A 144179-nucleotide genomic window follows, 5' to 3' on the forward strand; every position below is an offset into this window, starting at 1 on the left:
GGTCGCTGGGTGTGCCTGAAGTCCAGTCCTCAGAACACAGCCCCTGACACTCAACCAGGCAGTAAATTTCCCTCATTATAAATGTCCTTCACAGTCCTTCAGGCACTTGGATATGTCTTTTCCCTGAAGCTAACAAGCTTGGCAAACTTGCTCTTTTTAATAAAACATGGTGCCACTAGGAATATTTAAAAAAAAGAATGTTTCCTAAGCAGCTGAGATGGTTGAGGACCCGTCAGGTTTGCAGGGGCCATCTCACACCAGGATATGCCCAAGCCCAGTTGAGGCTACCTAAGGTCGGGCAGCAGGAATCTTTCTCAAAGGGCTGAGTTAATTTGCTCTTTCAGCTCACTTGCACCATCCCTGCAAATCTGGCCACGCTTCTTCCTACTGATCTAAAATATTCCAGTTTTTAATTAGTTCCAGGCCAGTCAATGCGACTGCCCCATCTGCACAATGCATTTGTGCCAATTCAAAGTCTGAAGCCGATGAACTAATATAGCCAACTGAAGACCTGTTGAAGGAGGCAAATGGAGCCGTGCTGCTGCTGGAAAATTTGCCTGGAGTGCCTGCCAGCCCCCGCGGCCCTTTCCAAGCCAGGCCTGAACCACAGGCCTGTTATGAAAGGACTGCTGAATTCAGCCCTTACCTCTCCAGAAACCAAAGGGTAATTAAAGCATGGGATGCAAATTCCCCACAATATGGGGGATGTGTCCTATGATCTATAACATTATTGGCCCAGCACATGTTAACAGAAGTCATGAGCAAAATCCACTAAGGCCCAGCAGAATGGAGAAAAAAATTAATACAGGTACAGTTCCTTCTAAATATGCAGCCTCATTTGCCCCTGAAATACAGAGCCAAGCTACTTGAGTCTACAGCTCCGGTTCACCCTTTGCTTCTGCATTGGATAGCTTTAGGGAATTTTACATCCAAAATTGTCTCTTAATAGTATTGCTTTGCACTTGTTAATTATGAAAAGGGAAAAAATTCATATATCATATATATGTGTAATGTATGCTTGTGTATATGTGTGTATATATACATAATTTGAGTTTGAATTAACATATTTCAATTCTGTATGTTTCTTCATATTACATTTTAATACAACATTAATGTGTAAATCACAACCCCCAAAATAAAATAATATGCATCTGATAAAACTTCTCAAGTCAGCAGGGATTATGTTTGTTACAATTCAGTTCAGGTTTTGTTAGACACATGGTGAATGTTAAACTTTCTCATTTTAAGTGCTCTCTAAAAACATACTTTTCATTCATTCATTCATTCATTCATCCATTTGATGCCTATTTCTTGAGTATGTGTACCCGCTATGTGTCAGGCTAAACCGACTATTTAGCAGTGAACAGTAAAAAATTCATAGATGAAACTCCCTCCTTCATGGAACTTATATTTTCATGATATTATTTACCTTCCATTTATTTTCTTTTTTAAAAGAAAAGTTTAAAAAGTTTTCCCCAAACTTTTTAAAAAAGAAAGTAAATGTATCCTGAATACTTAAGATTCTCAAGTTATTATTGTTAATTGTTATATGGTCATTGTTTCTCTTAGCTTTTAAATTATGTTTGCAAACTCTGTGGGTGATCTCTGACTGACAGTTTCCTCAATGTTATTCTCATATCACAGTGGAAATGGCATTGACCCCACACCTCTGCCATCCTGCAGCTCAGTGACCAATCTCACAAAGACCCTCTGGGGCTCATAATGGTTGGATCACACTTTTCATTCAGGAAGTATATACTTTCCCAGCCTGGCATTGGTACAAATTTTGGTTGAGATAGTAGGAAAAAGCACGGTCATTTTCACTGAACTGAATTTAAAAAGCAGTCACAAGATGGCTGGGTGCAAATCCCTCTCGGGGGAAAAAAATGAAACAGAGACTCCTTGTGTCCCAATGACACTGGTGCGCCAACATCAAGGTCTCATGTCAGCTTGGCCGTACTCCTGTTCTCCTCTCACTGGCTCTTCAGCATCCGGCCGGATTGCTCCTGACACTGCTCCAGCCCAGGTTTAAGGAGGAAAATGTCACTTTACACTCCTGAGGATTTCTCCTGGCAACCTTCTGCTCCAAACCACACCACAATCTTACTTCCCAGTGTACAACCTAATCCTTACTCTTGCAACTTCCCGAGTAGCTTCTCCCAACTCTGGATGTCTAGTCACTGAAGAAGAATGTCATCACAGAGCAGGAAGAGTTTATCACAGAGGATCAGGTAGAAGGACAGAAATGTTTTGCTATGTGTCTGTTAGAAATTCTTCTTTACCAAGACAGTAAAAAACAAAAAGAAAACTGGGAAGCAGAAGATCTGGCTTCACCTAGTCGCAATGAGCTAGACTTACCTATGACCTACAGTGTTGACCAGGCCTGTCAGTTAAAACTAAACACATTTCACAGTGGCAGCCAGCCAAAAACATAAATTCTGCCAAAAACTAAACACTGCGCAAGGTCTGCCTAGTTTCAAAACATCTATGCCAACCCCACAATACACAGTGTGTTGTGAGTGTGATTTTGCAGAACTGCTGCGGGGACAGTCTGCAGGAAGGGGGTCAGCTCTGAAGGCCACCAGCTCTCTAGGTTTGGGGAAGGGTCTTGGGATTTCTCTTTACCTCCTATGACATAATAAAAGCCAGGTGTGGGGGGTATGTCTATTAAAAAGGGCCATTTGATTTGGTCATATGCCCACTAAATATCTCTAAGGAAGAAGTTTTCAGAGAGCCCCAGGGGAAGCATGAGTAGTCTTTGTGTGTCACTCCTTTAAGATAGTTGAAGTTGCAAGTAAAAGCAAAGTATACCATTGTAAGAAGGCTTAGCTTAAGGAAATAAGGACTATTGTTTTGTTTTATTGCTTATTTTAAAATTAGATGAGTCTTAAAAAACACAATGGCATCAGACTTGTGGATTTTGCATCCCAGGCTAGGAAAGGCATGATGACATTTGGGAACCACATGGATGTATCTAATGGCTTGAGAGCGTGAGAATCCATAAATAAAGGGCATACATTGTCTAAGAATATAAATACATGTGCATATTTTACTGCCTTTGTTTAACAAATATATTTGAAAGATTTCTGTGTGCTGGGTCCTGAGGATGAAACAATGAACTGTTCTCTCCGATCACTTAAAAATTTTGTGGGAGATTGAGACAAGCAAGGAGGTAGCCATGGAGGGTGGGGTGAATGCTAGCAAAGGGACAAGCACAGAACTCTGTTGGGGTGGAGAGGAGGGACATCTTACTCCATCATAGGGGTGCAGGGTGTCAAAGAAATCAAAGGACTTTCTGGAAGGATATGAAGGACTATGGGAATCAATTTAATTGAGAAAAAAGAAAGAATTAAGAGTGAGCTTGTGGCTCATGCCTGTAATCCCAGCCCTTTGGGAGGTGAGGTGGGTGGATCACCTGAGGTCAGGAGTTCGAGACCAGCCTAGCAAGCAAGGTGAAACCCTTTCTCTACTAAAAATACAAAAATTAGCTGGATGGTAGTGGTGTGCACCTGTAATCCCAGCTACTTGGGAGGCTAAGGCAGGAGAATGGCTTGAACCCAGGAGGCGGAGGTTGCAGTGAGCCGAGATTGCACCACTGCACTCCAGCCCAGGAGACAAGAGAGAAATTCCATCTAAAAAAAAAAAAAAAAAAAAAAAAAAAGCTTATTATAGTTGGATTCCTCTTCAATTCCAGATTAGAATTTCACTTTTCATGCTCATCATAGTGAAGGACCCTGAACCAAGGTCTTCTTGATGAGACGTTATCATGCAGCCCCACTTCAGCGGTTTCTTTCTCACCGAGGATACTGACTTCCTTCTCTCTGCTCTGTGTCAATGACCTGAATTACCAGCCTCAGTTTGCAATTCTATTTCAAAGAGGACTTCCCTGCTACCTTCAACTCCTGTTTAAACACAACTAGCCTGTAGGAGTCTGTTCTAGTTCTCCACCCGTTTGAAAAGACCAATCAGAGTACCAGTGCTCTTCGGTAAATATTAAAGTGATCGCATCTCTAGAAAGCATAATTTGGATCTGCTGGGCAATCTGTGAGACACCATGCCCTGCTCCACAATCCTCTATTTCAACTTCTTTCCAAAAAGCTCATGACAATCAGGTCCTATTAGGCTTTGTGATTGAAGCTATGTAAGTTAAAAGCCAGGTGTGGTGGTGTTTCTGTAGTCCAGATGCTCAAGGAGGCTGAGGGAGGAGGATCACTTGAGGCCAGCAGTTTGAGGCCATAGGGCACCATAATTGTGACTGTGAGTAGCCATAGCACTCCAGCCTGGGCAACATAGCAAGGTTCCATCTCTAAAAATAAATAAATTAATTAAAAACTAAGTAAATTATGAAACTTAATTCAGTGTTTGATATTTGAAGGTGATCTGGGTCAGAGGAGACTATATGAAAAAGGTGTTTGGGATTTTAGGGTGGTAAAGTTTACCAGCTAACACCTATGGACTTGCCCTCTCTTATTTCCGCACTAAAATGTATATAAGTGCACAAGAGGAGGTGCAGAAATGGCAATTAAAGCTGAGACTACCGACTGTGGGCTCTCTCCCTATGGGAAGACTTGGTTAGGATGGCCTAACTTAGGGAGGCTGTTAACCAGGTTCTGACAACTGGAGTTACTTCAATTCCTTTGATCTTTTTAAAAAGTTAATATCTTGGGCCCGGACCAGGCCCAGTGACCCATGCCTGTAATCCTGGCACTTTGGGAGGCCAAGGCGGGCAGATTGCTTGAGGTCAGGAGTTTGAGACCAGCCTGGCCAACATGGTGAAACCCCATCACTACTGAAAATAAAAAATATTAGCCAGGTGTGGTGGTGGGTGCCTGTAATCCCAGCTACCCAGGAAGCCAAGGCAGGAGAATCGCTTGGAGCATCGCTTGAACCCGGGAGCCAGAGGTTGCAGTGAGCCGAGATTGTGCCATTGCACTCCAGCCTGGGCTCCAAGAGTGAAACTCTGTCTCAAAAAAAAAAAAGTAGTATCTCAAAATACACATTTGTCTTCCAATATGTCAAATAATCCTGTATACAAAAAATGCAGTATTTATTTCACCCATCTAGACTCCAAATTTATGTTCCTCCGTAGCAAACACATACAATTCTTTAGATTTTTCTACTGGTATATAACCAACATGTTTGATATTTTCATATAGAGAGATTATCTATTGTCTTCCACTAAAGAAGATGAATGTTTAATTGCTCTTACATTTCCCCCACCTCCAGAGTGGGGGGAAGAAGAGATACATCTTCCTCTCCTCCATCATTTCCAGACTCTCAATAGGAGAATTCTGTTTGCACTATTATGATTATACATACTACCTAATGTTCATAAACTAAATTCTGTATTGTACTAGGATTATATTTGTTTTCTTGTACAAAACTTTGGTTTTCTGGAGATTTTTGTTTATTTATTTATTTTATTTTTGAGACAGAGTATTGCCCTTGTCACCCAGGCTAGAGTGCAACGGCACTATCTTGGCTCACCGCAACCTCCGCCTCCGGCGTTCAAGTAGTTCTCCTGCCTCAGCCTCCCAAGTAGCTGGATTACAGGCATGCGCCACCATGCCTAGCTAATTTTGTATTTTGAGTAGAGACGGGGTTTCTGCCTGTTGGTCAGGCTAGTCATGAACTCCTGACCTCAGGTAATCCACCCGCCTCAGCCTCCCAAAGTGCTGGGATTACAGGCATGAGCCACTGTGCCCAGCCGAGACTTTTATTTTTTGTTTACATGGCTTGCTATGTGTTTGTTAGCAATTCTTCTTCCACAAAAGCTGGGACAGATAAGGTACAACACATCCCCAGGAAGTCGGACACACCAGGTAATCTATGAGGCCCATCTTATACATGTTACTCCCAGAACCCTCTCTCCTTCAGCTCCAACCTGGGCTCCCTAGGTATGCTGCTCGCTGGGTAACAAACAACACTAAACTCAGTGGCTTTATACCACATCCATTTTATCATCTCTCATGGTTCTATGGGTTGCTTAGCTGAGCAATTCTGACTAGGACCTCAAGACCTCAAGACTCCCTCCATCTCATCAGGCCTCAGGTGGCTCCACGTGGTGAGCTTGGGCCTCCTCATAGAATAGCCATGTCAGGGTTATTAAAATGTTTGGCTTTCTCCGGTATTCGAAAGCCAAAGGTACCAGAATTTCTTAATGTTTGGAGCTTAAAAGTCCCAGAATGTAATTTCTACCCAATTCTATTGTTCAAAATAGTCGCAAGGCTAGTCCAGATCTAAGAGAAGAAGAAATAAGCCCCACCTCTTCCCAGAGTCATAGGAAAGCCACATTGCAAAAAAGGATGTGAGATGGGAGATTACACGATCAGCTATAGCTGTGTATCTTCTAATTCATGAAACCTCCCTCTCCCATCATTTTGATAGTTTCCTTTACCATCATCTAGAGCACATTTTCCAGTGTGGTGGTCAACAGCCACATGAAGTTATTTAAATTTAAATTATTATTATTATTTTTGAGATGGAATCTCTCTCTGTTGTCAGACTGGAGTGCAGTGGCACGATCTCAGCTCACTGCAACCTCCGCCTCCTGGGGTCAAGTGATTCTCCTGCCTCAGCCTCCCGAGTAGGTAGGACTACAAGCGCATGGCACCACACCCAGCTAATTTTTGTATTTTTAGTAGACAAGGAGTTTCACCATGTTGGTCAGGATGGTCTCAATCTCCTCACCTCGTGATCCACCCACCTCAGCCTTCCAAAGTGCTGGGATTACAGGTATGAGCCACCATGTACGGCCAGAAGATGTCTTTATCTCTTCTGTGATAGAATCATTATTCACTTGGTCCCACATCTTTCTCTTTATAGTTTTATTCTTTACTTTAGTGGAACATACTCATATTTCTAAGCGATGGCATATAGGTGTCAATTTTTCAGATGTTATATGTCTGTGTGTGTCTTCATTATTCTTATACATAATTAAAAATGTTAAACTTTTATTTTAGCTTCAGGGATACATGTGAAGGTTTGTTACATAGATAAACTCATGTTACAGGGGTCTGCTGTACAGATTATTTTGTCACCTAGGTATTAAGCCCAGTACTCAATAGTTACCTTTTCTGCTCCTCTCCCTCCTTCCACCCTCCTCCACCTCAGTGTCTGTTGTGTCCTTCTTTGCACTTATAAGTTATCATTTAGCTCCCACTAATAAGTGAGAACATGTGGTACTTGGTTTTCTGCGCTTGTGTTAGTTTGCTAAGGATAATAGCTTCCAGCTCCATCCATGTTCCTGCAAAACACATGATCTCATTTTTTTAATGGCTGCATAGTATTCCATGGTGTATATGTACCACATTTCCTTTATTCAGTCTGTCCAAGATGGGCATTTAGGTTGATTCCATGTCTTTGTTATTGTGAATATGTTGCAATGAATATTCACCTGTATATGTATTAATTGTAAAATGATTTCTATTCCTCGGGGTATATACCCAGCAATGGGATTGCTGGGTTGAATAGTAGTTCTGCTTTTAGCTCTTTGAGGAATCACCATACTGCTTTTCACAATGGTTGAACTAATTCACACTCCCACTAACAGTGAACAAGTGTTCTCTTTTCTCTGCAACCTCACTAGCATCTGTTATTTTTTGACTTTTTAGGAATAGCCACTCTGACTGGTATGAGGTGGCATTTCACTGTAATTTTTGATTTGTATTTTTTTAATGATCAATGATATCCATCAGTGATTAAAATTTTGAAAAATTACATTTTGGGGGAAACATTTTCCCCAGGGTTTTGAAGGCATTGCTCTATTCTCTTTAAACTTACAGTGTTGCTTTGAGAAGTTGTTAGACCTTCTGATTCCCACCATGTGTATGTGACACTTCTCTCTATATATCTTAAAACATTTAAGACTCAGAAAATCATCTTCATTGTTCCAAAATTTTATAAAGATATGACCTGACAGTCATTTTTCACTTATGACATTGGATGCTCAGTTGGCCTTTTCAATCTGGACAGTCATGATCTTCAATCTGGACAGTCATGATCTTCAGTTCTAAAATGTGTTCTATATAATTTGATAATATTCTTTTCACCATTTTCATGACAGGACCCCATATGTCAGCATCAATAGGTCTTTTTTCTTTGACACAGTATGTTTCTTTAGAAAGGTGTTAAATTTATTTAACAAGTAAACATATTTAACAAGTAAATTTAACACCTTTAAAGTAAGATGCCATTGGCCTGAGACAGTCTCCACACCTTGAGTTTCTACTTAATGACCTGCAACCAAAGCCAGCAGACAAATGAACCAAGACCTAACTTAGGAGTACACTTTTTGTAACACATAGTAGGGTCTCAGCCAACTACAGGAAACCAAGTTTAGGTCAATCAAGGGCTGTCAACTGATCAAACCAGGTCCAAGGAAGACAAATGCCTAGCTGTAACCAATAAAACTATTTCTGTATAACACTTCCATTTTCAGTCTATAAATACCATTCATGTCGTGAAATGAAGCATGAAGCTCTCTGAACCACTTCTGGTTCTGGTTCTGAGTACTGCCTGATTCATGAATAGTTCTTTGCTCAAATCAACTCTTAATTTTTATATTATCCTTATTTATTTATTTATTTATTTATTTATTTATTTATTTTTGAGACGAAGTCTCACTCTGTCATCCAGGCTGGAGCGCAGTGGTGCAATCTCAGCTCACTGAAACCTCCACCTCCCGGATTCAAGCAATTCTCCTACCTCAGAATCCTGAGTAGCTGGGATTACAGGCATGCACCACCACGCCTGGCTAGTTTTTGTATTTTCAGTAGAGACAGGGTTTCCCCATGTTGGCCAGGCTGGTCTCGAACTTCTGACCTCAGGTGGATCTGCCCACCTCAGCCTCCCAAAGTGCTGAGACTACAAGTGTGAGCCACTGGGCCTGGCCAATTCTGTTAAATTTAACTTGTCCAAAGTTTTCTTTGGTTTGTTTTTGCTTTTTGAGTTTTGAGTTTTGAGTTTTGCTTTAACAAAGAATAATGCCCATACTATCTTATCTGATGCATATGCATATGGGAGCAGAGCCGGAGGATGGCAGTTGGATTCAATAGGTAAAATGTTGTTAATTTTTCTTCTTCTTCTTTTTTTTTTTTAAAAAAATTCTGGAGCCCTCCGCACACCCCTCCCCTTTTCCCCTCTCAACCCCTTGGCCACCTTTGCTTGTGCCTGATACTGCTGCGTCTAGAGCCTCCTGGGTTAAAACTCTTGATAGAGAAAGTGTTGTATCTTATACAGGTAAGAACAGGAGTAACCATCTCATTCTGTGGGCTGTGAAGAAAAATGGAAAATCTCACGGATGGAAAAATGAAAAATACACGTCCATCAGTTTTCTTGTGTCAGGTCAACCCCATGTCTTCCTTAAGTGGCACGTCAAATTCAGGACCTCTCCAAGGTTCTGTACCATAAACAGGCATGTAATGTTTTGGCATTCCTTCCTGCGTGTACTGAGGAACTTTCTCCGCTTTGTCCAGGCAGTTGCTAGTCATCCAAAGCCGATCTGTTGGCATCTAATGGGCTTTCAGGAGGGAGTAGAGATAAGTCTAAGTAAAAACTTGTTTTCTGAAGCATCTAATTTAGGATATCTTTCCTTCCCCACCCCAACTTAGATTTTTGTCTTGACATCCATATGGAGACCAAAGTTCCGAGATATGTAAAACAAATAAAATAGGAAGAAATTAGGAATGATATCCTTGGATATAAAGTAAGAAAGAGGCTAGGACTGGAATAACAGATTTTGTAAAGTCTCATTTCAGATGTTGTTATTCTTTGTATACCTTTTCAGCAGAAGGATAACAACAGATTAAACTGAAAAAAAAAAAAAAAAAAAAAGGCATGAAGAGGCTGGGCACAGTATCTCACGCCTGTAATCCCAGCACTTTGGGGAGGCTGAGGCAGGTGGATCACGAGGTCAGGAGATCGAGACCATGCTGGCTAACACAGTGAAACCCCATCTCTACTAAAAATACAAAAAATTAGCTTAGCCAGGCGTGGTGGTGGGCGCCTGTAGTCCCAGCTACTCGGGAGGTTGAGGCAGGAGACTGGTGTGAACCTGGGAGGTGGAGCTTGCAGTGAGCCAAGATCATGCCATTGCACTCCAGCCTGGGCAACAGAGCGAGACACCGTCTCAAAAAAACCAAAAAAACCAAAACAACAACAACAACAACAGCAACAAAAATTAAAATTAAAAAAAAGCATGAGGAAATTGATATAGTAAGAGGGCTAAGCAGTAGTACTTACTGATTCTTATTTTGTAGGCCAGAAGAAAAATACCGACTAAATATCTGCCAGTCTGTTGAAATTTAAAAGGGAATGTCTCCCAATATGCACTTCGGCTTAAGTAGTGACAGCACCACAATAACCAAAGGAAGAGGTTAAGGATCCATTTGAAGGATGAGGATCCACATGAGGACCCAAACCCAAATGAGTCTTCTGCATGTCATGTGTGTACGCACGTGTGTGAATTCCTAGGCATACATGTTAGTTCTCCTTCACATAAACTGGTCCATTGTACAGCAGAGGTGAAAAGCTTCCCCTTTCATCTGTGAACATTGTAAAACTCTCTACCAAAAACTTAAAAAGTCCCCTAAAATTAAACATAAAGTCTAATTTTACATATGATTATAAACGCAAAAATATTAAATAAAATGGCAGACTATCAATAGCAAAACATTTTAAAGTAACCTCTGGGCAACTATAACTTATATCTTGAACTGAAACATTTTTAAGGACATTTCTCACTAATAACAGGTTATGATGTTAAATAAAAATAGACATTTGAACAAATTCACATCAAATTTTTTTTTTTTGAAACAAAGTCTCTCTTGTCCCCCAGGCTGCAGTGCAATGGCATGATCTCAGCTCACTGCAACCTCCGCTTCCTGGGTTCAAGTGATTCCCCTGCCTCAGTCTCCTGAATAGCTGGGATTATAGGCGCCTGCCACCATACCTGGCTAATTTTTGTATTTTTAGTAGAGATGGGGTTTCACTTTGCTGGCCAGGCTGGTCTCGAACTCCTGACCTCAAGTGATCCGCCCGCCTCGGCTTCCCAAAGTGCTGGGATTACAGGCATGAGCCACTGCACCCGGCAATTCACATCAATTTTTAAAAAATACATATCTAAAAATAAAAAAGAAAATGATTGATTCTAATATGATAAAGAACACACTATTTGGAATGTAAATAAGCACTAAATAAAGTTTGATGCCTATTTGGAAAACTGAGTTTAGGCAACAGTGTTTAAAGAATATTAAATAACATGTCAAAAGTAAACAAAGCCCAGGGGTGGTGGCTCACATCTGTAATCCCAGCACTTTGGGAGGCTGAGGCAGGTGGATCACCTGAAGTCAGGAGTTTGAGACCAGCCTGGCCAACATGGTGAAACCCTGTCTCTACTGAAAATACAAAAATTAGCCGGGTGTGGTGGCGTGCACCTCTAATCCCAGCTACTTGGGAGGCTGAGGCAGGAGAATCACTTGCATCAGGGAGGCAAATGTTGCAGTAAGCTGAGATGGCGCCATTGCACTGCAGCCTGGACGACAGACAGAGACTCCATTTCAAAAAGAAAAAACAAAAAAAAAAAATTCTTATTTGCAGAGCAGCTCAGAGGTTTTTATATGCTAATTATAGAATTAATTTGAATTTCAAATGTGAATTTCCAAGAAGCTATTTAATAAGCAATTTCACTATCAATCCTCTTCCCCTCCCTGCCAGCATGCTTTGAGATTCATTTTTCTCATGACAAGGGTGTTAATTCTTACTGCCATAATATGAATTAACATTGTTCTGGAAGATCCAGCCAATGCAATGTTCCATGAGGTTATGAGTATTGCAAAGCATGATAATAATTTATCAATTTTTGCAAGTGACTTACTTGCCTTCTCAGTAAAACTAAGTGAATCAACCAAATCTCATGTATAGTGGGAAAACAATCCCTTTCCTAATAACAAAAATAACAAAATGATACTTAGGCACAAGTTGAGCAAGACCTGGATACAACAATGAGACACAGTGTAGAAGTCCTGGAGAAATAATGCAATAGAATGTTACTGGATAGAAGCGGTACACAGATGTTAGTTTTCCAGAAATAATTTTAGGTTTAACATAATAAAAGTCACAATGTAATCTAGGTAGGAGTAACAGTAGAAGGGGAAATGTTTGATTATATGGCTCCAAAGAATATTTGAGGGAATAAATACTAAATAATTGACCTTGCTCAATCATGTAAGGGGCAAGCAAAATTGAACTGCCAATCAGATATTAAAACATCTTGTAAAGCTGCTCTCTGTAAGGTTATACTGATAAAGGAGCACATAGGAAGAAAAATGAAATAGAACTGATGGTATAGAAACAGGCTTTTTCAGTACATATACTTGTGAATATTACCTTGAAACAAAATAAACCTGCTATCCCAAATAATAAACTTTGCTGGGGCAACTTGTTTCTCTTGGGACAGATTGAAGATACAGCCTTTCCTCACCCCTTAAACTAAAATCCATCAGATAGACTGAGCATTTAAATGTAAAAAGTGAAACCACACAAGAAATGAAAGAAAACATAGGTGAAGATATATCTGATCTTGGAGGGAGAAGGTCTTTCTTACTGTAACACCAAAGGAAAGGGAGAAATGACGTAATTGATGGGCTTCACGCTCTAGAGGGGGGAAAATTCTTTACACCAATCGACTTCTTAAGACTAAAGGACAAAACACAGTGGAAAAAACTGAGAAAATACGAAGAGTGTTCATCAAAACGAATGACACATAAAGTAAATATAAATATGAATAAAATGGTGAATTTACAAAAGTGAAAATATAAATAGTAAATATAAAAGCAAAACCCCAATGCAGTGATTATCAAAGAAATGCAAATTAAGATATAATGGTGATATGTCATGTTCACTAACAAATTAGCAAAAATTTTTAAATGCTCAAGTTTTATAATGGAGCAATAGTATGCACAAGCCAAATACTGCTGGAGATAGTATAAACTGGTGTGGTTTTTCTAGAAAATAACTTAGTAACACATATATTAAGAGTCCTGAAAATGTTTGTGATTTTCAACCTGGTATTTCTCCTTTCGAGAATACAACCATAAATCAAAAACATCAACAAAGAATTATGAGTGAAATGTTCATTACATTCCTTATTTATTAATAAAAATTTATTAATGAAAATGGGAGAACGGTAATTACTCCAAACATGAAGTATAATCACATATTTTGTGGCAGGTCCAAATAATGAAATGTCATAACAACTTCAACAATAATATTTTAAAAGAATGTTATTTAATAGCATCAGAAAAGGTCACACTAAAATGTTACATAAAGAGGCAAGGCACAAAAATGTATTGGTAGGATGATCCTGAATCATCTTCAGAGAAAACTGGAGAGAAACAAAAATATCAGTGTGATTATCAATGTGTGATTTCAAACAAATAATCAAAATTATTTTCAGCGCTTCCCACCAGCATGCTTTGAGATTCATTTAATGAACTTTTATATGTTAAATGTTAGGTAAACACAGGACATACTATTGTAAAAATTAGATTAGTTGAATGCATGAATGTATTCCTCCTGCAGTTTTATTTTACTTCTGGAGAGAGCCTGGGGAGTCTACCCTGAGCTGTGTTTCTGACATGGCATTGCTGCTAGCCTAGAAGCTAAAGAATTGGATAAGAAGAGGACCTTGCCCGTTCAATTTTCAAGAGAGAAAAACAGAGGGACTCTAGAAAACTTTCTAGAACTAATGAAAGTATGTAAAATCAGCCATGCAAATTTAAAAGCCTACATTGTATTAGTAACACTACTTTTCTGAGACAATGGCCTAAACATAGAAAATAAGCATATTCAGCAAGCTAGACGAACATCTGGGAATAGATCAGTGCATAATGATGCTTCTGTCATAATTTTTAAATGTTCTATCTGCTTACTCATTAGTAAGATCTTATCATCTTTAAAAAACACAGAGTTTTCATCATTTGTTACATAATTCTCTTATTTTTCCTTCCATAGTCAAATATTTTATAGTTTGTTGGTGGTAATTTCTGGTTGTTTGTGGTTTATTCCTTAAGAAGTTACGATTTAAGGAACCAATGTGGGAGAAAAATGTATGTGTTATTATTGCTTATGAAACTTTTGAAGTTTGAGGAAGAATCAAGCAATGGTGCTGATGTTGGAACTGCCCCCTTCCTGAAATAAACGGCAATTTTAATTTTATTTAACTAGAAATAAACAGCAATTTCCTGAAATAAGCAGCAACCATTCAGAATTGGGAAAAATTAGCCACGTTATTTGGGAAAATAAGTTGAGATGCAGAACTTTTCTTGGGAGAAGGGGTATTTTCAATTACTCTAATGAACCCAGCCTTGGCTGTCTTATAGAAATCACTGCACAGAACATATCTAACATTACTGACATATTCCTTGAGATCAAACTTTCTTCTTTATTTTCATTTATCTTGCTTTTAAATATATTTTTTGAAGAGAAGTTTCATCTAAATAAACTAAAGACATGGTTCTCTTTTCTGGTTCATTTCTGTATTTTTATTTGTGTGTTTCTCCTTATATGGCCCTAATCCAAATAGCTCTGAGTTTGTTCATATAGCATATAACACTCTGCTTCCAGCAAGAGTTTTAGGTAGTTTACAAGACTAATATATACATACATTTTAAAAGCTATGAAAGCAGCATTGACATCTTGAAGAATTTCTGAATTCTAGGGAGTAGCTCAGAATGCCTCACTTTATTTGTCAGGTTTGTTAGTAGGGCTGCCAGCGAGGCAGAGAGAGCCCCTGGCAGACATCTGTGCTGAAGCACAAAGACCTCTGTCTCTTTGCTCAGTGTGAGAAGGAAACATTCCATCTCCAACAAATTAAAGCTTAGAACATTGCCAAGTCTCATGGCTCAGGAAGTTGGTCACCCTTTGGTTATCTACACCAGTTTCCATCCTCTATGGAACAGCTAGGTCTCCACATCCCAAAGGCAGCAAACGCAGTGTCCTCTGTCATCCTTGGCAGAGCACACAGTGGTAGGCCCAGAGAGATCCTTATAGCTCTGCTGCTCAAGTACTTGGTTTTAAGTTACCAGGTGGGAATTGTGCATCCAGAGAAATCTCTCTGACGCTGAAACTTCAAAGACATACAGATGGTGTTACATTATTAACTTCCATCTTTCTGCATTGGAAACCCCTTCCACATAAAAAAAAAAAAAAAAAAAAAAAAAAAAGAAGGCTACACATTGTATAGTACTCCAAGCCTTAAGAAAAATTTATTTCCACCAGTGTGTTTTCATGACTGATAACAAAGTCTAGAATCTTATAGTTTCCTCTCTAACATCCACGCATGATAATGTCTGTCACCTAGGGTAGCTGTTTATAAGGTATATCTAGCTGCATTTGTATTTTAGTATTTACAAAGTAATTATTGCAGTGGTTGCTAGAAAAACAAACTGTCTTTTCATTTGATGAGTGTTATGTAAATTTTTTAATTTACATAATGTTATATGCTACCCTTTAGGTGAAAATACTTAACAGTTTCATATGTGTGTACAATTTGTATGTGTGTTCATGTATAGGTGTATGCACACACACACATATATATAATTTTTTCCCTCAAGCAGGACTTACATTTTGATATCTGTCACATTAACTAAATGGAGTCCTTTACGAATCATCACACATGTTACAAGACCCTGGTCACTGCTGCTCTTTCCTTATCTCCTTGACTGTCTTGCAAAAGACTAGTCACTGGATGAAGAACCCAGGATCTAAAACAACATTATTCTTTAGTATTATATTTTAAGTGCATCTGAAGGCAGTCTGGTGACATTTAAAGAGCAACACCAATTCTCTTCAAGTCTATGGGCTGTGTCCTGATGTTATTAGCGAGGGTGAGTGCACGTGCTTGTGGAGCCTGTCCGGGGTATTTCAATGTCACCTCTGAAGGGCTCATAGCCACTCTCCATGCATGGATCAGAGAAAACTATGCCAGCTTTCATTGCGGTTAAACATGCTACATTCCTGGTTAATTTGTATTTCCTGGATTTATAAGGTAGAGTACTGTAATACCTGATCTTAGCATATAAACTCCCTAAATTATCCAGCAGAAACTGCAGTGTGCCTTAGATTTGAGTTTTAAAATGGAAATTAATTCATAGTGCCAGGACACACTCTTTGAGGTCAAAGTTGACAGGACAGGAGAGGCATGCTTCATCCAATAGACTTTCCAGCTGAGCGTAGATTCCACCCTGGTAGGCCAAAGTCAGCAGGGTTGGGAGTCATAAACGGGAGGTCTGGAACGGTCCCCCAAACCTTAGGCAACTGAAATCTGGCAGGGAGAGTCTGACAAGTGAGTCAAATAGTTCCCCAAACACATCTGCGCGAGTGAAGAAGGATCTAACAGAGCCAGTCAAAACCAGCAGGGGAGTTTAGATAGGAAAGGCTGAAAATCGCCCACTTGGCAGGAAGGTTGCCTGTCAACATGTATTAAATGCCCAGGATGGGAACAAGCACTGCACCAGGTAGCTTGCAGGAGCAGTGAGGTGAATATGATCCTTAGATGGTGTATTTGGAAAAGCTCAGATTCAATTGGTTTGCAGGACAAGGGGAATCCAGGGCCACATATGTCACCTGGGACTTCCCTGTTACTCAGATCCCCCAATCCATTTATGTTCTCATCAATAGCATGAGCTTTATGGCTTAGTTTTTGGTCAGAACATATCCCATAATAATTTGCAGATCCCAGACTCTGAGGGAGGAAGCTAAGGGAAAGTTTAAAATAAAAAGGAAAAGAGAAAATATGCTTAAAATTGGAACTGTTTGAACTAAAAAGGAGATAAAGAATTAAGGAATGAGCTCAGAACTACAATAACAAAAAAACTAATAGAGGCCAGGCGCAGTGGCTCATGCCTGTAATCCCAGCACTTTGGGAGGCCGAGGCAGGTGGATTGCTTGAGGTCGGGACCAGCCTGGCCAACATGATGAAACCCTGTCTGTACTAAAAATACAAAAATTACCTGGGTGTGGTGAGCGTGCCTGTAATCCCAATTCCAGCTGCTGGGGCGGTTGAGGCAGGAGAACGGCTTCAACTAGGGAGGCAGAGATTGCAGTGAGCCGACATCGCGCCATTGCACTCCAGCCTGGGTGACAGAGTGAAACTCCATCTCAAAACAAGCAAAGAAACAAACAAACATAACCCTAATAGAATGAAATGGCCTTTTCTTGAAAAAAGAAGAGGCACAGGAGTTTTCAAAAGTGTCTTAAAGGCTGAGACTTCAGAGGGCCATAGTAAAGAGAGGAAGGTAGACTTCAGTGATATCTTATAGCTGAAGCTATGAGATCTAATGGCTAAATTTTCAGGAATGTTGTGACCTGGTTGTTAAATACAGCCATTATTAAACAATAAAATATACAAACAACGAGTAAATAATCTTATAACAAAGCTAATAAATATTCAAAACACATCACTTTCTAATTATTCCACTACATTTTGCCCTTATCTGTGCTCTTGGGGTTGCGTTGTTTTACTTACATATTGGAAACACTATGTAATGATGAGATACTCTGCCTCTCTTCCCAACTCTACTTTCAGTGACATCAGATTGGCAGCCTAAAAATCCACCATAATGGGAATATTTACACCATGAAAATTGAAAAAAGCTAAAAAACACAACCTTGGTCTATTATTTTGCTGCTTGTCTAGACTTAAGAAAGTGACTACGGAGCAATTATTTATAATGTAAAATAAACTTAAAATATGTCAAGTCTGTAGCCATTACATGGTGAATTGCATAGGAAATTAAGGAAATTATATTTTGTAGTATTGGAAAACTATTATCTGACTCAACAAAAAAATGAGTAAGTGGAATTTTGACATACATCTTGATTATTTCACTTTCCTTTGATTAACTAAAGTGAAAGAACACATCGATATTCATGTTGAAACTTCACTTGGTTCATCAATTGCAGTTTTAGGTTGGCTACAGATACAGGAAGTCAGACAAAATCAACAATAGCATTCTGTGAGAAACAGCTGGTAATATGGAATTTATAATAAAGAGTACTGTATATTTCATTATTATTTATCAGTTGTTTGCCACATACCCCTTATATGGATAAAATTTATAATAAACATGTGGTGCCTGGGGTTGGTTCCTTCCTGTGGGTTTGCAGTCTGGCTGAGTTCAAGAATGAAGCTGCAGACCTTCACAGTGAGTGTTATAGCTCTTAAAGGTGGCACTACCCAAAGAGTGAGCAGCAGGAAGATTTATTGTGAAAAGCAAAAGAACAAAGCTTCCACAGCGCGAAATGGGACCCAGCAGGTTGCTGCTGGCTGGGGTAGCCAGCTTTTATTCCCTTATTTGTCCCCTCCCATGTCCTGTTTCTGTCCTATCAGAATGTCCTTTTCTCAATCCTCCCCGTGATTGGTTACTTTTAGAATCCTACTGATTGGTCCATCTTACAAAGTGCTGATTGGTCCATTTTACAGAGTGCTAATTGGTGCATTTTACAAACCTCTTGCTAGCTACAGAGCACCAATTGGTGAATTTTTACAGAGCACTGATTGGTGCATTTTACAAACCTCTTGTAAGACAGAAAAGTTCTCCAAGTCCCCACTCCACTCAGGAGGTCCAGCTGGCTTCACCTCTCGATGTGTTTACACTTTTATCTGCATTTTTCCCCAGAGAGGTGGTCATTAAACATTTATCAGCACATCATTGAGTAGAATCCAGACAATAATTTAACAGCAGAAAATGGTAGGATGTAGTTGGGAAACTTAGTGGTGGGACTGTAAGAATGGAACCTAAAATCATAATTGATTTTACCTTCAGATTGGACAGCAGATAGTCCACTTAATAAACCAAATGTGCTTGATGACAACAATGTAATAAAAGTCAGTGAATGTCGCTGGGCATGTTGGCTCACGCCTGTAATCCTAGTACTTTGGGAGGCTGAGGCGGGTGGATCACTTGAGGTCGGGAGTACGAAACCAGACTGGCCAACATGGTGAAACCCTGTCTCTACTAAAAATACAAAAAAATTAGCCAGGTGTGGTGGTGGGTGCCTGTAATCCCAGCTACTTGGGAGGCTGAGACAGGAGAATTGCTTGAACCTGGGAGGTGGAGGTTGCAGTGAGCTGAGATTGCACCACTGCACTCCAGCCTCAGCGACAAGAGAGACTCTGCCTCAAACAAAAGAAAACAAAACAAAAGTCTTATACCCTAAGAAATACATGTATGCAGTATTTGTGATTTATCAGTTTGCAAATGTGATATGTGATAGACATAACAAGAGGGAGTGTCCCTCTTTCTATCCCATGCACTCACTCACCTTCACCTTTTTGGGAATAAACTAAAAACACAAGGAATTGTTACTCATATGTAAACCATGTAGGGAATATCTCTGAGGTTCTGGACCAGCACACACTCTTCAGGATTTGAGTCCAGAACTCTGAAGATGAAGGCATTATGCCCCAGAGAATAAGAATGTTGAATCTCGGCATTTCTTACAGGGGATTTAGCTACTATCAGCCTGAATGCCTCTCCAAGGTGACTCCAGAAATCCAAGGTTCTAGTGCACAGGCCCTGTCTTCCTCAGGAATGGTATTCAAATAAATCCCCTGCCCTCCTCTCAGGCCAAGCTCTGTCTTGTTGCGAACCAAGGAGGAGCAAACAGCCCAGCTGCCTTCCACTCTGAGCAAACTGTGCCTCAGTGAAAACAGCAATTTCACAAGAGTTAAAGATGAGGAAACTTCTTGGCTGGGCGCAGTGGCTCATGCCTGTAATACCAGTACTTTGGAAGGCCAAGGCGGGTGGATCACTTGAGGTCAGGCATTTGAGACCAGCCTGGCCAACATGGTGAAACCCTATCTCTACTAAAAGTACAAAAATTAGCTGGGTGTGATGGTGCGCGCCTGTAATCCCAACTACTCAGGAGGCTGAGGCAGGAGAATTGCTTGAACCCAGGAGGTGGAGGTTGCAGTGAACTGAGATCATGTCATTACACTCCAGCCTGGACAACGGAGTGAGACTTGGTCTCAAACAAACAAATAAAAAGATGAGGAAACTTCTTTTAAGACTGATTCAGGCAACGGTCTGGGTCAAATGATAACCACAGTTAGTCTCCCTCTCTCATACACATGAAAGTCTACAGAAACATAGAAACAAGATCCCCTTGTTTAAACTAACTCCAAATAAGGTGATCCAAATCTGGTACCCAAACTCGTGGTACAGGTGTAATAAACAGCACTTCCAAATCAGAATGAGCCTTAATGTATCTGTCATCTGTGATGGCACGATGTTCCTCCTATGTGCATTTCTGGATCCTTGCTGTTGATAGCTATCTACAACAATGTTTGGAGCAGTCTGAGGAAATTTAGAAAGGCAACCGAAAGGCTATTTGGGAATAGCTTTTGAATACAAACTCTATCCATCTATCTATCTATGCCACCCACCTCATAGAGCTAATGTGATTGATGTATTTTTACTAGGTAGCCAGGCAGACATGACTTTTTATGAGTTGAATCACCTGGGGTTTAAAGGTGCCTGCAAGAAGTTTGTATGTGAACAACTGAGTCTGCATGCAGAATTGTGTGGAGGGGAGGGGGCAGTAAAAGGAGAAAGGAGAATGCTGCATGGTCTATACTTTCTGTTCAAATATGCAGCACCTGGGACATGCAACCATCATTCAACAATAACTGTATTTATTGTGTGTGTACTCTATGTCAGGCACCATTCTATGCACCTGAGATGTATTGAAGAAATGTTTCTGAGGAGCTTATGCTCTAGTGACATGATATTTGATATAAAAAATACATGTGTATACATTTATATAAATCTAGAACATATATATGAGAATATATAGCTACTATATATACTATAACATACAACTTATATTCTGTATACTACATATAGAATATTATATGCTATATATACTACTATATTCTATATAGAGAACATTATATACTATATAGAACTATATTCTATATATAGAATACTATATACTATATGTACAACTATATTCTATATGCTATATAGGATATATAATTATATGTAATATATAATGAGAATATAGTAGTTATATGTTATAGATCTATATATAGTACATATGCAATATATATTCTCATACAATTGTATACATAATATATTATATTTATATAATACAATGTATTATATAAATTTATATAATATATTATATAAATTTGTATAATATAATGTATTATATAAATATAATATACATTATATAACATATAGAGTATATGGTAATATAATATATACTAATATGTTATATATTAGTATATATAGCATATAGTATTCTATATATAGACTATAGTAGTGTATATAGTATATAATGTTCTCTATGTAGAATAAAGTAGTATATATGGCATATAATATTCTATATATAGTATACAGAATATAGTGATCATATGTTATAGTATATATAGTAGTTATATATTTTCATTATATATGTTCTATGTATATGTTTGATATATAGTTTTATATATCAAATATCATGTCACTAGAGCATAAGTTCCTCAGAAACATTTCTTCAATACCTCTCAGGTGCCTAGAATGGTGATTGGCATAGATTATGTTAGATTAAGTTTCATATAATCATATGAAATTATATAAATTCATATGATTATATGAAACTTAATATAATTGTATATATAATATAATATATATTATATTATATATTATATTATATATAATATAATATATATTATATATATATATATATATATATATAATATATATATATAATATAATATAATATATATATATAATACAATGTAATATATAATGTAATAGTATATATAATATAATATTAACATTGTATATCATATATACAATTATATATAATGAGAATATATTAAATATACTATATATAGAACTATAACATATAACTACTACATTCTCATTATAATTATGTATGATATATTATATATTATTACATACTACTGTATAGAATATAGTAGTATAGTTTATAGTATTCTCTATATAGAATATAGCAGTATATAGTAGTCTATATATATACTATATATAATATATAATGAGAATATAGTAGTTAATTATACTGTTTTAAGCCACTTAGATATGTCTCTAGCCAGGGAAAAATGAGTTCATCAGTTCACTAGAGGACACATTGGTTGGTTCTCCAACATTTTTTCCTCCTTTTCCCTATAAACAAATGGTTTGTGTGGGCTGAGTAGACATCATGCATTGTCTAATCCAGTTATGGTAATGCCATCCTCCCTGACAGAGTGACTGGTTCAGGAAATAAAGCCTAGGGCAATCACTGGTCACAAGGCAGTCCAGTCAATGAAATGCTCAGAAGCATCACTGGGAGCTGCGGAACATCCATAGTCTCTCTTTTTTCATAGATGGTGTGTTGCATGGTTGAAGTAGAAATTTAGAGGTAGGAAGAGTTAAAAGATACATAAAGAAGTAGAGCTGGAGCCCTGATTTTTAAAATATATATATATATTTTAAATTTATATATATAAAATTTAATTTTCAGGCGCATATATAGTATATACACTATATTATATAATATAGTATATAGTATATATACTTTTTTTTTTGGCAACTAACAGAAACATCTGAGCAGTTCAAATCCAGCCCTTTTCTGTTGAAGAACACTTGCTACTGATGTATATTAGTTGTATTTTGCTGATATGTGTTTTTAATAGTAATGGCGATGATGAGAAAACCCCCAAAAGTTGATAGCAAACAGAAAAATGCTAGTACTGACCAGGATTTTTTTTTTCCCCTAAAGCCAGGTAGTGCATTTTTGGGATGACCTGGGGTCAATCCCCATCATCAAAATTTCACTGTTCTGAGCATTTCTCTGCTGAGTACATTTCCTTTAGTGAACAGATAATTGTTTACTTTTAAAAAACCCCTCTAAGCCTTTACCCTGAATTGCAACCACAAAGGTAGAAATGCTCTTGTTTTTGTCTGGGGCATTCCCCCCCACTATCTGCTATACCTTATTAAATCGTTCAGTGTCTATGTCCATATTTCATTATTCTTTTCACAGATGAAACATTTTGTCAGCTGTCAGAGACCTTGAAAAAGTGACCATGCTAAGATATCTGGCTTGGTTACTGGGGACACGTAAGCTGAGGCCTTCCAGAAGAGCAGACTCAGAACAAAGTCTTGTTCTTAACATTATCTTAGAAGAGGCAATCTTTAACACCTCATCTCCAAACATCATACCATGTTTACCTCTGGCACACGCCAGCCCCCCATTATAACCCATTGCTCCAGTTAGGCTCACTTGCTTAGCTCAGAAACTCAGGGCTTAGCCAGCTCTCCTATTTAGCCCAGCACTGGGGCCAGCCTGGCTCTGACTGGAAGCCACCTTCAGTTTGCATTCTGACCTGCAGCTCTCACCTTCATAAGCCAGACTTTCAGAATATAACAATAACTTGGGTTAACTTAAATAATTACAAACTTTGGGGGGTTTTGTGTACTTTATGTAGGTTCATTGTAGAAAATGTCCATAAGGAAAAAATCCCCCATATCCTACATTCCAAAGATAACTACTACTAATATTTATGTATGCATTTTCAGATTTATTTGCAAATATTTTTCAACCTCATACACAAACATATATCCATCTATATCTATATATCTATATGTATATGGATAAATACATTTTTAAATACTCTAATGTGGATGTATATGTATTGTTAATGAGATGAGGTAGTCAATTATATTAATATGTCATGACTTACCTGTAATAAATGGACATTTTATATGATGACCCAGATTTTTATTATTAAATAAATTGGTGTTTCAGTTTTAACCAAGTTATGTCATTATCATCTAGGATACATTCTTAGAAGAGCATTTTCAATGTAATAGGATATAGATACTTTCTAAAGCTTTTGCTACCTATCTATATTTTGCTCCAGAAAAGGGGTACAAATTTATGCTTCTAGCAGTAGTGCATGAATCAGCTTAAGTTTTGACTCTATTTAAATGTTACTTCCAGGATCAATGATTGGAGGGATCGTGAAGATGGCTTTTATGTTACCAGTCAGTTACTATTCAGCCAGGTCAACACTGGTCAGTACCATTGATTATATTACAAAGGTTGTGAAATCCTTAACGAAATGACATAATTTAATACCAAATGACAATTGGCTTAAAGAAAATCAGACATTAGATTTATAATATATTTGCAGAGCAAAAAGCACCCTAGAAAAAAACAAAAATATGTATTTCATGTAATTTTTATCACAGATACAGCATTCATATGCAATGCATTGAGATAAGGCCCCAAATAGGTAATCTTTGCCTACATTTTCTCTCTGACTCTAGGCCTATATTTCTTTCTTAGGGCAAGATATCTATTATCTATCTATCTATCTATCTATCTATCTATCTATCTATCTATCTCTATATAGTTATGTAATCCCATACCTCCAGAGTCCAATTTCCAACTCTTTTCCCAACTTTCTGATTTCTGTTATGAACACTGTCAATTCTCCTGTTTCCCAGGTTCAACATATCCGAACTGTCTTTAGCACATCAAAATCATTGCATTTCTCTGTAATATCCCTGCTTTATATTTCCACAAAACAAAATCTGGGCTTCATATCTTTCTCTCAACATTTCTGGTCTCCTTGCTACCTGGGTTTTTCCCATTTGTCATTCACTTGTTATTTTATGACTAATTTTTAAATTTTCCTGAGTTGTGACTTGGACTCAGCTACTCGCCACATCAAATACTCTAAATGACTCCGGGATGCTTTCTGAAATAAACCCAAATATCATATCTGGGTATCCCAGACCTGAATACTTTCATGCCATTTGGCTGTCCCATGATGTCCCTCTCAATTCTCCCCTTCATGCCTTCTCCAGTATAGCTGAACTGGAGTATTGCTGTGCTCCGAACATGTTCCACACAGTTTCATTTTAAAATTTGCCCCAATTATTCCTTCTTCAGGATGCTTCTGCTCATCTACTAGTCCCATGTCTTTACTGTCTGCTCCACCTTTAATATTTCTTTAGAGTTTTAATTCAAAAGAGACAAGAAGTCTTCCTCCAATGCACTTTTACTACATATTATTTAATCTTTGGACAGGATAGGCATTTATTTCCTTCTATCGTCCCTGTGGGTAATCAGTTTAGCTGCTTGTGAGCAAGGGCTATGACCTGTTTCTCCGTGAATCTCCTGCAGTTACTGGGTGCCTCGAGTAGAACAGTTGCTCTAAAATAGCTGTTGGGTGCCATGAAGATAGGAAAGGCAAGAAGGGTAATTCGGTAGGCTAGTGAGTATAAGAAATATGCTTTAATACTTGAAAAAATGTAAAAATGACTTTCATTCTCACGGAAACTCAAGTCATGTTAGATATTCCCAGTTACATGATACACTTTATACTTTTAGAAATCTCAGAATCTAGGAAGTGACGATGGGTTTCTCACAGATAAGTTAACCCTATGAGGGCTACTTTTATTCCAAGTGGCTGTTTTTTAAGGGCCAGTACCATAATAAGGTTTTGCTTGATCATCCTGTACAATGATGAGGCTGTTCAGAAATTGCACTCCTCCCCTCCCAGCAACTGGCGTGCCTCACCTTATGTGAACTTTTGGTTTTTCTAAGAGAGAGAGAAAAAAATCCTTCAAATTTCGTTGATATTCCTTTTTTTTTTTTTCTCAAGCTCTTATTTCTTGGAAACCTGTAATGCCTGGTCCTTCACAACTGGCATGCTCCAAGTTGAATGGGTCTATGAGGAAAAGTAACTTCCTCTATTGATAAAGTTGCTGCCCCAATCCCCCGACCCCAAAAGGATAAGGAAAACAAGACACCTAAAAGATTGATGACATTGTTTTTGGTTTTCATATTTTTACACTAATTTTGAAGAAGCATAAAAACTTGCATTTTACTGGTACCTCCATTTCTACCAATGAGTGGAGTTGGATTTAAGGTAGTGAATTGAATAAGAATCTTGGGTAATAAATTCATTGATTTTGCCCCTATAAAATTATTTTAATACGGAGTGTCATGACTTTAATACTAAGTCATGATACTCAACTGCTCAAAAACCTTCCATGGGTCCCCACTGTCCCTAATATTTAGCCTATGCATGACCTGCTAGTCCCTTTTATAGTCAAGCTATACCTTGACTTGAAAAGTATACCTTTTCCTTCTTACTTCTAAATAAAATAATGTAGGCATGTGATGTCAGGCTATAACACTTGGTTTAATCCAGTAAGCAGTTAGAACCATTTACCATATTTAATATGAGGAGTAGCTGAGTCAGAGCCATGACCTAGGAATAAAGGAGTAGAGTAGTAAACAGGAGCCCTCCATTAGAGGGAGATGGGCACATTCACAGCTTCACTCCTTGCGTGCTTTAGAGGTTCCACTAGTCCGAATGCTGATTCTGGTACTCTAAACCCTATTCAATGCCCGTATTTGTGCATGAAACATTTCCAGGTTATTTCACCTTAAAGGGACAAATAATTCCCTTTTGAGGTATTCTACAGCATGAATCGTCTGAGAGACCATAGAAGCATTCAATTTGCAATTGCTTTGCTATATATCATTGTCTTACATGATCATTTAATGGGTTTTTAATGCATATTATTTGTTTCTTTGATTAGATTATAAGTTCCTTGAGACCTGTGGTTATATTGCACATATCTTTAGAATCAAGGGACAAGTTTATATAATGTATTTACTGTAGACATGCTATCAAAATTTGATATCAAATATTTTTAATGCATAATAAAGTTTAGTTTGGGAAACATGATTGCTCTGTTACCTCTGGCTCCCTCTAGTGATGGCCAAAATATAACATCTAGCTGCGCATTTCTGTTTCATCCCATTTGTTGGAATTTTACAACTATCAGATGTGATGCAGAGAACAAATTCAGCTACAAGCAAAAAATGTATATATAATTATGATGTATAACAATATCATATATTAAATGATTATGTGAGACAGTGATCATATGACAATGATATATAGCAAAGTAATAGTAAATTGAACACATCTACAATTGCACAGCAAATTTGTGCTATAGAGTATTTGAAAAGGGAATAATTTGTTCCTTTAAGGTGAAAGGGACAATAAATTATTGTTGTATTATTTTACGCTTGATTAATAATATCATAATTATTACAGCCAAAGTGCATCAATCTCCTATTTTATGCCAAGGTCTGCTGAAAACAATTATACGTATTTTCTCACCTAACCTGCATGAGAATCATGTGAGATAGCTATTATTGTCTTCCAGCATTTACAGGTGAGGAGACTGAGACACAGCAATGTTTAGGGACTTGCCTAAGGACACACAGTGGGATATCCCTCATTCTACTGTGGACAGATTGGAGCATGTGAATGGATACCTTCAAACTCTGGAATAATTGGGCTGTTGGCTGGTGTGCTTTACCCCTAAATCTTAATCAAGAATGTATGGTTCTGACAAACACATGTGCACAGCAAGCAGTATTTAGTTTATTTTGAAAAGAATTGAACAACTGCATATGGCAATGGAAATAAAGGAGGCTTGTTCAAATGGCCAGTCTATGCTCAAATTTCTAAATGAGGTAACTATTTCAGAATAAGCCTCATTTTGTATTGTTGTGCCTATGAATTGACCCAATTAAAAATTAAATAATTTGCATAGTAATAACACATGTACCTTCTCATCTGTTAGTATCATAAGTCAAATGGAATTAAAATTTAAAATGTCATATAAAGTGGGAAAATAGTATTTAATGTTAACATTAGTATTGATCTCTTATTGTATGAGAGAGAGAATCATATCACTAAATAAAGAACAAAGTGCATAAATTAAAAAGAAAAGTCTCTTTCACACTCTATGTTATCTTCTTGCAGGGAGGTAAATAATGCAGGTAGGTCTTACCTGAATAATGGTAGATTTTCAATACAAATCTGTATTTCAATACAAATATACATTTTTCAATACAAATCTGTATTTCAATACAAATATATGTTTTTAAGTATAAATCATACATTCTCCCTTCCTAGACAGCACTAATATTTTTTAAAAAACAAAACAAAACTTAAAATCTCTCTCTCTTTTCCTGAGCATACATTATTATTAACAAGAGGCATCTGGTTCCCATTAATATTGAGAGAAGAAATCTATCTTAGGAATTATGGTTTAAGTTGAACTGTAGGGCAGGAGATTAGCCATCCGTCCTGCTTCATGTGCATTTGTAGTCATGCTAATCACCAGCAGGAATCAAGTCAGTCTCTCTCTCTCAAAATGAATTAAATAATGTAAAATCTATTTCACTGTATTTAGGGCAAGTGAACCATATGTGCATGTGAGATTGAGAGCATGAATGTGTGGTGTGTGTGTGTGTGTGTGTGTGTGTGTGTGTGTGTGTATGAAGAGACAGGGAAAGGGGGAGAGCAAGAGAGGAAAGTCCTTGGAAATAAGCCATCAAGTTGCCATTCATAGCAAATACTCCATCTACTACAAGAAAAACATGAGGTCTTACAACTTCTCCGTGGGTTTATGAGAACTACTTTTAGGGGTTATCCAGGTACTTGGAAAGGTAGTCAAAAAATAAATGATTTCTCATTAAAAAAATAATAAAATGGAATTTGTAGAGCCAAATGAGAAGTCTCCAGGAGTGAACAATGGCTTGTGGCAGTCAAAAGACATAATGTGAGTAAAAAGCAGGGCTGCTTAGTGCCCAGAACCTTTAAGTCTAAGCAGATTAGGTTTGCAGCCTCTGCCTGCCAATCATTTGCTCTGTGACCGTGGAAAAATTGCTCAACCTTTCTGAGCCTCCTTTTCTTCACCTGTAAGTGAAATGAATGGCATTTATGTCCCAGGACCATGGTAAGGACTAAACTAAATAAGACCTTCTCTTTGAAATTCTTTTAAGGACCACTGTGTAGTTGAAGCTCCCAATAATATTTAGATCCTCTTTTGGTTTCTTTCATCTTACCTTGGGAAGGCCGGTCACCAGTCTGTCACCTGCTTGAAATATCTGCATGTAGCCAAGCTAGTCTCACATAATGGCAGATCCTGATTACCTTAGATGAAGTAAGATAAACAGATCAGAAGCTTCAGTTCTGCCTGGACTAATTAAATAATGGCTTGTTCATCTACATTTTGGCCCCCAGCCAGATGGGAGTCAAGTATGTCGACCTTGACATTGCCCATGAAGATGCATGTTTCCCTTCTTTGCCAAAGAAAAAGAAGTCAAGTTTGACTGACAGTTCCTATTTCTTAAAAAGTATTTGGGTGTGCATGTATACCTTCTTCTTTTGCTTTTCTTTCCTCCCTTCCTTTTCTCTCTCTCAACCCTTTACCCCATTAAAAAAATAAAAAGGGTTTGATTGTAGAAAATGTCAACTGAGTTTCTCATTTTAATAAAATAGGCACCTAACTTAAGTAGGGGGAAAAAGCATTTTGTGAAAATAGGTCTCTCTTGCTTATGAAGTTGAAGTCTTGAAGCAGTTTGTCATGGCTAAAATTTGGCACAAAGCACTGAATGTCCTTTAAATGATGATATTAAGATAGAGGTCAAAAGAAGAAAATTGTTCCACAGAAGGCCATTAGATATTCCCACAGGAAAAGTACTATAATGGTCCCATAACTATACACTGTTGAAACCACTGGCTCACAAAATGCAGAGTAATGAAATGAGGCTTGTTTTATACTCTTGCTTCATTAGATTTCAGGTTCAGAAGTGAAGGGTTATAATATGTGGCCAGATGGGCTAGGAAAGCAGTTGGAAGAATAAAAGAGGCATCAAGGAGAGGTCAGATGTTCCAGAGTAAGAAACTTCTCATAAAGCAAATGGAAATGTAAATTAAGCCATGGTAACATGTCACAGGGGCATAATAAACCCTGACATTTCCGCAATGTGTGAGAACTGTTATACCCTGTGCTCTGCAGATCATATTTGTGAGATATTCTCTTGGATGAGGGCCATTGACAAGTGTTATCTTTAGAAATTGTCTTCAGTAGTCCAGAAATGGGAAGCAAACACTCAAATCGAGTTGTGGGGAAAAGCTATCATCATTGACTGAATGCCAATTGCCTGCCAAGTACTGTGCTAAGTGCTTTCCATTTTGCTCAGTCCTCAACAAAAGCTTTATGCTTGTGAGATTGTTACTACCTTCTTGCAGATGAGATAACATCGTACCGGTACTACTAAAAAATATGTCCCAGTCAACATGGCTAATGAGTGATGGCACTGAAATTTTACCCGAACCTTGATGAGTTTAGTAATGTTTATTTCTTCCCATTACAGCAAGTCTGCCATAAAGAAAAGAAGTAATTTATTTATCTGGAATCTGAGATGACTTTTCTAATCCAGCACTCCCAAAATGTGCTAAAGGGGACACTAGCCTTGGGATTATTTCCCAAAAATTCGTTGTTAAATGTGTGTGTGTCCTTATATATTCTTTGGTGCCTTTTCAATGATTCAAATGCATATTATCTTACTTAAATTTCTGACAACCCCTATGCTAAAAGAAGTAAAACTGTTTAGGAAGGGGAATATCACACACTGGGGCCTGTTGTGGGGTGGGGGAGAGGGGAGGGATAGCATTAGGAGAGATACCTAATGCAAATGACAAGTTAATGGGTGCAGCACACCAACATGGCACATGTATACGTATGTTACAAACCTGCACGTTGTGCACATGTACCCTAGAACTTAAGTATAATAATAAGAAAAAAAATCACAGAAAGCAAGATAAGAAGAAAATAAATATAGCTGTATTTCTACCACTTTTACACACACACATCTGCACGAGTGCATGCCAGAGTTGGTTTTGTTTTATGGAATCACATTTATACTATATGTGAAGCTTTGTATCTTGTTCTTTTGTTATTTTTATGGTTGTACAGTCAATTCTCATCAAGTGACCAAATGACCTTTCACTAATAATTTCTTCTAGATTTTTAAAGGTCTTCTTCCTTACATTTGCCTTTCTAATATATCTGACATAAAATTTTATTATATGATAAAAAAAGAAGAAGTAAAGCTGTTTAGCTTCATTTAACTGAACTTCAAAATTTTCTTTTGACTACAATATCTTTAAATCTCTGATTGAATCAGTGCTCAACCCAATATTCTTTAAGAAATGCCATTCCAAAAACCAACACGACATTCCTAATCTTCCCTTGTCTGGTTGTTTCCACTCGCAACGGATTAACAAACATGCAGGATTGAAAACTCATGGCCAGTAGGAGAAAGACTTCTTTCATTAAAAAAGAAGAAGTCAGGGTACATGGAGCAGACCAATGTAGAACATATTTAGTTTTGGGTTTGATAAACAGAGTTCAAATCTAACCACCGCCTCTTCTTGGATAGGCAAACTTGGACAAGATTTAATCTCTCTGAGCCCTGGTTTCCTCATCTGTATGATGAGAATCATAAATCCTACTTAACAAGACAGTTATAAGGAGAAGATAAAATAATAATAATTCCTATTAAATGTTCTGTAAACCATGAAGAGTTAAGTGACATTATTTCAACCTTGCTATTTCTTTCAGTAGTCTCATTATTTCTTCATGTGTCTTGTCTTTTGTTATTGTAAAATCAATTGCAAGACATAAACATAAATGTTCTGAGACCTCAGGGTGATACCAGTTGTGTGAGCAGTTAGGAGAGGAAGTAAAGTCAGCAACAACTTTCCATGGACTTTTACTGTGAAATTATAATTATGGTAAGACTGCCTTAAAGTGGTATGTAGTATTTGCCTAAAACCACGACTTACCATGATATCTAAGGCCAAAACAGTGGGCTCTAGGAAATCTCACTTAAACATGTCACGATATTCTTATTACTCCTATTAATTGATTTTGTTCAGAAAATTCTAGACAACACATAATTTAAATCATATAAAATTGTTTTCATAGGTCAAGAGTAGGTGAATAAAGGACCTGAATAGACATTTCTCAAAAGAAGGTAGACAAATGGCCAATAAACATAGGGAAAAATGCTCAGCATCACTAGTCATCAGGGAAATGGAAATTAAAAGCACAATGCGATACCACCTTACTCCTACGAGAATGACCATTAATAAAAAGTCAAAACAATAGGTGTTTGCATTTCTCTGATGGTCAGTGATGACGAGCATTTTTTCATGTTGGCTGTATGCATGTCTTCTTTTGAGAAATGTCTGTTCATATCCTTTGCCCACTTTTTGATGGGGTTGTTTGTTTTTTCTTGTAAATTTGTTTGAGTTCTTTGTAGGTTCTGGATATTAGCCCTTTGTCAGATGAGTAGATTGCAAAAATTTTCTCCCATTCTGTAGGTTGCCTGTTCACTCTGATGGTAGTCTCTTTTGCTGTGCAGAAGCTCTTTAGTTTAATTAGATCCCATTTATCAATTTTGGCTTTTGTTGCTATTGCTTTTGGTGTTTTAGACATGAAGTCTTTGCCCATGCCTATGTCCTGAATGGTATTACCTAGGTTTTCTTCTAGGGTTTTGATGGTATTAGGTCTAACATTTAAGTCTCTAATCCATCTTGAATTAATTTTCCTATAAGGAGTAAGGAAAGGATTCAGTTTCAGCTTTCTACTTATGTCTAGCCAATTTTCCCAGCACCATTTATTAAATAGGGAATTCTTTCCCCATTTCTTGTTTTTCTCAGGTTTGTCAAAGATCAGATGGCTGTAGATGTGTGGCATTATTTCTGAGGACTCTGTTCTGTTCCATTGGTCTATATCTCTGTTTTGTTACCAGTACCATGCTGTTTTGGTTACTGTAGCCTTGTAGTATAGTTTGAAGTCAGGTAGCATGAACCACAATGAGATACCATCTCACATCAGTTAGAATGGCAATCATTAAAAAGTCAGGAAACAACAGGTGCTGGAGAGGATGTGGAGAAGTAGGAACACTTTTACACTGTTGGTGGGATTGTAAACTAGTTCAACCATTATGGAAAAGAGTACGGCGATTCCTCAAGGATCTAGAACTACAAGTACCATATGACCCAGCCATCCCATTACTGGGTATATACCCAAAGGATTATAAATCATGCTGCTATAAAGGCATATGCACACGTATGTTCATTGCGGCACTATTCACAATAGCAAAGACTTGGAATCAACCCAAATGTCCATCTGTGACAGACTGGATTAAGAAAATGTGGCACATATACACCATGGAATACCATGCAGCCATAAAAAAGGATGAGTTTGTGTTCTTTATAGGGACACGGATGCAGCTGGAAACCATCATTCTCAGCAAACTATCGCAAGAACAGAAAACCAAACACTGCATGTTCTCACTCATAGGTGGGAACTGAACAGTGAGATCACTTGGACTTGGGAAGGGGAACATCACACACCGGGGCCTATTATGGGGAGGGGGGAGGAGGGAGGGATTGCATTGGGAGTTATACCTGATGTAAATGACAAGTTGTGGATGCTGACGAGTTGATGGGTGCAGCACACCAACATGGCACAAGTATACATACGTAACAAACCTGCACTTTATGCACTTGTACCTAGAACTTAAAGTATAATAATGATGATAATAATAATAATAAACAATAGGTGTTGGCAGGATATGAGGAAAAGGGAATGCTTATACACTGCTAGTAGGAATCTTAACTAGAACAATCACTGTGGAAAACAGTGTGGAGATTCCTTGAAGGGCTAAATGTAGATCTACCATTTGATCCAGCAATTCCACTACTGGGTATCTACCTCAAGGAAAAGAACTCTTTGCATGAAAAATACACTTGCACTTGTATGTTTATAGCAGCACAATTAACAATTGCAGAGATGTAGAACCAACCTCAATGCCCATCAACTATTTAGGAAATAAAGAAAATGTGATATATATATACTTTTTTTTTCTTTTACATTCCATAGTACATGGAATACTACTCAGCCATTAAAAGGAAGGAAATAATGTCTTTTGCAGCAACTTGGATGGAGCTGGAAGTCATTATTCCAAGTGTAGTAACACAGGAGTGGAAAACCAAAAACTGTATATTCTCCCTTATAAGTAGGAGCTAAACTGTGAGTAAGCAGAGGCACACAGAGTGATACAATGGACTTTAGAGACTAAGAAGGGAGAGGAAGGTGGGGGAGTAAGGATCAAAAACCTACACATTAGGTACAAGGTATACCACTCAGGTGATGGGTGCACTAAAACCTCAGAATTCACCACTACATAATTCACTCATGTAACAAAAAACCACTTGTACCCCAAAAGCCTACATGAGATAAAAATTTTGAAAAAAAGAGTAGGCCAGACATAGTGGCTCACGCCTATAATCCCAGCACTTTGGAAGGCCAAGGTGGGTGGATCACAAGGTCAGGAGTCCGAGACCAGCCTGGACAACATGGTAAAACCCCGTCTCTACCAAAAAATATACAAAAAAAATTAGCGGGGCGTGGTGGCACATGCCTGTAATCCCAGCTACTTGGGAGGCTGAGGCAGGAGAATCGTTTGAATTTGGGAAGCAGGGTTGCAGTGAGCCGAGATCACGCCATTGCACTCCAGCCTGGGTGACAGAGCAAGATGCTGTCTCAAAAAAGAAAAAAAGAGTGGGTGAATATTAACGATTTCCTATGGCTCCACCTAAAATATATCTGAATATCTACGAGAAATAATTCTAAATGCCCTTAAGCTGCACACTTGTGGATGTAAGCAAAGAATCTTTAGGAAAAGAGTACAATTGAAGTGTCATATTAAAAACTTACAGACTTTTTTTTCTTCATACTATTTTGATAAGGTATGTGAGGCCCTTTAGTGAACTGCACCTTTACAGGGAAAATTGCATGAGCTCCTCACAAAAAGGTGGAACCAGCTTGAGTCTCTGCTAAGATGTAAGGTTGACAAGGACACAGGGTTTTTCTATTCACTGCCCTGCTCTGTTGTCTAGAATTGATCCTGCTCAACCAACTTACAGGTGGTTGGTAAATATTAGGTTGCTGCAAAGGTAATTGTGGTTTTGCCATTGAAAGTAATGGCAAAATCCACGATTACCTTTGCACCAACCTTATACTTGTTAATGAAGTTAGCAAGTGAATGGATAGTCACCATATGAATGTGTATATTACAGGCATTCACCTGCAGGAAGTTCAAACTTCCTCATGTAATTGATATTGCCCATACCAATTCCTGTGATTCAAAACGCCATGTCCCACTTTACCTACTACTAGCCATGTAATTGAAAGAAAGCTGTTTAACCTTTCTGTGTATGACTCCCACGTTTCAAGTGGAAATAAAAGCATAAAATGAAACCATTTTCTTTGATTTTGTGCCTAGTACATAGCGAGAACGAAAATCAAATTCCATCATGTTACAATCTCATTTCCTTCTTTAACCAAAACAACCAAATTGCAACCTCATTCTATTCCCTTATCCAGTGTTCTTTAAACAAAAGACAATTATCTTGCAGTGCTTCTATTACTCACTCACAGGAAAGAATTTGGGAAAATAAAGGAACTCTAGTTTTTCTGGGAGGCCCGTGCAGTGATATGGATAATCATCTTGACCCTCGGCTGACATGTTTGTAAGAAAACAAGGTAGCAGTGTGGGTTCTAAGGCTGGGTCAGATTCTACCGTGGTCTCTTGGACTCTCCTGGAACCCTGCTACCATGCTCTAAAAAGCCCAAGACACGTGGAGAGACCATATGCAGGCATTCCACTTGAAAATGCCAGCTAAGCCCAGCCTTCAAGTCATCCCAGCCCAAGCCCCCAACCTGTGAGTGAGGAAGCCTCCAGATGATTACCACTCCCAGCTGTCCCTGTCACCCAAGCTGTTCTCCAGTCTTACTAGCTGAGGCCTCAGAGGCTGTGGAGCAGAATCAGACCACCTCTGATGTGCTCAGTTTAAATTCTTGCCTCACTTGTAAATTATTATTAATCCTTTCTGTCCTCCACAGGCCACAGTCATGAAGTCAAAAACAAATGGGAATTGGACTTAATTGGAAGGAAGTCACTGATTCCAGAATTTATTATGCTGTGAGAAGGAAGAACATTGAAATGGAAACACTCATTTTGAAGTTGACAGAATGCTGCCTGGAGGATTCTAAGAGAAAAGTAGCGTGAGTCGTCCACTCCACCATGCAAAGAGAAAGATAGGTCTTATTATAATCATCCTGCCAAAAAGAATCCCAGCCAATCAGTATAAATAAATAATCAGCAACCTGGGAAGGAGCCAAAGGTCCCAGAGAGCAAATTGTATCTATTAATACATTTTTAAACAGATGGAAGATAAATGAATAGTGTTTGGCATGGAATTGCAGTGTATTTTTAATACAGCCATTCATGAGATTGCCTCAGATGGTCAGTTGGTGGGCAAGGAATAACTAAGGGAACAGGGCTAGAAACAACCAAGTTTTAATCACTCCCAGTGGTTGCTAGACTCTACCCAAATAGCGTTAGGTGAGTCTCAGACTCACATTCAGGAAGCATCTGTAATTGACTAAAGATATAAAAATTAGATTCTGGGGGAAAAAAATACCATAAGTGAAAGACAGTGTTATTTTTTATGAGATGTAAGGAAAAGACAAAGAGAGAAACATTTGCTAATGGTAATATCTTCAGACTTTTTTTGTTTGTTTGTTTGAGACAGAGTCTCACTTTGTCGCCCAAGTTGGCATGCAGTGGCACCATCTCAGCTCACTGCAACCTCCCCCTCCTGGGTTCAAGTGATTCTCCTGTCTCAGCCTCCCAAGTAGCTGGGACACAGGTGCGTGCCACCATGCCTGGCTAATTTTTTTTTATTATTTTTAGTAGAGACAGGGTTTCACCATGTTGGTCAGGCTAGTCTTGAACTCATGACCTCAAATGATTTGCCTTCCTCGGCCTCCCAAAGTGCTGGGATTATAGGCGTGAGCCACCAGTGTGCCAGGCCACAAAATCTTTCCAGAACATTTGTTACCCTATATCTTCCTTGCCCATTCTCTACCTTTTTCCAGTGTCATGTCCCTCGTGTTCCTGAGGATCCAGCTCAGGCTTTGCTCCTTTGTTCATTCTCCTGGCATTTGCTGAGCATAAGTTTAGAGCAGATGTCATGCTTGTTGCTACATAAACAAAGTCAAATAGTACAGCTTCTGCCTTCAAGGAACTCCTTATTTAATTGGAGAGACTAATGCCTAAATACACCAATGCAGGATAGCGTAATAAGTCTTCGATAAGAACACACATTCCGAGGAACCTAGAGAAGCATACAAGAGGGTGCCAAGTCCACCCTGTGTACCTCAAGAAAGGGCTTCCACAAGAAGTTCTGCCAGTCCTGAGGAATGAAGAGGATGGAGTAGGAAAAATCGTGATGGGGGAGGAGGAGAGTGAGCAAGAAGGGATCATTATCAAAGCAAGCAGGTGTCAGTGAGCAAGAAGATCATTATCAATGCATGCAGGTGCCCGGAAAGTGAGAGAGATAAGAAACAAGAATTGTCTGGGAATTGCAAGTTCTCCTTTGAGGAGCACGTCTTGACAACCTTTATTCTTTAATTGCACTTCATATGATCTCTCCCATAGCCCTGCTACATTATCAAATCCTTTGCTATCCTCATTATTTGATCGGTCTGTCTCCCTGGCTGGGTTATGAGCCCTTTCAAGGAGGGGCTATGTCATTTATCTGAACATCCCTAGTTCCTAGCTCAGTATTCAATATATGCCTAGTGATTTAGCCTGCCTGCATTTATTGCCAGTGTAAAGCACCAACTGATCCAGCTATTCAATAAAATGGGTCTCTGAATTTAATTCAAACCCAAGGGTTTAACTGAAATAAAATTGATTTCTACCAGGTTGATACCACTGACTTATCTCAGAACCCTGGCTGCCCTTAATAGGATTGACTCACAAGATAGGGAGGACATTTTCAAATCAGGAAGACCTTGATGGAACTCTGCTTTGCTCCCTGACAACTGAGTGCCCCTGGTGCTTTCCACCCCTTTGAATCTTGTGGTTCGTAGTTGTAAAATAGGGCAGACAATACACTCAAAGGTTTGCCATGAAGATTCCGTGAATAAAGGATTGGAATCACTTCCTAGTGACTGGTACATGTAAGGCACTTAAAAGAAGTGAGTCGTATCTCCTTGGATTTCACCTCCCCTCTTTCCAACTTCTATCCTTTATGAACTGGCCTGAAGGCCATAACCAAAGAGAAATATGAATCATTAATGCAGCTCCTTTTTCATTGTTATAGGCACCAGTTACTGAATTCTAGCTGCTGGGCTCTTTGTATACATTATTTCCAATTATTTCAGAGCACAGCTGGGTAGGAACCGCTTCTGGTTCCCAGGTGAAAAAACTGAGATCATTTGCCCCAGTTCGCACAGCTGGGCAGGGACTGGAATTGTAACTGGGAAGTAGGTTTGCGTGAGCCTGTGAGAGCTGGCTGCTAAGTTTTCAGAAACTCCATGAGCCAATTGTTAAACAGAGCCATTATCTAAAATGAAATTATTCAGGCTTACAATTAATTTAACTACATTACATTAAAAAAAGAAAACCCATCACTACATAATTATTTTCTGTATTTTACTGCAATTTATGTCAAGAGTCAGCAGAGAGTCAAGAATCAGCCTCCTGGTTATGCTTGGCCCACCACTTCTTTTTGTAAATAAAGTTTTATTGAAAGACAGCCATGCCCATTTGTGGAGGGGCTGTCATGTGCCAGGTGTTTTAGATAAGCAATCTGAGTCACTTTAGCAATCTCATTATAATCGATCACAATATTGATTAATAGAATGGAGTCAGAGCACCTGGGATTTAATTCGCACCCAGTCCTAATTAGGCAAGTGTGACTTGGAGGAAGTGGTTTAACTGCTCTGTGCTTCAGTTTTCTACATCTGTACAATGGTATCTTGTGTTTTGGTTCCTGGGGAGTCAAACAAAAGAACTGCTTACAGAGACCTTAGAAAAATTTGAGACATTAGCAATAGGACAATAAATGTTGGTCATTCTACTTTGATCCTCTCCAGGAGATGGTAGGTCAGAGCTCATACCAGGCTAGCCAAGAAACGGCAAGAGAGATCAAAGCACTCACCGAAGTACACTAAGTACAGCAGCCTAGATTCAAACCAAATCCTTCTGATATTTAAATCCATGCCATTTCCAATAGACTATGTAGGGTCTAAATGACAGAGCACTCATCAGGGACCCAGCCCTGTGCTCAGCTCAGTTAATTGGAGATGGGTTTTTAGTAGGAAAACAAAGAGATTAGGATGAAGAGGGTTATTGAAACTATATTACACAGGTTTTTTTTTTTTTTTTCTTTTCTTTTCTGTAATCCCAGAAAAAGGAACTTGTACTGAGTTTGGAATTTGCTAAGGAGCTATCAAAAATTTCTCACCAGTAGAGAGACATGGTTTGTTCTGTCATATTATGTAGTAATCTGCCCCCAAATCAAGTAACAGTTGGTTGTGTTGGGGGACTGATCAAATCACCCGTCCGTGGGAAAGTTCCAGCTGCTTCCTGTGTAACCCACTGGGTCCTCTGGCTGAAACTTGCTTAACCAGTGCACGTCTCTGTTGGTGGCATCATGGTGCACATTGCTATCCAAGCAAGATCAGTCCCCTCAGAGCATTTTCTACTCTTCCCCATCTTTCACGATCACATCCCAATTAATTAAGGAAGTCTTGCCAACTACTACACCTTAAAGCTTTCCCTCCCTTCAGGCCACCCGGAAACTACCCTCATGTCTAGCACCCATGGTCTCTCATGATGGCTGGAAGTCTGTATAGCACAGTGGTTATGGCTCTGTGCCTGACCTCACCAGACTGCTTGGGTGGTGTTCCTGCTCTGCCAGGTGGATAGAACACCTTGGGCAAGCTACTGAAACTTTCTGGCTCATAATACTATTGAGGAATTTAAAAAGTTAATACTGCTAGTGTGCTCAGAACAGTTCCTTGTATACAGGAGGAGCTCAATAAATGCTGTTGCTGCTGATACCGATAACTAGTTCGACAACATCTTATAACCCAATATTTGCGGATCCAGAGTCTCCTAAAGCAGTGTCCACATTAGTACCTGAGTCATATTTCCAAAACACTTGCCACCTCTCCAGCCCACTCTGCTACCAAACTACAATCTCTTAATGTCTGTGCTGATCTTGCCTACACTATTTACATTAATGTTGCTTAGTATGCACCTCAGATATTCCTCATTATACAGCTCTACACATCCCCAGGGACATCATGCTTTATTCTCTTCCTGCCACTTTATGCTTCAACAAGTACCAAATACTTAAGATCTCTGGAACATGCACCACTGTGTCTGTTCAAATTCATGTATCTTCAGAAGATTCTCTTCCTTAGAGAGATTAAAGATCACTGTATTCAGGTCTTTTCCTAATATTCAGTCTCACTCTTATTATGATTTATTTTTCTTTGTAGCACTTGTATGTTATACATTTACTTTTATATGTATTACAGGTCTGTAGCCCCACTGGAAAAAAAAATACTTGGCAGACTCCTTGTCATACTCATCCTTGTATCACTAGCCCCTACAAGGGTGTCTATTCATCTAAAAATGAGTTTGGGTGTACCAAGCTCCGGTCAATCTAATATGTCTTAAGTTGTTCAACAAAAAACAAAGGACAAATGATTGTACAAATAAAGGGATATCTCATGCCTTTATGCTTTTCTATAGCCTAGTCCCTCCGAAACAAAAGTCTTTCGCACCTTGCTTTCCCTGAGAACTCTGATTCATGCATCAACATCTATCTCAATGACCAATTCCACTGTAACACCGAGGCAGGAGAAAAATAGGGAAAATGAGGCTGGAGAAGAGCAAAGGGAATTAAAAGTTGGATAAAGAGCAGAATAAGTAAAAGCAGAGAACAGAAGCAAGGTGAAGGGATGGGTGAACGGGAAGCGAGATAAAAAGCAGAGGTTCAGCAGCCAAAAAAAAAGTGAGATAAAAAGGTGAGCAAGGATCCCATGACCAGCAAGATTGGGACCAAACCAGTAAGAGGCAGCGCTTCAGAGATGGGCGTGCACATTAGAGAGAAAAAGTGTCCTTAACATAACCTTGTATGATAATCAGCCACTGAAGGTTCATGCCTATGGGCTGCATATCATGCATGTACTTAAAATTATGGGACAGAGGTGATGCACAAGCAGCACAGGGGCCAAAGTAACTAAGCAACACACCTATCAGTCTAAAGGGCAGACACTGGCTAGATATTAGGCAGCCTTGGGAAGAGAAGAAAAAAACACACAAAAAGACCCAAACTACACCAAACTGATGCTGATCTCATCTCACAGAGGTCAATTCGCTCTCCTGCTCTGAGTTGTAATACTGCGCTTCATACACTTTCGTTGCTTTGCTTTGCAATGTATGTGTCTCGTCCAATTCTTTGTTCGGGACACCAAGAACCTGGAACTGAGTGGCACCATCTGGTAGCAACACCACCCTTGATTTTCACTCTAAGGTAAAACTTTCTACTTCTGCTGTTTTTGTGACTTGGACTTAAATGATCACAACGTGTGTGAGTATTTAAAAAGTTGTCCCATATGTAGCCCGTAAGACCCTGGGGGCAGAGCAGAGATGGGACTTTGACCGGGCCAGCATAGACTTGGACATAGGCATTTGTGACCCTTAGTAGAGGTTGCTGGATTGAACTCTGTGCTCCTAGAGGTCCTTAGAATGCCTTGCAGATGCCTGATACGACAGAGGGAGAGGCCTGTGCAGGATCTCTTCAATCACAAATTCAAAGCCTCCAGGTCTCAGGACAGAATCGGCTGCCCAAATCTTTCATCAGCCTTGACCTGGGGGATCTGCTGCTTTGATGCAAAAGAATCACAGAGGGCAGATGTTAATGGTGGCCTATGTTTGCATTTAGTGAAGAAAATTCAGGGACCTTGTATGCAAAATCAGCCCAAGCACCCAGCTCATGGCAGCCAGCCAACTCTGTCTACTAGCCTCCTGTACCCTTCCTTTCAAGGTTTTGAAAAAGTCAAAGGAATCCTGGAGATTCCAAAATAATTTTCAGTGCAAAGCAATTTGCATGCCAGAAATGTCTTTTATCTCTTCCAGTTAGGCCCTTCTTCTCCTTAATATTTTTTTTTACACTGTGCATAGATAGAAAGTGGACTAAATAACTGGGAAAGATGAGTTTGGGTGTACAAATTCCTGCTAACCTAATGAATAAATGTTATCAATAGAGGTCAGCGAAAAGGAGAGGCAGAAGGGATATGGGGAAAAGAAACTGATAGAAGACGAACTTTTCACATTCGAGGTTAATTCTGACCAGAGATACCAAAAAAAAAGAGAGAGAGAGATTTTTTCACCACCGCCCCGCACCACAACTCTAGGGACATAGCTTGCATCAAATGTTTCCAAGATTGTTTTAAATCTTTTCTGTGGCTTCCATAGGAACCCATAATCCCATGTCTCTCTCTCTCTCTCTTCCCCCCTTTCTCTCTCTCTCTCTCCCTCTCTCTCTCTCTCTCTCTCTGTCTCACACACACACACACACACCCCTATCCCCCATTCTTGTCCCAAGTTAATCTCTTTATCCTTGCCATCCCTAAAATTGTTGTATATGTTCTTATGGCAGAGACTAAAGATGTGGTCACATTGGATATTTTCTTACAAAGAATAAACCACTAGGACATAATCCCCAAAATGCCACTTTTCAGCCTGAACTGAGATCCCTGGATGGTGCAAGCTGCCACCATCCAGTATCTAGGTAGGAAAAGTATATCTGACAGGATGTGTCTGAGGATATTTTGCCAAAAGCAGTGAATATTGGGCCAAAAGCAGTGATTATTGGGAGAATAGAGGGCTCCGATGAAAAACAAGTTCTCACTCAAACACAAAGGGTGAAATAAAGGCATTTCATGGAGACAGAATGGGGGAAAAGTCCCATTTTTCTCTGGCTTTCTGTTCCCTGTGAGAATCAGAGTGAGCACAAAACCATGAAAACAATAGGCCCAGCTGCAAGGGCAATAAGGCAATTTATTAGGGAGATGACATTTTTAATGAGAAACACTTGCTGGAGTAGAACAAAAGGGCTTGTTTGGTCAGAAAGATGTTCTTGAATCTCTTCTGAAGTGCATGAAAAAGTAATTTCATTTACGCGTCATACCCTGAGCGGTGGAATTTCCTCAGGCTCCAGATGTTGTCCGGCGCAGATGCTGAACAAATGGAACAAATGTCCTAAGAGGTTTTTATTTTTTTAAAGCAACTCAAGGGAATTTTATGAGCTTTGTGGCCAAGAAAATCATTAGCAAATAATGAGCTTAAGAAAGAAAGGCTGAGGTTAGCAATATGTTGCTGGACATACAAAACTATTCATAATCATCTGCAATCGAAGAGAGGGATCAGTTTTCAACTCAGAAAAACAGAAATCAGTGGGTATAGCTGCTGTGTTTTGGGCTTCCTCGCTGGCCTTCTGAAAGTGATTTGGTAAATATTGTTTTGGCTGTATTCCAAAAATAATTAAAAGTAATGTATTTATAGTTTGAGATTTGAAAATCCAAAACACAAAGATTATTACCTTACAGTAGTAATTCAAATGCTTCCAGAGAAAGGGCAACGCCACTCTTTTGGCTTGAATTCTCCTTTGAGGGTCCTGAGTTCTGCCCCAGCTAACACACAAGGTGAGCCAGAGTGTCCCGAGGCAACTTTAATAGGAAAGTCTAATCAGGGTCCCCCTCTGGGCTGACTGCAGGGGCTATTATGCTCCCTGGGGGAGCCACCAGGATCTCTATATGGCCTTTGTTCAGCCAGCTTCTTTCTCTGCAGCTCTGACAGGGGCCTGTATGACTGGTTTTGGAGGATTATGGTGTCACGCAGGGTGTTTTAGGTCAGGATCTAAGAATCAAGTATGTTTGAAAATTCAGGAAAAGGCTGGGCACGGTGGCTCATGCCTGTAATCCCAGCACTTTGGGAGGCCAAGGTGGGCAGATCACCTGAGGTCGGGAGTTTGAGACCAGCCTGACCAACATGGAGAAACCCTATCTCTACTAAAAATACAAAATTAGCTGGGCGTGGTGGTGCTTGCCTGTAATCCCAGCTACTCAGGAAGCTAAGGCAGGAAAATCACTTGAATGCAGGAGGTGAAGGTTGCAGTGAGCTGAGATCATGCCATTGCACTCCAGCCTGGGCAAAAAGAGTGAAATTTGGTCTCTAAAAAGAAGAAAAAGAAGAGGAAGAGGAAGAAAAGGAAAAGAAAAAAGAAAATTCAGGACAAAAGAAGTCTCTGATTCAAGTGTCAAGATCTGTGCATAGGACTCAAGTCATGAGTGCAACTTCAGTCGGGAGGGCTCGTGTTAGGAGAATAAATAAAGACACAGGTGCACAGACTGGTGCAGCCATGGGAGAGAAGGCAGAAGGAGCCAAAAGATAGTCACTTCTATCCTTGAGCTAAAAGGGCCAGATGTTCTTTAAATGTCTCACCAAGTACAGGACTCCAAGCTCCTTGACATCACCCGCATCACCATCAGTGTCATCAGCATCACAATAAATATGTTCTTATCAGCACTGACCATGCATCAGTCATTATCAATAGCTTTGCATAACCCTTATCCTCACAAATCTGCAAAACAAATACTAATGTCCATCTCCACATTTTAGGGATGAGACACTGAAGCCCAGAAAGGTTAAGTAAATTGTTCCAGGTCACATAGCCAGTTAGTGGTAGAGAGGGTGCCCATGGCACCATCACCAACGCTCCTGGTCCTCAGTACTTGATAATGTGCTCATGCATCGATTCCTGGACCATGCTTGTAGCATTTGGGCTTAGCAAGGGAGAGATCTGTGAACTAGGAGGGGTGGTCATACACACCAGTGTTTAGAGATCTGGCCAAGGTATTGCACCATAGAACAGCTCTGTCCACCTCTGGGAAATGGTTTTTAAATAAACCTCTTCAAAGCAGTAAATTATCTTCCATCTCTTAAGCAGATGGATGATAAACAAAGTCAGTTGAGTAATGTCCATACATGTATTAACCTAGCAGTTGAAACATGTGTGGAGATCTTTAATCTGTCAATGAGACTGAGTGGGAATGCTAAGCTAAGGCTTACATCAAGACAACTTTCACTGCAATCAGGACAACTTTCCTGCATCAGGACAACTTTCACTGTTGTCTGTTTGCTGGCATAGTCTACTTGGCATTGACTCAATAATAATGCAGAAGATGACATCTTGATCAAGACCAATTAACACATTCCTTGCAGCTGTTTATTGCTATCTTCAGTGAAGACAGCATCTGAGGAAGCAGCTGGCAGCCATTGCCTTTTCCAAGCAAAAAGCAGCTCTTTCAGAACAGAAATCAGGTTGGCCTTAAGCCAACAAGGGTGATAGTGCTTTCAAGAACAGAGGATAATCAAGGTTTTTTTTTTTTTTTATTCTTTAACCCTAGTATGACTGAATTCTGATCAGTGTGTTTGAATAGAAGAAATTGGCCAAAAAATAGAATGTCATTGGTCTCCACGTACCCAGGGCTAATGAATGGGCACTGTAGAACCAAAACCCAGAGAGAGCATTTAAAATTGGAAGAATGGATGGCAACACTGATGGCTACTAGCTATTGAAGACCTTCAATGGATAAAATGCTGTGCCATCCACGCTGTGCGTTTTCCCTTTCATTCTTTCTAACAGTCCTACCAAGTAGTGACTATTGGTTTTCTTTAGATCATGTTAGGAAATTGAGGCTCAGAACAGACAATTTGTTCAAGATTACACAGCTGGCCAGAAATGGAGTTGGAGTCACAGTGAGTCTCCCTGAAGCAAAAGCTGGGACTAGCAACCACTTTTTTTATTTTTAATTTTATAATTTTTTTTTTTTTTTTTGAGACAGAGTCTCCCCATGTCGCCCAGGCTGATCTTGAACTATTGGGCTCAAGCGATCCTCCCACCTCAGCCTCCCAAAGTGCTGGGACTACAGGCATAAGCCACCACATCTGGCCTTGTGACCACTTTAAACAAAGTTAAGACCCTTTAGGTTTTTCCATAATTAACCAAAATGACCAGTAACTTCCTAAGGAGAGGAGGCTAAGTAAATTAGTATTGGGATGAAGAGAAGAGAGGTTTTGAGAAGATGTTGTTAAGTTTGTGATGAAGTCACACAAAAGCACTCAAAGTAGCTCACATAAATAACAGGGAGGAATTGGTGCTGGTTTATAGTGCTGAGGGATGGGAAGCAACTCTGTTTTACAAAAGGGGCTGCACTTATATGTAGAAGCCAGCAGCAGCTTTCTTCATCCTTCTTCGCTTTTTACCTGGTTTCATCCATGCTTGCCCCATCTTTACTCCCTTTCCAGACCACTTTTTCCTCCTGACTGACCAACCTCTCCACAGTGCTCTAGTTCTCAGTTCAAACAACCAGTCCAGACTAATGAAAATGACAGCTTCACGATTAGAATCTTCCAAAAGGAACTTTTATTGGCTCCCTTTGAGTTAGAAGCCTATTAAATCCTGCTGCTCCTCCCCAGCTTCATCTGGCACCTGTGCTTACCAATCTGGTGGCCAAGGTCCTGCCTTCTGAGATGGAATGCACTAGAGAACAGCCATTTGTTTGCCTGTATGGAGACTTTCCTATGATTTCAAGCTAGTTTATTGGCTTATTTGAGCTGACATTCGTAGTGGTTGAGGGGTTTAGATTCAGAGGCAGACTGAATATAATTTACAGCTTTTACCAGCTCAACCATTTACCAACTCTAACCGTACAGATCACTTATCTACACTGAGTCACAGCTTGCTTCTCTAAAAAGGATCCAATCATCATAATGACCTTATAGTATTGTTGAGAAGGCTCAGCGAAACCTTTCAGGTGTGGTGGCTCATGCCTGTCATGCCAACTCCTTGGGTGGCTGAGGGAGGGAAGATCACTTGAGGCCAGCATCCTGGGTAACATTGGGAGACTCTATCTCAAGAAAGATGAAAGAAAAGAAAAACAAGAAAAGAGGAAGCAGGGAAAGAAGGAAGGAAGGGAGGGAAGGAGGGAGGGAGGAAGGGAGGAAGGAAGGAAGGAAGGAAGGAAGGAAGGAAGGAAGGAAGGAAGGAAGGAAGGAAGGAAGGAAGGGAGATGGAGGGAGGGGGAAAAGAAGGAAAGAAAAGAAAGAAAAGAAAGAAAAGAAAAGAAAAGAAAAATTCAGTCTTAACACAGTGTTCACCAAGTGCTGGCAATTATTATCTTAAATGTTAGCAGAGTAAACTACTGTGAAGGTGAATAAGGCAGGAGACATTATCTCTTTTTAATAGATAAAGACACTGAGGTTCAGGGAGTTTCAGTGATTGCCTATTTTTTGCATAATTTGTAAGTGAACTACAATTAGACCCCAGAGGACTTCCCATATACTGTGTCTTTTCATGCAAGAAACTGCAGCTGAGAAAAATGGCCTCTATAGAGACAACGGCAAATAGTGACTGGGGATGGGAGTAGGGTAGGATGAGTCTCCAGTGAACTGCCCCTGACTCTGACCATTCCAAGATTCTTCCCAAGGAGAAGACTTCTACATACCTTCTCTTCTGCCATCCTCCCACTTTGGATGTTACTATAGGCCCTAGGCCACAGGCTGCATGTGACAAATCTGAAAGAGTATATTTTCCACAAGCAAGTCAATCAATTTTTGTGCTTCATCTTTTTCAAATAAAGGTCTTCTGAAGTGGCTCAATAGAATTGACTAAACATAAGAAAATTAGGGAATCATGATTTTTAAATATTCAAACATTCTTCCAAGGGATTTTTGAAAATTTAATGAAAACAATAATTCCAAATGAAGTATTCCTTTGGTGGGGGAGTCATCCTGTCTCCTCTCCATGACTCTCCCATTCGTTCAATAACTTTTTTGTGTGTGACCCACATACTGTGAAGGAGGGCAACGGGAAGTGGTAGGTGGAAGGAAAACAGGAAAATGTGTTGAGGTTATCAGTCAAGTAGATACTCTTTTCTCCCCACCCTCCAGAGTATATCACCAATCCAACAGGTTAGCAAACTGTATTTTCTTTTTATGTAAAAGGCTATATAGTTTACCAGCCCTGGAAGTTAGAAGGATAAAGCTCTATGGTATCATAGCTAAATATGTGGCTATTAAGCATGCAGAGTTCTAAACACTAGATAGTGGTAAAATAAAAGAAGCTGGGGTATTTGAGGGTCTGGAGTGACAAAATAATTCAAATGTGAATGTTCCAAGGGTTGTGCAAAGCCAGGCTCAATGCATTTAGTGCCAATAGGTCCCAGTTTGTGGGTGGGAGAGAGCAGCAGGCAGCCCCTGGGCAATGATCTCCTAGTCAGGCAGTGCCAATAGATAAAGACACTACAAAGTGTCTTGTAAAGTAATTCCAATAAGAGGTGGCCAGGACTAACTAAGGGGATTTGATGGTACTGGAGCCATAAGGGAGGGAGTCTATAGAATAATGAGAGATATTGAGAGAGGGAAGAACATTAGGAACAAAGAGTAATGCATGCATAAAGAAGAATGATAAACCACAAGGCTTAATACACTTAGAAAAGTATATACTTTTATACCCCGAAAAGTCAGTGTTCTACTGTACTGAGTCTTATCCTGGTACAGTGATCTTGAAGCTGTTGGCAGATGTTCTCGTTCTCCTGGGAACACGTGGGATAAAGCTTGTTTGCTTCTTTGAAGCTAGGTACAGCCATGTGATTTGACTTGGCTAATAAAATGACTAAAGTGATGTGCATCACGCATGAACTAAACTTTTAAGACCCACATTTTCTTCCTACTGCTGTGGAAATAGTGGAAGTGCATGTTATAATGAAGTGCACATGGTGGAGGGACCATGGCGAGTGAGCCAAACTCCTCTGACAATCTTCATCAGATGTCATGATAGTTAATTTCACGTGTCAGCTTGACTGGGCTAAGGCATGCCCATATAGCTGGTAAAACATTATTACTGGGTGCCTCTGTGAGTGTGTTTCCAGGAGAGACTGGAATTTGAATCAATAGGATGAGTAAAGAAGATTGCCTTCCCCAGTGTGAGCACCATCCAATCCATTCATGGCCAGAGTAGAACAAAAAGGTAAAGAAAGGGTGAATTTGCACTCTCCCCTTGGGGCATCTATCTTCTCCTGCCCTTGGACATCAGAGCTTCTTTGGACATCAGGACTTAAACCATTCTCCCTACTGTCCCTGTTCTCAGATCTTTGGCCACAGAATGAGAATTATACCATTGATTTCCCTAGTTCTTGGACCCCTGGAATAGGACTTATTTATACTACTAACTTTTCTGGCTGTATTAGGCCACTCTTGCATTCCTATAAAGAAATACCTGAGGCTCAGTAGTTTATAAAGAAAAGATGTTTAATTGGCTTGTAGTTCTATAGGCTGCACAGGAAGCATAGCTTCGGCATCAGCTTCTGGGGAGGCCTCAGGAAGCTTACAATCATGGTAGAAGGTGAAGTGGGTGCAAGCATTTCACAAGGTGAAGCAGGAGCTAGCAAGAGAGAGAGGAAGGTGCCACATACTCTTAAATAATCAGATCTCATTAGAATTCACTCACTGTCGTGAAGATAGCACCAAGAGGATGGTGCTAAATCATTCACGAGAAATCTACCCCCACGACCCAAACACCTCCCACTAAGCCCCACCGCCAACATTGGGGATTACAATTCAACATGAGATTTGAGTGGGGACAGGTAGCCAAACTATTTCACTGACTCTCTAGCTTGCAGATGGCATATTTTAAGACTTCTCAGCCTCCATAACCACATGAGCCTATTCTCATAATAAATCTTTTATATCTATCTATGTATGTATGCATCTATGAATCTATGTATCTATGTATGTATGCATGTATTTATCTAATCGATCATCTATCTATCCTATTTTTTTCTGTTTCTCTGGAGAACCCTGACTAAAATAAATACCTAGAATAATTTAGAATTAAATTTTGTTGTAAAATTCACTGAGATTTGGGGGTGGTATGCTTTTTCAGCATAACTTCGTCCATTCCAACTGATGCTCTTGCAACTGCTAATGTGTTTGGGGTATCTAAAAAACTCACATTTTCAAAGCAATACCTGATTAGTGGCAAACTCCAAGGATTCAGCAGCAGATTGATAAAGGAGGCAAAGAGATGTTCTATCTTGACAATTACATCTTTATTCCCGGATGAAAGACCCTCTTACTCACCCTATTTACCACCTCTTGCCTTTATCTCTAGACAAATTGGACTGGGACTTTAGGCTGGCTTTCTTCCATAAAGCTCTTTCAAGATGGTCTCCTCTGGGAAGAGTCTCCACAATGAAAGCTGGAAAAGGTTTCCTTAACTCCAGATAGATGAGCTCAGAGAACCACAAGAGGGCAGGTGTTCCCTAAATCAGATCTGATGGCTGCCTGGTTCAGGCATTGGACTTGAAATTTAAATACTAGTTCAAGGTCAACCCTTATTTGCAGTAAAGACAACATAGATGAGCACTGGGTTTGGAATAAGCAAATAACAGTTCTAATGCAGAGATGAGTCTTTGGTAAGACTGGATGGGTTCAGGGATTTGAAACAGTTTGCTGGGGATCCTTAGAGGCGCCAAAGAAATAACTGAGAAGGCAAGGGGAAGCCCAAACAGAGAGAGTGCGGGTCTGCATCTCAGCTTCCCAGTGCTTCTCGGCTTTATTGTCATCTATTGTGTTTCTCAGGAAGATATTGGTTAAGAGAGGTTTATTTAGCTCTAATCATTTATGACTCAATTCTTTTACCCTTACCTGTGAAAAGCTTGTATCTGACCCTGAGCCACCATTTTTTCACCCATTTTTTTGGGGGAGGAGACAGAAACATGGCTTTTTTAAATCAGAACCTATCTGGGTTTGAATCTCAATTTTACTTTGGTTAAATGACTTTGGTTAAGACCCACCAAATCTCAACATGCTAGAAAATCTAATCACCCCATAACTAAAACTCTGCCAAAATATCTATTGCTTGTAATTGTGGAAAGGGATTTCCAAAGGGGTTCTATATATGTTAAAAATTAATATCCCATTACATATATTTATGTAAACGTATATAAAATGGGATATTAATTTATAATATATACAGAACTCTTTTGGAAATCTCTTATATACAAAACATATAATACATAATGGTATATAATATATTTTATGATGTATAATATATAGGAATATATATGGGATAATGGGATATAATATATATTATAATGGGATACATTATATATTATAAAATATAATATATAATGGGATAATAATATATATAATGAGATATTAGAGATAGATGTTTAAGTAAGGAAAACAACTGAGACTTTCAAATGGGCTCAGAACAAAAAGTGAGTGACTATCCTGTCTAGCTCATCCATCTCTTGTTCATAGAAATGCAAATCAATTGCGACTGGTGGAATGCAACCAATTATTGCCTCGTGGATAGATCATCAATTTATAAATTCATTTCAGATTCCTAATTTCCTACATATGCCTCTGCTTTTTATACCAATTATAATATTTACCCATTCCCTTATTAATTAATAAGCTAATAAAGGCTTTGATACCTGTTCATTTATATCTATATAAAATTCACAGTTATACCATGTCTTAAAAATTATCTTAATAGTTTCAAAGACATCTTACTCTTCTAGCTATGACCAGAAAAATGAGGAAATGAAGAGAGAAAGTACATTATATTTTTATAAGGTTTTTGACTCTAAAGAGACATCCCAAATTGCCATTTTCATGTCTCCGACTCTAACGAGAATGGAGCATATAAACCTTGGGAAAATCTCAAGTTATATCTTCTGGTTTATAATGAAGATGCCTAAGTCTCAAGAAAGAAAGAGATTACAATAGTCAAAATCTGGGGAGAAAATCATGAATTTAAAAATGTTTTTTCTCTGTGTGTTTTTAAAACATAAATGTAGAAGATTTATTTTGAAAATCAAGTGTTTGTTCCTTCTGACCGCCCAGACTCTGGATCATTTTCCTATAGGATTCCACAGGCCATCATTTTATGGATGTATTCGTGGACACATCTGGATGTGCAGAGCAGGATGGTCCAGTACGGCCTCCTTAAACAGGGCAGACAGCCAGCCTTGCCGTAGATCTTTCCATTATCCATGGTGTCCCTCTTGCTCAGTGATGTGCAGCTGAAGGAATTGTTTGGGAGAAATGAGACCCAGGGGAGAGCAAAGGAAACTCAACATTGTAAATTTCATGGCCTTTCCAACCAGAGGAAAATAAACAGGGTTACAATGAGAACACAAAAAATCTGTCTGGAAAATCCAGTATATGCCCAGAAATCTAGTTTTCTTCCAAAAGATTGATAGATGAAGATTTAATCATTCCCCAGTATAGTAACTGACACATTAAAATAGAATTTCGTAGAATTAAATTCGTTTCTTAAGTCTCATAGGAGAAAGAAATTTAAAAACCATCACATACCTATAAATGGAAAATGAAAACTGCATATGGAATAAGGAGCAAATAAGTGGGGTAAAATATTTTTTAGAGAAGTAAATTGTAAGCAAAAAAAACCCAAACTTTTTACTTAAAAATTTTTTTCACTGTTAGACCAGAGAAATGACAGTTGTATTCTAAGTAGTGGTATTAGTAACAGGAGTTCTATATCATTATTTCTTTTAATTTTGTGTTTCTCCTGTTAAGTCTAGGATCTTAAACTATCTCTAAAACAATTAGGTCACTAACAGCCTATGAAAACATATGTAGTATTCCTGGGGACATTCTTTCCAGAAGGCTGAAATTTCTTACATAGAAAGAATCTTTCATAACCATTGGTTAAGGTAAAAATACAAAACTAAAATAAAACTCCCATATTTGAAGAAAAACCATGAGATTTTCTACTTATTCAATAATAAAGATTAATTTGTTGTTGAGGCTTTAAAATATGCAGGGCACACAAGCACTGAAAGGAGTACCCAGTTGATATGGATGACATTGCTATTCAATGTAGGAGAGTGACCTGGGAGTCTAGATACGTTTCTGGAGGGCAAATTAACAATACTTACAACAACGCTTAAAGATTTACATAGTTTTTTACTTGGCAGTTTTCACTTAATGAAATTTATCCCAGGGAGAAAAAGCATAGATGAGCCTAAGGATTTAGCAGTGGGATTGTTTAACACAGTTTAGATTAAAATTGAAACTAATAAAGAAGAACAGCCCTACAGGATTAGTGTGCACATTATCATACATCTGTCTGATGAACTTGAAACATCCATCAGAAGTAATGTTGTGGAAAAATTTTAATGATATGAAAAGCAAAAGAAAAAGTCACAGGTTCACGATGTATTTCAAATGGAATAAAGCAGATGTAGTGTGACTGTGTGTGTGTGTGCACGCACAATGTATGTGGACACACACACATTTATGTTTATTTATTTACATTTACTTCTATATAAATAATACTTGTATAAACATACCAAAATATTTACTATATTGAATTCTGGGAGACATAAATGCAGATTTTTCAAATTGTTTTATTTTGATTATTTCATTTTGAAAAATTTGTAAAATAAATATTAATTGTAGCAATAAAAAATAGCTTATTTCCATATTATAATTTATTTTTAAGGTAGAGGGACTGGAAGGAATCTTTATAAATACCTATAACTGTGCCAAGTATTTGTATTCATATTGAATTTAAACTTTATCCAAAGCACATAAATAAGGTGTTCTTATTTTAATATATGGTCTAATGGTGACTAAGAGGCACTCAACGGCTTGCTTAAGGCCACTACAAGTAAGTGTTAGAGCTGACATTTGATCCCTGGTCTGTCTCCAAAAGCCTTTACTCTCTGTTTAAACCTTAATCCTTTAAATGTCTTGGATCAATCAAACTAACAGCGAAATTATAAGCAAGCAAACCCAAATCTGTAAATATATTGATTTAAAAATTAGGTGTGATTAAAGTATGGTATGGATCTTAAAATATACCTAATAAACATGTTTAAAGGATCAAGGAAAATGAAAATATTTAGAAACTCAATACCTTACCCTGAACCCCTAGGAAACCCCTGTACATTCCTGGCGTATACACCCACCAAGTGACAACTGCATTATATCATTCTTTTTTTTTTTTGAGACGGTGTCTCCCTCTGTCGCCCAGGCTGGAGTGCAGTGGCCGGATCTCAACTCACTGCAAGCCCCTCCTTCCAGGTTCACACCATTCTCCTGCCTCAGCCTCCCGAGTAGCTGGGACTACAGGCACCCGCCACCACACCCAGCTAATTTTTTGTATTATTTTAGTAGAGACGGGGTTTCACCGTGAAAGCCAGGATGTTCTCAATCTCCTGATCTCGTGATCCGCCCGCCTTGGCCTCCCAAGGTGCTGGGATTGCAGGCGTGAGCATTATACCTTTCTTATCAAGAATGCCTTTATATTAATGTCTGCAGTGTGCTACCATTTGTAAAAATTGCTTTAACTATTGGTCCTTTAATACTTACTGCACTCCGCAGTTGACACTGGCTAAAGAAAAACGCAAATGAAAAGTGCTTTACTGGTGACATTTCCAATCCTTGATTATCATTCTTGAGCGGACCAGTAGTGATGCCTGAGGCTCACTCATTCCCCTATCAATTTCTCTCCCACTAGCTCTATTTAAATATACTAGACCTTCTTCCCTTTTCTCAAACCCCAACACCTCTCCCTGCTTTTCACTCTTAACTAATGACTCTGCTTCCTATTTCCCTGAGGGTGGAGAAAACCATGAGGAAAACTTCTCTACTTCTCTCTCTACCACACTTGCCCACTTGTGCTCTCAGCACTGACTCAGCTTTTCCTCCTGTTACCGTGGATGGAAATTTTGATGCTCCTAACTAAAGCCGAATTATCACAGAAATAAGGATACTTCTTTTACATTTCTCTTCTCAACTATTAGCTAAGACCCTTACACTTATTTCCTCTATTAAAAAAAATCAGAACAAAAAACACCCGGCCCCACTTCTCCCTTCCCCACTTCTCCCTTCAACAACTGTGCCGTTCTCCTGCTCCCCCTCTACAACAAAACTTAAAAATTTGTCTCTACTTGCTGTTTCTAATTTCCTCAGCTCATTTTCTCTAGAACTCATTCCAATCAGCACTTTCCCTCAATACTCTACTGAAGATGCTCTTGTCAAGGTCACAGCTATATGGGCTGGTTCAATCCTAGTCCTCATCTTACCTAGCAATCAGCCCACCATTCTACACACCTCGAAGGTCTTTCTTCCACCCACCACTCTCTCCTGGATTTTCTTCTGTCTCACACTGGCTTCCTGTCAGTCACCTTCTCTTTCTCTATTTGTCTTGCTAACCTTTAATCTGTAGAATATCCTGAGATGATATTTTTGGCCTCATTTTCTTCTACCTACAGTAATTCCCTGGGTGAGCTCATCCACGTCACGGCTTCAAATTTTGTCTATATTCTTATTACCTCCAAGTTTATAATCCTTAAAGAGGTCCTCTCCCTAATTTGAACTCTCTACTGTACATATTTACTAAGTTGTCTAACAGGCACTCAAAGTTTAGCATGTCCAGGGATGGAACTCTATCACTTGATCCCCCATCCTGCTCTTCCCGAAATCTTTCCTAGGTAATGAATGCCAGCTCCAGTCTCCTAGCTGGGACACCCCTCCTTCCCTCCTTCTTGCACTTCTCTCATGCAAATACTGTTTGCTCAACCTACAAAACATTTCTCCACAAATCAGCCACATCACATCCCGTCCCATCCATAGCAACCACCCTGATTCAGGTCATCAGCATCACTTAACTGGAATCATTTCACTAATCTGTAATAGGTCTTATGGATTCTGCCCTTTCTACAGTTCATCTTCATCTTAAATTCAAGAGTAACTGATAAAATACTTCTGCTCAAAATTCTTTCTATTACTTCCCAATGTTATCCTCTCCCTATGTACCTAATTTCATCTCTGTCCCTAGCTCACTCCACCCTGGCCACCCAGGCTTTCTTCCTATTCCTAGAAGGTGTCAGGCTTACACTGATCTCTGGGGCTTGCCTTTGGGATCAGGAATACTCTATTTCTGGAATATCTCCTCCCATATTCTATGGGGCTTGCTCCCTCATCTCCACCAGGTCTTTGCTCAAGTACCACTCCCTTATTTTAAAGTGAAATACTTTCCCATTCCGGCATGCTCTTTCCTCATTATTATGCTTCATTTTTTTCTTTAGTAGTTGTACAATCTAACACCCTATAGTTTACTTACTTTTTATCATCTGTCTCCATTTGCTAGAATGAATGTCAAGGAGAGTAGGAACTTCTCTGTTTTGTTCATTACCTTAGCTCCCTTAGCTGGATTGAACATTACCTGGCAAAGTATACACTCAATAAATATTTGTTAAATGAATAAACAGGTACATGGAAAATAAAAATGTGTGCATCCATACATGCAATTGATTAAAATTGTATAAAGATACTCTAAAAGGCAACAGAGATTAGAATAGGACCCTAGGATTACAGTGAAAGGTGTATAAACAAGATTTATTACTACATATGCATATATATTTTTTAAGAGGCAGGGTCTTGCTTTGTCACCCAGGCTGGAGTGCAGTGGACGTGCAGCCCACATCACAGCCCAATGAAACCTGGAACTCCTGGGAGCAAGAGGTTCTCCTGCCTCGGCCTCCCAGGTAGCTGGGACTATGGGCATGCACCACCATGTGCCACTAATTGCATATTTTTTACTGTTTGGTGCTTGAGTCGTGTAAATATATTACCAATTTTAAAAAGCTATCAAAGTAAGAAAAAAGGTCTACTTGTCAGTCTTCTGATGCAGCAAGATTGCCAGAGTTTTGCTAGATTGGATACATGCCTCACCATGTTTACATTTCTTTATCCAAATCCTGATTGTTTTCTACTTCACCTTCATCATATTTTTTCTGAAACCTTTAGCCACTCCTTGTTGCATTTTCTCTGCTACTCTGATTGCACACTCTCAGTACCCAAATCACAAATTACTTCTGCAAGGACATCATTAGGGCCTTTGTCGGTTAACAGACAGTTGAGATTACTTTTCTATTTCCACTTATGAAGATTGCTACTGCAGCTGAACCAAAAGCCCATCAAAACCATTCCAGTGGATTTAGCTGGGACGTTTATTTCCCCAAAACACCAGATGGTTTAGAAAATTCAAATAATTCAGCAAAGATCCTATTTGGATGCCTAACAGGCAAAAAGGAAACCAACATTTATTCGGTCCTTACTATGTACCTGGAGATGACCCAGGAACTTTTCTATGAGTCACTTCATATCACCAAGATGTCATTGCTTTTAGCCCCAGGAATGACCCTATCTAAACAATTCCTACAGGTTCTTCAGAACTTAGTTTCACTGCCACCTCCTTTGAGAGGTCTTCCCTGATGCCTCCATTTGATTTAGTTTTTCTTTCTATGAGAGCAACCTGTATTTAATTATTAATTGCATTCTTCATGTGATTTTTCTGTTGCATTTTTTCACTCTGTGTGTCTTGGAGGTAAGGATCCCCTTGTGTTACTTCATGCTTTCTCTCCAGTGTCTGTCATGGTGACCGGCCCATAACAGATGGTCCGTGAAACCTTTTTGAATCAATAAGTAAATTAATTGATAAATTATTTACTATTTTCCATCTTCTGATTCTTCAGTAAAAGACAGAATTACCCAGAACTGCCTTGCAGTGGGTAATTTTGCCTTGCACAACATCGTATTTCTTTAGAAATTGAAACAAATACTAAAGAAATACTAAAACAAATGCTAAAGTGAATAAAAAACATTTCCCTATCTGCAAGGTGCCTGGCATGGATGTCAAAATGAGTTCATAGCAGAACATGGTGCTTAAAGATAAAGAATCTCAGTGTAAAATAAAACATTTTCTTAACTAAGTTTTCAGTTTCATGATTAAAATACCTTTCATATCTGAGAGAGGAGAGGAGATAAGCCAAAATGTAAATGTCAAGATAAAATTGCTTATGAAAATGTAGTAGAGTTTAGTTTACAACATCCTATGGAGAATAAAAGTGTCTCTCCGACCAGTACCCAGCAATGGAATTAAGTTATGGCCATTATCTCATGGAAAAGCGTAAAATGTGTCTGACAAGTAGGATCTCTCAATGAGATGGAGCAGAGGAATTCAAAAACATCAGAAGGAACCTCATCAAAATGAGAGTGTATTCAAAACACAACAAAAAGTCCAGGCTCAGTGGCTCATGCCTGTAATCCCAGCACTTTGGGAGGCTGGAGTGGGTGGATGGTTTGAAGCCGGGAGTTCAAGACCAGCCTGGGCATCATGGCAAAATCAAATCTCTACAAAAAATACAAAAATTAGCCAGGCATGGTGGCACATGCCTATAGTCCCCACTACTCCAGAGGCTGAGGTGGGAGGGTCACTTGAGCGTGTGAGGTCAAGGCTGCAGTGAGCTGTGATCATGCCACTACACTTCAGCCCAGTCAACAGAGCGAGACCCCAAAACCAACAAAAAATATGTGACACACAGGAATATTTCAGCCCCTGTCTCTCTCTCTTTGTGTGTGTGTATCTTTCTCTTTCTTTCTCAAACACACACACACACACACACACACACACACACACACACACTCATACACTCATGCCATTTTCTTGTGGCTGCCACGTAATATACAATGCTCTTGGTATTCCAGCTGACCCCAGGTGACGATTAACAGGAGATGAAAGGGAAAGAAGAAGAGGAGGAAATGGAAAAGTGGAATGAGGAGGACACACACACACACACACAACATGCATGTGCACACATACATAGTCTCATTTGTTTTTCCAACAATAGTCCTAGGTTGAAAGAAAGGATGGGGATTGCTATGATCATTGCAAGGAAATAAAAATTGAAGTAGGGAAAAGCTAAAACAATGCACACAAGATCATCACCTTGGACCAGGAAACTTCTGAAGCCTGGGCTATAGATTTCATCAGGATGAGAATGTTCAATGTTTTCACAGAAAAGGATTCCCACTATTTTCCACATGCAGCTGCACTTACTGTTTTAAGTGAAATAATTGTATATGTGCAAAGGTCCCATATAGCTTTTCTAAAATTTGACAATAATACTAAAAACTTACTTGAAAATCCAATAATAGTGCTTTGGTTTTTACCCAAAGGAGTGGAAAACTTATGTCTCTACCAAAATCTGCATGTTTACAGTAGCTTGACTCATAATCGCCATAACTTGGAAGCAACCAATATATTCTTCAATAGGTGAATGGATAGATGAACTATGATACACCCAGGCAGTGGAATATTATTCAGTACTAAAAAATAAATAAGCTGTTGAGCCATAAGAAGGCATGGAAGACACTGAAATCCATATTAAAAGCAAAAGAAGCCCATCTGAAAAGGCTAGATACTGTATGATTCCAACTACATGATCTTCTAATAAAGGAAAATCTGTGGCGACAGTAAAAAGATCAGTGGCTGCCAGAGGTCAGGGGGAAGTTAGAGATGAATGGGGAGGCACAAAGGATTTTTAAGGGCAGTGAAATTATTCTTTATGATACTATAATGGTTAATGTATATTATTATACATTTGTCCAAAGCCATAAAATGCACAATACCAAAAGTGAACCTTAATTAAAAACCACAGACTTTAGGTGATAATATGTATTAATGTAGGTTCAGCAGTTATAACAAATCTACCACTTTAGTGGAGATTGTTGATCATTGGGGAGGCTCTGTGTGTGTGGAGGTAGGGACTATATGGGATATCTCTGTACTTTCCTCTCAATTTTACTGGGACCTTAAAACTGATCCAAAAAAAGTTGCCTTTTTAAAAGTGAAATTAAAAAAAAAAAAAAAACATAAAGCTAAGATTTTTCCAAACTATCAAAATAAAAAATAGATTTTTGAAGTATCATGCTTGAGAAACGTGTGAATTTTCTTTCTGTTATTTCAAAAGGTGATTGTGACAGGACTAGGAGCAAACTGCCTCATGCTGGGACTTAGCAATGGCAACAAGGCTAAGACTGTTGCAGAGCTGTAGGACTATGAAAGAACGGGCCGGGGTTGCCAGGGTCGGGGCCTATAGTTGTATCTGTCACCTCACCATCAGAACTCTGGTCTCTTCTGGGTGTCCCTTCCTGCAGGGAGCCTGGAGGTCAGATGCCAGATCTATGACAACTGAAGAACCATGAGAGGAGAGAGAGTTGCTTGTAGAGGCCACATAATCTTCAGGCCACAGATGGAACTGTGGTCTTTTCAGCTGACACGCATACAGTTCCTACTATAACAAATCCCCTTTCAGTGAAAAGTAATAAATCTCCTTTTGTTTCAGGAATAGTCCTTTGGGATTTCTGCTTTTGCTTTCAGAAAACCCATATAAGAAAAATTGAATCCACATGGTTTGGTGAGAAAAAGATAGGCTAAATAATTAGTTGGGATTTGATCATCTAGCAAGCAGGCTAAAGACAGGACAGCAGGCTTGTATTTCAGACTAGAAACGCTTTTGTTCAGTGGGGATACAGAAGACCTAGACATGTCCATTCTTCCCTTTCCCAGGTTTTGCCAGCTTCATTCTCAGTTGGCAAATATCACATTCCAAGTGTTTACTACTTGAGATTTAATATAAATGTGACCTCCATAAATAGAGAGCAAAAAACTGTTGAAATAAACTTCTAATAATAAGCTGATAAGGAAAAATATATGCATACATAATTATATATATGAACATGTATTTTTTAACCAGAAACTACTTTTCTGTGTGTCCCATAAATGATATACTAGATACAGATTCTTTTTTTTCACTTTAATTTGACCTGTCTTTAGTCTCTCATTAACATTCTATTCTATTCTCTGTCTTCCAGGGGTACAGCATAATGGTTACGTGCATGACATTTGCCCTGTGACCTCCTAGTTCACAAGAGGCTTCAGCCTCTACTGCTGGCTGATCTTTGGACAGTTAGCCTTACTACATCTAGGTTTTCTGGTCTATAAAATAGACATTAAAGTAATACTACTATGTTTCCTCTGAGGCCTACAGATAATCCCTATTCTATAATTATCAGGGTACCTGCTGTGCAGTAAATGCTCAAGAAATGTTGTTATTATTTTTACCTCCCCATGGATCCATTCCCAAGCTGTAAAAACAGGGATAATATTCATATTTATATCACAGGGTTCTGTATGATTACATGAGTCAATACATGTATAGGTATCTAAAACATTTTTGGACTCAGAATGTACATTCCATAGGAATTCACTATTGTTCTTCTCCCATTTCACCTTGTTCTTGGCCAAGCAATTTATTAGTTTTTAACACACCCTGTTTCTCTCAAATAATTTAAAAAGGAAAATATTTATCATAGTGAAAGGGCTGCTCAGGTTTCTTTTCCCAGATATCTCCAAGGCAGTGAATATCAAACCTAAAAGCTAGCAGCTAATGACACGAATTAACAGCTCTTGCTCTGGACATAGTTGAGAGAACATTCCTCACACCTAGGTCTCACTTCTATTCTCAAATGCTTACATGGGGCACCGCTCACTTCAGAAAAGTAGGTTATATTAGAATTAAAGTGACTTTTACTGGCTTAAAGACAAAATTCAGCAAATACAATTAGAAAGATGAATTTAGAAATTAAGAACATAAAAAGAATTTTATAGTGCCTCAAGAACTACAATTGACTTTTCAAAAATCTTTGCAACTTAACTGGGTTTGCCTTACTAAGTCTTAAATTCTGTGACCAGTTGGTTTTAGATTTGCAAAACTAAAACAGGCAAATTGGTTATTGTTTCTACTGGAAGGCAAATATGCAGGATTGACTAGATGTGACATATGAATTCTATTAAACTTACAAGACTAAGTGAAACTGGATAGTTCCAAGGGAAAATCTCAATAATCTGAATAATAAATGCTATTTTCATCAGCTATGGATGAAAAGGAATTTAGAATGTAAATTATTTTAAAGGAGCATCATCTCAGGAGCTGTGGACTGGTGCAATTGTATTTATTAAATAGATAAAGAAAAGTTATATGTGGTAGGTGTGAGTTATTAATGTCAATGAATGAGTCATTATTTTTATTGTGCAAATTATTTTTTGTGAGTAGAAAGCATATACTAGAATATTTGCATAAAACACACAGCATATGCAAAATGTAATATATATAAAATATATACAAGTAAAATACTTTTAAGAACTATCTTGGATATATTGTTATGGTTACCTAATATAAGACTATTTTTCCTTCCCATTATAGTCAATCCATAAACCTCTGTGTGGGAGACTGAAAAAGTAACTCCTGGCAGAAGAAAGATTTTTGTGGTCTTTGTTGGCTTGGCCTGGAGAAGGGTTTTCTAACTTGACATGGGAAAGTTTTCATGAACATGACAACAGAAATATGAGTCCATTACTGAGTGAGATTCCCATCTGTAAGAACAAGAGATAATGAGGAAGCGACAAGTCACACAGGAAGCTGAGTTAATTGATTACATTCATACAGAACACGGCAAGAACTAAATTTGTTTTGAAAATTTTGAATTTTAATGATAGTCAAGATACTGAATGTTCAGGTATCAACTTTCTGTTGTGAGTTTTAAAATTTCTCTTTGTTATGTACAAATATCTTTTTAGCCTAAAGCTATTTTTTTCTCCATTTCTGAATAGAACACTGGATTCTTCATAGGCCCATGAGATCACTACTCTTCTGGTAAAATGCAGGAAAGGAAAAGTCCCGTTTGCAGACGAATGAACTTTATGCTAATGAACATTTGAACTAATGAGCGTTTCCCTTGTCACTATTAAATCTTATCAGTACCACCATCTCTAAATGATTACTGATCTCATTTTCGATCCAGAACTCTTTCCATCAAATACGTTAAAGTTAGTGCTTTTCCTGCTTCTCTCCATTCTCTCATCAGGCTCTGGATTCAATAATCACATTTGAAAACATCTGAAATGCTTTAACTTAGTTCTTTCTTTATTCTGCCCCGCAGATTTGATTTTCCACATTTTCAACATTTACCTTATACTCTGGACATGTAGTCTCCTCTTCACCCTGAAAACATACAAGCTTACTTCTGATTTGACACATGTTTTCAGCATTAATCCACTTTGCTCTTCTCTTTTCGGCATATATATTACATATATATTTTTTTTTCTTTTTTTTTTTTTTTTGAGACAAAGTTTCACACTTGCCCAGGCTGGAGTGCAACGGCGCAATCTCAGCTCACTGCAACCTCTGCCTCCCAAGTTCAAGCGATTCTCCTGTCTCAGCCTCCCAAGTAGCTGGGATTACAGGAGCCTGCCACCATGCCCAGCATTTTTTTCTTTGTTTGTTTGTTTGTTTGTTTTTTACTAGAGGCGGGGTTTCACCATGTTGGCCAGGCTGGTCTCAAACTCCTGACCTGACCTCAGGCAATCCACCTGTCTTGGTTTCCCAAAGTGCTGGGATTACAGGCGTGAGCCACTGTACCCATTCTATGTATATAAATTCTATAATAATTTGAGACAAATATCAAGCCTTCCTCCTTCCATAATATCTTTCCTCTCTACTAGAATAAACCACAATTTCCTCCTTCTCTGAATTGCTGCACTTTTATACAGATATCATCAACAGAGAGTTAATCGTCTTAACTGGAAGTGTTTGAGCATAATCTCTGACCAATTGTTGACTGAACAATGCCAGAGCACTAAGATTCAGGCTGGAAAATAATAAATAAAGGAACAAATAAGTGAATAATTTCTAAAAATAAGCAGAGCGGGGACATTCGTGGTCATACCAGGTAGGGGAGACAGAATTCACAGATTTAATTCATGCATGTTACAAAAGAAAACAATCCTCAGAGAGAAAAGGAGTCAAAATCCAGAACTGACACAACATATTATCTAGAATGTCTCGAATTCAAACAAAAATTATAAGGTGTGCAAAAAGACAAAACAGTGTGATCATATTTAGAGGGACAAAACCTGTCACTAAAGGTTGTCTCTCAGTGTCACCGGTATTAGATTTGTCAGGCAGTGACTTTAAAACAGATAGGTTCAATGTGTTCAACGAATTAAAGGAAAATACACTTAAAGGAAAGTAGGTTAATAATTATTTAATGGCTCGGCTGTCTCAATAAAGAAACAGAAGTTATAAAAATGAACCATTTGGAAATACAGGTTGTATAGAGCAACAGAAGGATACAATGTAAGGTTATCTAAAGCAGTAATTGTGGCACTGCATTGTTGGGTTTATAACATGAATATGTACGTGTAATACTGCATGTGAAATCAATAGCACAAAGAAGAGTGAAGGAAAAAGATGAAGTGGATACGAGTTTCCATATTTTACCAGACTTTAGATAAAAATTGTAACTGTATTTTAAAAAGCTAAGTAGAGAGGCTCTATAAGAAATTTGATACGACAGAAGAATCACCACACTAGAAAAAAGATCAATAGAAAATTCCAAATCTAAAGAACACAGAGAAAAGCAAATGAAGAAAAATAAAGGGAGTCCTAAATACCTGTGGAACAGCTTTGAGCATAACAATGTAGGTGTAATGTTATTTCTAACAGCAAAGGAGAAAAAAAGGAGAAGAAAAATGTTTCAAGAAGTGATGGCTGAAAACTGTCCAAATTTGACAAAAATCATTAATCTACAAGAAACACCAATAATCCCCCAAAAAATTAACGCAAAAAGATTCACACCTAGATACAACACAGTTAAATTGTTAAAAGCCAAAGACAGAGAAAATCTTAAAAGCAGTGAGAGAAAACACAGGGGAATAAGAACAGATATAATAGCTAACTTTGTCAATCAGGGATTCTAAACAAACAGACAAACAAAAAGTTTTTTGTTTTATTTTTTTGTCTTAATGAAGGTGAAATAAAAACCATAAAAACCTCTCCAGACAAAAACTAAGATAATTCATCATTTGGACACGTACCTTACCAAATTTTTTTTAATTACTAAAGGAATTTTGTAATATGTAGGTAAATATATAAGACTTAATGCAACGTATTTTCTCTTTTTTCTTAACTTCTTTAAAAGACATAAGGTTGTATAAAGTATGTTTATAATACTGTCTTGTTAAATATGTAATATATCTATATCTGTCTGTCTACATACATGTGATGATGATGACACAAGAGCAAGTACAGGAAAAAGTAGATATAGTAGAGCAGAGTTTTAATAGTTGATCAGAAATGTGTTAGTATTATTTTGAAAGATACTGTGATAAGGTCAGATGCACACTGTAGTCTTTATAGTATCTACTAAGAAAATCAAGACAAGTATGAAAATGGCACACTGATTATATTTATTTAACACACAGGATGGCAGTAAATCAGAAACAGAGGAACAAGAAAGACATGGGATAAATAGAAAACAAGTAGCAAAATAGCTGATATAAATCCAACCATGTCAATAATTACACTAAATGTGAAAGTACCAGACTTTGCACTGAAATAGCATAGAATGTCAGAATAAAGTTTTAAAAATTCAACAATGTACTGTCTAAAAAAGTAATATGCTTGATTTTAAAATATAGGTTGGAAGGAAAATAATGAAAAAATATATATCATGTAAACAGTGACCACAGAAGTGCTTGAGTGGTTACACTATTATCAAATTTAAAAAAAAAAAAAACAGGAAATATTACTATAGACAAAGAGGGTTATTTTATAATGATAAAAAACTCATTATATTGAAATGATTTAAAAATTGCAAATATATGCATACCTACCTCAGAGCCCCAAAATACATAAAGAAAAAAATTACAGACTTGAGAAAAGAATTAGAATTAGACAACTTAGCAATAACAGTTAAATATTTAAACAAGCTAATCTCAGAGATTAATAGAAGAACTAGATAGAAAATCAGCAAGTGTACAGAAAACTCAATTCTAGCAATCAGTTTTATCTAACCAACATATACAAAATATTCTACCAAATGACTATAGAACACTTATTAAAGTGCACACGAAATATTCTTCAGGATAGAAAAAAAAGTCAGAAGATGTCTCAATAAATTTAAAAACACTGTTATCACATGAAGTGTCTTATCTTATCACAATTAAATATCTATTTTAGAACCAGAAAAACAACAAAGGAAAATGCCAAATATTTGGAAAGCAAGCAAACTTCTAAATAGCCCATAGGTTAAAGGAGAAATCACAAAAGAAATATAAAGATATATGAAATGGCACAAAGTAAAAGTTCAGTATATTAAAATTTATGGAATTCAGGTAAGCAGTGCTTGAAGGGAAATGTTCACCTTTAAGCACCTATAGCTGAAAAAAAAAAAAGTTTTCAAATCAATAAAGTAAACTTCCACCTTAAGAAACTAGAAAACAGCAAACTAACTTAAAAACAAATAAAAGAACTAATAAATATTATATCAGAAATCACTGAAACAGAAAACAAAAATAATAGAGAAAATCAACAAAATAAAAAGTTATTTGAAAAGATCAACAAAATTCACAAGACTTAGCTAGACCAATGAAGAAAGAAAAAAAAAAGAAACACAAATTAACCAAAATCAGAAATGAAGAAGACATCACCATCAACTTTACAGTAATTAAAATTCTTATAGGAGAATTTTATGAACAACTCTATGACATCAAATTAGGTAACTCAGATGAAATAAACAAGTTCCTACAAAGATACAAATTACCAAAACTGATGCAAACACAAATTTTTAAACTTTGAATAGCTTATACAAAAGTTTATACACAAATGTTTACAGCAACATGAGTTCCAACACTCAAAGACTAGAAACCATCCAAATATCCATTAACTGGTGAATGGATAAACATAAGATGTATACATCCAATGAATACTATTCTTCAATAAAATAGAATAATATATTAATGCATACTACAATATGTACAAACCTCAATTATTATACCTATCGAAGTTTAGGCTTAAAAACATATCTTGTATGTTCTATTTGTATGAAATATTCAGAAAATGCAAATTTATGGAGATACAAAGCAGCCTGTGGCTGCTTATAGGAGCAGGGATTGACCATAAACAGGCTGTAGAGAATATTTGGGGAATAAAGGAAGGTTCTAAAAAACTGGATTGTGATGATGATTGTTTAACTCCATATAAATTTACTAAAACTCATGGAATTATACACTTACGTTGAGTAGATTTTATGGTACAGAAGTTATATTTTCATGAAGCAGTAAAAATAAGTAGCACAGATGATGTTGCATTCTTTCCCATTGCAACTAGTCAGGAGCTTATGATGTCAGCTTGTTTCATTATTTTGGTTGGTCACTTGGTTCAGGTGGTGTCTGCTAAATATCGCCATGGTAAACACACCTTCTATGGTCTGAATGTTTCTGACTCCCCCCACATTAATCTGTTGAAATTCTAAACTGGAATGTGGGACCTTGAGGGGTAATTAGATCATGAAGACAGAGCCCTCATGAATGCCACGAGTACCCTTATAAAAGAAGCCTGAAGGAGCTTGTTTGCACCTTCCACCATGTGAAAATACAGTGGGAACATGTGCATAAACCAGAAAGCAGCCCTTACCAGACACTAAATCTGCTGGCGCCTTGATCTTGAACTTCCCCCACCTCTAGAACTGTGAGAAATAAGTGGCTATTATTTATAAGCTATGCAATCTACAGTATTTTATTATAGCAGTTCAAATAAACTAAGATAATATCTTTTCCGTGGATAATTCATAAGTAATCTAAGGGGCAATATTTTGATACTATATGAATGCTCCATTTCTAACAAATGCTTGCTATCTTGTTTTATCATTTCTTCTTCAGCTTCATTAGCTATCATCCTTCATGAAAATGAGCTCACTCTCCGCTCCATTTTCTTTGCGTATCACTATGGACACCTATATTCTTTTTCATTTAATATGTTATAATCGACCTATCTCTATTCTATTTTATAGACATATTGCCCTAACATTGACCAGCTGGAGTCCCTTCAAGTTAGTTCCTTTTCCTTTTGACATGTCTGCATTAGTCTCTGAGCACTTCATTGCTTTCCAGCACAGCAAAATGTTCCACTTTCATTCAGTCCTTGTCCTGACCCAGCCATTTCTCCATGTATTCCTGGTAGTTTTGGGTGGTTAATGGTGTTTAAAATCAGAAATGATATCTTCTTTATTCTCCCACCTCTCTGCCCAGCTGGAACTCTAAAGAGTTGCTGAGTCCATAGTAAATATTTCCAATAAAAGCTGGTGAGATTTAATCTCATCATAATGATCTGAGAACACTTGAGAGTCCTGTGATGGGTGTGTTGGTGAGCAAGAGGAGACAAGGGGGTGGACTCGAGCTCTAGCTGGCATTGCTTCATCGGGTAGCCTCTGCAGGTCAATACACAGTCAGATTTATTCTCTCCAACTGTAAAAATAATTACCTGCTTCTTAAGAGTTCTGGGAAAATTAATTTGCTAATGCCTTTAAAGAGGTTTGAAGATCAAAAGTTCTATGTATATGCTAATATTATTATCTTAAATGGGTCTCTTGCTCCTGACTGAAACTGAGATGGCTAAATCACAGTGTCATTGTAAAACCACGTACAATTCCCTATCACTTTAATGCCCAAGCAGTGCAAATCTGAATGGTGGCATTGCAGCAGCAACAAGCAAAATGCAGAACAGTAGGAGTGATTCTTGAATCTCAATATCTGGGTGTGCATTTAGTTGAACCAATATTCATTACCTCTCCACTATACCTATCTACTAAGTGTAAACTACTAGGACAGTCCCACTTTCTCATTTTATTTATCTTCATTCCTCTCTGAACTTATTACTTCTGAACTTCCAAAAATCTCCTGAAGAGGCCAGATAAAAGTGTGCAAAACAGATAATTATGTTACATTGAAGAGAAGCTGTCATGAGCAATGAGGAGACCTGGTCTTAACCTCTGCTAATAATAAGATCTGACACTAGGTGAGGCAAGTCATTTCTCTGTGACCCTGGTGCCATGAAGCCGTGATGCTGTGGTTCTGGCTGTTGAGGCTATTGACTTTGCATGAAGAACTGCAGAGACCCACAGCAAGGGCCAAGATATAATGAACAAACGAGAGAAAGGCAGGCTGGACTGTGTGAACTATACAGGGTGATACTGCAGCCTCTATTGGTTGGTCTTTAGTTGTTCACTGCCTACAGAGTCATGGGCATAGATAGATAATTGTGACTTGAGGCTATCAGATGTTTTAGTAGTTTATCTGTAAAGGTGCTTGTGATAATTATACCCTCCCATGTATGCACACCTCTTTTGCAATGTGATCTTGCCACTTGTCCCATAAAAAAATGGGAAGGAATGTTTTCCCCTCCCAGGAATCTGAACTGACTTTGGAATTTACTTTAATCCAGAAAATGAAAACTAATGAATATTGTGTTACTTCCAAACCTTGAATTTAAGAGGTATGCAGCTTTTGTTCTAACCTTTTGGACACTGAGACAACATGTCAAAGAAATCTAGAAGAAAAGAGCACACGGGGAGAGAGACCCAACCATGGCAACCTGTCCCTTCATCCTACAGAGCTGAGCCCATCATAGGATGAATGAGCTCTAAGAAGACCAGCGGAGAATCCACCAGGTAAATAAGCAGCATAATCTTTCACTCACTAAAGTCTGTCCAGCAGCCCAATGTTAAATCCTCCTTTCAATAGGTCATTGTGTTAAAAGAAACCACTCATCCTCCTTTCAATAGGTCACTGGACTGTGGGTATGTTTTTAGACCTTTGAAAGACCATTATCAATCCTGAGTGTTTAGTCTTGATAATACTCTTCAGCTATGAGAGGGTGCAGAGTTATAGGGTCCAGACACATAGCTCTGGGATAGAAATGAGGGCAGAACTTGTATCACCGAATGTGTTTGTCTGGGATTTCAGGACAGGTCACCTTAAAGCAGCAGGCTGGTTAGGCCGGGAACAGCCACACAGTTTACCAATATACAGACCAACATGGGAGTCAAGGCTGTAACATGATCATATCTGACAATAGTACAAATGAAGTGCCAAAAGCAATTGCCTTTTATACACAGGCAGATAAACAATCATCCACCTTTGCCTTCAGAAACAGGTCCAGGCATTCAAGAAGGAGAAATGCTAAAAAGAAACGTAGCACTAATGTGTCAAATCTGAACAATGACTTTCTTGCTTAAGATGATGACAAAACAGCTCCTGAAAAAGAATGAAATAAACATCGCATGGGAATAATTGTAATGAGGAATATCTCACTCTTCATTGAAATATCCATGAACATCATCTTATACACTATGAAAAATATAATTACAGAACTGACCCGGACTGGAAATGTGAAGAATCTACAACTAAAGACTGGCTTATTTGGATAAGGTTCCACTCTTTGCTAGTCAAAGAAAATTATCATGAAGTATTTTTGTGTCTTCTGCAATATATCCTATTTTAAAATATTGGAATATTCATTGAAGACTATCTAAACTTCTTAAGGAATTGCCCTGGTTGTGTTTTTAAACCTCTTACTGTTGAGGATTAAAGACTGAAAACACTTCCTCAGATAGAAATTGAAGATATGAGGAAAAAAATAGATGCATCAGCAATGGTATTTCCAGCCTGCTACATACATTGTGATTCTGTTCAGTAATAACAAAGCAACTTTCTAGATTCTCTATGTGAATATGATGGTGTGAAGAGATACATCTGGCTCAGCAAGGATTCTATGTGTCAGTGACACATACTCCTTTAGAATCCCATATTCCATAAGAAATTTTGAAAATATAGATGTCAGGGTGAGCACTGTGAGATGTGAATAAAAGTAATAGCAGCCAGGAGCTATTAAGCATGCAGAGCTATTCAGTGCTTATTAATATGTGGTAAGCAATATGAATATCTTACAGCTCACAGAGCAACCTAATGAGGTAGGTATATTTTACATTTTTGGGGTGGGGGGGAAAGAGGCTCAGAGAATAAGGAATTTCTAGACGTTCCGAGCCAGGTACCACTTTGCCTCCAAAGCTCTTGCCTTCCTAGGATACATGTAGGAAACCCGGCTCTTTGGCCCCACTCCAAACCACCACACCAGGTGTAGCTCCAAATATCTTGATCATTACCAGGCTCTCATTTTTCCATGCCTCTCCTCCAAGTCATCAAAACCATCCAGCCCTGTTTTGGTTTTGAGTGACTGTTTAAAAGAGTAGGAAAATCAGTAGCAAACTTATTCCGTCTTGAGAGATGTAGAACTATCCTTGTTTCTATATATTGAGAAACTGGCATATTACTTTGTCTTCTAGTTTTCCACTTTTAATCATTCACTTAACTTTCTTTTTTTGAGATGAACTCTTGCCCTTGTCCCCCAGGCCGGAGTCCGATGGCGCCATCTTGGCTCACTGCAACTTCTGCCTCCCGAGTTTAAGGCATTCTCCTGCCTCGACCCCCCAAGTAGCTGGGATTACAGGTGCCTGCCACGACGCCCAGCTAATTTTTGTATTTTCAGTAGAGATGGGGTTTCACCATGTTGGTTGTCTTTTGGTAGAGACGTGATTTCACCATGTTGACCTCAGGTGATCCGCCAGTAGAACAATTATTATGTGCAAGGTGCTGTACTATGCATTAGATAATCAACAACAGGCAAAATGTAAATGATGCTTGCCTTAAACAAAGAATTACAGAGATAAATGCAGAACTATAAATGTGTATTAAATCCTACATAGAGAAATTTATGATGCTATAGAGCTACACTGTTCAATACAGTAACCACTAGCCAACTGTGGCTATTGAATTTAAATTTACCAAAATTAAATATCATAAGAAATTATTCTGTCACACTAAGTAACATTTTAAGTGCTCAACAGCCTCCTGCAGATATTAGCTACTAGATTGGAAAGCACAGATGCAGAACATTTCCATTATTGCAGAAAATTCTATGGAACTACTCTTATCCTTGTCTTTTCTTCATAACATTTAGAACTACTCTTTAGTTTACTTATATTTATTTATGTTTGCTTCATGTCTATCTATTTCACTAGAATGTAAACTTTTCCATGCCAGAAATTTTAATTTCTTCTTATTACTAGAGGTTTACTCTAAACTGTGCCTGGTTTGTCTAGAGCTCAACATCCATCTATCCCTTGCTAGATTCTCCCTTTACACACAGGCCTTGCATGTGGTTTGACAGAGTAATGCTACCCATTGGCCAAGGTCTTCACCAACCATGTCCCAAACTGTGTCTGGGCTCAATGCATGCTTTATTGAATGGCTTAGCTCCCTAGAAGAGTCACCCCTTGGAGTTGGTATTTTCCCCATCTCTCATTCTACTGATACCATCCCCTCTTCCTTTTGTTTCCTACTAGTCAATCATGCTGCATGACTTGCTCCTGAGCATATCTGAGCTATGAAAGTCCTGCATGCCCGTTCCTGCACTTCCCAATGGCACAGTGGGTTGCATGAGTGAACCTCACATACATCTTATTATAAAAGCACATGAGCTGAACTTTCCATCTTAAACTCTCTTCATCCCTTCAAGGACAAGTGAGATGATTCCGCTCTGAGAAGCCCAAAGAAGAGATCAGAGAATAGAAATCAGTATGAGGTTTAGAGAGATTCTCTAAGAACTTGCACCCTATGCCTGATGACCACTAAATAATGTCCTTTGTAGCTAGCATGGATTGTGCTGTACTGACTTGCTCAGTGTTTTTAGTAATTTGGACACTTGGTATAAGACTTTAGGAAAACAATTTAGAATATATAAAAATAGCAATAAAGCTGTCATAGCAATCTGACAGAGATAGATTAGATAGATAGAGGTATAGATATATGGATATAGATATATGTAGATAGGGATGGATGAATAGATAGATGACAGATAAAGGTATAGGTATAGATATATGAATATAGATATATGTAGGTAGGGATGGATAAATAGGATGAATAGATAGATAGACAGATTGATTGATATTGGTATAGATATATGGATATAGATACATATAGGTAGAGACAGATAGATAGAAGAAGATAGATAAAGGTATAGGCATAGATATACAGATATAGATACATATAGGTAGGGATGGATAGATAAAGATAGATATAGGTATAGGTATACATACATGGATATAGACATATGTAGGTAGGGATGGATTAATAGATATAGATAGACAGATATAAGTATAGGTATAGATATATGGATATAGATATATATAGGTAGAGATAGATAGAAGATAGATAGAGGTATAGGCATAGATATATGGATATAGATATATGTAGGTAAGGGTGGATGGATAGATAGATATAGATATACATATAGATATATGGATATACATGTATATAGGTAGGGATAGATGATTGATTGATAGATAGATAGATAGATAGATAGATAGATAGATAGATAGATCGATAGATAGATGACAGATTTATTAATGCTCTTGTTCTCTTTTACCCTGCATTAAGAAGAATACCCCTTTGCTTCTCAGTCTTTTCAGGCCTCCCCTCCTGTGACCCCCTCCAGTGAGCCTTTGGTAGACAATCTCCTGCGCTCATATTAGATGCAAACAAGGTAATTGCTAAACTTAGAAAGACCAGAAAGTTATTGGTAAGAAGGGAGGAGGTGATAACGCAAGCTTCAGTGGACTGACTTGTCTGGACAATGAGAAAAAGGGCTTTAGTGGGGAAGGAGACTTTGAGGTTACGGTGGGGGTGGGGCTGTGCATGAGGAAGGAGAAACAGAAGTTTTCACAAAGAAGATGTTATGTTTTTGCTGCTTATCAGAAATATTTTAAAAAATAAAGCAGTAAACATTTAACTTTATTTCCATTGTTTTTCTATGCTGAGCTGATTGTTTTTAAAAACTGGGCACTGTCCTGGGATGGGGACATTAAAAGAGATTTACATGGATGTATTTCTGATGTTCAACAGATAATTTGCCCGGAGAAGTTCAAAGAAAGAGAAAATTATGTGCACAAAAATATGTACCCAAGCCTTACTGACAATATCAGAATTTGGAGATATTAATGTTGCCATCAAATAGGAAATGAATCAAGTAAACTGTGGTTCTCAACTGGCTAGACACATCCACCACCGCAACCCTACTTAACCTTTACTGAATTTCTCCTTCACATCATTTTTCTAAGCATTTTGCATATAATAACATATTTCATTTTCACAGTAACCTCATGAGGTAGATGTTCATTATTGCCATTTTACAGATGGGACTATTGAGGTACAAACAAGTTAAGGACATTAATCAAGGTCACCAAGCCAGGGAGTCTTTTTTTTTTTCCCCCTTTGAGACAGTGTTCTGCCCTTGCCGCCCAGGCTGAAGTGCAATGGCGCAATCTCGGCTCATTGCAACCTCCACCTCCCAGGTTCAAGCAATTCTCCTGCCTCGGCCTCCCAAGTAACTGGGATTACAGGTACCCACAACCACGCCCAGCTAATTTTTGTATTTTTAGTAGAGACGGGGTTTTGCCATGTTAGCCAGGTTGGTCTCAAACTCCTGACCTCAGGTGATCTGCCCACCTCGGCCTCCCAAAGTGCTGGGATTACAGGCATGAGCCACAGTGCCCAGCACATCAGGGTGTCTTACTTTGGTATCAGTGCTTTCTCAATCAATACACCATACTGCTATAAATAGCATGCATGATGGACATGAGGCAACACATAAGAAAATAATCATTCATGAAAAGTTATGTGAAAATGCAGAACTAACATTTTGTGAATTGTTATAACCGCAGGCACTCATACGTATATGTGGATATGAGCTGGATCTGGAAAGGAATTGTGTTCTGGTGATGAGCTCATGGCCGATCTACCTGAATCTTTTGAACTTTCATAATATTATAATATGATTTTTACAAACAAAAGCATGAAGCCAGGGTAATCACACAAATGAGAATTTTAAAAGCTATTTCAATTATTTACATTTCCTCCATATGATTGATTTTATATATTTACTTGAACAGGTTTTTCCTTGCTACTTTTCCTCTTTTAAAAATGTGTCATATACATCTTCTTCAATAGGATTTTTAAAGAAGGTAATTAAATCCATGTATAAACATATGGTTATGTCTAGTTACACAATTAATGTTAATATATGGCATGTAATCATCATCTAATTGGAAGTATATAGCATGTGGTGACATAATTATAACATGTAATGATGGCAAGATCCTTATTTAAGCCGAGTGTAATGACTGCAGTTTGAATTAGATTATTCTTAAATTATAATTTCCTAGTTGCTTTAAGAGTCCCTCAGGGACAGGAACAGGCTGAGCCATGTCTATTGTTAGGAAGAAAAAAGAAAACAATTTAAGTACCTAAGAAAATAAGGTGATGAGAAACGTGATGTTTTCTGTCTTAATCGGGCGGAAAAGAAAGGGCTTTAACTAAAGCATATTTTTGTATTATTTGTTAAATAAAACTTGCTTTCAAGCTGTGACCAAAAAAAAAGTCACTTTAGGCTGACCTTTGGAATCCACCTCATCGGTCCACACAGTATATCCATTAATCACAGAATGGAGTACAGAAGGAAAGCACTGCTATCCTGGTGATGTTCACCCCCATCCACAAGTCACTTTACTCTGGTCCCCCATGAGTTTTTTTCTGCACCAGACATCCTGTTACAAATGTCTTGTCCTTTGCAGAAAGTTCTGCTTCTGAAAAGGGCAAAAGATGACATCCTCAAACTCGCAGCAATAATTGGAAGGAGAGACACGAACTCCCCGTTGCTCTGGAGAAAGTGATGAAAGTTCCCGAGGCTCTGGCTAATGACAGGAAACACATAAGTGGACAGAGTATCAGGTATCAAGAAATGAGTCTGGGAGTAATAAAACAAATTAGGGAAGGGAAAATGTAAGCTAAACGTGGAAGTGTCTCTTTGCGCTGAGCTGTATGAAGTGCAACAGCCTGCCACGGAGCAGAACTCTGAGCCGCCCACGTTTAATCAGTGCAAATCCCACAGATTTAGATATTGGAGATGAGAAGGAGCAGGACCTGCTGAACAAGTAGCTCTCAAACGTGGAGGTTGTGGAATATTTTTGTTTTGCTTTGATGCCTTAAAAGCTGTAAGCACGCCTCAGCATTGGGGCTCGGAGGCTTTGGAGTGGGCATTCTTTGTTTTTAAGTTGTTTCTGCTGAGTTTTTCTTCCTTTGTTTTAAATGAACTGTGGGAAACTCCACTGGGAAACCCACGGTTCTTGAAGAGGCCCGTTTAGGAACAGTAGCTGAGGCCTTTGCTTTTTGTACCAGGTACTATTCCTGGAGGGTGGTAAGGTGGGCTCAGTGTTTCCAAGAGTGTTGGACTTGTGGCTTTGTCCCTAACCTTCTCTGTTAGAGTGGATGAGCCAATTTATCCCTCTAAATTGTATCCTCATATGTTAGATGAAGGTATGAATAAGAAAAGCTCTAAGCAACCTTGGACAAAAAATAGATCCTCTTGTTAGAAGCCTCCATGATTTGAATTCTAAGCTATCAGAAAAGGTGGCCTTATTGGGAGGGACTGATGGTAGCTTCAGCCTCTGTCAGCCTTGGGATTCCAATCTCTGACTCTGTTTAACTCCTAACAACAACATTCACTTAACCTGCAGGTTTGGGGCAAATCAGAACACATCAAACCTGCAGAATAAAGTGGAATGTGGCTCATGGCCATGTTGAAGTAGTAATTGTCATAATTTTATAACCAGATGAATCAGTCTCAATTTGGGGGTTCTTGTAGGCTTAAACCCACCAGGACAAACCCACCTAAGAAAATGCAATTATTTATTATTTTTCCTTTGACCATTGTCTCAAAGAGTGGCCCTCGTCCACTGGAGGTCCTCCCTCAGGTCCTTATGGATTAGAAGAACCATCATTAGCCGAGGTCAGACTCTTATGCAAGCAACCAGGCATGGTAGAAGGGGTGTGTCCTCCAGGTTCCTTGGGGTGCAAAGGCTGAAAGAATGGGGGCTCTGGGCCTTCATGGTGGGCTGTTGTTCCCTGTTCTCTCTGCCACAAAGAGGGTCCTAGAAGAAGGAGTGAATTGGACTTGAGAAGGTTTAGAGGAAGGTGGGGAATGGCATATGGGTCTACCTCTTATTTATCCAGGCATCCTGGTCCTGCCAGACCTAGCATAGTGGTGTCCCAATTACTATCCTAGAACAGCCCCTACTTGTAGAACAGAGTGAACCCTGGATGCCCTTGAATTCCTCCCAGATTGTTCAGGGAGTTCCAATAGGTTTCTCCCAAGTTCCATGGATGCTAACGTTTCTTGTAATCAATTTCCCTTCTTCTGATTTTATCACCAGCCTCTTGGGGGGCCCCAGGATATAGTTCAAACTCCAGTTTCTCTGCTCAGGAATTAACGGGTTCCAGCTGCTCCTCCACTCTTCAGGTATTTGAGGAGTTTTGACCCTTCATGGTCGTCCACCTCAATATCCTCTGATCGTTTGTTGTAGCGCAACAAACAGATGCATAGAGACACGGGGTGTGCATACTTAGTTCTTTATGTGCAGAGTAATGCCATTCCTCTTTTGTGTAGTTGTCATAATCTTTTATTACAAGCCTTCCTATCCATCTGGTCATCTACTTAAACTTGGGGGCCTAGTCTGGAAATCAATCTAAGACACACATTTTCCTTTAAGCCTAAAGCATCTCTACCTTTGTAGGCAAACACTTGGTCTTTGGAACAAGCTCTATTCATGAACTCAGGCATGGAGGCCCCTGCTAGGCTTCCCTGTGACTCCCTCACCCATGATGAAGAAAACCTAAAGTTCCAATGAGAACAGGACTTAGGGAAGATTCTGGGTCTCCAAATACAAGGGTCAAAACAAATGACAAAACTGCAAGTGGGTTGTATGTGTTGACACGATGTTAAAATTGATTTCTTCACTGGCTATCAAGGTACAGTAGACATTGCACACTCACTGGAGGTTGCAGATTTCTAAAACAAATGAACTAGAACTAGTTTCACAACTCTTGGACTCCCCAAACAGAGTCCCCTGGTCCCGTTTGAGGCTATATAACCATTGAAGAAGTTAAAGACAGAGAATTTTGAAAGAGGATTTTTAGAGAAGGCTGTGGAATCTGTCAGTGCCTCTCCCCACACCCCATCCCAGAGCCAATATGTTGGGGAGGAAGGCCTTCTTACCTAAATTTTAGTGATGGGAGTTTGAAACAGGCACCTAGGAACAGGATATCAATTCTGGCTGTAAGCAGAGGAGGCAGTGAAGGAGAAAGAGAAAGAGTAGAAGAAAGAAGGACTTGTAGGAGGAGAAAGGATTTCACATTAAAACAAGTTTTGGCAATCCAATTTCTGAACAGAAACCATGTTTGCTATTTAAAGTCACTTGCAGGTCTGTCTCTGGCTTAAGAATGAACTGAATATTCTGGGATACCCGATAAGGCAACTGGAGACAGCAATCAAGTTAACTTTCTAGACAAACTAAACGTGTCCTGTCCCTGCTTGCAAGAACCTTATGTTATGAAACAGGGAAAATTCATGATAAATCATTAGCTTCTCATATACATGGATAACAAGCTGAGGGAGGATAGACCAGGGTTTTAGTTCTGCCCCTGTTGTAGTACTTAGAAAAATATCTTATCTTCCCAAACCTCAGTTCATCCATATGTCAAAGAGAGATTTCAACCCTTGCTTTGTTTGGTTATCATGAGGACTTCATGAATCATATTAGCAAAGTGCAATCAGTTAACCCAACATCTGGCATATAGCTAGGTGGTCAAAGAAATGCTATGTCTCTTTCCCTTTCTATAGTAAAGGGAAGTAGTACATTCTTGCTATGGTTCAGCCTAAAAGCTGAACCATGGAAACCTTTTTGTAACAAAGATCTTGCTGGAGAGTAGATGAGCATCATTGAGTTCTTAGAATAACCTAAGGCTGAATAATTATTTAATCATGTTGAATAATTAGATGAAACCTATGAATTAGAACATGAATAAGCACAAATATGAATGGAAAGCCCAACCTTGTGGGAGATGACATCTGTCCTCATAAGCTTTCTCAGTTAGGAAAGAAGGCTGTCTCAGAAATTCTGTTTAAAAACTAACAATGAATATATAAGGCGCTCAAACTGTTTAATTCTGTTTTGGTCTTTTTTTTTTTTTCGAGCTGGAGTCTCGCTCTGTCACCCAGGCTGGAGTGCAGTGGCCCGATCTCGGCTCACTGTAAGCTCCGCCTCCCAGGTTCACACTATTCTCCTGCCTCAGCCTCCCGAGTAGCTGGGACTATAGAATCCTGCCACCACGCCCGGCTAATTTTTTGTATTTTTAGTAGAGATGGGATTTCACCATGTTAGCCAGGATGGTCTCGATCTCCTGACCTCGTGATCTGCCCACCTTGGCCTCCCAAAGTGCTGGGATTACAGGTGTGAGCCACCGCATCCGACCTATTTAATTCTGTTTTAAAAGCTAACTGGAATATATAAGAAGCTCAAACAACTTTACAGAAAAAAGATCTAATAACCTGATCAAAATATGGACAAAATATTTGAATAGACATTTCTCAAAAGAAGACATACAAATGGCAGACATTTGAAAATGTGCTCACTATCATTGATCATCAGGGAACTGCAAATGAAAACTACAATGAGATAACATCTCACCCTGTTAAAATGGTTTATATCCGGCTGGGCGCGGTGGCTCATGCCTGTAATCCCAATGTTTACAGGCTCAATGCCTGTAAACTTTGGGAGGCTGAGGTGGGAGGATCATGAGGTCAGGAGATCGAGACCATCCTGGCTAACATAGTGAAACCCCATCTCTACTAAAAATACAAAAAATTAGCCGGACGTGGTGGCACATTCCTGTAGTCTCAGCTACTGGGGAGGCTGAGGCAGTAGAATTGCTTTGAACCCGGGAGGCGGAGGTTGCAGTGAGCTGAGATCGTGACACTGCACTCCAGCGTGGGTGGCAGAATGAGACTCCATCTCAAAAACAAAATGGTTTATATCCAAAAGGTAGGCAATAACAAATGCTGACAAGGGTGTAGAGAAAAGGGAACCCTCATACACTGTTGGCAGGAATGTAAATTAGTACAATCACTATGGAGAAGAGTTTGGAGGTTCTTCAAAAAACTAAAAATTGAGATACCATATTATTCAGCAATCTCACTGCTGGGTATATATCCCAAAGAAAGGAAATCAGTATATTGAAGAGATATCTGCACTCCTATGTTTGTGGTGGCACTGTTTACAATAGCTAAGATTTGGAAGCAACCTAAGAGTCCATCAACAGAAGAATGGATAGAGAAAATGTGGCACATATACACAATGGAGTATCATTCAGCCACAAACAATGAATGAGATTCAGTGATTCGCAACAGCATGGGTGGAACTGGAGGTCATGATGTTAAGTGAAATAAGCCAGGCAGGGAAAGACAAACATCACATGTTCTCACTTATTTGAGGTACCTAAAAATCAAATCAATTGAACTCATGGACCTAGAGAGTAGAAGGATGGTTACCAGAGCTTGAGAAGGATAGTGGGGGGATGGGGGAAGGTCAGGATGGTTAATGGATACAAAAAAAAATGGGAATAATGAATAAGAACTACTATCTGATAGCAGAATAATGTGACTAAAGTCAATAATAACTTCATTGTACATTTTAAAATAACAAACAGCATAATAGGATTGTTTGTAACACAAAGGATAAATGCTTGACGGGTTGGATACCCCATTCTCCATGATGTGCTTCCTTCACATTGCATGCCTGTATCAAAACATCTCATATACCACATAAATATATACACCTACTATGTACCCCAAAAATTTTTTAAAAAATAAGTAAAATTTATGTCTGATCTTAAAAAAAGCTAGTAATGATAGTTCCTTTATTGAGTGCTTACTGTGTGCCTGAGATGGTTCCAACCATTTTCTTTACAGGTGGCCTTATTTCCTCCACCTGCACAGATGAAGAAACTGTGGCACAGCCAGGTCCAGGCAGTTGCCCCAAGTAGTTACTCAGTGGTAGAAGCAGTTTTTGAATTGATATAAGCCTGTGCACTAATCTGCTATGGTACAGACCTGTCTTTTGAGACATATCGAGCCAAGACTGGCTTTGTCTAGTGTGCCAAATGAACAAGGCCCTGGGAAATTGCTTAGCAGTGACAGTCACGTCTCAGGAATGGCTGCTGAATATGAACAGGGACTGCCAGACAGCTGCTTCCTGATCTAATGGCCTCTCTTTCTAAGGGCTGTCTTCCACATCTGCTACGTGGATCACATTCAAAAGCAGGGCTATGCTTCTTCTGGAAGCAAGCAACTACCTTGAATACAGAAAAATATTCAGGTCTTTATTGCCATCGTAAATTACTTGTGGCCTTGTGAAAGGCTGAGGATGTTGCCAAGCAGGAAACTGTCAATACACCATCAAAGACTCCCCACCCCATCCCAGCCCCCAATCTGTGCATTGATTACTGTTCTATAAAACCGACAAAAAATAAATGTTTAAACTAAGTTTTAAAATGAAGCAAAATAATACCCTCTAAAATGTATACAAAACTGATTTTGTATCAATTTGTAGTCAAAAGCTGGAAATTATCTACCAAGGAGGCAATTTATATAGTATTTTTTGTCCCTAGAGGAAAAAATGCATCCCTTCTCACAGAATAGCAAAATTTGCAATATGATTGCTTTATATGTATATTTTAGGCCATTTGTTCAACAAATAAAATATTTTTAAATCAACCAGAAACAAGTCATATTTTGTAACAGTATTAAAAAATAGAATCTATTAGTTACATGCCTCATTTAAAAAGGCTGAATTGTTGGCGGGCAATTTGAGGATATTAGTTGCACGGAAACACTTGCTTTGGATGGTTGATCATGACTTTATGTTTTAATTCTACACAAGATTAGTTGTTATTTTGATTTGTCCAACTCTAAAATCATTGAATATTAAATCATTCGCCAATACATTTTCTATTTCTCATTTTTTATTTTGATAATGATGAATATTTAAAAAATAAAAATGAGATTCAAAAACAGGGCTTTCTTTCCTATATTGTTGATGCAATTTTCTACTGTGTAATTTTGACTATATTCCACATATATAACTAATGATGTTTGTGAATCATTCATTGATTCATTCACTAAAAATATAGCTATTGAGCCAGGAACATATGTCAGGAACTGGATTAGCTGCAAGGGGACAAAGTGATGAGCAAAATGGTCATATTTCCTGTTTTTAAGAAGCTTATGGTCTTGAGCAAGTGTTGGCAAAGCTTTTCTCTAAAGAGCCAGGTATTTTAGTTTTGTGGGTCATACTGTCTCTGTTGCAGCTACTGAACACTGCTGTTACAGTGTGAAAGCAGCTATGAACAATATGCAAATGAGTTAACGTGGCTATGTTCCAGTAACACTTAATTTTGCAAAAACAGATGGTGAGCTGGATTTGACCCGAGGGCTGTAGTTTTCCAATCCCTGGTCTAGAAAGGAAAGTAAATATTTATCAAATAATCAGACAGATTATTTGCCATGGTAAGTTTGCTAGTTGTAATTCACAATTGACTTAAGGGCCATGAATGAGAGCTGCCTTTCACTGTAAGCATGAGCAATAGACTGGTTCCATGTGGACAAAAAGGTCAGAGAAGTATCTCCTGGGAAAGGAACAATTGAACTGAAGTTTGAACTAAGAAGAAGATGTTAACTTGGTCAAGAGTGAAGGAAAGAGTGTTGCATGCACCTGGAACAACATATGCAAAGGCCTTGTGATGCAAAGGTATTCTAGTTTTAGGAAGTAAAGGAAGACCATAGTGATTGAAACAAAGTAAGGAAGACCATAGTGACTGAAACAAAGTAAATAAGAGGGAGTGCCATAAAAAATGGAGACGTGGACAGAGCTTTTCAGATGATTAGATACTGAACAATGCTTAAGTGAAGACTGTTTTGTTAGGTCTCCCCAAAGGGCCAACTCCCAGCTTCCATTTATAAATCTGGACCGGGAGCCCAAAGCTAAGATCATTTCCTCCAAACCAAAGCAAGGCTGTGAGGTTCAGTCATGTGTCTCCTGAGAGTGGAAACTTGGCCTTAAGTGACTTCACTGCTGTGGGTGGACACGTGGCTGGAGGCAGTGAGGAATAAAGGAGCCAATTTGAGGGCAATCGGAAGACTCAACTGGAGTCTTGGCTTCCCTATGTGATCTTCATGAAATCATGAATACTCATGATGTAACAAAAATTAGGGACCATCCAGCTCTGCAGTTTTCACCTTGTATTTCCAGGATCCCCAGATTTCTACAAGAATACTCTGGAAGGCCTGGGTAGGTGGGGAAGACAGTGGGTAACCAGGGTTTCAAATCATTCTGCTCTATTATGATCTATGAAAAGATAATTGAATCCTGAATAAGATTCCACATTCATAAAAGTGGCAGAGGGGAGGAGAAAAAAGTTTGAAATCTGTTACCCAATAGACAACTTATATTACATTATAGTATATATTACATACCTCCCATAAAAACAAATCACCTCCCCTCACTTTCCATTGTGCTTGCTGCCGCTCAGCTTGAACTACACCTCCGGTCTGATTTCTTTTTTTCTTTTTTTTTGAAGATGATGCTGTTTATTTTATTTTTATTTTTATTTATTTATTTTTTGCATAGTATTCCATGGTGTGTATGTGCCACGTTTTCTTTTTTTTTTTTTTTAATTATACTTTCAGTTCTAGGGTACATGTGCATAACGTGCAGGTTTGTTACATATGTATACTTGTGCCATGTTGGTGTGCTGCACTCATCAACTCGTCAGCACCCATCAACTTGTCATTTACATCAGGTATGCAAGGTTCTGGATATCCAGGAGAAAAATCTCCTCCTGGGAGACTTTCTCAGATGGTCTTTGGCTGCCGTGGTGCCTCCTGGGAAAACCTGAGGCTTCTGCTGACTGGCCTTACATTGTGCATCATGAGCCTGTCCTCTGAAATAGATATCAGTTCACCCCCACTTCTTCTGCACAGGTCTGTGGTCCCATTCAAGGACATCAGATGGGTAAATCAAGCAACTCCACAGACACTGAACGAGAAAATGTAAGTGGGACATGGAAACTGAAATGTCCTGCTATAATTCAGAACATTTCAATTTTTTATTTCAGGACTAACTGAATTATTTCTTTCAACTTTTATTTTCGATATGGGGGTACATGTGCAGGTTTGTTGTCTGAATATATTGTGTGATGCTGAGGTTTAGCGGTCTGAATGCTCCTGTCTGCCGGTTACTTAGCAGAGTACCTAACAGTTTTAAAACCCTTTCCTTCTCTCCCTCTCACCCCCAGTGGTTCCCAGTTTCTATTGTTTCCATCCTTATGTCCATGAGTACCCAATATTTAGTTGTCAATTACAACTGAGAACATGCAGTACTTGGTTTTCTCTTTCTCCACTAATTCTCTTAGGATAATGGCCTCCTGATGCATCCATGTTGCTGCAAGGGACATGGTTTTATGGCTGTGTAGTGTTTCACGGTGTATATGTGCTACATGTGCTTTTTCCAATCACCTAGGTTGATTTCATGACTTCGCTATTGTGAATGGTGTTGCAATGAACATACAAGTGCATATGTCTTTTTGGTAAAATAATTTGTTTTCTTCTGAATATATACCCAGTAATGGGATTGCTGGCTTCAATGGTAGTTCTGTTTTAAGTTCCTTGAGAAATCTCCAAACTGCTTTCCACAGAAGCTGAACTAATTTACATTCCCACCAGCAGTGTATGTGTTATCTTTTCTCTGCAGCCTCACAAGCCTGTTGTTGGTTGACTTTTTAACAGTAACCATTCTGACCGGTATGAGGTGATATTTCATGGTGGTTATGATTTGTGTTTCTCTGATAATTAGTGATATGAAACTTTTTTTATGTTTGTTGGCCACTTGTATGACTTTTTTCTTTTTTTTTTTTTTGAGACAGAGTCTCGCTTTGTCACCCAGACTGGAGTGCAGTGGCGCAATCTCAGCTCACTGCAAGCTCTCCCTCCCAGGTTCACACCATTCTCCTGTCTCAGCCTCCCGAGTAGCTGGGACTAAAGGCACCCGCTACCACACCTGGCTATTTTTTTTTTTTTTTTTTTGTATTTTTAGTAGAGGCGTGGTTTCACCGTGTTAGCCAGGATGGTCTCGATCTCCTGACCTCGTGATCTTCCCGCCTCAGCCTCCCAAAGTGCTGAGATTACAGGTGTCAGCCACTGCGCCCAGCCTTCTTTTGACTTCTTTTGAGAAGTGTCTGTTCATGTCTTTTGCCCATTTTTTGATGGGGTTATTTATTTTTTGTTCGTTGTTTAAGTTCTTTATTGATTCTAGATATTAGATCTTTGTCAGATGCAACATTTGCAAAAATTTTCTCCTCTTCTGTAGGTTTTGTTTCCTCTGTTAATATTTTCTTTTGTGTGCAAAAGCTGTTTACTTTAATTGAGTCCCACTTGTCAATTTTTGTTTTTGCTGTAATTGCTTTTGAGGACTTAGTCATAAATTATTTCCCAAGGCTGATGTCCAGGACTGTGTTTCCTAAGTTTTCTTCTGGGATTCTTATAGCTTAAATTTTTAATTAATCTAGAGTTAATTTTGCATGTGTTGAAAGGTAGGGGTCCAGTTTTACTCTTCTGCATATGGCTGACCAGCTATCCCAGCACTATTAATTGAATAGAGAGCTTGTTGACTTTTTTGAACATCAGATGGCTGTAGGTATGTGGCTTCATTTCTGGGTTTTCTATTCTCCTTCAATGGTCTGTGTGTCTGTTTTTGTACCATTACCATGCTATTTTGGTTAATTTGCAGATGATATAAATCTATACCCAGAAAACCCTAAAGACTTCACCAATCAGCCATCAGCCATGAGTTCCAGGCTCCAGAAACTGTTCAACAACTTTGGTAAAATTTCAGGACACAAAATCAATGTAAAAAAAATCAGTAGCATGTCTATACACCAATTACATTCAATCTGAGAGCCAAAGAAAAAAAATGCAATCCCATTTAAAATAGCCACAAACAGAATAAAATACCTAGGAATGCATTTAACTAAGGTAAAAGGTCTCTACAAGAAGAGCACTGCTAAAAGATACAGTAGATGACACAAACAAAATGGTAAAACATTCCGCACTCATGGATTAGAAGAATCAGTAACATTAAAATGGCCATACTGCCCAAAGCAATCTAGTGTTTCAACATGATTCCTCTTAAATTACCAACATCATTTTTCACAGGACTAGAAAAAACTTGATATTTGATTCCTGTCTTCATTGTGGCTCTAGGGGTCGATGTTCAAATTCAATAATTACTGTCATTTTAAAGTGGGATAACTTCTACTGGAATTAAGAGGCCTGCATTCTTATCTGCCTTTCACTCCATTGCTGTGTGTGTGTGTGTGTGTGTGTGTGTGTTGAGACAGAGTTTCACTCTGTCACCCAGGCTGGAGTGCAGTGGTGGGATCCTGACTCACTGAAACCTCCACCTCCCGGGTTCAAGCGATTCTCCATCCTCAGCCTCCCAAGTAGCTGGGACTACAGGCGGGCACCACCATGCCTGGCTAATTTTTGCATTTTTAGTAAAGGCAGGGTTTCACCACACTGGCCAGGCTGGTCTTGAACTCCTGACCTCAGGTGATCTGCCTACCTTGGCCTCCCAAAGCTGGGATTACAGGTGTGAGCCAGCATGCCTGGCCTCCATTGCCTTTTAAAGTTATCCCATGTTACAGTTGGCATTCCTATCACAATTTTTCTTACGTGTCCCTTCAATTTGTTGCTTCCTGAGCCATGTCTTTTGCTGCACAGGTCTGCCAATTCTTACCTCTACTTATTTAATGCCAACATCAGACAGAATCTGGTAAGTAAAGGAGCAAATTCATTCCTCATTTCTGAGGCTGAGTTTAGCTGTGATAAACCTGTTGTGTTCCAATTTGGAAAGGTACTAAATCTAACTACACTTCTCCCAACATAGCCTTTGGATCTCCATTGGCAAATATTTCATTGGACAAGCTGCAAACAGTTCTGACTGCTGAAAATCTCCAAAGTGGATGTTCCAAGGGCTTTTTAGCCAGAAACTACCTTAGATAAGTGATGGCCAAAGTGTGCAGGTGACTCAGCGATTTTAGCTACTTGGTACGTTCTAAATTTATACGACTTCATTCTCCAGTTCTTCAACTGAGCATATGGGAGAGAGAAAGAGGATGTCCAAATAGCTGCTCCCATTAAAATCCCCATGTGTATGAACTCATAAAGCCCCATGTCCCTGTTTCAGACCAGGATTCTGCATTTCAGCTTTGATGCTGGCAGCAAGACGCAGTCAGGTCCCTACAACTGTTCTCAAATGTGCTGTGCTCTTCTCCCTTGGTCACGGAATTGGACTGGATTGTTATGATAAAAAGTGTGTGCTATTTGGATTCCCAGAAGGCAATATCATAAAATATCCGCTTGTCGAATTTTATGTGAGTTGATTATACATTTATCCATTAGTCTTCCACTGCCCTCAAAAAAGAATAAGAAAAAAAATCTTTTTGATTGAGTTTTAAAATAATCTTCCATATGGGTGTTCTTTTTTAATTTATGAGACCAATTTCAAATATTAAAGCTTTAGAGTAAAGAGAATAAAGACCTACTCTGCAGCAAAGCAAAAAGGCACAATGAGAGCTGCAGTCTGGAAGAATTTTTAAATTGCTGCTAATGGGAAAAATGAAATGAGGCAAGTGGGGATAAAAAGCATGCTCTTGAGATTGTTCTTTAAAGACAGAGCCTTCTAATGCCTGCAGAAATGTGTATTGCAGAGACCAGAAAAGTGGATTTACTTATTGTGTAATAATCTACATTTTCTGTAACTATAAATCTCTTAGGTGAAGTCTGAGCGTTCATATTTGGAAAGACTTCAGTATGCCACTTTTTAATCCAACAAGGTATTACATGGCAGAGAAATTCACAAGAGGTTTGCTAATGCTAAAAAATCAAGATACAAAAAAGGTACACTGAATTAATGAAAAAAGGCCATTTAAAAATTGAAGAGAGTAAACCAAGCATTTTGCATACATTTTCAAAATCTGGGCATCCTCTTTACAAAACAAGGAACACTAAAGGCCAGTAGTGTGTTGGAGTCAACTTTCACTAAATCAAGTCAACTTTCACTAAATCATGATGGCTGATCTTTAATTTCTAGAAATCTTGTGAAGTACTTGCTGAACTTAACAATTACTTTAAAAACATAGAATATAAACTCACTATTAAACAGCTTATAATAAAACAAAGGCAATATTCAACATTTAACAATTTCCATTTTTCAAATATTTTTGTCCTTCAGTTTACTTACAGTTATTATTACTGTATGGTGTTAAGATTATAGATGGATGTAATACTGTACATCTCTCCTTACTCTCACATTCAGGGGGACAAACTGTCACTTGAAATAGACCACAGAGGGAATTTTTACACCACCCAAATCAGCAAATGATGTAAACTACAGCTTAATTCATTGTTTTGTTGTTTGTCTAGACCTAAGATAATTATGGAGAACATGCTTATGAGGCAGATTACATTTAAGAGAAGGAGCCCAGGTACAGTGGCTCATACTTGTAATCCCAACACTTTGGAAGGCCAAGGCGGGAGGATTGCTTGAAGCAATCAAGAGTTCGAGACCAGCCCGAAGAACATAGAGAGACTGTGTCTCTGTAGAAAAAAAAAAAAAGAAATTTAAATTAGCTTGGCATGATGGCACACACCTACAGTCCCAACTACTTGGGAGACTGAGTCGGGAGGCTGGTTTGAGCCCAGGAATTCGAGGCTGCAGTGAACTGTGATCATAACACTACACTCCAGCTTAGACAACAGAGTAAGACCCATCTTTGCCTCAATAAAAAAGGAATGTGTTCACAGCTATTAGATTGTGAATAGCACAAAAATTTTTTTCAGAAACTATTCTTTCAATACTCAAAAATTATTATTTGATTTGGCAAAAACATCACTTAGGTCACTACGTGATTAGTGATATAATTTCACTAATAAATAAGTGAAATTCTCACATGTGCCTTTGTTGTTTCACCGCTATCTTATTGTAAATGTAAATTAAACAGCAACAAACATTCATTTCAGAACTACAATCACTCGGTCAATCCCAACCACAGTTTAGCTGTGGGTGTAAGAGTAGGCAAAAATCAATGAAACAATTCTGCAATTAACAATCGGCTATAGGAATTTTATATTACAGAGTATTGTATATTGTATTTATAAAATGTATGCTACCCATCTTCTATATCAGTAAAATCTATGATAAACTCATGTGTGTATATATGTGCATATATTTTCAAAACATTTACCAGCACACAACTGAGTAAGACTCAGAGACTGTCTTCCCCGAGGTCACATGGTGAGTATTAAGAAACTGAAGCTGGTGATAGTGAGTAACAACTATCAGAGGAGGTGAAAAATATCAATGCCCCAGGAGTTTCTGCAACCCTTTCTTTACAGAAGTCACCTCTGCTTTCTATGCAATCTCCTGTTTTTTTCTGACAGTTGCTAAGAAGGGTTGGTCTGATAAAACCCATGCCAATCTCAATACTGTCCCTCCTTCTTTTTTTTTTTTTTTTTTTTTTCAGTCTACAAACGTCTTGAAGCACTCTGGCGAGTTACATGTATCCCATGTTGCTTTTGGTTTCCCATCTCTTCTTTGCTTCAAATCCCCATGCGAGTTTCTTCTTTTTTCGGGCAGCCTGTGAATTTTCAACCTCCTTTTTGGCTTTTACAAAGTTGTGGCAGGCAACTGCTTTGGCAATTTTTACACCAAGCTCTCGAGTAGCTAGCTGGTTGCTAAGTTCCTCAGCCTTCTCAATATTCCACTCCTCCACAGCCTGGTCTATCCTCTTTTCAAGGCCTGACTTCTCAACTTTTTTCCTTTTAACAGGTGGGTCAAATCTATCATTGACTCCAAAATACTGAGTAAGCTCCTTCCATTGGGTTTCATTTGAGGACGGTTCACCATGAGATTCTTTTTCATTCTTCAATTTATCTTTTCTGGAGCGTTTTCTTTTTTTCCCTCTGAATCTTGAGGTTGTGCTTTTCTGTTCAGTATGTTTTTTATGCAATTCTTGAAATTTTTTTTTGAGACGGAATTTTTGCTCTTGTTGCCCAGGCTGGAGTGCAATGGCGCCATCTCAGCTCACCACAACCTCTGCCTCCCATGTTCAAGTGATTCCTCTGCCTCAGCCTCCCGAGTAGCTGGGATTACAGGCATGTGCCACCACACCCGGCTAATTTTGTATTTTTAATAGAGAAGGGGTTTCTCCATGTTGGTCAGGCTGGTCTCGAACTCCCAGCCTCAGATGATCTGCCTGCCTCGGCCTCCCAAAGTGCTGGGATTACAGGCATGAGCCACCGCACCCAGCCTCCTCCTTCTTTTGATTATATAATTAAACATACACAAGCCTAACCAAACCACGTGTATGTGGGTCTTTCATCAATTACGTTTCCAAGCCTCACCATTGTCAGCCCTCTGCCTCCCGTTCCTGTAAAACATAAGCACAAATTTTAAGGAAGTCGTTCTCTTGCCCCTTTTAAAGGAATGTCACTTTCAGACAAAACATGGTCTTCAGTAGTTCCCTATTGTAGGAGCTAGCACTTAGAATAGGCGCATGACCACTTTTATCTGCAGTTTTTTCTTGCTGTGTAACAGCAAGAAAATAAAGATCTTACATTTTTTACAGAACTTTAAGCTTTACAATGTATTTTACCACCACTGTATCTTTTGATCCTCATTACAGTGGTGAGATATGTAGGATAGATCTCATTTAACCTAAGAGGAAATTGAGGCTCAGCAAGATTAAAGCAAGTCTCTATGTTTATTGCCCTATCATATTGTAACTCAGGCTTTATTTTTCATCATCGCAGCACCAAACACCCTGAAGTGGAAATGTAAAAAGAAAAAACTTCATAAGGTTTATTGGGCAAAGCAAGGCAATAAAGAAAATTACAGAGTCCAAATAAATTGAGCAGCAAAATGCCCATCAGTTCCTCATTACAGAAACAGAAGAGCAAGGAAAGGAGAGAAAAGGCACTGGAGACAAAAGTTAGTTTTTTGCAAGTGATTTTTCTCAGAGAAATAATGATTTCATCTAACTGAAAAATCACATCAGTTCTTGATGTAAATTCACAGCACCAATGAGCAGATTCTTTCATTGTAGAATAAGAAAAAAGAAAAGTCATTGAAAAGGTAAATATGTATTAGTATTAGCTCACCTCCACGAGCAGTTACCATGTGCCAGATATTTCACCAAGTGTTTAAAGTCAATTACTCATTAACTTCTCAAAATAATCCTGTGAGGCAACATTCTAGTCATTCTAGTCTATAGGTGAGAAAACTGAGCCTTAGAGTTAAATACATTTTCTCAGGTAAAAAGTCCAGAAACTTTTATTTGAACCAGGTTTGTCAAACTCCAGAACCTGTACTCTTAACTCTATGCAATCTAAAGTGGATTGCCTGTTGCCATCCATCTTGAGGCATTTTATAGCTACTGCTTCTGCTTGAAAAGCCTATGTTTACTTGATACAGAATTGGGTAACCCCAGGAGCAACGTAAGGTTAGACTCCAGCCCTGGACATCAGTGCAGAACCTGTCCATTGGGGTCAGTGCAGACTAACAGAGCAACCCCAGCTTGGCATGGACTGGCTGTGTTTCTTTGGGCACATGGTATCATCTCTGAACCAGCTACTTATGATAAGGCTAGGTGAACTTTTGCAAGGGCGCACTGGGATAAAATGTATTAAATTGCCTTGTTCTGGAATGTCTGAGGTACTCAGTAAATGCTACTGCATCCTTGCACATTTTGGGTTTGCATCATAGGAATGCCCCTCCAGGCAGATTCAAATAAAGTTCCCCAGGTGTGAGCTGGACCCCAAGCAGGATACACCTGCCTGGGAGAACTACACAAAACAGGATAGGGCAGATGTCTATTGCTTTCCATATCCCACACCTCACAAGCATGGAAATGGCACTGTATGGGGTGTATGTGTGATCACTCAGAGGTAATCCTATGCATTTATTCTCATTTCTCCACCCTAGGCCTCTCAGTGATCTGAGGACCCACACAGCCCTCCGTGGCTATGAGTTTTAAAGGTTAAAACTAAACATCTTTCACTTTCACCATCCTTTCTTCTTTCCAAAAGGAATTTTCCTCTACTTTATTTCCTCCAGAACATTCTTGATTCTTTGCTTTATTGCTAGGGAATTTAGTTAATGCATCCTAATAAAAATGAGAAACCAGTGTGAATGTGAGTAGCAGGCTGAAATTCAGGCCACTGCTAAGTCTCATGTAGATTATTGCTTCCTTTTTTATACTTGGTTTATTGACTTCCAGCCTCACCCCAATTCTGGTTCATTCCACATGGTGATCTTCCTAAAACTCAGATATCATCTTGCCCCTCTACAGCAAACATTTCTTCATTGACTCTTCATGTCTTCAAGGGAAATTCCAAACTGCATTGAAAACCTTCCATTGTCCTTCAAGCTCCAGTACCTGATCAATTCTTCAGCCTTATCTCTCACCCGTTTAATACCATCTGATACTGTAGTTACACTGGATTTTTGTAGTTTTGCAGATTCAAGACTTTACTCAGATTATTTCTGCCTTTCTGTCATAATTCTTCGAACCCAGATTGAGTATCACCAGTGTCTGGAGAACCTGGACTGAAAGGCAGTGGCTATTTTGTGCGTTTTTGCATACTCTATCACATCTATCTATGTCTATCACAGCTCTTACCTGGCAAGGTGATAATTGTTGCTTACTTATCTCTTTCTTTCACTAGTTCATGAGTTCTTAAACAACAGGAACTATGTCTTTCTTTCTCTATATTACCAGCATTCCTTCTAGGACTTTGTATATAGAAGGCAATTTGGAAATGTTTATTAAATGAATGCATCCTACTTATTGACGTAAAATACATTCAGACTTATAAACATGTATAGTCTCCATCCATCTCTGCAATTTTAAAATGATAATGTATAAATAGAAACTGAAAATCAGAAGAGATAAGTTTCAGTTTCAGCTCTGCCACTTACAAACTGTGAGCACTTGGGCAAGTCAATGAACTTTTGAAATCTCTTTATCAGTAAAATGGAAGAATACATCCATTCTAGCTATCTCAGAGAGTATATCATGACTAGATGTGACTGCAGGATGGATCTGGTCATACCCCAGCCAAGTCTCCCTTTTGGAGTGAAGGACCTGTTAATTTCACCAGGTGATGGGCCAGATAACAGCAACAGGTTGTTAGTTGTCACCCCTATGGGGAGTGCCTTGCTTGGGATTAATTCCTTTTCCTAGCAAGGCTTTTATTTAGTGACTTGGTACGGGTAAGTGTACAAAGGTCTGGCCCCTTGACCAGACTTAGCACAACTCTGATGAGCAATCCCATCTTCAGAGCTTCCTACGGGGCTTGAGGTCTCTTCTGACACATCACACAGCTCCACATCTCCCTGTTTCCATCCTGCTATGCTTCCGTCCATACTACAGATGCTGCCTCCAGGGACTCTCTCAATTGTACCTCCTGCATGCTAATTTATTAATCTCCAAAATTCCTTTTATCAAAAAAAAGTTATCTCAAAAAGGGGTCATGGGCACATATTTTAGTGTTACTTAGTACAGATATTGTAAAAATATGGTTTTATATGGAAAACTGTAAAGACAGAGAAACAATAAAGGACATGTAATCCAAGTTCTCCCACCCCATAGAAGGGTATGCTTAGGTTACATAAAGCTAAAATAGATCCATCATAGCAAATGATCCAGTAGAATGGTTACGTTTATACTCCCTCCCACAACTAAAGTTTTCTATATATTTGTAGGGGGAGTGTGCAGAGAATATCTATGTGACTATATATGGAAAAATTACCTTGCTAGAAGGAGGGACTACGTGAGACCCAGTAGCTAGAATCAGCTTTCTTTCCTTGAACTATTTTGTGCCTGCTGAGCCAGCTTCTGCTAAAATACTAAAAGGGGGAGAAAATAAGGACCATCCAGATTTGCCTCTCTTTGCCTCAAGTCAAAAAACATCATCAAAGATGCTTATTAAATCTCCACCAGAGTCTTTCTGAACTACACAATCATCATGAAGTCTTTCAATGATAACCTCTAATATCTACAGTCTAAAACTTATAGGTATATTATCTCATACAATCCCAATCCTATAGGGTAGAAACTATTATGGAGACTAGATGGGAAATTAGATGAGAAACTAGAACTTAATGAAAGGTTAACATTCTCTCAAAGTCTTATAGCTGGTAGGCAGGCCAGCTGGCATTGGCACCAGGCCAGAAACTAGGGTTTTAACTGCTCTGATCCATGACTTCCAATGAGTTTCATCAAAAATAAATTACAGTTACAATGATACAATGTGATTAATATCAGTAGAGTACATTATGATACTCTGTCAGATAAAACTAGATTATCTTTCAGATAATGCTATACTAAATAATTGGCTTAAAATGTCTTTTAAAAATCTTCATCCTCAAACTTGTGATTTTTAAACTATAATGTATATAGAAATCACAGGAAAATGCAAATTTTAGGGCTCCACACCCAAGAGGGTTTTAGATAGGCCTAGAAATCTGCCTTTTAGAAAGAATCTTCAGTGATCCTTATTGAGATGGGTCGCAATCCACACTTTGAGAGATGTTAATCTAACTGTTAGGTATAGCATTTAAAACCATTAGGTACATCGTCACTTAAATATACGCTAGATATCATTCTACTAAAAACAAAATTGAGCACTAGACACTTAACTATGACTATTATTAACTTATCTCTACCACATTGTAGATTTTACTTCCACTGTTTTTATTTACAGCAATTTTAATGTCTATACGAGAGGATTATGTATGTTCAATAGAGGCAAATAGTATAGTATCTATTACGCGAAAGGCACTTCAGTCCATTATAACTGACCCTTACGTCAGCACAATGATTCCTATAAATTAGAAAATTGAGGTTCCAAGAAGTTAAGAAATATCTCTACATCACACAGTTCATAAATGCCAAAGTTGAGATTTAGATACTGGTTCAGCAAATTGAGTAGCCAATATTGTTTTCACCAAGACACAGTGTTTCCCAGTCACAGTCTTCAAATATGTTGAGTTGCTTCATGACCTCTCACAGGTAAGTCTAAGTCCTTAAAAATACAGCCAGGGGTAAAAATATTGGGTTCATCTTATGGTGAGTCCTCTTCAAGTCAAATACACATTTAGCTCCTCTTCATTTAGAAATAGGGAATTGCCTATGTTTTTAATAAAGAAGAGAGATTATAAGTATTTGTGTGACCATCTCAAACACTTCCAACTTCTACCACCCCAACAATAAAGGGAAAAGAAAAAAGAATGAGAAGAAAAGAGAACAATTCGCATTTAAGGTACTTATTTAGATTAGGGAAACAAAATGTGCCTTCAGAATCTAGCACTAAAGTTTTGCTCCCTTTTTTATTTTAAATGGTGGGTGGGTGGAAATGTGCCATATTTACCTAAACACAGCTTATAAAATCATCTGGTGTAGGCGCAAATTCAGTCTCCTTGCTTCTGGTCTCTTTTTCTTCCCATTCCCTCAGGAGTAGCTTTCTGGGAACTGCTAATTCATCGAGGATGCTGAAGAGGACAGGGCCCAGGCTGATGACTCACATTCTTTCAAATACAGTCAAGGGTGGGCCGGAGGACTGCTTTGGTTGAGTCCCGTTACACACATCCTCTGGCTCTCTGCAAGCTATTTGTAGAAGCAGACAGAAAGCTCCAGGAGAGACGGTCCTTGTCAGAGGGCTGGGAACAGCACCAGAAAAACTGTTTCACCCCATCTCTGACTCAGATACTTCCTGCCCTGGCTGGAATCAGATATTGCCAAGACAGCTGTGCGAGAAAAAAAAAAAAAAAAAAAAAAAAAAAGGAAGAAAACCTAACTTTTCAAAAGTAAGCTTCTATTTAAATGGAAGTTAATCAAGTACTTGAATCCGGACAAAGATTCAGGTTGTGACTGCCCAATGCCACCAGAAAGTCTGAGCTCAGTGCCAAAGTCCCTCGTGGCTAAATCCACCAGCTCTGGCTGGGTGGGTCTGAGGAATGCGCTAGGTGTTAGTCACATCCGGACTCCGCAGATTCTGCTAGGGGTTCACCTGGATGACAACAACCGAGCAGCCAGGTTGGGGGAGAGTGAAATCTAAAATGCATCTCATTTTCTTTCATATTTTCTAAAGTAGTGAAGAACCAGTTTCTACAGTATTTATTATTTGTGCTCACTATAGAGGCGCTGCTTGATTAAAATAGAATGTGGACAATTCACTAAAGCATTCATGGAAAAAGCCACCCAAAGTCTTACCACCCAAAGATAACTACTATAAAAAATTATGCCCTTGAATCCATATGAGAACATTCATACTCTTGTTTCCTAGTCTGTATATATGTATATGTATTATGTAAGTGGCCTCATGTATTTTTGTACCAATTTTCCACTTTATATGAGGTTATTAAAGTTTTTATCAACTTTTTACACTTCTGATTTCTTTCATTTTCTCTCAAATTGTTTTCTCATATGAAAATAATATCTCATGCTTACTAAGTGCTCACAATGTATTGTCACATAGTGTTCTAAGAGCTTTATATATATGCGCTAATTTAATAGTCACAGCAAAGCTTAATTTATATCTGAGGGAACAGAAACTCAGAGAGGTGAACTGACTGGCTGAATGTCACACAGATGAAAAGAGGGGAAGCCAGAACTTATCCAAGTGATCAGATAAAGAACTCACACTCACTGCATATACCTCTTATCTCCATATAACCAATTCTTCCTTAAAAAAATAGGTACATTTTATCATCAGATAACTTTTCTCCTACCATAATACTCCCACTCCAGGGAGCTATTTGTTTAACAAATAATCTCTGGGATCATACACTAGTCCTGACCCTGTGCTAGTTATTGAGAAAATACAAAGTTAAAGGGGACACAACTGATTCACTCATTAATTTATTAAAGCACCATTTGCTTTTGCTGAACACCAAATGTATCCATTGTTCCAGAAGCTAGAGGTATAAAAGCAAAATGGTAGAAGAACTTGTTTCATGGAGTTTATATTCTCACTGGGTGGAGAGAAGACAAAAACTAAGCAAACAAAAATATTTTGTGATGCCAGTGTTGTGGAAACAGCGGGGCAGGAGGTAGGGAGGTTCTGGTGCTCTTCTCCGTGGGTGCTTGGGGAAGGAAGACCCCACAGGTGAATGGCATTGAAACAGAGACATGGGAGAAGTGAGGAAGTGAAGCACATGGCTATCTGGAAAAAAGCATTCTGCAGCATGCCACAGTTCTGAAGAGGGGCATGAACATAAATATAAGTAAGTGTTCCACAGCAGGGAAAGCAAGATCGAATCCATGGAAGCAAAGCCCGGGAAGAACAAGCCGTCGAACATGGCAGGCGGGAAGGCTGTGCATGCAGGGACGGTGAGGCATAAATGACCAGAAAATAGGTGGTAACCACATTATAATGAACTCGAATGTCAGATTGTCTTACTGCAGTAAGAAGCTGGTCTACAGTGAAATATCACCTCACACCTCTTAGGATGACCATTATAACAAAACGAAACAAGAAATAAAATGAGTAGGTCAGATGTGAAGAAACTGGAACCCTTGTAAACTGTTGGTGGAAACGTAAAATCGTGCAGTCATGATGGAAAACAGTAGGAAAGTTATTCAAAAAGTTGAAAATAGAGCTACCATGGAATCTAGCAATCCAAGTTCTGGGTATATGTCCAAAAGAAGAGAAATCAAGATCTGAAAGAGTTACTTGCAATCCCATGTTCAACGAAGCATTACTCACAATAACCAAGATACAGAAACAACCCAAATGCCCATTGACAGATGAATGGATAGAGAAAATGTGGTAAATATATATAATAAAATGTTATTCAACCATAAAGAGAAGAAAATTCTGCCATTTGTGATGACAGGGAAGAACCTTGAGGTTATTGTGCTAAGTGAAATAAGCCAGTAACAGAAAGACAAATATTGTATGATTCCATTTATATGAGGTATTGATAAAAGTGAAACTCAGAGAATCAGAGAATAAAATGGTTCCCCAGGCTAGAAGAAGAAAGGAAACGGGGAGTTGTTGTTGAATGAATATAAGGTCTCAATTATGTCAGATGAGTAAGTTTTAGAGATATGCTGTACAACACAGTGCCTATAGTTGACAACATGGTATTGTGCACTTCAAAATTTGTAGAGAGGCTAGATCTTACCGCATACACACACAAAACAAAACAAAATAATAAACCAAGCAACATAAGAAAACTTTGGGACATGTTGGATGTGCCATTACCCTGAATGCAGTGATAGTATCCAATGGGAGTTTAATCCAAACTCATCAAATTGTACACATTAAATATGTGCAGATCTTTGTATGTTCATTATACCTTAATAAAGCTGTTTTTTTATCAAAAAAGAAAAAAGAAAAAGCTGGACCGCAGTCTTCTATCTCTAGAATTCTCTCATCAACTTGTTCTCTGTTTTGATAAATCCCAATTAGAAACTTCATACATTTTAAGTCTCGATCATCAGAAACCCAATTTTTAAAAAAGGTTTTGGTGTTCAGCATTCTTTAGGAAACACTAACAACTGTGTTTGCTCCTGGACTCTTAAAGGAGCAACGAACGAGACTCTATTATACCCAAGACACAGCAATACTTCTTCTTCTTTTTTTTTTTTTTGAGACAGGGTCTTACTCTGTCATCCACGCTGGAGTGTAGTGGCACAATCTCGGCTCACCGCAACCTCTGCCTCCCAGGCTCAAGCGATTCTCCTGCCTCAGCCTCATGAGTATCTGGGATTACAGGTGCACACCACTACCACCTGGCTAATTTTTGTATTTTTAGTAGAGACAGGTTTTCACCATTTTGGCCAGGCTGGTCTTGAACTCCTGACCTCAAATGATCCACCTGCCTCGGCTTCCCAAAGTGCTGGAATTACAGGCGTGAGCCAGCATGCCAGGCCCAGCAACACTTCTTAAACACCTTCTTTAGAACTCTCTCCCTCCCACAGCCTCATGCCACCTATTAGTGGCTTTGGTCTTTCTTCCCTTCTGGTTGCATGGGATCCCCAAGGTCACACAGGTGTCTTATTTACATCTACCTCTTGTCAGCATCCCTTTCTTCACCAATATCATTTTAAATGACTGTGCTCTTAATTTGAAGCATGTCTCCCCCTGGAGTGTAAATCCTCCGTCACTCTTTTTTTCAAGAAGAGACACATTTGTCAAAAAACAAAAACTTTCTTCCCTTGAAGAACAAAATCATTTATTCTGTTTACAAATTATATACATTTACAAAACCTTTAGCTCATAGCTCCAACTGAAATATCCAGCCCCTAAGATCCCTTGTCCCTAAAACTGTAAATTTAATTTATCAGTAGCTGGCACCATTTCCCTCTCACCTTGAGTTGAAACCATGAAGACCAGAGGACTCATTTTTTATTGGTTCATGCTTCCAGCAGCCTGGCTGTCAAGGTGAAGGTGCACTCTCTGTTTCCTTCTAGAAGAGACGCTGGAGGCTGTACATTAGGTCCCCAATCCCTTATGGAAGGCTCTAAAACATTACCTCATTAGCCCTGCCTTAATGCATGGCCAGCATTTTATGTCTTTTGTTGCATTTGCAAGACATAAAATCAATTTAAAAATTATTTTTGATAATACAATATAGGTCTCATAAATAAGCAGAGACACACAATTACATTACACAACACACAGCAAAAAGTCTTGTTAAACCTCTCTCCCTCTCACGACATTCAACAGCTCCTTCTTTTCCAATTCATGACAACCTCACTCATTCTTTTCCACCTACTAAGCATGACTTTGAATAGAGTCTACACTTTCCAAAATCATGTGCCCTTAACAAGCCTTCTTGAAGCTCAAAATTCACTGCAGAGTATAGTCTGTGACCTACACTGAAGGTGTCTTGCAAGAATAGCATCTTGTTGAATTTCACTGAAAAAATTTCTTCTACATAACAACCAGCATAACATTAGTGTTCACATTTTAAAACAACAACAATGAAAATGTAATCCTGGTAACTTTGGTATCAAGTCACAGTTATTTGTAAAGATGTTAAATAAATATAATGAATTAGAAGTTAAAATGACAGTTCAATCTGGAAAGTTTCGAAGACGAAACACAGCAAAATGAGTAGGAGATAAATGGTAAGGACTGCTATGGTCATTCTCCTGCCCTGAATTGACCTTCCCTTGAGTGTCTGAGGACTGGGTTTCATTTCAACTCCTTCAATTGCCTTAACATTCAGCCACACTTCCTGAACCTTCTGCCTCATTCTTCTCTCTCCTCAATAAAACATTTTTATTTCCAAACCTAAAATAACTTCATTGATTTTTTAATAATTATAAAACAATAAAAACTCATCATGAAAAGTCCAAATTATATAAAACTCTAAAAAGCAATAAAAATAATGGCACCACTGGGAGATGACAATTATTAACATTTTGTTATACTCCATTCAAGACAGTTGTAATAACGTATGTTTATAAATTTAGATATGCTTTTTTAACCTTAAAAATTCCCATGTTTTTAATATATGTCATATCATATTTATCTTTATTTTCTTTTTAAGTTTTTTATACTAGAATTTATTTGAAATTATAAAAGTAATACATATTCATTATAATAAGTGAGACAATTCAAAGATGTGAATACAAAAATTAATCACCTTCTTTGATCTTTTCCTTTTTGCCCCCTGAGCTAACTAAACCCTCTCCAAGGGTTTAGTTTCCAAGGGTTTAGTTTCCACGTAATAACCAAAACATTATTAATTTGTAAGATTTTTGAAAAACAGTATAAAAAAATAGAAGCATAACATGTTTGGGAGTTGTTTTTCACCAGCAACAGCCTTCCTGAGAGGAGAAGAAAGATTAATTTGACGTGCTCACCTATATTCTACTGATTTTGAGATATATATTTTAATGTTTATCCTTAAAATAACCAACTTTTGATTTTGTAGATTTACTTTTTTGTTTCATTATTTCATTATTAGTTCATTAATTTTTATTCTAGTCTATTGTTTTCTTTCCTCTATTTGCTTTGTAAATAGAAGTTTAATCTTTTTAAACTAGTTGCTTAGGGGAATTACACGATCAATTTGAGATTTTTCTTAAAAAATAGTTCTTCATAGTTATAAATCTCCCTTTAGTACTACTTTAGCTGTACCCAATGAGTTGTGGTATGCTATGTTTTTGAATTTTGTTCATTTCAAATGTTGATTTTCAAAGTATTTTCTAATTTTACATGTGTTTTTTTTTTCTGTGACCCATTGATTATTTAAGAGTATGATTTTTTAAAAATTATCACATATTTGTAAATTTCCTTCTGTTGCTGCTTTCTAGTTTTATTTTATTTGTGTCAGAGAACATACATTTAGTTATTTCAATTCTTTAAAATTTATTAAGTTTTTTTTAAAAATATTGCCGATTGTCCATTCTAGAGAATGTTCCATGTACATTTAAGAATGTTTATTCTAAGCCGGCCACGGTAGCTCATGCCCGTAATCCCAGCACTTTGGAAGGCTGAGGCAGGCGGATCCCGAGGTCAGGAGATAGAGATCAGCCTGGCCAACACAGTGAAAGCCTGTCTCTACTAAAAATACAAAAATTAGCTGGGCAAGGTGGTGCATGCCTGTAGTCCCAGCTACTCTGGAGGCTGAGGCGGAAGAATCGCTTGAAGCCAGTTGGCGGAGGTTGTGGTGAGCCGAGATCGCACCACCGCACTCCAGCCTGGGCAACAGAGCAAGACTTTGTCTCAAAAATAAAAAAGAATGTTTACTCTACCATTTTTAGGTGAAGACTTCTCTAAAATTCTGTTGGGTCTAATTGCTCTATAGTCTTATTTAAGTCTTCTATTTCTTTGTTGATATTCTGTCTCGTTGTTTTTCCTAGTATTGAAAACCCATACTGAAGTCTCCAATTGTTTTGGACTTGTCTATTTCTCTCTTCAATTCTATCAATTTTTGCTTCATGTATTTTGGGACTTTGTTGTTAAGCATAGTACATATTTATATACACACATACACATATATGTATGCATATGAATATATACACATATATGTGAATATGTGTAATTTATAAGATTATGTATATAATTACATATATATTGTTGATAAAATAATATTTATGTCTTCCATTTTGTTCTTTGATTTCTGAAGATCTTACTTTTTTTCCCTTTAATTCTCCATACTGTCTTCTTTATACTGTATAGATATTTTTAGTATACCACTTTAATTTCCTTTTTTTTTTAAGCTACATACTTTTAGTAATTCTCTTAGTGGATGCTCTGGGAGTTACAATTAACATCTTAAAACAATCTAGGTAAGATTAATACCAAGTTAATTTCAATAGTATGTAAAAACTCATTTCTGTATAACTTCACTCCCCCTCCCATTTGTATTATTATTATCACACAAATAACATCCTGATTCATTATAAGCTCATCAACTCAGCTTTACAGTTACTGCTTTATGTAGTTTTCTTTAAGTCAGACAAGACAATAAAAGTTTCAAACAAACATATATTTATACTGTTTTAAAAGTTTACCTATGTATTTATCTTTTTTGGTTTTCCTTATTTGTTTATGTATTCAAATTACTCTAATGCCTCTTCATCTCGTAAGACTTATTTTAGCTTTTTTTTTTTTTTTTTTTTTTTTTTTGGCAGGTCTGCTAGTAACAAGTTTACTCATTTTGTTTATCTGAGAATGTCTTAATTTCTTCTTTGCTTTTGAACAACAGTTTTGCTGGATATTGAATTCCTGGTTAAAAGTCTTTTCTTTTCAGTACTTTAAATATGACATGCCACTGTCTTCTTTGCTCCATGATTTCTGTTGGTAAATCAGTTATTAATCTTAGTGAGGATCCCTTGTATATGATAGGCCACTTTTCTCTTATTGCTTTGAAGATTCTCTGTTTGACTTTGTTAAAAGACCATTTAACAATGGCATATTTAGAATAAATCTCTTTGAGTTTATTAGACTTGAATTGATTGGTAAATTCTTGGCCATCATTTCTTCATATATTCTTCCCTCCCCTTTTTTTCCTCTTCTTATGGAAATTCTATCATAGATATGTTGGTATGCTTAAAGTATACCAATTTCTCTATTCATTTCTCTTTATTCTTTATCCTTTTTATTCCTCAGAATGCATAACCTCAAGTGACATTTGTTCAAGTTTCTTCTGCCAGCTCAATATGTTGTTGATTCCTTCTAGCAAATTCTTCATTTTAGTTCTTATACTTTCCAACTCAAGAGTTTCTATTTGGCTCTTTTTCAGGGTCCCTTCTCTACTGGTAATCTCTCTTTGGAAAGACATCATACTCATAGTTTACTTAAAGTTTTTAGACATGTTTTTCTTTAATTCCTTGTACTTTTAAATTTTAAACTATTTATTCAGTATAACATCTGTGCTTCTTGAAGTACTATTTCTCTTGAGTACTTTTTTCTCTTTGTGTGCCAGACACTTTTATCTTTGTATGTCTCATTAATTCTTTGTTGTTGTTAAAAACTAAACATTTGGAATAATATGATACAGCAACTCTTGAGTTCAGGTTACGCTCCCCTACTTTTACAGTGTTTTTTACTTGTTGCTGTTTGTTAGAATTGTTTAGTGACTTTCTCATACTAATTTTGTAAAATTTGTATTGTTTTGGTGTTGTGCAGCCTGTGAAATACCTACTTAGTTAGCTTAGTGATCAGCTAATGGATTGATGAACATTTCCTTACATTACTTGTATTAATAATTCTCCGAATCTTTGCTAAGTGGCTCTATGTGTAGGTATAGGGAATGCCTACAACACTCAAGCAGACAGTTCCCAACTCTGCCCTAGCCGTCACTTTCGACTTTCACAGAGTCTTAAAGGCAGACAGAAATAAGGGATTAGGGTGCTCTCAGGTCTTTATGGGGATGCATACAGCCCTGGGCATGTGCAAGCACATGAATATGATGGTTAATTCTATGTGTCAACTTGAATGGGCCACAGTGTACTTAGATACCTGGTTAGACATTACTTCTGGGCATGTCTGTGAGCATGTTTTCAGAAGAGATTACCATTTGAATCTGTGAGCTGAGTAAAGCACCTGGCCGTCCCCAGCGTGAGTGGCCATCATTTCATCCATCCAAAGAGTGAATAGAACAAAAAGACAGAAGAAGTTTAAATTTTTATTCAACTTGATTGCCTGTGTTGAGACATTGATCTCTTGTACTTGGCACTTCTGATTCTCAGGATTTGAGACTTGGGCTAGGATCTACACTGTTAGCTCTCCAGCTCTCATGCCTTCAAACTACACCACTAGCTTCCTTGGATCATCAGCTTACATATGGCAGATCATGGGACTTCCCAAATTCCATTATCACATGAGCCAATACCTTATCTATCTATCTATCTATCTATCTATCTATCTATCTATCTATCTATCTATCTATCTATCAATCATCTCTCCTGTTTCTCTAGAGACCCCTGACTAATATAGCAACCTTCTAAATATCCAGGAGTATGCCAAAGCTTTCAAAGTCCCCTGTAATTCCCTCGTATTTCCTTTTAAGTTTTTGATTAGCCTTTTGTTAGCTCCAGCTATAATTCTGCCTCAGGCAGCTGCAAAGGTAAACAATTGCCACTGGTTGTTTTCAACCAATGAACTGCAAATAAGGTCTTTCATACAGAGTAGCTGAGTCAGGTCAGTTAAAGACAAGCCCCAAGAATGATGCTTTTCAAAATACTGCCAGACAGGTCAAATAGTGACAATAAACGGAATGGTGTATTTGGGTAGCTCCAAGTCTATTCAGCCCTTTCCAGTGGCTGCTAGGTTACTGTTTTTCAAATGTACCATGGATCTTGGGAGGAGAGATGAGATTAAGTCAAACTGTAATGCCATAGAATTTATTGTTCCACTAATATTTAGCCATTACTCTTAAATAAATTTTTTCAGATTGTTGCAAGCCTTTAATTAACTTCCAGAGCTCTGAAAAAGTTGATTTTGACAGTTTTAAACAGTATTCTTATTGCTTTTAGAGAGAAAGGGGTTTTTAAAGATTTTTTGGAAGCCTTCAGTCATTTTTTAATAAAAATTGTTAAGACTATACATAGTTTCTGAATACAATTTAGCTGTGTTCCAAATATTCTAGCATAGAGTGCTCTTCTACTTACTTTTAATTATTTAAATTAAAAAATTCATTATTGAACCAAAGCTTGATTTGAGAAAGTGTTTCACATTTTCCATGTGTATACTCTCTTGGTTTCTGACATGTGCGTCCGTGTGAAGAGACCATCAAACAGGCTTTGTGTGAGCAATAAAGCTTTTTAATCTACCTGGGTGTAGGCGGGCTGAGTCCGAAAAGAGAGTCAGCTAAGGGAGATAAGTGTGGGGCCGTTTTATAGGATTTGGATAGGTAAAGGAAAATTCCAGTCACAGGGGGGTTGTTCTCTGGCGGGCAGCAGTGGGAGTCACAAGGTGCTCAGTGGGTCAGCTTTTTGAGCCAGGATGAGCCAGGCACAAGATAATGTCATCGCTTAAGGCAAGGACCGGCCATTTTCACTTCCTTTGTGGTGGAATGTCATCAGTTAAGGCGGGGCAGGGCATTTTCACTTCTTTTGTGATTCTTCAGTTAACTTCAGGCCATTTGGGCGTATACATGCAAGTCACAGGGGATGCGAAGACTTGGCTTGGGCTCAGAGGCCTGACAGTTACTTTATGTTTATTTTAGTTTTAATGTATTAAAGAAAAAGTGTGGCCTTGTCAGTCTTGACTTTTACATGTTTATTAAAGTTTTCTTTGTGGATACTTCCATGAATGATTTTTGTAAATGTTTCTGGAAATATATATTTTTGTGTGTATGGGTAAAAAGTTATATTAGTCAAAGACTATATATTGCTGACCTACAGAAACGGTAAGCTTTCCATTTAATTCATATTTTAAATATTTATTTACCCTTTTAGGAGCTTTTTCCTTATGGTTAGCACATAATGTTTTATTTGCATGGGACATTTTCTTTCACAAAGTATCTCCCATTTTCATATTTACTGTTTTGGCCCTTGGTAATTCTCCTGCATCTAATGTTCTTCTAATATTACTATTATTATTCTTGCTTTCTTTACTTGTATTTCTTTAGTATATATTTTTCTAACTCTATATTTTCCATTTTTATTTTGTTTATTCTTTTCTCGTGCCAATTCAAAACTTTAACTTTTTTTCCTGGTAGATTTTATGAAACCACAAAATCTGAGACAGGTCTCAGTTAATTTAGAAAGTGTATTTTACCAAGGTTGAGGACGCCCCGTGGCACAGCCTCAGGAAGTCCTGATGACACGTGCCCAAGGCAGTTGGGGTGCAGCATTTTAGGGAGACATGAGACATCAATCAAGTACATTTAAGAAATACATTGGTTTGATCCAGAAAGGTGGGACAACTCAAAGTGGAGGTGGGGGTTCCAGGCTATAGGTAAATTTAAACATCTTCTGGTTGACGATTGGTTGAGTATGTCTAAAGACCTGGGATCAATAGAAAGGAATGCTTGGGTTGAGATAAGAGGCTATGGAGACCAAAGTTTTATCATGCAGATGAGGCTTTTAGCTAGCAGGCTTCAGAGAGAGCAGAGAGAAACGTTTCTTATCAGACTGAAAAGTCTGTGTTGATGTTAGTGCCTGAGAGGTATAATGAGGCATGTTCCCACCCCGACTTCCCTTCTTGGCCTGAATCAGTCTTTCAGGTTAAATTTTAAGAGCCCTGGCTGAGGAGAAAGTCCGTTTAGATGGTTGGGGGGCCTTAGAATTTTATTTTTGGTTTACAATTTAGAGTTCTTTCATATCATTTGTTTTCAATAATGTCATCAGAGAGATATATGTTATGGAACAACAATAACAAATATTTAGCTCTTTCTTAGATATAATGTATAAAAATGAGTCTTATTCTAGATTAGCAGCAGGCCTTGGAAGAAATCTATGAAAATGTAGATTTTTAAATTTAGTTTACTTTCCCTTTATCCCCATAAGACACCAAAGAATATCAAGTCTCTGTATTTGATATGTCAAGATTTTTAAATAAAATAAAATCTAATGCTAAGTTGAAAATAACCAGCTGAGTGTGATGGTTTATGCATGTAATCCCAGGACTTTGGGAGTCTGAGACAGAAGGATTGCTTGAGGTCAGGAGTTCAAGACCAGCGTGGTCAACACAGCAAAACCCAGTCTCTACAAAAATATTTAAAAATTAGCCAGGAGTTGTGGTGCATGCCTGTAGTCCCAGCTACTTGGGAGGCTGAGATAGGAGGATCACTTGAGACCAGGAGTTCGAGGTTACACTGAACTACAATTGTGCCATTCACTCCAGCCTGTGTGACCAAGTGATACCCTGTCTCTAAAATTAAAAATTAAAAAATAAAATAAAATCATGCTAATTGGAATTGAATTGCAAATCCAAGAAGTTAGTGGTCTTCTGCAAAAGAATGAACTGCAAAGCTTTATATTAAGTGCATAGAAGATATTATAAACCACAATTTCTATCCCAACTTGGATAGTTTATTTAAGGTCTGAAAAGTAATTTATTAAAAATGTTATCTATGACCTCATGCTAATTATTTTATTAATATTATTTCATTTAATTCTCAAAGAAAGTGATAATACATGGGAAGTATATGGACTGGAATTTGGTATATATTAAATATGCAATAAGTGTGAGCCAGTTTTATTATGAATATGAATAACTTATGATTCAGAGCTACTTATGGATTTGTTATCAACCTCTGTAAAGAGGTTAAGTGACATGATTGACCAGATCTACTTGGCTAGTTAGTAGCAGAGACAGAATTCAAGTTTATGTAAATTTTATTCCAAACCCAATTCTTTTCCTTCTTTGTCTTACTGCTTTAAAAGGAAAAAAGAATAAACAAATATAAAATGTTGAAAAGTCACTGAGGCGCGCTTTACAACATAACTACTGCAACTTCCAAAGAATCCTCAAATATAAAGAAAAATACTTCTGATTGTTTATTTTCATTTTCTAAATACACCTTACTCATTTTTCTAATGCCAAATGTTAATTTACTAGTTCCCAGTAGTCATGACAGGACTTCTGTGTAGCAGGTGGTATTTAGACAAGTCTCAGGACCCTATTTGACAATGAATTCTGCCCAGAGAGAAGAAAGTTCTATCACCATGAAAGGAAGCATTCACCCCTGGGAAGGGCAGCTACCAGTTCCACCACTTCCAGCACTGCCCCTGCTGTTATGGAGCCATCAGAGAAGATGCTGCTTCAAAAAACAAACTCATTTGCAAACCTTTCATAATCCTTCCTGGGGATCTCAAGGTCACACTAACTTCTATCCTTCAAAAGCCTTTCTCATCTGCATTTCAGAGACTTAAACTAATCTCCAAATATTCTGCTATATCCTCTTCAACAGTGTCCTTTCTCTTCTTCCTCTCCCTGCTTCCCAAGCTGTCCTAATTCTCTTACATATTCCACAAGGCCACATTCAATTAGCCTTGTTCTATGACGATTTCTCTAAACCTTTCAGTCTACCTCAACCCTTGAAGTGCTAACAAATCATATAATATTTTGTATTCTTTAACCTCAATAAAGTGTAATGTCCTGCAAGAACAGGAATTGTCATACACATGTTATCACCCAATGAGAACTAATATAGTTCCAGACACATAATAGTTACCAAAATAAAATTGCTTAAGTTAAAAAAAACTTCGGGCCAGGCGCAGTGGCTCATGCCTGTGATCCCAGTGCTTTGGGAGGTTGAAGTTGGTGGATCACCTGAGGTCAGGAGTTCAAGACCAGCCTGACCAACATGGTGAAACCCTGTCTCTACTAAATAGAAAAAATTAACTGGGTGTGATAGTACATTCCTGTCATCCCAGCTACTTGGGAGGCTGAGGTAGGAGAATTGCTTGAATCCAGGAGGCAAGTTGCAGTGAGCCAAGATTGCGCAATTACACTCCAGCCTGGGTAACAAGAGCAAAACCCTGCCTAGAAAAGAAAAGCAACAAAAAACAAACAAACAAAAACTTCAGAATAGTATGATGGCTACATTTAAATATGTCATTTAAATATGTTCTGTGGATTTAGGGTGGCTATATTCCATGAACAATTTTTGGTGTTTTTGTACTGTAGTCGTGTAATTATAAAATGGCATAAAAAACAACCCAAAAAACCTCCCTAAATCCATGTAAACATTTTTAACCTTACACGAATTTGATTTAAGAGTTTAAACATTATTAAGTGTCAAACCAGAGCTTTGCCTCCTCATTAATCAAAGTGAAAAAGAGAATTAAGACCATTGTTCCTAATTGTACCAAAATTTCAACCTGCTTTCCTACTAATTTTATATTGCTTAAAAAATATGACATGGTATAAAGTAAAATAAGCATGTAATAAATTGTATTAGTAATTATTTTAGCCACTTACATCAAAACATAAAGATAGATATTCTGACAGAAAATACATCACTTATATATCTTCAAAATCACTGTGTAACTTAATCCAAATTTCATTCATAAATTTTAATATGTCTCTAGCTTCAGAATAACTTTAATCAATTGGTTTGTAGTCTCAAATCTCTCCTCATAGAGACAAGTCTTGAACTCTAGAACTTCAGGTCTTTAGGAAAACTTAATATAAAAACCCCATGCTCACTGGCTCATTGTGAACTTTTCTATTTCTGATCTTAAAATGTTTTTATCTCTTTGCTGATAGTTGACATAAAAATGGCCTCATTTCTGATATCATATCAAATTCTTTTTCTTGTGTCCTTACAGGAAGAAGAATGTCAACTGTTGGTGTGCTACCAACATCACTTCTTCTAGTCCACATTCCACCATGTGTTTTTTTAAATACATAGAACCATATATAGCCCACTTGAAAAGGTCTTTCTTATTTTAAGGAGACTTGATTTCTTTTCAAATTTCTTTACTTTCTAAATGTAATGAAACCTTTCAACAAAACTATAAAATGGTTTTGTGTTCATGAATTCTACCCTTCCAATGTTCAAGTATTTCAGAAAATGCTTGAACCTGCTGTGCCTCCAGTTCTCTCATTTAATCCGATGCACAAAGCTTCTGAACACCTGCTATGTGCCAATTACTGGTAAGAGACCATTTGTTTTAAGTGCACATGCTTTCACACCGAAGAGGTTGGTATGTTCTATTCTAGATGTTTCCAATGTCTTTGTCATTGTGGAAATACCATTTGTTCTCAGTCCAAAAAAGTACTGTGAAAATGTCGCAGCCAAAATATAAAAATCAGAGGTGTTTTGTTTCCCTAAATACTCTCTAGTCTGTGGAGATGTGAACACCTTATCTTTCATGTGCTGCTGCTGCTACCACGTAGTTTTAGGTGAGTTGACCATCCTTGCTTGTCCAAACTTGCTTTCTAGCTTCTGAAAATGCAGTGTTATTATACGCTTGGCCTGACCAATGAGTTAATGACTAAGGATCACTTTGAGTGACAGCATTCTAGTTCTACAGCAATAATACATCTGACGCAAAGGAGAAACCACTGATCATTAGGATCAGCAATTAGAAATCTACATGTAATTGCCCATGAAAGATTGGCCCTTGAACTCCCTTTTTGGGTGCATTCTGCAGGTCATATATGGAACCTAGAAGTGAACAAATAATAAATGTCATGAAAAGATGCGCTTTAAGCAGCACTCTGATGCTGTGACAATCTGGGAGCCATCTGTACTGAGAGATACAGTGTTCCTGTGTTTAAAAAGACTTCTTTTGTTAATAATCCCTCACAGCAGCATACTCATAAAAGTAAAGCAATCCCAATCTCACATGGTCTGGTGAGGAGGGAGCTGGTAAAATACTAGCATGAGCACCCAAGGCCTTAGTGAACTAGAGATATTACTAAACTATTGAGTAAAGAGTCTTCAGATTATGAAGGGATTAAATATCTATTGTGAATTTTAAAGTAAATTTAAAATTAATCAACAAATCCTAGATTAACTGTAAAAAATATGAGCCATCACATGGAACAAATAATCTTTTGGTCTATATATTAAATTCTCCTGAGGTTATGAATGAAGTTATGTTTAGGACTCAGGAGTCAAAAGCTGAATTTTTAATAATGAATATTATCAATCAAAAAGTGAAAGTAATATTGACATAAGGTAAAGAAGAATCAAGGGAGTTCTGAGAGACTATGTTTCAATAAAGCAATCACAAAACATTCTTGATCATCTTATCTGTGGTCATTCCTTTAGAACATATATAATACGTATTTTTATCACATACGTTTCCAGTGGGCAACATGAGAAATGCGGAGACGTTAAGCATCATATTAAATCTATACAAACACTTGAAAAAGTGTTGAGACAGTGTCACTTGAGAGTGTGCCAAAAGGAAAACAGCTTCGAAGCAACCAGATATTCTTAGTGGAAATGCATATCCACCTCAGACAGATGACCTTTGCTATACCTATGCATTTGTCTCTCATGGTTTAATTTTTGAATGGACTTTATCACCCTTCAGCCACATCAATTCTCATCTGTTGTTAATCATCATGCAGATACAAGTGTACGTTGACTTCGGTGAGTGTTTTTCATCTGTGTAAAAAACAACCGAAAGGAACGAAGAGAGTGAAGGACAAAGACTGTGGCAAATATTTAGAAGGAAGAAATATATGGATTTTTATAAAGTGAAAACAAAATCCACATGTTATTTTGAGTTACCTTGTACTTGTGTTAGGAAAAAAGATAATTAAAAATTGGCATATAGTTTTCTGTGGCATTATTTGTGACATTAGTTGTGACACATCTGAGATATAATGTGCTATTACTGAAGTGTTCTTCCTATCTTCCATTCTGTAGAGAAACCTGAGACATAAGCAAAATGGGACAATATCTGGTGTCTTGGTCCATTTGTGTTGCTATAAAGGAATACCTGATGCTGGGTAATTTATAAAGAAAAGAGGTTTATTTGGTTCCTGGCTCTGCAGGCTACACAAGAGAAATGGCACCAGTACCTGCTTTTGTTGAGGGGCTCTGGAAGCTTTCACTCATGGTGGAAAGCAAAGGGGGGCAGGTGTCATGTGGAAAGAGAGGAAGGAAGTGAGAAAGGAGGAGGTGTCCACCTCTTTTCAACAAGCAGTTCTCACAGGAACTGAGACTGAGAACTCACTCGCTCCTGCTAGAATAGGAGAATGGCACCAAGCCCTGAGGAATCTGCCCCTATGACCCAAACACCTCCCACTAGGCCTCACCTCCGACACTGGGGATCAATTTCAACATGAGACCTGGTGTGGCTAGACAAATTATATCCAAAATATAGCACCTAGTTTTGTTTGGCTGATTTTAAAACTGAATCAACGTAACAAATTATTAAAAATGGTTTGCGCATGTCTCAGAGAATACATTGTAAGTTAATATCTATTAATGTAAGCTCATTCGGAAACCATTTGATGCAGGGCTAGAGCTGATTTGTGTATGTGTGTGTTTACTATAGATAGAGCCAGCTAAGTGAATATCTGCGTCATCAGTTTTGTATGTTATACCCATGTTTCATTATATAAGAACTCCAGTTTTGGTTTCTTTAAAGGATGTCTGGAAATTAAAGACAGATGCAAAGCTATCTGAATGCAAAATTGTTCTAGATGTGTAATTTTTTTCTTCAATCATTCTTATTTGCTAACATTTTTAAATGAATTATCTTGATCAAGTTATTTACGTCATTGTTCAATGCCATCGAACTTGGTCTTTTGAAAATGAATTTCTTTCCACATTCATATTGCTTTGAATAATTCTTATTTAAATTATGCAATTAAAATAACAAATATACCTGAAACAAACAACCTTGGAAGTAAAAAACAAAAGCTATCTTTTGGATTGAAAAGAAGTGTGTAGCCTACTAGAACTTAAGCATTTAGTGTTCTATGGGTATCTGTGAAGGAACAGAGTGTCAGTCTGGAGGTTGGATAAATTGAAGGTCACTTAAGAGCTCTTTCTATCATGTTTAAAGTAACATCTGAAGAGCAAAACATTGTAAAATGTGGTCAGTGGAGCCAGCTTTGTAAAACACAATGTTTTATCCCCTCTCGTATGAGAAAAGAAAAATTATTTTCTTTGAAAGCTTTATCATTGCCTTGAAAACACCGTTACTAATTAGCAGCTAATAATATCAACTGATAAAAATCAAACATTATTGAAAGAAGATAGGATGAAGTGACTTAGCATGCAAATTTAGGAGATAATTCATTAAAGGTAATCTTGAATGGATGACACACAACTTATTACTAAGTGTCAATTATACTGTCTTTATAGTATAAAATATAGATTTATCCAACAGTAGTGCTCACTCTTGATCAAACTATAAATTTTTATTATTGGGAAAGCCTGCCCCAAATAAAAAGAGAGGTTGATACAATGATGTACAAAAAATTGCTAACATGTTTCCACCAGTCTGGGCAAAAATGAAGAAAACTGAAGAGTCATAGACTGGTGATGAAGCATAAATTGGTAATTCTTCCTCAAAGAAAATCTGAGAACATTCATTAAAAACTTTAAAAATATATACACACAATTACTCAGCACTTCTGATTCTAAAAAATCCTCTTGAAAAAACTATTATAAATATGCAAAATGATATATGCGTTACAAAATTCTCAACAGGATTGCATAGGAAGGAAGGAAGAGAGGAAGGAAGAGAGGAAGGAAGGAAGGAAGGAAGGAAGGAAGGAAGGAAGGAAGGAAGGAAGGAAGGAAGGAAGGAAGGAAGGAAGGAAAAAAGGAAGCAACCTAGCAGCCCCTACTGACTTCTAAAAGGGTCAAGTTTATTTATGGTTATAAAAGATTAGTTAAATTATGCTAGTTGTATTTCTGGAACTGAACGACGATGAAAATGGTTGCGGTTCATTCAATTCCACTAGCAGCACCATAACTAGACTATTTCAGCTATGTGCCCACCCACCTCTGTAGTTTCTACACACAAAAAAGGCTTACCATTCCATCTTGGTTTCTCCATAATTTTTGAATTGCCAACATCCTTCCAGTCAACTCCATTCTGTTTATTATCAGAGTCAGAATTGGTTTCTTTTGCTTGCAGCAAAAACTTTAAATGGTACACATTATTATTCTTCAACAATAAGATTAGCATAGTATTCTGTCACCCAATAATACATCGGTGTGCTTTTTAACCATTCCTTTATTATTGAGCATCTAAACTACCTCCCTTCATTCCTTTCCTCCTCCTTCCTTTCACTGTTGCTAGCAACAATGTATTTCTTGATTTGGATGCTGGTTATACACTTTGTTCAATTTATAAAACTTGATCAAGTATACTCATGCATCCTTTCCATTTTTTCACTATAGAGATTACACTTGAAAACAGATTCTACTTATAACTAGAGACAATCTGATATCTCAAATTTTTTAAACTGGCAGAAAGTCTGAACAGTCTAGATTGATATTCCCTCTTTCTTTTGCTCTCTTGATTTTCCATCCCAAATATTGTGAAACTTTGAAATAACGTTAACTTTAACCACCATAAATACTACCAATATAAGTAGAAACATAATGGAAAGAGAAGATAAAATATTTGTCACAACATTAAAAAAATCAAAAAATAAAATTTGCATAGACTACATTACTTATTTCTACAATTGGTCCTGCCTATTACTCATCCTATATTCTCCTGGTATTCAGCCAGCACTCAATTGGTCAGAGTGCTTTGTCAAGTAGACCAATACAAACCATAATTATTAATAACCGAGCTTAGTTCTTGGTGATTCTCCCAACATAGAATAGAGGTTTCAATAACTTTATCACTGTCCTTAGTAGTTTCAAGGACACTTTCCAAATGGTTGGATCAGATAATGTCACATTCATCAGGAACAGTTTGGATTATGCCCAAGAATTTAGAATCTAACAGAGCCCAGAAGTAAAACAGGAGGCACTGTACACAGAATAGTTACTTAACCAATGATAATAGGGCTTTGCTTCCAAATTCTAGATGTTTCTTTTGTGATTCTTCTAACCGAGCTTACTATAGATTCCATAAAGCACTCTGAACCACCACTGAAATTCTAGTTATCATTGTTTTTACTGAGCCCAAAGGGCCAATGTATGTAATCATTTGTACAGGTAGAGAGATATGTCTGTCTTAGGTTCCATCTCAAACTTGCAGGTTTTCAAGCCACTTGGCAAATTAATTTAGCTGCAGTCAAACTCTCCAAAACTGCCAACAAAATCCAAAGACAGCAACTGAGAGATGTGTCTTCTGTCCTCTTAAGGTAGGGAATGCAAAGCGAGCCTACTGGTTCTTCACTTGAATAGGGAAAATTATTCCAATATGCTGCAATTCTCAGGATTCTCAGACATTTCACAGAGGTGGTAGATTTTAGTGTATTCACTTTTTTTCTATCTTGCTTCCAATGGAAAACAAGTGTCTCAGCAGGGTGCCTAATGTTCCTAATGTTCCTGCTATTTCTAGTTTCCTACAAATTATCAGCATGATTTTGCCCATTTAATGTAAAAGTGTGATGTCATGTGATACAATGAATATATTTTAGCATAGATCTCTAGAGACAATTTATCCATGAAACAAGAAAGTAAGGAATACTTCTGCTCCTGTCAGATGAAAGTAAACTTCTGACGTTTTCTGACTGTAAGAATGAATAGGAGAAAAGCATCTGCCAGATCGAAAAGTGCACACCAGGTGCAAGAGCCTCGTGGATTGTGTTATCATCAGTGTTTTACAAATATTTGTTGTTTGAAGCCTCCTTGTGGAAGGGTAATTCTATATTCACACCCTGTTGAACTCAGGCACAGCCTGAGCTCGATTCTGTGAGATAACACAGCACATCACAAAGTGTTTTCACAGATAGCTTGGCACCGTCAAAGTTTCCGAACCTATTGAGGACTTATAAGGAAATATGAATATCCAGGCCTAAAAACTAGAAACAAGCTATCTGTGAAAATGCTTTGTGATGTGCTGTTTTATATCACGGAATTGAACCTGCATTTTGATGAAACAGGTTCCAAACACTCTTTTTGTAGAATCTAAGAAGTGACATTCTGCCAGCATAGGCACACATAAGTACTTGCCAGGAGTGACATACTGCCCAGTGCTTTGCTAAATACTTCATATGATATAGGTACTATAATTATTCCCATTTTACAGATGAAATACTTGAGGGCCAGAGATGTTAAGTTCTTCCTTAATGCAGCTCATCTGAGCAAATCAATGAAATGAAATTCAAATGTACATTTCTTTCAGCTTTTTAGGAATTTTAAGGAAGTTTAGGAAATGTTTGTGCATACTGTTTGTTCATGAACCTTCATTAACACATTTGGAATGATTTTAAGAGATACAGGAATGAGTTCTGAGCAATAAGAATTTTTTACATTTATGCTTCATATATTTAGTGAGGATTCACTTTGTGCCAAGATGTCTAAGGTTTGTGCTGTTGAAGACATAAATGCTGTCTTTCTAGGTCAGTCTATACAGACAATTTTATCCTTTGTCACACTATGAGTTATTTAAATATGATAATGTTTTTATTTCAGAAGCAGAAAAGCAAACATCACAAAGCTGTGATTTTATAAAATCTACGTGAGGTTTTGATTCAATTCACTTTTTTTTTTTTTTTTTTTTTTTTTTTTTTTTTTTTTTTTTTTTTGAGACGGAGTCTGGCTGTGTGACCCAGGCTGGAGTGCAGTGGTGCAATCTCTGCTCCCTGTAAGCTCCACCTCCCGGGTTCATGCCATTCTCCTGCCTCAGCCTCCCAAGTAGTAGCTGGTCAATTCTTTTTAAAAATTTGTCTCATCTGATAACTCAAGACTTTCCATAAACTAGCAGTAAATAAAGCAAATAAATTATTGAGTGTAGGGAATACATTTAGAACATAGAGAAAAGTATCTCAGGAAGGCCATACAAGATATTTTAGTGCTCATAACTTTGCAGGGTTCAATATCAAAGTCGAGAATAAATGCTTGAACTGATGGATACCTCATTTACTCTGACTTGATTAATTCACATTGTATGCCTGTATCAAAACACCTCATAAACCCCTTAAATATATACACCTACTATGTATCCATAAAAACAAAAAAAAAATTAAATAAAAAGTCAATGTCCATCTATAGTCATAATACTCCAGCCTCAGCCACAATTTTGCTGAGATTTTTCCACATCAATAGCAACTTACAAGGATGAACTTTAAATCGATTTCTCTTGGTCAGATTGCCATTTCCCAAACACTTCCTCACTTCTCTATATTTCATAAGATTTATCCAATTTCCACTAGAATAAAAATTTTAATGAATTTGTAAGGTGACATTTCCATTCATATCTTGGGATTTCATTTACCTCTGACATTTAGAAGTTCCTTTGCTAAGAATACATAACAATGTAATGGCTTACATTCTTAATCCAGGAAGGAAGGAAGGGGAAATACTTCACTGGAGTAAATGTCATTACCTTTAGGCTAAAATATGTTATATGGAACACAATTTTGTGGAATCCTGTCATTTTCAAAATGCTTTCCTGTATTTCAGAAACAACAACAAATAAGCGAACAGAGAACTTACCAAGTGGCAGGCACTGTAGGAGGTGACAACTGCTCATAATAGACCTTCATGTTGCAGCTTGAGCCCATCTTCCCCATCTCATCTCCCAGGACTCAAACTAGCAAATCTCCTTAGGCTACTGTGAGGAGGATGGATTAAAACAGGGAAAAGGCTGAAGCAGGGGGAATTAATTAGGAACCTGTTATAGTATAATTGGGGACAAATTATGACAGCCTGCCTCATTATAGTAGTAGCAAAAATAAATTAAAATGGATAGATTCAAGAAATATTTAGGCAATAGATTGACAGCATCGGGTGGTTAATTGACCTTATTGTGAGAGTTTGTGTGAAAGATGGGAATAAGTGAATAATAAATCTCAGGATTTTGTTTGTTTTTAATATCAACAAATAGGGAGAAAGGTGTGGGACTGCTTGTTCATCTTTAGGCATCTTTAGGCATAAGATTCAGTTACCTGAAGGATAGTTAAGAGGAGATGCTTAGTTAGCATTTAGGTTATAATACAGAAGAGAAATTTTGCTGGATATACAAGTTTGTGAGCAATTAACATGTAATAAAAGTACTGAGATCACCCCAGGGGAGCTTTTGTATTGATAGTGAGGGGAGCCCAGAAAAGACCCCAGTGCCTATAAAAGTGCCTGGCAGATACATAGTTGTCAATTGATAAGTGCATGAAATAATTAACTAATGAAAGAATGAATAGACATAGAGATATCTCTTTCTGATGAACAGATAGATGTATAAACCAGTAAGATCATTCTATGTGCTATAAATGAAGTACTGTGGAAAGAAGTAATATGAAATGTTTCCTACAATAATTCATTAAATTTTATAATAAATACAATAAATTAGTCATGGTAGATTATTTTCTTATTTTAATCATGATATGATTGAGGCCAAGAAGGGTACTTTTGTAAAGCAGCAAAAGTGCAATTTGTAATGATAGAATCAGGACTATAACCAGTTTTCTTTTTTAATATTAAATGAGAATTTATTGAAATAAAGATTATTTTTTTTTTTGGAATGCAGAATTCAGAAAAGATAACAAAGGTAGAAGAGGGAAAATTTGCTCTTTGGACTATAATGCAAAACAACGAGAGTCAGAAGGCAGCCCTGCAAATCGAAACCATTTGAAATAAGTGGAAGAAGATCACAGAACCACAGTCCTTTCTGCCTTTCTGAAAGCCAGCAGCAGTATCCCTTTTCAAAGTCACCCTAGAGAGGGCCCAGAATGGACTCTTATCCTGCTAGATTTTCAGACTCCTGGGTCTGTCCTTAGAGAGGGGCCAGAAGGGACTCTTCCCTGCTAAATTTTCAGAGTCCTGGGTCTGTCTCTCGTCAGTGCTAAAACAGCAAGATTTGTATTAATCATCCTGTTCCCCAAATGCATAACCTGAGGTTCCTTTCAGACATTCAGATTGTGGATGGAAATTTTGTTTGGAATTTAAACTGCATAACTAATTGAGGCCCCTTTGCCCTCATAAATCAGAAAACTTCTCTAGAGGAGTTTTAAGTCTCTAAGTTGCATTAATGGGTGTTTTAACATGTCCAAAAGGCAAATATTCTTAATGCAAGCAGTTCCTCTTTTTTCATCCATCAACTAGAAACTCATTCCCATACATTGCTTGTGCATGTGTGTGCTTCTCTCCATCTACTTGAGAAATGTGGGATTAGGTAGAGGGGAGGAGCGATACATTTTTAGTCTAATCAATCAATCTTTCCAGGGACCTCTATGGGATTAGGTTACATAGGACTTCAGGGCATATTTTCTTCTGATCCACATGGACACTGCATTTTATAAAGAAGAAGAGGGACTGATGTTTTCATCACAATGACTGTCATTCTGAAGTCACTGTGTTTTCAGGATAGAGCACAGGATTGCCTTTCAGGAATCCCAAGAGAGGGAATCTCAAGTGAAAGTAATGGTAAATTCACAATAAACTACTGCCAAGAGAATAGAATCTTTTAAATGGAATTCTGTCATCAACACTATTCTGTTCTGGTGTTAATGACAGAATAAAATTCTATTTCCTTGGAATAGAATAACCAACACTTTCAGATTATCTAGGGGAATATCCGTTGTCTACTACGCCCAGACTTTAGGACTTGGAGTTATCTCAGTCTCTTCCCTTTCTAATGAAAATCTCTACGCTTGATGCTGCTGTTACTATTCATGGTACCTCTTCTATTCCCAAGGCCACTGCTTTATTGCAGGCATTTCCAGTGGCCCTGGCCAGAGAAAAGGGGCTCAGATTTAGGGAATCACTCTCAGTTATACTGAAATAAATATCATGAGATATTTATTAAGAAATCTTAGTGATGGAGATATTTCTTAAGAACATCAATTTCTTCTATTATCTAGTTATTGGTGCAACCAGCAGGTCTCTGGTTTGTTATTTCATATTCTAGTTTGACCTGCTTTCCAGAAGAAGGGTTTCCTTAAGTAAGTAATAAAGGCCAGTTGTCTTAATAGATATATCCTGAGGGTACCTTAATGTAGACTCTTCCAATTTATTCAAGACTATTGTCATTTGATTCCTACTGACAACTTCAAAGCCTAATAGATACAGGGTAAACTGGTAAAATTGAGTTCCTTAGACTGCAAATTAGTGAGCCAAAAACTGAACCTTGGGCTTTCATCTAGGAGTATCCAAATCCCTTGCTGCGAAGACAATGAATTTCAGACCCAGGCAGTCATAGTTTGAGCTCTCTATTCTCTCCCTCTCTCTCTTTTTTATTTATTTATTTTTTATTTTTTTGAGATGGAGTCTCACTCTGTTGCCCAGGCTGCAGTGCAGTGGCATGGTCTCGGCTCACTGCAGCCTTCACCTCCAGGGTTCAAGCAATTCTCCTGCCTCAGCCTCCCGAGTAGGTGGGATTACAGGTGCCTGCTACCATGCCCAGCTAATTGTTTGTATTTTTAGTAGAGACGGGATTTCGCCATGTTGGCTAGGCTGGTCTTGAACTCCTGACCTCATGATCTGCCTGCCTCAGCCTCCCAAAGCACTGGGATTACAGGTGTGAGCCACCGTGCCCAGCCTGAGCTCTCTATTCTCTAATTGGTAGAAAGTTATTTAACCTCTCTGATTCTAAATGTCCTCATTGAACAAATGGGTATAATAATACTCACATTTAAAGTTTTATATAATTATTTGTGATAATGTATATGAACTATCTGGTGCATAGTAAATGTTATTGATATCTTAATTATAATTTTATTATTAATCTATCAAGGATTTGTAGTTATTATTACTACAACTAGTGTTGTGACTGTTGCTACAACTACTATCACTTCTATCACTACAATTACTCTTATGACTACTAATATGACAAGCACCAATCTATTTTTTAGGGTTGTTATGAAAGTGGCTGTATGTAAAGCTCATACATAAGAGCTTGGCGCATTGTACGCACTCAATAACTGTTCCTCTTCCTCCAAGTGACTAGATATATTCAGATTGATGGGGTTGAAGAAGGACAATGGTGTCTATTGTGCTCAGATTTGAGGACCTGGAGTTACCTTATTTTTCTCTTTTTCTGACAAAAGTCTCTAAACTTGATGCTGCTGCTGATATTCATGCAAGCCCTTCAATCCCATGGTCCCTGTGTTATTTCAGGCTTTTATCAGTTCATGCCTGAACTAGTACAATAGCATTGTAATAAAATTTTCTATTTCACTTTTTTTCTGTTTTTAGGCTGTACTTTACTGCCAGATTTAGTCTTCCTCAACTAGCGGTATGTAAGTTTTCACTCCCTAGTTACAAATTTTGAGAGATTCCTTTAAAATTTAAATCCAAACTCCCTGGCATTCAAGACCATAGGACAATTTTCTCCCAATATATCTTTACAACCTTGTACATAAATGCTACCATAAAAATAAGGCTCAAACAATCCACCTCTAAACATGCTCTACAGGCCAAGTGTGGTGTCTAACACCTGCAATTCCAGCACTTCGGGAGGCTGAGGCAGGATAATTGCTTCAGCCCAAGAGTCAAGAACAGCCTGGACAACATAGTGAGACCCCATCTCTATAAATAACAAAAAAAATTAGCCAGGCATGGTGTATCGCACCTGTAGTCCCAGCTACTTGGGAGGCTGAGGTGGGAGGACTGCTTGAGCCCAGGAAGTTGAGGCTGAAGTGAGCCATAATCACACCACTGCACCCCAGCCTGGACACCCAAGCAACAAAGTGAGACCCTGTATCTCTCAAACAAACAAAAACAAAAAACAAAAAGGAAGAAAAAGAAGAAGAAAGAAAAGAAAAATAAATAAAAATAGACATATAGACATGCTATAGAGTTATTGAGGGCACACAGTATGCCAAGCACATATGTATGAGCTTTACATATAGTGTCTTCCATAACAACCCTATAAAATAGATTGACCATAATTACAGAAGTAGTCATGATAGTAATTGTAGTAGTAGCAGTGATGGCACCGGCCACCTGTCTGGAGCTGCCGCTGCAAAGACAACGACTGCAGAAGGGGAGGTGCCGCCAGAGCTGCGCACTCAGCAAAGCCAGGGTGGGTGGGAGGCGGGGCGGGGGTAGCTGGGAACAGGCAGGAGACCCGCCCCCTAACGAGTTAAAGGGTAGGGAGCCCCGTGCTTGGGGCACAGCTGCAGAGCTGCCACCGCAGACCTAGGCATCCCTGTGCTTTCGTGGGGGCCAGGAAGCCCCTGACCCACAGGCTCAGAAGTGCCTTCTTGCTCCCATTCCTGGTCTCTGCCTGCTCCCTGTGCCCACTTCAATTTTGGAGCAAATTTATGGCCAAGCCTGGGTGCTGTTGCAACCTGGCCAGGTGTGCACACGCTCAGGGAGGCGCTGTTACACCAGCTCCCTGCCTCCCCAGCCCCCTTTGGACTTTGGGCACTGATGAGCACGAGAGAGAGGCGAGGAAGCGCTGTGGGCTGCTGGGTTGAGGCCTAGAGGCGCCCTTCAACACCAACAGCCTGGGTGCTGTGGAGGGCATGTTGATGGCAGCAAGAGGAGGGCAGGCTACTGGACAGAAAGGGACAGGTCCTAGTGAAGCCCCACCTTCAAGCCAGGGATGGCTTCAATCCTGGAGGTCCCGCCGTCAGTTCCGGTCGGAATCTGTGGCCTGGACTGAGCACTTGTGGTTCTTTTTCCAGGCCCGCCCATGGCTACCCATGGACCAATCAGCATGCACTTTCTCCCTTCTGAACCCATAAAAACCCCCAGACCCAGCCAGACTCACACATAAGTCAGGAGTACCAGCGGCGTTAGGGAGCGGCCCACTGTGGGTCTCCTCAACTTGTTGGGCCAACCTTCCTGAGGAAAGGAGGGACAACCTACCTGCAAAAAGGAGCTACCCACTTCAGGTCTCCTGAGAACTGTTCTGCCACTCAATAAAGCTCTTCTCCACCTTGCTCATCCTCCATTTGTCCGCATACCTCGTCTCCCTGGACACAGGACAAGAACTCAGGACCCGCCTGGCGGGACTAAAAGAGCTGTAACACAAACAGGCCTGAAACACGCTCCCTTGCTTGCCACGTTGCAGGTGAGGAGAAGGAGAGAAGAGCCGTGTTCCTTTGGAGAGCCCAGACCTAGGGTCTCCCTGAGCCAGGGCTGTGACACTCTCTTTGGGGCTCTGTGGTTCCTGGCATCTCCAAGCTTCCAGGAGCCACCATGTTCCCCTCATCCAAACAGGTGTCTGCAGCAGAATCCACATGCAGTACATCTGGTCCAGCTGCAGCCTCATGCAGAGCCACACCTGTGCTGGAGCCTGGAGCTGCCTGCCCCACTGCAGCAGCCGGTATGTCTGGCTGTTGCCGGACCCTGCGCTCGCTCACCCACACACCCCTTGCCACTCCGCGCCTAGCTCTCCCTGGGCAGGCTGGGATCTGGACTGGTGGCTATAGCCAAGCACAGCCTGCCGGGCCAAGTGGGCGGAACAAGCCCAGTGGGCACGAGCAGTACTCAGGCAGAAGGTGCCACCAGCCACAGAGGTTTCTGGCTGATGAAACGACACCTCAAGGATCCCATGACAGCAGTAATAGTAGCTATAGTAGGAGTCATAATAGTAGTTATTGTACTAGCAGACATAGTAGTTGTAACAATAGTTATAGTAGTTGTCTTAATAGCAGTGATAGTAGTCGCAGTAACAGTTAAGATCATTGTAGGAACAGTAACTGAAAATCCTTGATTGACTAACAGTATTACAGCTAAGATATTTATAGTACTTACCATGCACCAACCAGTTCACACACATTAATTCTTTGCCTTTTTACCATTTTCCTCCTTTGAGATAATTGTCTCATCTGTCTCTCCTCTTTCTCCTTTAGGCATTTCATCAGTGAAACTATTTCTATCCCTCAAGGGATGTCCCTCCATATCTTTATATCTACCTCTCCTTCATCCTAACTCCACTATTGTGTCTTATCATCATTGTGTTTTGTAAAAGGAAAAAAGAAGACATTCCCTACTTTAAACTTGTCTCCTTCGTATCTAGGACTGACATTCAGACATGGAGCAAGTTGGACTGCATAGGGACCCACCAGTGAGATTAATGCTATCTGTAAAGAATAGGGATGGCGGCCGGGCTCGGTGGTAATCCCAGCACTGTGGAAGGGCGAGGCGGGCAGATCATGAGGTCAGGCGATCAAGACCATCCTAGCTAACACGGTGAAACCCCATCTCTACTAAAACAAAAACAAAAACAAAAACAAACAAACAAAAAATCACCTGGAAGTGGTGGTGTGTCTGTATTCGCAGCTACTAGGGAGGCTGAGTCAAGAGAATCGCTTGAACTCGGGAGGGGGAGGTTGCAGGGAGCCGAGATAGTGGCATTGCACTCCAGCCTGGGCGACACAGTGAGACTCCATCTCAAAAAAAAAAAAAGGAGTAGGGATGGCTGTGCTGGCCACACTGTGCCTCCATCCACCTTTCCTGACACTCTACTCTATGCTGGCCACTTGGCATGTTTGACTTTCCATCACTGACTGCTCTGAGCTCACCTACTTTTTTGGTCTGTCATTTTTCATATGAACAAATCCCTAACAAAATCTTAAATTTTTATGAAGGGATGTAGGAGGGGTATTATCTATGGATTTTCATGGTATTTTTCATATTTGCCATCTTTTCTAATTTAAAAATTAAGACATAATATTCAGAGTAGGAAATCTGTAATACACAAAGTTATAAAAAATGATCCTTTATGTAATCACACACAATCCATCTACCTCTAGGACATCATGGTACATACATTTTAATATCTGTCCTTTTAGTTTTATACAATAATTTTTTGTCAATTGTTTATTTTTATTTAGCAAAATAGTGTGAACATCTCAAAAAATACTCATTCTTCGAAAGTGTACATTTTCCAAAAGTGTCCAGTGAAACCTTTTTATATGTATATTTACAAAGTTCATATAGAATACTGTAATTATTTCCTTGTTTTCAGGCAAAACCCCTTTTACTATTTTTATTACTTATTGATACATAATATTTGCACATATTTATGGGGCACATGTAAAATGTTAGTACACACATAGAATGTGTAATGACCAAGTCAGGGTATTTAAGATATACATTACCTGGAACATTTACCATTTCTTTGTCTTGAGAACATTTCGTATTTTTCTTCTAGCTATTTTGAAATATACAACATATCGTTAACTGTTAACCTTCTGCGCTGTCAAACACTAGAATTTATTCCTTCTGTCTAACCATGTACTTTTAAATGGATGCATAGATCATAATTTACCCTTATTTTTGGTCATTGAGAGTATACGTGGAGTGTATACTTATTTAGGACAGAGTGAGGATTAGGGTTAGTAGAGCCTCTGCCTTCCCTAGTTCTTCATTATCCTGTTTGCACACAAGCATTAGTACATAATGCTTTTCTGTGTCTCACCATTAGCTTTCAAAACTTTGTATGGCAAAGAAAAACCCACCCTTGTGTTTATTCACAGAACTTGCTTCCTAACAGGTATCTGTGGATGTTCCAATGTCCCCTTATCCCATCTCCAGGACCTTCCTATTTCCAATTGCCTTTCTCTGATCTTCTCTAGTAGTGATATTTATATGCTGGAAACTGTGCTAAAGGTTTTCTATAAGATATATTATATATATTTTTTTAATTCTCACAGCTTTGAGAGACAATTATTATACTTTTACATTCTCTCATGCCGTCCCCTCTCACCCCTAATCTTAGAGGATGTACCAATTTGCATGCTGGTTTAGAGAGAAACAGAGGGCTATATGTTTGAGTCTAAGCCTGGAAACTGTTTGCCTTGGAAGACTTTCACTGAATGTGCTAAGAAGAGAAACCCCTCTGCAGACACACACAGGCGTTCTGCAGTTTCCCACTTTCTGGTGCAGCTCTGGCCTTTTAAGGGCTTTAAGGGCTTTGGCTAAGGCGAGAAGAATCTGTCATTTCTTCCTGAGGCTCAGAATGGGCAATTATAAATTGTTCTTGACAAGTTTAAACAGGTCAAAGGAGCTTTTCTCAGATTTGGGGAATCCCTAAATGATTTTTTTAATACAAATCTTTTTTTTTTTTTTTTTTTTTTTTTTAATGATACAACATTATACTCACAGTTCTTGCTTTTTAGGGCTCTGTTTGCATTGTATATTTTTTCCTGTTTTGAATATCCAAAGCTGGAAAGTTTGAGGTTTGTATTCTGCCAGGGCACTCTGAGTAGAACTTGAAAGTTTGGCTGGAGAGAGCTAACATAGCCTTGATAGTTTTCACCCAGTCATTCTACAAACGATTATTTCGAAAAGAGGATCTCAAGATCCCTCAAATGTGGAGTCACCAGATAAGATACAGATGCCCAGTACAATTCCAATTACAGATAAACAACAAATAATTTTTAGTATTTATGTAAGTATGACTCATGTCAGTTGGGATACACTTATGCTAGAAAATTGTTATTTATCTATATTTTTTATTTGCTAAATTCTGCAAACTTATCCAAGTGTTTATAATTAACTGCACTGGTGAAAACACCAAATAAGGAAGGTGGCCTAATATTTCCTGAGGACTGTGTTAATATCATTTCATGTAATCTTTCTAACAATACAATGATATACACATCATTAATTCTATGCAACAGAAAAGAGAATTGAGCTTCAGGGAGTTTTAAAATTTTGGCCCAAATCACACTATTGGTGAGTGGCAGATCTGTGAGTTAAAGACAGGTCATCTGACTCCAAAACCCACCTTCATTCCAATTCGCCTAAGGTGTTTAAAATGTGTTAGGAACACTGAGCAGCCCTTGCTTCCCCACGAAGCAAGCAAATACCTAGAAAGCTGACCTGAAGTGCCTGGGGCCCACGTTTCAGGTTCACAATGTAATTATAGTGCTTGGCATTCAATGCAGACACACACATCATCATTCTAATTAAGCAACTGTCTTAATTATCAGGTTCTCCAGGGAGGCTGCTCTGCCAAGTCTGGTATTCCATGAATAGATCTGAAAACAGACATTATCTCTTCTCCCAGTGAAGAGAGAGTGATGAAGGCTCAGGACAAAAGGAGGCAGTGGGATGATGCCACCAAGGGACCATTCTGAAGAGCCATCAGCAAAAAGCAGCCACACCTGCTTACACGGCTCTGGGAAAAATGATCTGAGCCCTGACATGGAACTTAGATGCAATAAAGTCCATTGTATTAAGCCTTCTCTAGCACTCCTCCCAAAACAGAGAGGCAACAGTTCTGTTATGTTTTGTTTGGTTTGGTCTCCCTCATCTCATCAATGAGCTTTTTTAAAAAGAAGAATTCGGTACTTTCTTTAAAGGTGGTACAATTGGCTTTTATTCTAGTCTGTTTTTTCCTTCCTAAGGGAGGAGCATCCGTCTTGTTAACACAGGACCCCAAACTATCTGATCAGAAAGAAAATAATTCAATCTGCTGTTTGAATTGACTTCCAGCAGCATCTTAAATTTTAACTGGCCCCCTGCCTAAAACAACCCCAAATTATATGTCTTCCACACACCTCTCACCACCACCATCACCACTGCCCCTACAACCACTCTAAGCATAGCACACATGGCGAACATACCATGATATTGAATGCTAATCTCACTCTTCCTTCTCTTAATCTGATCTTACTCAGGTTCTGAAAGTGGACGCTGAAAACAATTTTTTTTTTTTTTTTTTTTTTTTTTTTTTTGAGATAGAGTTTCACTCTTGTTGCCCAGGTTGGCGTGTAGTGGTGCAATCTCGACTCACCGCAACCTCCGCTTCCCGGGTTCAAGTGATTCTCCTGCCTCAGCTTCCCAAGTAGCTGGGATTACAGGTGTGCGCCACCGTGCCTGACTAATTTTGTATTTTTAGTAGAGACAGAGTTTCTCCATGTTGGTCAGGCTGGACTCGAACTCCCGACCTCAGGTGATCCACCTGCCTTGGCCTCCCAAAGTGCTGGGATTACAGGCATGAGCCACCACACCTGGCCACCTCACTGAAAACATTTTAAAGGAGAAATAGGTTGCCAATTATCCATAAAGATGAGAATTATCTGGCAGCCTTTTGGTTAGATGCAGACTATGACTATAGAGCTAACAAAAACAAACACGATGAGCACTAGATATCTGCCAGGCATTGTTCAGAGCCCCTTTTTGTCTCAGTTGATCCTTGCTGTAGGTCAGGAATCAACAAACTAAGCTTTCACCACTTGTCAGGTGTAAAGCCATGTCAGTCTGACTCCCAATGCCACACTGTTAGCCACTCTTCCACACTGCCTGCTCCAACTATTTCAAGAAGGAGAATGTTTTCCAGTTAATAGGTTAAGTTAATAGTTAAAAACTGAAGGAATCCCTTTGCTTTTTAGCTTTTATTATTAACCAAAACTTGAAAATATTTATCTTCCCCCAATGATATCTCTATTTAGAATATTAGAATGGATATTTGGTACTTAGCCTTCTATTTTCCCGGATGAGTAATATTTTGAGGCCTGTGCAGTTGTCTAAGCTACCGATCATTCTGTTTCATACCAAGAGGGAGTTTCTATGCTCTTCCATGTTGGGCTGGCCTTGTAAGTTTATTTTAATATGGTATTAGCATCCATTGTCACCACTAACTGCTATTTACTAAGAAAGCACACAGTGCCTGCCCTGTACATCAGAGACACACTTGATAGAGCTTACTCTTCACTAGGAAGCAAGAGGCAAAAATATGAATTAGCTTCTTTTTATGCATGTGAAGATGCTTGTCTGTCTTTACTACTTCCCAGGAACACTGCCAATGAGGAATGCTCTGGAATTCTAATCTATTAGCACTAAATAACATAATAAAGCTGACATGAACACGAATGACAGGATGTAGTTTATACATCCTGGTATTAATGTCAAGAGCCTGAGCATGAAAGCAAAGGATTAACCACTTCTTCTTTGGGAGTCTTGTTCCATCACTCTCTGTGCAAACGTTCACCTGTAGAAAAATGAGATTTGGAATTAGGCTTTAGGAGTCACTGAAGGGTGATCAGTAGAGGACAAATGCTTTCCCTTGAGAAAGTCCTGGAAACTCCGAGCTCAATCTCTGCTCTTGATCACCTTGCTCTCTTCGTTGGTTGGTTGCTTGCTTTCCTCCTTAATAATTCTGAGGTTCTGAGTTTTTCACATTGCACATGTTTATCTTGCAAAAAAAAAAAAAAAAAATGCATGCATACCTGTACTTATAAAACACATTTATTAGGGAGTTGTCATCTATTTAGTATAATAATTAATTTTTCTTTTTCCTTTTTTTTTTTTTTTTTTTTTTTTGAGACGGAATCTCGCTCTGTCGCCCAGGCTGGAGTGCAGTGGCCGGTTCTCAGCTCACTGCAACCTCCGCCTCCCGGGTTTATGCCATTCTCCTGCCTCAGCCTCCGAGTAGCTGGGACTACAGGCGCCCGCCACCTCGCCCGGCTAGTTTTTTTTTTTTTTGTATTTTTTAGTAGAGACGGGGTTTCACCGTGTTAGCCAGGATGGTCTCGATCTCCTGACCTCGTGAACCGCCCGTCTCGGCCTCCCAAAGTGCTGGGATTACAGGCTTGAGCCACCGCGCCCGGCCAGTAGAATAATTAATTTTTCTAAACACCCTGACTGAATTATTTTGAGGCATGAAAAAGAGTATCAGACTCAATATGGGGAAATAAAGATCTTTGGCTCAAAGATCTTTGGCTACTTCTCGGGGATTCTGAGGCTTCTTTTCATGAACTTGTGATACCATGCATGATGCATAGAAGCGTACACATCCACAACAGGCAGACACCATCCTGCACCATCCTTCCATTGCAATCGTGATATAGTCAAAACTTACAGAGGACTTACTATGGCTATGCATGTGTTAAGGAATTTGCTCGAATCATCGCCAGTGAGACCACAGATGGTCTCTGAGGTGCCTCAGAAACATAACCAGCTTCTCTTATGCACTGACCTGATAACTCATTTCTGTTTGATTGTGCTGTATGTAACATAAGCATTAGGAAGTTGGAAAAAATATCTTTAATTTATTTGTCCCACAGAAGTGAAGAAATTCATAAGATTATGGTCTCCAGAGCCGGAAGACTTGGCATCAAGTTGCAACGCCAGCAATTACTAGCTGGGTGACTTTGGGCAAGTAATTTAACTTCTTTGTGCCTTCCATTCTACATGAATAAAATGGGAAAATGAATGTTTTTGAGAATAAAATGAATTAACAGATGTGACATGCTAAGAACAGTGTCATTATTGAATTAAGTTTAGCCAATAACAACCACAAGTTAAAGTTTAGTAAAGAACTTTAAACCAGATGGGAATTCTTGATTTTACTATCATACTCTCATTACATTTCTGGAATAATCTCTACTTGATCATTAAGTATTATTTTTAAATGCTCTACAGGAGTCTGTTTATTAATATTAATGTTAATAAACAAATATGTTAATATTACATATTTTATGATATTCTGTGAAATGATACTTTTATTATTCCTAATAAAGATAGGGCCTGCTTATTAGTCTGTTCTCACACTGCTATAAAGATAATACTTGAGACTGGGTACAATTCAAGATGAGATTTGGGTGGAGACACAAAGCCTAACCATATCAGTCTGTAGTTTTCTTTGTAACATTTATCAAGCTTTAGTAAAATTAAATGCTTATTTCGTATGAAATATCTGGAAAATTTTTCTGTTCATCTTCACTATAGAATAATTTAAATAACATTGTAATTATCTATTATTTAAATGGTGATATAATTCCCCTAGTGATACTTTTCCCAGGGTAGTTCATTGTTTTTTTTTTTTTAATAACTTTTATTGGTTCCTTCTATAGAAAGTGGACTTATATTTTATAGTCCCTCTGGACTAAGTTTTAGTAATTTCACTAAAAATTTTCCATTTCATCAAGATTTTCAGAGGTGTTTATATAAAGTTGAGTAGTACCATTCTTGTGACTTTTTAGATCTCTCTTCCTTCTGTTGTTACTTCCCCCATGTTTTTATTTTATGTGCTTACATTTTCTTTTCTTATGTCTTGATTAGTTGATAATCTATTAAAAATTGGCTTTCAGATAACTAGTTTTACTTCTTTTTAAGACTGATTTTTAACTTTTTAATTTCTTAATTTATCTTTGTGCTTTCTGTCTTCCTTATGTTCATCTTGCTGTCTTTTTCTAACTTCTTGCATCAGATATTAAGTCTTAGTATTTAAAGATAAGAATAGCAAAACTTTTGAGTTTTCTTTTGATTTTAGTTGTATCCCATGTTCTGTTTTTATTTTTATAATTGTCTGGATAAGCTGAGGTTATAAACTATATTTTCTCGGTACTAAGAATTCATTAAGAAATAATTTATCAATCTCCAAGTTGGTGGATTATTTGTTTTTTATTACAATTAATAGTCATTGAATTATAATAATATAATGCCATCTGCATATTTATTATTTAGAATTTATTGTGGTTTACTTGGTGACTTAATTAATACACAACCAGATTTTGAGTGTGATCTGTCAGCAAGGTATGTTCTCTCTTATTATACAAAGTATGATTAATATCAATCAGGTGTACTTTTAAAATTAGGGTATTTAGATATTCTATACCTTTGCTTATTTTTTGTTCATTTTATCATGAAATACAGACGAATTCAATTATCTTGCTAACATTAATGTTTCTTTAGATAGCAACTATTAGTCTTGCTACGAGCAATAATATATTTTCTGTTTATTATCACCAGATTTTAGTCCATAATTTTATCTTTCTTTGGTTTTACTTTGTACACCTAAATATACTTACTTTTCTATTACATGCTCTATCAGCACGTAATAAATAAATGACTTCTAGCCCAGCTATGATTAATGAAGCAATCAGTGAACTTACTTTACCGCTAACCTTTCTTCTCTTCCCAATCTGTGTTGTTGGATCATTTCTATCACACACTGTCAAGGCATTGGAAGCGTGCATTATGCTTTCTCACTCTCATATGCACTTCTCTTTTAGTCTTTCTCAATCGGAATGGATCGAATATATTCACCACCTCCAATTATTTTGCTCTTATCTCCTCAGTCATTCCTTGGTTCATTGAAGTTTTGTTTTATATTAATTTCATCAAGAAGGGATAATGGGTACATACTTGCTGGACATTCCATGTTCAAAATTGCCAGCTAAGAAAGCTTAACTTGATATAAAATCCTTGTCTAACACTTTCTTTCCTTAAAGATTTTGTAGATTTTGTTCCAGTTTTCTGTCAATGAATATTGCTTAGGATAAATCTGAACTCAGTTTGATTTTTGTTTCCTCTTACGTGTGACTTGACCTTTCCCCTTGTTTACCAGAGAAATTCTTCCTTTCATTGTAAAAAACTACCAATGGCGGCCGGGCGCGGTGGCTCAAGCCTGTAATCCCAGCACTTTGGGAGGCCGAGACGGGCGGATCACGAGGTCAGGAGATCAAGACCATCCTGGCTAACACGGTGAAACCCCGTCTCTACTAAAAATACAAAAACTAGCCGGGCGAGGTGGCGGGCGCCTGTAGTCCCAGCTCCTCGGGAGCCTGAGGCAGGAGAATGGCGTAAACCCGGGAGGCGGAGCTTGCAGTGAGCTGAGATCTGGCCACTGCACTCCAGACCGGGCGACAGAGCGAGACTCCGCCTCAAAAAAAAAAAAAAAAAAAAAAAAAAAAAAACTACCAATGGCAATGCAGTATATCACACTATATATTCTAGTATTAACTATCAACTACTCCCTGGTGTATTTGGTGCCTATTCAATATGTAGGTTCATAGTATTTATGTGGCAGGAAGTATTTTTGAATTATTTATTTAAGAGTTAGTCTTATTCAGTTTGGCTTTTTTCTTCAAGGACTTTAATGTTATGCATGTTAGACATTCTTTGTCTATATTGTATAGTTTATTATTTTCTTTCCAAACCTTTTAGACTTTTTATTTTCCTTCTTATGTTTGATTTCTTCTTTCTATCTTCTGTGCCTTTACTGTGACTTTCTCTGTGTTTATCCTATCTTGGTGCCTTTCAACAATATCTTCATTTCTGTAATGGTTTTATTTTCCCATTTTTTTTTCTCTGAAATTTGCCAGTTCACCTTTCATATCCTTCTGCTAAATTCATTATCTCTTCTCTGAATTCTTGCATTTTGGCTTCATAGTGTTCCTCATAGAAGTAATTAATTATTCTTTGGGATTTTAAACTTTGCATCAAACATACTTGGTCACAATTTTTATCAATTCCATGGCAAGTGCATGTATTTGAGGTCTAAGAACTAAATTTGTCTCTTAGTTTCACTAAACACAATGTACTATGTTATATATATATATATATATCTTCTAGATGACTTCTAGGAGGAAAAGAAAAAGTTCTGATTAAACAGCCATATTCATGCTGGACACCTACACTTTGAATTTCTTGCACTCCAAGATTCTAACTGTTGACCAGTTATCAGTTGACATTCTATAAATGTTTGATGAGTAGCTGAATGGCTGAAAAGATTAGTGCAAACTAAAGAATTACTAAAGTCCTGAATGTGATGTTTCGTTATGTCTATAAGTTATAGAATTTTCCCTATTATTTTAAATGCAAACATTTCATGGAAGTATATTTGAATACAAAAGATTATAAAATTACTAATCTGGCATTTTAAAAATCCCCTGCTGAATTTCTTAGAAACAAACATAAATAATATCTTCTCTAGGTCATTTCATATATTTATTTTTTCTTTCATGTTCTAATTTTGTTGAGACAAAAGGAGAGATTTTTCTTTCAACTAAAATAATCAGAAATCTTATCAGTTTAGTAATTAGAGATTTAAATAAAAGCTAGCAAAGTAAGGCTACTTTGCAAGGTCTGATAGTATACAGTAGTTTAATGTTTATTTATCTGGCATTACGTCCTCTCTGTAAGAGAATGTGTTGGAAGATTAAGTACAAATAGTTTTTTGCTTGACATGCTATATTTCGTCATGCTGCTAATTAGCACAAATACTTACTCCAAGAAGTGAGATCATTACTTTCTCTGGTAGTAACTGAGAGGTGCTTTGTGTTTGAGAAAAAGCCCAGGTGTCCAGCTTGAAATAGCAATTACCACCCAGGTGTCTATCCTAGTAACAACAAAATACTTTAGCTCGAAATCCAAGAGGAAGAATGGAACCGCTTCATTCTTTCCATGTTGGATGGCATTCACTAATATGTATTAGTAAATAAAATAGTTAGCTCCTGCTGTATAAAAAACTACCTCAAAATTTAGCAGCTTAAAACAACAAGCATTTATTATCTTACATGGTTTCTGAGAGTCAGAAATCTGGGAGCAGCTTAGCTGGGTGGCTCTAGCTGTGGACCTCTTGTGAGGTTTTACTCAAGCTGTTGCCTGGGATACAGTCACCTGAAGGCTTAGCTGGGACTGGAGGATCTTGATGCAACCCCCCTCATCTGGCTGTTGGCAGGAGGCCTCAGTTTCTCACCATGTGGGCTGCTCCGTAGGACTGCTTGCAACAAGGCAGCTGGTTTCTATCAGGGTGAATTATGAGAGAGAAAGAGATAAAAATTGAATGTCTTTTATAGCATAATACCATCCTTTCTACTATATCCTGTTGGTCACATTGACCAACCTTGGCACAATGCAGGAAGGAACTACAAAGAGTGTGAATACAGGAGGTGGAGATTATTGGGGGCCATCTAGGAAACTGATAATCACCAGGTACTAAAGTTGTTCCAGGAAGTACTCCAGGCATAGATAATACATGTATGAATAGAGCAATTTATTTATTTCTTTTATTAGGCTTGTGATCAATAGAACGTGTATTTAATATCTACTATATACCAGCATCTGTGTTATACAAAATGTATTCTAAAGTAAATAAGACATAAGCTTATCCTTATATTCTGGCAGGAGAGATAAATTTGTCAGTAAATAGACAATGATGTTCCACTCTAACATTAAAGAGATGACATTAAGTACTGTAGGGGTATTTTGGAGAGAGGTTGCATAGAGAATATGCAAAGTTGAACAATTGTTCCCAAGTGCATTTGAGTAGGCTAGACAGAGCGATTAGCATTGAAAGCTACAGCTACCCAGCATTTTAGAAGAATAAAATAGCATGCATATAGATTCACTTTTGCAAATACGAGTACAACAGTGTCTCTTGCCCTATGTGCTCTTCTTCAACGTGACCTGGACATTTTCCCATCTAGATGTGGGGTCTATTTCTCTGTGCTCTTAAATCTGAGGGTCTCTGGAACTGCCTTCACTAATAGACTATGGTAGAAGTGTTTTCATGCCTTTTTCTCTTATAGCCTTTAACTAGCTGGGCAGCTTCTACTGCCTGCCTCTTGGAATCTAGCTTCCATGTAAAAAGCGAGACTTCTTTTAGATACTCTTGCTGCAAGAAGGTAAGCCAAGTGAAGAAAGAGTGGAGGATGAGAAGCCACATGAAGAGAGAGAGAGAGGTTAAGAAGCTCTAAGGCACCATATATGAGTAAAGAAGCTATTTTGCAGAAGATTCTTCCACCCCAGCTGATGCAATATCAATCAGAAATGATCCCCCTTTGGAGCCATTTCTACATTTTACCCCAAAAAATCATTAGCAAAATAAAAATGATTGCTTTTAGCTATTAAATTTTGGGGTAGCCAGTTGTCCTGCAAGAGATAACTGAAATAATGAGCATGTCACATTACATAATCAGTAAACCATATAATGGAGCTAGCCTAAATTACAGACTGGGGCAGGCCAGCATGAAGCTGGCACAGAATTCAATGAAAAACAAAACATACTTGCTGTGTTCTGCCAAATGCTGTTAGGAGAGAGGTGGACACTCTCAACTCTTCTGCATGGCAGAGTGGCACAATGAGATTTGTGATTAGAGATGATCACACTGGGAGAAATTCAGAAGATAAGTGACATAGTGAAAGGACTTGAGGAAAGCAGCACCATTCTTCTATTATTATTATTATACTTTAAGTTCTGGGATACACGTGCAGAACGTGCAGGCTTGTTAGCTAGGTATACATGTGCCATAGTGGTTTGCTGTGCCCATCAACCCATCATCTAGGTTTTAAGCCCCGCATGCATTAAGTACTTTTTCTAATGCTCTCCCTCCCCTTGCTCCCAACCCCCTGACAGGCCCCAGTGTGTGATGTTCCCCTCCCTGTGTCCATGTGTTCTCATTGTTCAACTCCCACTTATAAGTGAGAACATGCAGACGCAGCACCATTCTTATACATGCTCTTGAAATTGACCATACAAGGATGATGAAGGCAGACAGGGGAAGAGTCACAGCATGGAGAGGAGCAACACACTTGGAAACCATTAATAATTAGAATCACGGAGGTTTGATTAGGAGAAAGGAGTGAGACAATAGTTGTTGCAGTTGATTCCACAATGCTTTGCAATTGTCTAAGACAGCAAACACAGGAGAGGGAGTAGCTATAGTGGGGCAAAGGTGGCTAATGAGTCAGTTTCAAATGTGTTGAATTTGAGGTGCCTATGGGATTTTTAATGATTGCAGTCAAGTACTGGAAAAGCGATTGTACTATGGTTTTACTCAGCTATCATTTTCCCCTCTCTCATACTTCCTAATTATTTTTAATAGAGGGCAGCAATCCAAGAGATGTTGGTTGCTACTGAGTTCCCACTAATAGCTTCATACAGATTCTCACATTGTAATGGTCCTAACATCCCAACAACCCACTTTTCCCATTTGGTATTTTTTTTTCCATATCTAATTACAGGCATTAGATCTCGGTAATGACTGGGTTACATTTTCTGCTAGACAAATTACAGACATAATTATAGGCACATGTTCAGTTTAATATTGAAGCATCTGATGCTTCTATAGAGAAGATAATTGTCAGTCTTTGTAGTGTAATTAAGTCTAAATGGGAATCCTCATCATTTTCCAAATGAGCAAACAGTGAGCCAGTCTTGATTGGCTGTGTCATGGCAGCAAGTGAAATGGATTTGCTGTGTAGGTTAATTAGTCATGTATGAATGTCACAACCCTCAGAAAACTCAACATTAGCTCTAAGTATTAGAGTTCATTAGCAGTACATTGTTGCAACTCTCCATGATATTTACCTGGCTTATCTTTGGAAATCTAACCTCTCATTTTTTTTTTCATATATCTTTCTTCTCATAGTGATTCAGATCATTTAAATTTTCTACCCATGAATTCCAATACAGACATGAGAGAGCACAGGAGCAAGGATTTGCAGTGAGACAAACCTGCGATCAAATCCCTTTCGATTTCATTCTTATGGTGAGAATTTTGACTATTACTGTTAATATCTCTCAGTTTCAGTAGTTTATCCATAAATACATGTTTAATCTTATTTTCAATGCTTTTTTTTAGTAAACTTGAGGCATTAATAAGCCTTTTCCTTAAGCTTTTCTCCACACATATCATTAACTACAGTTCAATATTTGTTTACAGCCTTTCCTTTGGTGTAAAATGTATTGTACAAGGAAGAACACGAACCTTAACTCTATATTTGCTAACTTTTGCAAATGCATACACCTGTGGAATCCAAACCTCCATCAAGAAATAGAATACTAATATCATTCCAGCATGTTCCCCTAGGCCTCTTCCCAGTCAAATTCCGTCCTACGCCTCCAGCGGAAGCAAGTTTTCTGATATTTTTCCACAACTTTTGCTTGTTCTTGAACTTCATTTGAATGTGATAATGTAGTCTATAATTTTTTTATGTAAGTCTCTTTTTTCATCAAATGTGATGTTTTGAGCTCCATCCATGTTGCCATTATCAATACATCTTCCTGCTGGAAGAACTAATATATCTGAACATTTCTGTTGCTTAATATAATAGAAATCTATTTCTTGTTCATGTCAGAGTACAACATGGGTATTTCTGGTTCAAGGACAGCTTCCTGGATATGGTGAACTTGGGCCCCTGCCAGTTGGGGTTTCACCTTTTCCTAAGGCCTGGGCAGAGCTGCATTCAGCAGCTGATTCAGAGAAAAGGGGCAGAAGGTAACCACAGTGTAAACATCCAGCCCAGAAGTGGCGCATATCACTCTGCACACATGCCATTTGGGGGTGAGGGGGTGGCGGGCACATGGCCATATGTGAGGAGCACAAAGGTGAAAAGCATAAGACCTGGGTGAGCAGCATCATTCCTGTACATGCTCCACACTGTGGAAGGAAGAGTGCACATTTTTGATGGAAAGATGGTTCTCTGCCACAATGTCTTACCTTAATCCCATGACCTTCCCCTCACACTATGCTCTTTTCTGGGTTCCTCTGTAAGGGTAAATGGAGCATAAACCCTCTAAACCAATGACATCATGTCCACAGATTCCATACCTGTCAAATCTGGAAGTTAATTCCTGTCTATCCAATTGGAGTTTCCCTACAAACTTGGCTTGTCCATGAGCATTCTGCCACTTGCATGGGCTGCTGGATGTCCTCCAAGGCTGTTTCTAATGTTGATCCCACTTCTGTATTCAGATCTCTCACCTCTGCTAACCTGTTCAAATGTTAGTAATGAAAAAATATTTCCTTAGGTAAGGGTCTGCCTGGTACCCAGAATCTGTTTTCAAGCAAAATTATTTAAAATGCAGATGGTTCCTGGCATACTGTGGTACAATTTTTCAACTTTACAATGGCAGAAAAGTGATAGGCATTCAGGAGAAACCACATTTCAAATTTTTATTTTTGATCCTTTCCCAGGCTAATGATATGAATACTATAACTCTCTCTCAGTGCCTGGCAGCGGTGGTGAGCACAGCTTCCGGTCAGCCCCGCCATCTCAGGGGTAAACAACCAATGCTCTAAAGTGTACCGTGTTGCTGAGTGATTCTGCTCAACTGTAGGCTATTGGAAATGTTCTGAGCATGTTTGAGGTGGGCTAGGCTAAGCTATGATGTGTGGCAGATGAGGTGTATTAAATGCATTTTTGACTTAAGATATTTTCAACTTTATTGGTACACAAACCCATCATAAGTCAAGGCACATCTGTACAGAAATCCTTGACTGGAAAATCCCCCAATCACTCTCTTAACTTTTTTTTTCTTTTCAATCAAGCCATTATCAACAAGGCTCCTAGAAATGTATTGAGACATTTACTATGTGTCTGGCCCTTTGCTAGAGCTTTTCATATATATTATCTAAATTAATTAAAAAACGTTATAAGATACAACTTATTGTTGTTATTCTAGGATATAGGACGCTAAGGTCCAGAAGGTGAATGGTATTCTGAAGACAGAATTAGAGAATAACTTGGGATTTGAATTCATGTAATTTGCAGTCTTATGACTAGAAAAGATACTAAAGATTCCCTAATTCCTTCATTTCAAAGATAGGGAAATTGAAGCCTAAAGCACTCCAGTGATTTGTCTACATCCAAATGCTGGGGAGCGGCCAAGGCTTCTAAATCTATTATGTCTGTTGTTTTAAAAGACAATAGGCCGGGCGCGGTGGCTCAAGCCTGTAATCCCAGCACTTTGGGAGGCCGAGATGGGCGGATCACGAGGTCAGGAGATCGAGACCATCCTGGCTAACATGGTGAAACCCCGTCTGTACTAAAAAATACAAAAAACTAGCCGGGCGAGGTGGTGGGCGCCTGTAGTCCCAGCTACTCGGGAGGCTGAGGCAGGAGAATGGCGTAAGCCCGGGAGGCGGAGCTTGCAGTGAGCTGAGGTCCGGCCACTGCACTCCAGCCTGGGCGACAGAGCGAGACTCCGTCTCAAAAAAAAAAAAAAAAAAAACAATAAATGTCATTATTCCTACACCCTTGCACTATGCCTGAATTGATTCCTAGTTGACGGTGACCAGTAGGGCAGCTTCTGTTTGGAGGCTGCCTATCAAAATACTCTCAGCTCCCACCTGAATGCTGATGTCACATCAACTAGCTATCTTCCTAAAATGATCAAACCACACTTCGCCTTTGCTAAACACTTTTTCTCTTAAAGTCTTCCCAAAATCTATTTAGCAAAGGCAAAAAGGCTTTGACAAAATTTCCCCTAGTTCAAAGGTATGAATTCACTGCATAGGTGCAATTGAAAGTTTTTGCTACCACAACAATCAGCTTCTCATGTTTCCTTGCTATCTTTGCTTTTATTGTCTGAACCCAAATCAGCTTGGCTCAGCACTGGCAACGATGTCATATGTAACGGCTGTAAATATGTTTTCTTCACTATCAGGCGTCTTTATTTACTCAATGTAAGGAAATAAACTAGTGTAGGTTAGGAGTCACCTACATATTGAAAATGAAATGGGAAAACATTCCCACAAAGAAAATAAAATATCTTTGAAAGGTGACATGCCATGTTACTTTTGTTAATCCCTAGTTGGGGGCCTTGTAAACACACAGCTAGAGTCCGCTGCAGTACATATCTATGATGATATGTATCTAAGTGAGTGGGTATAAAAGGAAAAGAGAAACTATTTTCCCCCTAAAGAACAATAACATACACTCTTGTAAGCCAGTTAGCAAAGCACTCTGGAGAGACTTCACTTGCTGGAGTGATATGCAATTTGTGGGAAGCCACTAATTGCAACTTATAGAACATGGTTTTAAATCTTTCCAGAAAGTGCCTTACTTATTCAAAATGAGGCATTTAAAGGCTGCAAAGCTGACAAAAGCTCCTGCCCATGGTGACTGACATTTTCCTGTCCTGGAGAGAGAGTAAGTCTAACATCTTAAAATGACAATTGGAGTCAAGTGTCCCATGGGGAGAGGGGAGACGTTGGCCAATACTAAAAAGTAAAACAAAAAAAGAAAGCTACTGTTTGCTTGAGGACAATCAGATTTGTGGAATGAATGAATCTTCGGTGAATTCTCATTAATACTGTAACACATATACTGTACACACATATATATGTATGTCTATCTATATACATGACAATCTGATTTCAGGCTCTCTCTCTTTCTCTCTCTCTCTATATATACACACACATACACATATATATATAATATTTAATAGGTTTTACCTTCAGCAGCAAGGCTCTGCTAGATATCTTCTAGGAAAAAAAAAAATTTAAAAAATCAGTTCCAAACCACTTACTAACCAGAACACTGCCTACTTTCTAGAAGTCAAGTAATACACAGTTTTTGAATGATGAATATAGTTTTCATTAATTGAGAACATATCACACCTCTGGCATTCAGGTCAAGTGTATCCCCTGCTGTTTACCATATAGCCCTGCTGGGCTTTCTTGAGTGTTTCAGGTCTTTTCTCATGCTGTATTTTCTTCCTTCCTGCTCTCTCCCAAAAGCTTCTCTGTCTAGCTATCTACTCCTTATTATTCCACACTCAGTCAAAATGTCTAGCAACAGGTGAAGAGTTATAAATCAGGGATTGCCTACCCTGGAGGCTGAACATTTCCCTTGAACTTGCATGTGGTGACAATTTCCTTCTATGACCCCAGTCTATGTAGATGTCATGCTATGCATCCCTACAGGATGCTTCACTTTTTCTTTAATGTCACTGGGAACAAATGTGATTGCTTATCAAAACCTCTTGGTAGGAGCCCTAGAGTGGGAGAACATGCTGGTCTTGCTTCCTTTTACCTTCTGTGTCCTCTTCCCTTGGTCCAGTTCCTGTAGGGGCACATAAACATTTGTGGAATGAATGAATCTTCAATGAATTCTCATTAATACTGTAAGATAGGAATCATTACCCTTAATATACACAAAAGAACTTTGAGGAAGATTAGAGAAGAAACTTCTCTGGGATTCTTGATGTAACAAGTAATAGAGCTAGTTTGAAAAACCATGTCTACCTTTCTCTAAAATCCATAACTTTCCACCCCATGCTACTTTGCCTTATGCTTTAAAAGGAACTCTTACCACACAAATTTAGGATATAAAAGTGAAAATAGTGCCAGCAAATGCAAAAAAAAAAAAAAAAAAAAAATGCAAGTGAAATTTACATGTGCAATGAATGGTTAGCAGATGGCCAGCAGTTTTAGTGTGTTTAACTTGCTTTTTTTTTCTTTTTTTTTTTTTTTTTTGCCTTGGTGCCTCATGGGTATTAGCTCAGAAACCAGCAGTTCCTAAACATATCTCATGGTTACTTAAAAGAAGTTAGGAGACTGAGGATGAAGTGAAGCCAACCTGTGTTTTCCTACCCTGGCACAGAGTTTGAAATCTGTAGGAGTGGCTTCACCAATCAAGTCAGGACTGACACATACCACAAGGGAGAGGGCAGTCACTTACTCTGACTCTGGTGGGAAAAGAGAATCCCTATAACCAATCTCTACTCACCATTTAGTTTGGTCTGTGACTACTTCAACCGGAGGTAATAAGATTATAACCATGTGGAACGCCTTCAGAAGGTGACATCCTTTGAAAGGCATATAATTGGTGGTCTTATTGGAATACTGCATCGAGCTAAACTTTTATAAATATGCAGAATGCCTGAGAAAAGCTGAAACTCCATTGAATGATTTGGAGAAAGCAGACATAGCCAATTTCCACACCACGATGCTTATGAGTAGATTATGTGGAGACTGGTGCCCATAGCTTGAATCAAGGGCCACTTAGACTTTGTGAGAGAGGTTCACAGTTTCAACTGGGTGATAGTTCCTCTTCGAATTAAAAATGACAGAAATTATTGAAATTTATTTTTTCAATAAAAGAATAAGTCTATTTTCAATTAAAAAAAGAAGTCTATTTTTCAGATAGACCAGATAGACCAGAGCTTAAGCCAAAAAAATTATAAAGCTGCTAAATGTAAACCAGGCTTTGCATGCATTTGGCACATTTAAATGTGAACCCTCAAATACAGTGTCACCCTAAGATATGCAAAGTATGACCTAGTGGTGGCTTGAGCACTGCTTGAGTAAGGGGAGGACTCCAAGAGGACTTGTTGAGCTAAAGGTGAGAGGAGAAGCCAGGCACGGTGGCACACCCCAGTAGTCTCAGCTACTCAGAGGTTCAAGTGGGAAGATCACTTGAGCCTAGAAGTTCAAGTACAGCCTGGGCATCATAGTGAGACTCCACCTGTAAAAAATAATAATTGAGGTCATGGGTAAAAGAGGAAATGCACAAGGCTGAAAAACTGGCATAAAATTATGGGAGGAGCATAAACTCCACGGCCAGGAACTAATTGTTTTCACGGATTAAACAAACACGAATTGGATGCTCCAGTGGGGCAGTCTGTTAGTGTGTGGTACTTATACATAAATACACATGAAACATTTTTATAAGTCATTTTAGGAACAGTGCTAAATCCCAGGAATAGGAAAAAGAATCATACAAGGTAATTAATAAATTATTTTTTGATATGGTTTGGCTGTGTCCCCACTCAAATCTCATCTTAAATTCCCACCTGTTGTGGGAGGGACCCAGTAGGAGGTAATTGAATCATGGGTACAGGTCTTTCTCATGCTGTTCTCATGATAGCGAATCAGTCTCATGAGATCTCATAGTTTTAAAAAGGGGAGTTTCCCTGCGCAAGCTCTCTTCTCTTGTCTGCTACCATGTGAAATGTGCCTTTCACCTTTCGCCATGATTGTGAGGCCTCTCCAGGCACGTGGAACTGTAAGTCCAATAAACCTCTTTCTTTTGCAAATTGCCCATTCTTGGGTATGTCTCTATCACCAGTGTGAAAACAGACTAACACATTTTTCTTTATAGTAATTTCTTAGTTTAGTGAAGGAATGAGACATGTGGACAGATATTTACCTTAGTAGACAGGAATTCACAAAATACAGTAGGCACAGCACAGAAAGAACTAAATACTTGAACATGGAAGAATTTCGAAAGTAAGTTATGCAAGCAAGTGATCCTTGAGAAATATTTTCCAGAATGCTAGTTATGTAATACATTAGGATAGGCCAATACTAGAAAGGAGGAAAATCTTCAGAATGCTATTGTAGCAATTCAGGCTCCAGTGGGATATGGCTTCAAGAAATAATATTTGGTATTAGAAGCTGATTTTTATGAGTATTCAAGAAGAAATTTGCTTTCCCATTAATTCCCTTGCATGGTTCACATTGTGTGTGTGCGTGTGTGTGTGTGTGTATACTCAAACTTCATCAATCCACACTCATTCAATAACTAGTTATCTATTTATTAATCATGTATTGTGTCCCAAGAACTGAGCTAAGAACTGCCGGAACAAAATGGATGGTATAAGAGCCCTATCCAATAGGTACCACTAATTGAATGACCTTTTTGTACCTACCTGAAGACTTAGCCTAAGTTAAGCAAAGCCTAACACTATCTAATCTCTTATATTATGGCATCATGTTGTTGGGATAATGAGTTGAAGCAAAAAGAGCATGGTCTAGCTAGACAGAGGGTCTCAAACATGAGTGTGTATCAGAATCACCTGGAAGACTAAAACAAGGATTGGTGGACCCTGCCCCAGAATTTCTGATTCAGTAAGTCTGGGTGGAGACTGAGATCTTTAATTCCAACATATTTTCAGTGAATGTTGATGCAACTGGTCCAGGAATAATACTTTGAGAACCTTTGGAGATATACTCGTTTCTCATTTCTCTTTCTTTATTACTCTATCTCAGAGAATC

General features: G+C 38.3%; 1 pseudogene; it reads right to left on the reverse strand.

Moving 5' to 3' along the window:
- Window positions 1-89267: 89267 nt before the first annotated feature.
- On the reverse strand, window positions 89268-89761 carry LOC115897658 (annotated as a pseudogene).
- Window positions 89762-144179: the final 54418 nt, after the last annotated feature.

The sequence above is a fragment of the Rhinopithecus roxellana genome, chromosome 5 (assembly GCF_007565055.1).
Source record: "Rhinopithecus roxellana isolate Shanxi Qingling chromosome 5, ASM756505v1, whole genome shotgun sequence".
Classification (NCBI taxonomy): domain Eukaryota; kingdom Metazoa; phylum Chordata; class Mammalia; order Primates; family Cercopithecidae; genus Rhinopithecus; species Rhinopithecus roxellana.